The 144179-nt window shown below is 42.0% G+C and overlaps 3 protein-coding genes across 13 annotated transcripts in view; 2 read left to right on the top strand and 1 right to left on the bottom strand.

Moving 5' to 3' along the window:
- Nucleotides 1-30888: 30888 nt before the first annotated feature.
- LOC138854145 (glucose dehydrogenase [FAD, quinone]-like) lies at nucleotides 30889-108593 on the top strand. Its single transcript, XM_070095496.1, has 14 exons — nucleotides 30889-31009; nucleotides 36356-36539; nucleotides 37481-37683; nucleotides 45440-45629; nucleotides 57301-57435; nucleotides 60451-60572; nucleotides 66666-66722; nucleotides 78753-78866; nucleotides 80378-80534; nucleotides 84217-84374; nucleotides 86073-86250; nucleotides 91350-91423; nucleotides 101397-101548; nucleotides 106553-108593. The coding sequence occupies exons 2-14, from the start codon at nucleotides 36407-36409 to the stop codon at nucleotides 106692-106694; spliced, it is 1815 nt and encodes a 604-aa protein (XP_069951597.1). The 5' UTR covers nucleotides 30889-31009; nucleotides 36356-36406; the 3' UTR covers nucleotides 106695-108593.
- A 357-nt stretch (nucleotides 108594-108950) lies between these two features.
- Nucleotides 108951-138640, bottom strand: Pex6 (peroxin 6). Of its 6 annotated transcripts, XM_070095493.1 has the most exons (13): nucleotides 138514-138626; nucleotides 135909-137361; nucleotides 134207-134330; nucleotides 133526-133709; nucleotides 131754-131875; nucleotides 131005-131169; nucleotides 128042-128188; nucleotides 127389-127497; nucleotides 126703-126819; nucleotides 122574-122651; nucleotides 118017-118156; nucleotides 110304-110447; nucleotides 108951-109430 (listed from the first exon to the last, which is right to left on the bottom strand). In XM_070095493.1, the coding sequence occupies exons 2-12, from the start codon at nucleotides 137352-137354 to the stop codon at nucleotides 110311-110313; spliced, it is 2769 nt and encodes a 922-aa protein (XP_069951594.1). In that variant the 5' UTR covers nucleotides 137355-137361; nucleotides 138514-138626; the 3' UTR covers nucleotides 108951-109430; nucleotides 110304-110310. The 6 variants fall into 6 exon arrangements, with proteins under 6 accessions (XP_069951594.1, XP_053641893.1, XP_053641891.1 ...); XM_053785918.2 differs by having other exon boundaries at nucleotides 108951-110447; nucleotides 138518-138640; XM_053785916.2 differs by having other exon boundaries at nucleotides 108951-110447; nucleotides 138496-138626.
- A 5128-nt stretch (nucleotides 138641-143768) lies between these two features.
- Nucleotides 143769-144179, top strand: part of LOC128695380 (longitudinals lacking protein, isoforms H/M/V) — a 73256-nt gene continuing 72845 nt past the window's right edge. For all 6 annotated transcript variants that reach the window (XM_070095491.1, XM_053785926.2, XM_053785925.2 and 3 more), the window contains exon 1: nucleotides 143769-143908. The gene's annotated coding sequence lies outside the window, so the exon portion shown is untranslated. The remainder of the gene's footprint in view (nucleotides 143909-144179) is intronic.

Below are 144179 nucleotides of genomic sequence, written 5' to 3'. Positions count from 1 at the left end.
GAGGCTATCATGAGGTTACCATAAGGTTATCATGAGGTTATCATAAGGTTATCATGAGGTTATCATGAGGTTATGAGGTTACCATAAGGTTATGAGGTTATCATAAGGTTATCATGAGGTTATCATGAGGTTACCATAAGGTTATCATGAGGTTATAAGGTTATCATAAGGTTATCATGAGGTTATCATGAGGTTACCATAAGGTTATCATGAGGTTATCATAAGGTTATCATAAGGTTATCATGAGGTTACCATAAGGTTATCATGAGGTTATAAGGTTATCATAAGGTTATCATGAGGTTATCATAAGGTTATCATAAGGTTATCATGAGGTTACCATAAGGTTATCATGAGGTTATCATGAGGTTATCATAAGGTTATCATGAGGTTATCATGAGGTTATCATAAGGTTATCATGAGGTTATCATAAGGTTATCATGAGGTTATCATGAGGTTATCATGAGGTTACCATAAGGTTATCATGAGGTTATCATAAGGCTATCATGAGGTTACCATAAGGTTATCATGAGGTTATCATGAGGTTACCATAAGGTTATGAGGTTATAAGGTTATCATGAGGTTATCATGAGGTTACCATAAGGTTATGAGGTTATCATAAGGTTATCATGAGGTTATCATGAAGTTACCATAAGGTTATCATGAGGTTATAAGGTTATCATAAGGTTATGAGGTTATCATGAGGTTATAAGTTTATCATGAGGTTACCATAAGGTTATCATAAGGTTATCATGAGGTTATCATGAGGTTATCATAACGTTATCATGAGGTTATCATGAGGTTACCATAAGGTTATCATAAGGTTATGAGGTTATCATGAGGTTATCATAACGTTATCATGAGGTTACCATAAGGTTATCATAAGGTTATCATAAGGTTGTCATGAGGTTATCATGAGGTTACCATAAGGTTATCATGAGGTTATAAGGTTATCATAAGGTTATCATGAGGTTATCATGAGGTTATCATGAGGTTATCATAAGGTTATCATGAGGTTACCATAAGGTTATCATAAGGTTATCATGAGGTTATAAGGTTATCATGAGGTTATCATAAGGTTATGAGGTTATCATAAGGTTATCATGAGGTTATCATGAGGTTATCATAAGGTTATCATGAGGTTATAAGGTTATCATGAGGTTATCATAAGGTTATGAGGTTATCATAAGGTTATCATGAGGTTATCATGAGGTTATCATAAGGTTATCATGAGGTTATCATGAGGTTATCATAAGGTTATCATGAGGTTATCATAAGGTTATGAGGTTATCATAAGGTTATCATGAGGTTATCACTAAGCTGTCATAACGTTGTTACGAGGGTTGCCATCATGTCATATCATAAGGCTTATCTACAGTCAAGTTATGACCGGGTTGTCACTGGGTCTGTTCCGGAGTCGTCATAATAGTAGTTACTAGAGGTCGTAAGGTCGTTATCGGGGCTTTGTATGTGGTGGGTCGGTACTCGCCACAAGAGCTCTCCCGGTACTCGCCACAAGAGCTCTCCCAGTACTCGACACAAGAGCTCTCCCGGTACTCGACTCTCAATAGAGAAAATCACCGCTGTTTATTCTCACATTTACCTCAATAACATTATAATTGGAGAACATGTTAGCGGAATCTATCGCTCTGGACGATAGACGTAAGTCTATTCTCTCCTTCAGAGGCTGTAACAGGGATACCCCTTAAGGGAGGTTCCTTGATGCTGGTGAGGGGCTCTTGATCTAGGGAATTAAATGCTGAATAATCCCTGTGGGTTTAGCGCTCCCATGATAATAATATAACATGGATAGATAATCCTATATCATTCTGGAGGATAGACGGGTATACCAGGGATACATAACCCTAATAGTAAAATAGGCATTAATAGACGGGCATAAAAAAAGGCCAATGTCGTTGAATAATCGGCATCCAGAGCTATTTTTAGGAGGACATTAAATAAATCCTTCATGAACGGAGAGTAATGTATTTTTTTCCCGCCGGTGGTGTAAGGGCTGCCACCTCCATGACTCTCCCACCACAAGCGTCTTATGATTATGTCATGCTCTTTGTATTAACATTCTCAGGCAGTCGCTTGCTTCACCCTCATCCCCGTCAATATTGTGCTTGCCTGCCAACGCACCGCAACAGACGAAGAAATATGATAAAATCGACGTAAAATAGGTGGAAGAGGTTCACCCTTGCTGCCAGTGAGTTATTTGTCTTCTCGTTTGTGATTGGCGGAGGGAATTTCTCTAGTTACTCCCCGCCACGCCCCATAAACCAGTTATCCTTGGATTACATCACTCTCATTTCCTCTCCGTTGCTCCAAGTTACGTTTTAACTAATAATTCAACGTTTTACGTAAGTTTGGGTCAGTTATTTGGAAAATATATGTCGATCTTAGTGAGCGTATCTTGAAGTTAGCGCACACTTACCCCGCCCACCCTGTGACGTCACGAGGAAGGCGGAGCTACTATAAGGTGCTCGGCCAATCAGCGATGAGCAACGCACTTACAGGGTGACACAGAAGGATTTTGATGCGTGATTCCAGAACCTGGGAGAAGTTTAAGACTCAATGATGCTTATTATACATTTTTTATCAAGAATAATCATCTTTATTCATGGAAGACCCTTGACTTCATTAGATGTTGTTCATTCAGGCGTCCTCAGACAAAAATATATTTAATCTTCCATTATCCTTCCTTCATGAAAGCAGTCTTGTAGAGATGGAAAAATTTCTATCACATTGGAGTATAAGCAGGTAAGACGAGGCTATTAAGTCTTAACTACGCTTGTCTTCCTGACCATCATCTCATTAATATTTAATAATTCTTACTTAATTTAGACTGACCTAAGATAAGCTGGCCAGGATGACACTGTTATGTTACGTATAGATGTATATTACAAGTCAATTCCCCCAAAAAAACAAATCTATCAGTGAATAAGGGAAATTATCGAGAATATCTGGTGTCTAGGACTTGAGGTCCAGGTCACTTCTTAAGGAATAGAAAGTAAAGCTAACATATTACATTACGGGAACAGACTGCATTAATAGAGGCACAGGAAAATATGTCAGAAGGTGAGTTTTTACTGAATGTAAGAAGATACTGTCTGATATCTGGCCTCGTGAGACTAAAAGGAAGGACCATGAATCCCACCTGTGTGAAGAACTGTCAACACATCTTACAATGGAGTAAATAAATGAAAGTGTGTGTGTACTCACCTAATTGTGGTTGTGTGTGTGTGTGTGTGTGTGTGTGTGTGTGTACTCACCTAATTGTGGTTGTGTGTGTGTGTGTGTGTGTGTGTGTGTGTGTTATTAGGTATAAAGCTTTAAAAATATTGATTTTCTTGCTTCCTAATTTCTATATGTTTTCTTCCTTAACAAAGGTAAACTCAGTGTACAGTTGTACTGTTGTTGACTGTCAAAGGGAATTCCTTAGGTAGCACTGAAAATGGGTTGGGCAAATATTTTTGTTAATGGGTTGGGGTTTGAGAAGAACGTGCCTGGTATGGGCTAGTAGGCCTGCTGCAGTGTCCCTCCTTTCTTGTGTTCTTATTCTTTTCAAAGTTTTCGGAGAATGTTCATGTGAGTGTCCTAAGCAGTCTCCTAGCTTCCTCCACAGTGGCGGACCTACATTTTTGTGGCCCTGAAGCTTGAACAGTTATGGGGGTCCCTTAGCAACCCTTTCGCATACAATAGACCCAAAATTTTTAAGCAATGTGGACTAAAGTCGCTTTTGAGGCCTCTAAAGCTTAAGCTTCATTAGGGACCCCTGAAGCTTAAGCTTCATTAGGGACACCTAAAATTTAAGCTTCATTAGGAGCCCCTAAATCTTAACCTTCATTAGGGGCACCCTAAACCTTAACCTTCATTAGTTTCATAACAGATCCGCCCCTGATCCTCCATCTTGCACTCTGAAAATATTAAAAATCATAAACTGCTCGAAGGTCTTTCCTACGGTGGATATTGTCTGTAAATAATGTTATTTGACCGCATTTGGTTATGTGGTCCTGAATATGGTGGGCCTTAGTGGCCCAGCCATGGTAAACCATTCCTCACACGATTAATGATCGTTCAGTGTTTCCTGGATCCTGGTTCACGGAGACTCTGAGAGAAAATTGTATCTGAAGCAAGTATGTGTTTGTTTGCAGTTACTTACATGAACAAGTTGAACAAACTAGGTAAAAGAACACAATCCGTAACTCCTTAACTAAGTTCCTGGAGAGCGAAACGTTGCCATAGTAAAATGTTATATTAGTCTCACTTGTTTCCTTTTACTTTACATATAGTGGGTAATTCTACCAAGATTATTTACAAATATATTATGTAATAATTCACTTATCGTATCAAACTTCTCTCTCTCTCTCTCTCTCTCTCTCTCTCTCTCTCTCTCTCTCTCTCTCTCTCTCTCTCTCCCGAGTATTAATAAAAGACGTGTGTAAGTAGACTGTTATGAGCGTCATCCTTTGGATCGTTATTACTCATTTTTTTTTAATTATGCTTTGAATTTCATTTTTTTAATTTGTATTATTTCTTGTATCAACATTGCCCCTCTTCCCCCTTTCTTACCAACCTTCTCTTCTCCACACTGAGTCGCTTCCCTCCAATACGACCTCGTTTACCTAATTTATTCTTAATAACACTAAAACAAGTTTCGTCTCAGTTATTAGGTCCCTTAGTTCTAATATTTGTTTTAAGCTGCTCCACTGATTGTATATTTGCAAAAATCTTCACAAATATGTTTATTTCACTCATCTCTCTTTGTTTTAAGAAGTCATTGATTGTCGGTGTGGTCCTCTGTAAATAAATTCCTTCCTCGCATCTATCCACATTTACATAACGTCTAGCAGTTTTTATGAAGTTCATCCTGTCCTGGTTTGAAAGGTAATGTCTAATTTATATATCCTTATAGCCTTTTAAGTTATGTATATGCTAGCTCCCTGTACCAAGTCTTCTTTAGATACAATAGCAAGTACACAGGAGAGACAAACTTACCACAGAGTTTCGGTCCGACTCTAACCATTAACATGTGAAAGAATGAGACACTAATGCAACATATGGGAATCTCATTCCCAGTCTCATTCTTCAGCTTGTCGGTTTTCAAAACCATTTATCACATTAACAACTGATCAATTTTATTCTCCCATCTGCGGGTTATTTATGTTATTGTTCCGCTCACGGTATTGTGCCTTCTTATTCTCTAAGATTTTATCTGGGTAAATGTTAGTCTTAGCTGCACGTTAACTCTTTTATTTTATTAAACTCGCCTGTATCCGACTGTATGATCTTCAACACTAAATTCCACTACGTATTTTGTCATGGCATTTGCGTGTTGATCACCTTCGTTGAGATTTAATGTTGTGGACTTTATTTCCTCTTCCCCACAACCAAAAGCAATAACACGTTTTCCTCCATCAACAACCTTCTTCAGTGTGAATATTATATTGGTAAACAATACCGACAAGTTGATAAGACATAGGTGCAGTAGTTAGGTATCTTCCGAAACGTTTCGCCTACACCGTAGGCTTCTTCAGCCAAGTACAGAGGACAGAGCAGAAGCAGTAATAATAAAATAATATCTTTATCTCTACAAGTACATATACAAGGTATACAAACCATAGCTGACATCACTGACATACTACTATATACAAAGACCCTCGCTATGCTGAGCATTTCCCGCAAAATTTAGATCAGTTTTGTCCCAGGATGCGACCCACACCAATCGACTAACTCCTAGGTACTCATTTTACTGATGGGGAACATAGACAACCGGTGTATAGAAGCACTCCCAATATTTCTACCCTCGCTGGGAATCGAACCTAGACCCTCGCCGTGTAACACGAGAGCTGTAGCCACCAGACCACGGGGCGATGTAATCGGTACATCACCCCTGAAGACGTAGTTCTGAGGTGGTCAGTCCCTCAGCTGAAGGACTGAGAGCAATACATCCCCTGAGCATATATACACACTTAAAGATAAACATTTCTCAGTGTATATACTATGAGATACACATTCCTTGATGTATATACACACTGAGAGACACACCTCACTTGGTACATGATATACTGGTGTACGTTATGGCAAACTCTAACATTATACGCAATTATAATCTGGCTTAAAACTATTTTGTGAATATGTTAATAGTTTTTTTAAGTGGAGACACGTGTTTTTTTGGGCATTGATGTGTTGACTCACGAAATCGTAATGACACGATTGCAAACAAACCATACCCATCGTGTCATTACGATTTCGTGAGTCATGTTGACGGCAGTGAAGGGACTTGAGCTAGAGTTCGTCACGGCCACGCTAGCTGGAGATTCGTCTGTAAAAACTTGCATTTGTGGTCACAGAGGTGCCTGTGCTAACTTTCCTATGGTGTAGAAATATACCTAGTTGGATGAATCTTATTGTGGCTAGCTGGTCTAGTGGCTAACGCGACGGGCTGGAGTTTTGAGACTCTCTGACCGCGGGTTCAATCCCGGCCGGGGTATGGTTTCATTGATGTGTTGTTGGAGTGTGAGCGATGTCATGTTCATGAAGAGATTCAAAGAAACCAGTTAGCTCGACCTAAGTCCTGGAGGTGGGTAACACAGTGCTTGACATCCAGAGAAGCTGGGATATTGCAGTTCAGATGGTAATTTAAACTGTGATAGCCACATACTCCTGATAAGCCAGCCATTGCATGAGTGATGGTGAACGTGTTTCCTTTCTCGGGTCAACCTACCATGGTGGGGGTGGCCGACCTGGTAAAAAAAAAATAATATTTCATTTTAATTGCAAATAACGTTTTTCGGGAATAAAGTTCGGGTAAATAATTTGCTTATAAGCTCGATCGTTAGTGTGACTTTGTAAATGGTGCAAGTCGGACCGAAACGTCGTGGTAAGCTCCTCTCTTGTATGTGCGGGTTATTTGTGTATTGTTCCAGTCACGGTATTGTGTCTTTTTTTGGTATTTAACTCACACTAGTCTTTGTTTATCAGCTCGATCGCTAGACTGTATAGACTCGTTCTCTAGGTTTTGTTTATAAGCTCGATTGCTAGCCTGTATAGACTCGTTCTCTAGGTTTTGTTTATAAACTCAACATGACTCAAGAAATCGTAACGACACGATTGCAAACAAACCATACCCCCGGCCGGGATTGAACCCGCGGTCATAGAGTCTCAAAATGCGACGGGCTGGAGTTTTGAGACTCTATGACCGCGGGTTCAATCCTGGCCGGGGGTATGGTTTATAAACTCAATCGCTAGCCTGTATAGACTCGTTCTGTAGGTTATGTTTATACGCTCTGATCTAAATAACTGTGGCTCTATTAACCCCAACAACAACAACATCTAAATAACACTCTCCCCTTCCTCTGATCAAACCTAATTGCCTCACATTCCCTAGGCGCTGTATAACCCGTACGCGTTTAGCTCTTCCCCCATAATATAATACTGATAATCACCTGATGTCCTGTAATGTTCTAGACAGCGGGTATGAGGATGAGGTGTGGTTGGTTGCTTAATTGGACTGCAAACCTATCTACTACACGAGGGCCATTAATGCTGCAACCTGTTCACTAGTTAAGAATACTTTAATATTTATAACAGAGATTAAAGTAAACTCGGTGTGTATATATACAGAGATATAAACCTCTCGGTGTATATGCTGCAGTATTTACATAAAGTAGAAGCAGCGCCCCCTGGAAAATATGAACACCTGTATAAATACCAAGCGTAAGAAACAAACAGCACAGTAGAGGAGAAAGTGTATATTTTTTGTTGTATAAGACTGGTAGTTTAAGCTCACTCAGACTCAGATATAATTGGCAATTTCGCGTTTACCGGCTGGATTGTATCGTTACATAAGTTACCCTTTCAGAGGGAAGATTACGTTTATTGTTCGCATTCATGCCTTGACGGCTGTTATCTGCCTTCTCTTTTCAACGTGTCGTGATTACACTTAAATAATATATATATATATATATATATATATATATATATATATATATATATATATATATATATATATATATATATATATATAATATATGTTTCCTGACGTGGGTCTTAGTCATGTGATGGCCCACAGCTGGAGCTTTTGGTCATCTGACCGAGGCCTTCCGCTAGCTTACAGGCCCACCCCTTTAAACATTATGGTTATGATTGTATATATAATCCACACGGCTGTGTTTTGTATTGCTTCCAGTTTTTAGATATTTGAGGGTAACGCTCATATATATATAATAAATACTGTTCTTATAGTATACTTATAGAATACTTATATTATACTTTAATAATAATAATAATAATAATAATAATAATAATTATTATTATTATTATTTCTGTGAGGATAGAATGAGGCCCTGAATCTGCACTCTCTAGAAAGGCGAAGAATTAGGGGGGATGTGATTGAGGTGTATAAATGGAAAACGGGAATAAATAAAGGGGATGTAAATAGCGTGCTGAAATTATCTAGCCTAGACAGGACTCGCAGCAATGGTTTTAAATTGGGAAAATTCAGATTCAGGAAGGATATAGGAAAGTACTGGTTTGGTAATAGAGTTGTGGATGAGTGGAACAAACTCCCGAGTACCGTCATAGAAGCTAAAATGTTGTGTAGGTTTAAAAATAGGTTAGATAAATACATGAGTAGGTGTGGGTGGGTGTGAGTTGGACTTGACTAGCTTGTGCTCGTGGGTCTGATGCCGTGCTCCTCCCACCGGCTTAAGCCGGTGAGAGACTTGGACCTGCCTCGCATGGGCCAGTAGGCCTGCTGCAGTGTTCGTTCTTTCTTATGTTCTTATGTATACAGACCATACCTGACATCAGTTACATAGTACTATATAGAAAGTCCCTTGTTATGCAGAGCATTTCGGGCAAATTAGGTTAATTTTGTCCCCAGGATGCGACCCACACCAGTTGACTAACACCCAGGTATCTATTTTACTGCTAGGTGAACATGGACAGCAGGTGTCTTAAAGAAACACGTCGTAATGTTTGCATCCGTACCGGGGATTCGCTAGCAATAAGTAAGTTTATTCAGGTACAGGTACACACAAATACAATGACGTAAATTGGAAATAAGTCACTTTTGACTTATTTCCATTGGGGTCCTCGTTATACCTTATTATTTAAACCTTAAATGTTAAAACAGCTAAATAACTCAACTGTTTGAAAATCAGTTACAATAAATATATATATACTAGGAATAAGGTTAGTTAGTTTAATATGTATGGTATGCAAAGAGTACGTAACCTTTATTCGGCGCATGTACACACCCTCATTTATAGGTGGTGTCACATTTGTCCAATGTGGAAGTAGGTCGTGCCCAAGGGTTAGGCAAGTGAAGAATTCACTTGTAGATGAATCGTTCTCTGAACCATTCATCTACAATCCTGTCAGACACTGCAACTTCTTGGGATCTTAATACTTGGGAATTCTTCACTTGCCTAACCCTTGAACACGACCTACACCCTCATTTACAGGCTATCTCCCCCAACCAGCAAACCAGGTGACTGAGGGTTGACGATGGGGCCCCGTCGTTCAACCAGTACCCAGGTTCCAGCCAATGAGAAGATGGTTTTGGCAATCGCAGAGGTTATGTGGGTACCACTCTCCTGTCTGCCCTTGTCATTCCCATTCTAGAGCCTTGCTTACCGTGGAGTGCACTGATACCTATTGCTGTACATAGTGCATATAGTGTACATACTTCTGTTCTAAAGTGGTGAAGGATAATATAAGTCAAAAGTTTTTTGCTGTTTATTTTGCTCCCTTTACACCCAGGATAACAGGTCATTTGGACTCCTGGGTTGTAATAATGTTTATTACGCACCCCCTACCCATCCTGTGGGCGGTAGTCAAAAGATTACAGAGGTACATAATTGGTCCAGGGACTGGACTCCAAAGTTTTGATAGCTGAGCAAGTTACAAAGGTAATGAACTAGATCTGGTCACAATCGTGACCAAGTACAAAAGTAATGAGCTCCAGGAAGAGCTGGTCACACTCATGACTAATTACAAAGGTAATGAACTAGATCTGGTTACAATAATGAGAATTGACAAAGGTAATGAGCTCCAGATAGAGCTGGTTACAATCGTGACAAGTTTCAAAGGTAATGAATCGTGAACACATGATTACAATCATGAACAATTTTCAAAGTAATGATCAGTTAACATTGTAGGGAATTCATCCATTGCCAACAGACGTTGCTAGGTGCCAGTCCCTCCTCGGCAGGACAGCCATTGCAAACAGCAGCAAGTTGCCTCGGGATCTGTTGTTTGCAGGAGCACCATCGACCCTCCCCAAGTGGTCGAAGAGGCCAGCGACTCCGCTAGCAGCCCAAGGAATAAGGTAAAATAAATTATTAACATTAACACTAAATAGAGGATAGATCACAGTAATAGGTACTTGTATGTTAGCTATGCAAGAAATTACTTTCCTCCTTTTCTGTAACTACATTCATTAGGTGCCTTTTGGCTTTCTTCTTGAATTGGCTCACGTTATGACTCGTTTTGACATGTCCAGAGAGTCCGTTCCACTCCTTATTGCTGTATAATAAATGGTGTTTGAAGCCTGGCCACTAACTGTGGGTACTACAAAGTTGTGCTCTCCCCCTAGTAATATAATTGCTTTGGTTTCCAGCCTTGACAACTTGGCAGCAAGATATTCTGGACACTGTGAGCAGTTTTGTAATCATGACTTAGTTTCAGATGAATCCAGCTGACTAATTCATCCTGGCCTACATGTTTACTTGCATCCAGGTCCAGGATGAATCTCGCCATTTTGTTCTGCCTGATTTGTAATCGGTCTTTCAGTTTTTTTGTTAAGACAGAGTACCTTGAAGAGTAAGAGTAATCTATATGGTTTAGTAAAAGTAGCATAAGTATTGTGTAGACTGTGAGCGGCGGGCACTAACAGCTCGATCAACCAGGCCAGCAGCCAGGAGGCTTGGTATGGGACCGAATCGCGGGGGCGGTGACCCCCGGAAGCTTTAACTCCAGCTGAAATAGGTTGAGTTAGGTTAGGTTGTCCTCTATTCACATTTCTAATTAAAATTCGTTTTCTATCAAAAATAAACAAAGAAAACTTATTGATGACAAACTATGATAAACTTAATTCTTACTACAGAAGTTGTTATTGAGGTCTCGTACATTATTTGGAACTTTGACGTTGTTTTCTATATTATGAATTTTGTGGAATTTAATTTAGGATAACCGAATAAATTTGAAAATAAATCTTATACTAATTACTTACACTGTAATTAGCTCATTTAGTCATCAGAACATAAGAATGAAGTTGATAAATGTGACACTTGTCCAATATTTGGGTATCTTTATTCTGGTTACTTTTCGCCAGTTTCATCAGTCCAATACAGAGAAGAATGATGGAAGATGAGAAAGACTCTTCTCAAAGATTACTTACTCACCCAAAACCAAATAAATACTGAATAACTGAACATTATAAATTGTATATCTTAAATGTTTCTCACAATTATATCACATAAATGTTAAACCTAAAACCCAATCTAACTTTATTATTTTTTAAATACACTACCTAACAGAATCACTACCTAACTGAATGCAACCATATGACCTGTCTTTGTAATACTCACTTGTGCTTTATAGTTATCTGTTTACATTAATGTTTTATCACTGATTTCATCATTGCTTAGTAGCAGCGCTGTATAGTCCTTGTGGCTTAGCGCTTCTTTTTGATTATAATAATAATAATAATCATTGCTTAGTTAATCTTAAGTTAATTTTAAGCCAGCCCGTAATGCTATGCATAGTATAAGTGGCTTTGGCATACTGCTCTTATCTGTATTTTTTTTGTACCTCTGTATGTGTGCACAAATTGGAAATAAATAAATAAATAAATAAATAAATAAATAAATAAATTGGTTCGGGAAGAGTCAAAAGGTACCAAGTGAATGTAGCGACGGATAGGGAGGAGAGTGATTTCTTGTATAGCTAACATACATGTACCTATTAATGTGATCTGATCCTCTTTTTTAAGTCCAGCTGGTCATCTTTAGATGACCAGCTGGACTTACCAGCTTTCATTCAGAGAGTTTGCTAACGCGAGATATCAAGGACTCCAATGAAAATAAGTCACTTTATCTGACCTTTTCTGGGTCATCCTGGTGAGAAATTTACACGTGTTACTATGCATGATAATTTGCGAAACTGTATTTATATGTACCTGTTTCTAAATAAACTTACTTACGTACTATCGACAGAGTATACGAGTATGTTGTTATTGACTTATTTAAAGTCAATATTGAGAGGAGGAGGAGGAAGGGGTTAGGGTTACATAATTATGCATAATTAATATATATATATATATATATATATATATATATATATATATATATATATATATATATATATATATATATAGTGTCTTGTGATTTATCAGAGGAATTTATTTAATAGTTCGCTGCATATGAAGTTGCAATGAGATGTGAGTACACTGGAAGGTTAGTACCACATGGCATGGTCCTGGAACCCTCAATCTTCCTCACAGCAGTAATTACAGACTAGTGTCATCCATATACAATACACAAATAACCCGCACGTAGGGTAGAGAAAAGGTTACCACAACGTTTCGGTCCGACTTGGACCATTTACAAAGTCACACTAACACAAAAGAGTGAGGGAGCCAGTATACATAGGCGAGGGTGACGGAGACGGGACCCAGAGTGGACGAAAAAGTAGTAGTAATGGTAAGGTTGGTAGTGAAGTAGAAGTTGAAAGTAGAGAGAGTAGTTTAGTGGCCCAAGAGAAGAAGGGGAGTGAAGGGAGGTAATCTTACTGGTAGTATCAATAGTAGTAGAAAAACATGATGCTAAAACACATTGAATTACGCTCAGATCTCAACGAACAGCGGAAAAAAAAAAAAACATACTACGGGTGGGGATAGAATCCGCGATCAGAGAGTCTGGAGTTTTGAGACTCTCTGATCGCGGGTTCTATCCCCGCCCGTGGTATGGTTTGTTTGCAATCGTGTCACTACGATTTCGTAAGTCAACAGCGGAAACTATGATATTTATCGGTCACACATTCCAGCTGCTTTGATATGGGACCACTGAAGAACAGTGATCGAGCGGATGAGGCGGACTTGCGGCATGCAAGCAGCAATAGCATCATTGATTTGTGGTGTCAGTAAGCTAGTCTCGCCGCAGGGTGATCTGTGAAAATGAAAAAGCAACTTCGTGAACCTGACACAGGGTGTGTTGGGGATGGGAGTCGCCCTCCTGAGGGAGGTAGTTGCTCTCCTGAGGGAGGTAGTCACCCTCCTGAGGGAGGTAGTTGCTCTCCTGAGGGAGGTAGTTGCTCTCCTGAGGGAGGTAGTCACACTCCTGAGGGAGGCAGTCACCCTCCTGAGGGAGGTAGTCGCCCTCCTGAGGGAGGTAGTCGCCCTCCTGAGGGAGGTAGTCGCCCTCCTGAGGGAGGTAGTTGCTCTCCTGAGGGAGGTAGTCACACTCCTGAGGGAGGTAGTTGCTCTCCTGAGGGAGGTAGTCACACTCCTGAGGGAGACAGTCGCCCTCCTGAGGGAGGCAGTCACCCTCCTGAGGGAGGTAGTCGCCCTCCAGAGGGAGGTAGTCGCCCTCCTGAGGGAGGTAGTCACACTCCTGAGGGAGGTAGTCACACTCCTGAGGGAGGTAGTCACACTCCTGAGGGAGGTAGTCACACTCCTGAGGGAGGTAGCCACACTCCTGAGGGAGGTAGTCACACTCCTGAGGGAGGTAGCCACACTCCTGAGGGAGGTAGTCACATAAAGGATCACTTGGACAATGAAATATGGATCCCAGGTTACAACCTATACAGATGTGACAGAGTGAACAGGCAAAAGGGGGGGGTTGGCCTGTACATTGCAGAGTCACTTGTTTGCACAGAACTGCTTAATGCCTCAAATGACGTAGTGGAAGTTTTAGCAGTAAAGGTCGAGAACCAAAACCTAGTCATTGTGGTAGTCTACAAGCCTCCGGATGCAACATCCCAGCAATTCCAGGAACAGCTGTTAAAAATTGACCACTGTCTGGAAAATCTTCCAGCTCCTGCACCCAACATCTTGCTCCTGGGGGATTTCAACTTAAGGCACCTAAAATGGAGGAATATAGCAAATAATATTGTTGCAGTAATAACACCAGGAGGCAGCTCTGATGAAAACTCACACTCACACGAGCTTTTAAATCTCTGCACAAAATTCAATTTAAACCAGCAAATAATAGAGCCTACTAGACTGGAGAATACACTAGACCTCATATTCACTAACAATGATGATCTGATAAGAAATGTCACCATATCAAAAACAATATACTCAGATCACAACATAATTGAGGTTCAGACATGTATGCGAGGAGCCCCAGACCAACAAAATGAGACTAGTCACGAGGGAGCATTCACCAAATTCAACTTCAATAACAAAAACATAAAGTGGGACCAAGTAAACCAAGTCCTAACCGATATAAGCTGGGAAGATATACTAAGCAACACAGACCCAAACTTATGCCTAGAACAGATTAACTCGGTGGCACTCGATGTATGCACAAGGCTTATTCCTCTAAGAAAAAGGAGGAGTAGATGTAAAATAGAAAGAGACAGGCGCTCCCTTTACAGGCGACGGAAAAGAATAACAGAGCGGCTAAAAGAGGTCAATATATCTGAAATGCGCAGGGAGACACTGGTCAGAGAAATAGCAAGCATCGAACTTAAGCTAAAAGAATCCTTTAGGAGTCAGGAATCGCGGGAAGAACTAAAAGCTATAAATGAAATCGAAAGAAACCCAAAGTATTTCTTCTCCTATGCCAAATCAAAATCGAGAACAACGCACAGTATTGGGCCCCTACTTAAACAAGATGGGTCCTACACAGATGACAGCAAGGAAATGAGTGAGCTACTCAAGTCCCAATATGACTCAGTTTTTAGCAAGCCGCTAACCAGACTGAGAGTCGAAGATCAAAATGAATTTTTTATGAGAGAGCCACAAAATTTGATTAACACAAGCCTATCCGATGTTATCCTGACGCCAAATGACTTCGAACAGGCGATAAATGACATGCCCATGCACTCTGCCCCAGGGCCAGACTCATGGAACTCTGTGTTCATCAAGAACTGCAAGAAGCCCCTATCACGAGCCTTTTCCATCCTATGGAGAGGGAGCATGGACACGGGGGTCGTCCCTCAGTTACTAAAAACAACAGACATAGCCCCACTCCACAAAGGGGGCAGTAAAGCAACAGCAAAGAACTACAGACCAATAGCACTAACATCCCATATCATAAAAATCTTTGAAAGGGTCCTAAGAAGCAAGATCACCACCCATCTAGAAACCCATCAGTTACACAACCCAGGGCAACATGGGTTTAGAACAGGTCGCTCCTGTCTGTCTCAACTACTGGATCACTACGACAAGGTCCTAAATGCACTAGAAGACAAAAAGAATGCAGATGTAATATATACAGACTTTGCAAAAGCCTTCGACAAGTGTGACCATGGCGTAATAGCGCACAAAATGCGCGCTAAAGGAATAACAGGAAAAGTCGGTCGATGGATCTATAATTTCCTCACTAACAGAACACAGAGAGTAGTAGTCAACAGAGTAAAGTCCGAGGCAGCTACGGTGAAAAGCTCTGTTCCACAAGGCACAGTACTAGCTCCCATCTTGTTCCTCATCCTCATATCCGACATAGACAAGGATGTCAGCCACAGCACCGTGTCTTCCTTTGCAGATGACACCCGAATCTGCATGACAGTGTCTTCCATTGCCGACACTGCAAGGCTCCAGGCGGACATCAACCAAATCTTTGAGTGGGCTGCAGAAAACAATATGAAGTTCAACGATGAGAAATTTCAATTACTCAGATATGGTAAACATGAGGAAATTAAATCTTCATCAGAGTACAAAACAAATTCTGGCCACAAAATAGAGCGAAACACCAACGTCAAAGACCTGGGAGTGATTATGTCGGAGGATCTCACCTTCAAGGACCATAACATTGTATCAATCGCATCTGCTAGAAAAATGACAGGATGGATAATGAGAACCTTCAAAACGGGATGCCAAGCCCATGATGACACTCTTCAGGTCACTTGTTCTATCTAGGCTGGAATATTGCTGCACTCTAACAGCACCTTTCAAGGTAGGTGAAATTGCCGACCTAGAAAATGTACAGAGAACTTTCACGGCGCGCATAACGGAGATAAAACACCTCAATTACTGGGAGCGCTTGAGGTTTCTAAACCTGTATTCCCTGGAACGCAGGAGGGAGAGATACATGATTATATACACCTGGAAAATCCTAGAGGGACTAGTACCGAACTTGCACACGAAAATCACTCACTACGAAAGCAAAAGACTTGGCAGACGATGCACCATCCCCCCAATGAAAAGCAGGGGTGTCACTAGCACGTTAAGAGACCATACAATAAGTGTCAGGGGCCCGAGACTGTTCAACTGCCTCCCAGCACACATAAGGGGGATTACCAACAGACCCCTGGCAGTCTTCAAGCTGGCACTGGACAAGCACCTAAAGTCAATTCCTGATCAGCCGGGCTGTAGCTCGTACGTTGGTTTGCGTGCAGCCAGCAGCAACAGCCTGGTTGATCAGGCGCTGATCCACCAGGAGGCCTGGTCACAGACCGGGCCGCGGGGGCATTGACCCCCGAAACTCTCTCCAGGTAAACTCTTGAGGGAGGTAGTCACACTCCTGAGGGAGGTAGTCACCCTCCTGAGGGAGGTAGTCGCCCTCCTGAGGGAGGTAGTCGCCCTCCTGAGGGAGGTAGTCACACTCCTGAGGGAGGTAGTCACACTCCTGAGGGAGGTAGTCACACTCCTGAGGGAGGTAGTCACACTCCTGAGGGAGGTAGTCACACTCCTGAGGGAGGTAGCCACACTCCTGAGGGAGGTAGTCACACTCCTGAGGGAGGTAGCCACACTCCTGAGGGAGGTAGTCACACTCCTGAGGGAGGTAGTCACACTCCTGAGGGAGGTAGCCACACTCCTGAGGGAGGTAGTCACACTCTTGAGGGAGGTAGTCACACTCCTGAGGGAGGTAGTCACACTCCTGAGGGAGGTAGTCACACTCCTGAGGGAGGTAGTCACACTCCTGAGGGAGGTAGTCACACTCCTGAGGGAGGTAGTCACACTCCTGAGGGAGGTAGTCACACTCCTGAGGGAGGTAGTCACACTCCTGAGGGAGGCAGTCACACTCCTGAGGGAGGTAGCCACACTCCTGAGGGAGGTAGTCACACTCCTGAGGGAGGTAGTCACACTCCTGAGGGAGGTAGCCACACTCCTGAGGGAGGTAGTCACACTCCTGAGGGAGGTAGTCACACTCCTGAGGGAGGTAGTCACACTCCTGAGGGAGGTAGTCACACTCCTGAGGGAGGCAGTCACACTCCTGAGGGAGGTAATCACACTCCTGAGGGAGGTAGTCACACTCCTGAGGGAGGTAGTTACACTCCTGAGGGAGGTAGTCACACTCCTGAGGGAGGTAGTCACACTCCTGAGGGAGGCAGTCACACTCCTGAGGGAGGTAGCCACACTCCTGAGGGAGGTAGTCACACTCCTGAGGGAGGTAGTCACACTCCTGAGGGAGGTAGCCACACTCCTGAGGGAGGTAGTCACACTCCTGAGGGAGGTAGTCACACTCCTGAGGGAGGTAGTCACACTCCTGAGGGAGGTAGTCACACTCCTGAGGGAGGCAGTCACACTCCTGAGGGAGGTAATCACACTCCTGAGGGAGGTAGTCACACTCCTGAGGGAGGTAGTCACACTCCTGAGGGAGGTAGTCACACTCCTGAGGGAGGTAGTCACACTCCTGAGGGAGGTAGTCACACTCCTGAGGGAGGTAGTCACACTCCTGAGGGAGGTAGTCACACTCCTGAGGGAGGTAGTCACACTCCTGAGGGAGGTAGTCACACTCCTGAGGGAGGTAGTCACACTCCTGAGGGAGGTAGTCACACTCCTGAGGGAGGTAGTCACACTCCTGAGGGAGGCAGTCACACTCCTGAGGGAGGTAGCCACACTCCTGAGGGAGGTAGTCACACTCCTGAGGGAGGTAGTCACACTCCTGAGGGAGGTAATCACACTCCTGAGGGAGGTAATCACACTCCTGAGGGAGGTAGTCACACTCCTGAGGGAGGTAGTCACACTCCTGAGGGAGGTAGTCACACTCCTGAGGGAGGTAGCCACACTCCTGAGGGAGGTAGTCACACTCCTGAGGGAGGTAGCCACACTCCTGAGGGAGGTAGTCACACTCCTGAGGGAGGTAGTCACACTCCTGAGGGAGGTAGCCACACTCCTGAGGGAGGTAGTCACACTCCTGAGGGAGGTAGTCACACTCCTGAGGGAGGTAGTCACACTCCTGAGGGAGGTAGTCACACTCCTGAGGGAGGCAGTCACACTCCTGAGGGAGGTAATCACACTCCTGAGGGAGGTAGTCACACTCCTGAGGGAGGTAGTCACACTCCTGAGGGAGGTAGTCACACTCCTGAGGGAGGTAGTCACACTCCTGAGGGAGGTAGTCACACTCCTGAGGGAGGTAGCCACACTCCTGAGGGAGGTAGTCACACTCCTGAGGGAGGTAATCACACTCCTGAGGGAGGTAGTCACACTCCTGAGGGAGGTAGTCACACTCCTGAGGGAGGTAATCACACTCCTGAGGGAGGTAGTCACACTCCTGAGGGAGGTAGTCACACTCCTGAGGGAGGTAGTCACACTCCTGAGGGAGGTAGTCACACTCCTGAGGGAGGTAGTCACACTCCTGAGGGAGGTAGTCACACTCCTGAGGGAGGTAGTCACACTCGCTAGATGACCTCTACGAGTTTAGCACAACAATAAATGCTGCGTGAGGAAAATAGCTAATTTACGTATTAAACCACATAAAATAGAAGCGACCCAATAGCTTGAGCACAACCCCTGCAAACTCTGCTGGGTAAGATGGTCGACATACCGTACATTCTTCCTGCCTGGGCCAACTAGCTGGACCTCCGTGATTATATTACCTAACTTTCGACCACACCTGGGTACACCAACCCTCTTTTAATGCTCTTTCATCAGGCGATCCTTAGCGTTATGTTCCTCTCTGGTGTTTTGCGTCTTCAGTGCGAGGTTACGCATGGCAGGAAGTGAAGGTATGGAGCAGAGAGAAAATGCTCGGACAGCATCCTAGTGGGAGATCAGTGATGCTCAGAGCTCTCCCTCTTCTCTCTCAAGTTTAAGTAAGTTTATTTAGGTACAAATACAGTTACATAGATTATCATACTTATTTCCATTGGGGTGTAGTGCTGCTTATTTTAACGTGATGTGACAGTATTTACTATGAGTGTGTGTTCACTGCTTGTACTGTTTAATTTATTATTTTAATTGTGTTTATATATTTGTTAATACAGGTCACAATGTGCAGTCAATATTTTAACCTCTCTCTGCTGCCTGTCTCACCCCAGTGTGTATAGTGTTATCCATATGTCTTACCTATACTGTCTCTTCTTCACACACACACCGAAAGTGGACCTAGTAGCGACCAGCTACGAGGCGGGGCACGGAGCTATGAATCAACCCCTGCAACTACAGATAGGTGAGTAGATACACAGTGGTGTGTCTACTCACTTCTCACTTCTAAACTTACTTACTGGGTAAGTAAGTTTATTCAGATATACACAAATACAGTTACATAGATTATCATACATATCAGCATATGTGTAGAGAACCTGGGATAACCCAAAAAAGTCAAAGTGACTTATTTCCATTGGGGTTCTTTTAAGGACTGATGTTTCTTTACACACGCCAAGTGCATGATTTATTTAATGAAAATACAACACAGGAAAATGAGATTAACTTTAAAACCATATTGTATTTTTTGTGCAAGTCCAGTATTCTGCACAGAGTTTCTGGCATGAATAAAAAAACAAGTCGTGGGGTAGCAAAACAGCATCGATCACTAGTGATCATGACACAGATAGAGAACATGTTCGTCATGAGATAGTTTCACTCTGTGTAACGTGTCATCAAGCCAGTCAGTGCTCAGAGCTCTACAGCTGCTCTACAGCTGCTCTACAGCTGCTCTACAGCTGCTCTACTTCGGTGTCATTTTTCTCTTTCAAAATATTTATTTATTTATTTATTTGAACATGATACAGAGAAGTACAAAAGAATACAGTTAAATGCAACATGCCAAAGTCCCTTGTATGCAGAACATTATGGGCAGCTTAAAATTAACTTAAGATTAACTAAGCAATGATATATTCAGTGGTACAAAAATTATTGTAAAGCAGATAACAATTTAGTACAAATGAGTATTACAAAGACAGGTCATATGGTCATTACTGTGTTGCTGTGTAATCACTAGAATGTAGTATTATGTTAGGTAACGAAGTTAAATAGTAACAAAGTTTGATTGGGTCACAGGTTGACATTTATGAGATACAATACTGAGACATATATGAGATACAATTATTCAGTATTTATTTAGTTGTGGGTGAGTAAGTGATTTTTGAGAAGAGACTTGAATTTATAAACAGTGTTTCTTTTATATTCACAGGTAATGAATTCCAGATTTTAGGGCCTTTTATGTGCATTTTTTTGCATAGCGTGAGATGGACACGAGGAACATCAAAGAGTGATCTGTGCCTTGTGTTATGGTCATGTGTTCTGTTGAGGTTGGCAAGGAGATGTTTGAGGGGAGGGTTAATATCAGAGTTAAGTGTTCTATGTATGTAATAGGTGCAGTAATAAGTTGTTACAAAAAACGCGATTCTAAAAGCTTAGAGATCTCCAGTGAATACTAGAAAGGACTGCCCTTCTAGCATCCAGCCTGTTACTGGGTTTTCGTAACAATTAGTCAGTATCCTTGTCCAATTATCCATTATAAATCAGTATTATTCAATAGTGCTTTAGGATTACAACTGGTAGGCTACTAACTAGAGAAATTAAAATTTAATAAATTTATTAAGTCTATAAGTTGTCTAGAGGTATATTATCAAAGTAAATTAAATCATAGCAATCAAAATAAAATCAATCTCTCGAGTTCAATATTATTGTGCTGAAAGCACATATCACATTTATAATTCTTAAGTACCATCAGGTACATTAATATTTAATAAGATATTACAAATATGTACAAGTAAGTGTGTGTATGCGTGTAAGTGCTCTTAAGTAGTTAGCTATGTCTCAAGACTCGAATAAGACTTAAACAAGTGACTGACAAAGTCCTCAAATAAACTAACTTCTTGACCGACTGGCAACCCGAACAGTCTGCTTGAACAACAAAGAATGCTAAGCCCAATAACAATGCAATATCAAGCGACTGCGACACAGAATCAGGAACAAGGAGATAATATAACGACACTAAGTAGGGACCATCTGCAGATCCTCCACAAAAGTTACAAAACTCCCATAATACTGAATCTATGTTCAGCAGAGGAAAAACTGTGACTGTGACAATACACAGGAACCAGTACAAAATTAGGTCAGAAGCTATAGCTAAGGACCTGAGATGTTCAGAGTGTCTAAGCGACACACAACCTCAGTACAACGTCGAAAATCACTAAGTCTATACAATGTTCTGTGAACAAAGTTCTACAGAACTAACAAGAATAATGAGACAATCTGTCCAACCAGCAAGCGAGTCTACAGCAGACTGTCAGACAGACAATCTGTCCAACCAGCAAGCGAGTCTACAGCAGACTGTCAGACAGACAATCTGTCCAACCAGCAAGCGAGTCTACAGCAGACTGAAAACTTCACGAGAGGTGAGGACACCCCCCCTCGATCACGTGATAGCTACGTGGACAACTGCAGCTCAGAAGCCGGCAGTATAACGAGCGACAAGCGATAATTACAGTAGTTTGACAATCAAGACTGAGCACATATTATGTACATCCTAACAACATAAGCTAAATAACAATATAACAGTCAAATAATAATATAAAGTCATACATTTACGATTTAGCTATTATCGCAAATATAAGCAATATAAAATTAAATGAAAAGGTAATATACATTATATATACATAATAATCATTGTAACCCATTCAGGGGTTGCAACATAAGTATGGATGTTTTGTATGGTGAGTAGGTTTAGAGTTCTGAATATTGGTGGAGTGTGCTGTCTGTAGTGGGAAGTTGTTATCATTCTGACTGCAGCCTTTTGTTGGGTGATTAGTGGTCTGAGATGGTTAATTGTTGTTGAGCCCCATGCACAAATTCCATAGGTGAGATAGGGGTAAATAAGTGAGTGATATAGGGCCAGGAGGGCTGACTGTGGAACATAGTACCGTATCTTCGATAGTATGCCTACGGTCTTGGATTTTTTTTTGGAAATTTGTTGTATATGTGTTTGAAATTTGAGTCTATTATCAAGGTGGATTCCTAGGAATTTTCCCTCTGTGAGTTTTGTGATAGGTGATCCGTTTATCATTATGTTAAGAGACACATCTGCAGCTCTGTTACCAAACTGAATGAAGTAGATTTTGTCAATGTTTAGAGTAAGTTTGTTGGTCCTCATCCAGGTTGATATTTTCTGTAATTCGGTATTTACAGTATTGGCTAGCATGACTGGGCTCGGGTGAGAGTAGACGTATGTAGTGTCATCTGCAAATAGTGTGGGTTTGAGTAGTTGCGATGCATTTGGTAGGTCATTTATGTATATGAGAAAGAGAAGAGGGCCTAGGACACTTCCCTGTGGGACACCAACTGTAATTGGCTGTGCGGAAGAGTTTGCCCCATTTGTGTACACATATTGGCTTCTGTTGCTGAGGTATGACTTGAGGTAGTTGAGGGAGTGCCCTCTTATACCATAGTGTGACAATTTTACGTGGAGCAAGTCATGGTCAACTGTATCAAAAGCTTTACGTAAGTCAATGAAGATCCCCAGTGGGACTTCTTTTTTCTCTAATGCTGTATATATATGTTGTAACATGTGGATAATAGCATCATTAGTATTTTTATTAGGCCTGAACCCAAATTGACAGGGGTTGAGTATATTGTGCGAGATGAGGTAGGAATAGATACGCTTATGGATTAATTTTTCAAAAATTTTAGAGAGGGTGTAAGTTGGATATTGGCCTATAGTTATTCAAGTCTATTTGGTCTCCTCCTTTATGGATCGGGGTGACCCTTGCTATTTTGAGAACTGTAGGAAAGGTAGAGGATTCAATGGATTTGTTAAAGAGTGTTGCAGTGATTGGTGATAGCACCTGTGACACTTTTTTGTATATAATGGGTGGTAAGGTATTTAAATCTCCTGTCTTGTTTTTTAGTTTGTTGATAATAAGGGAGACTTCAGTTGGGTTAGTCGGAGCTAGGAACAGTGTGTTCGGGTAGTTGCCAGTGAGGTAATCATTGGGTGGGGTATCTGAGCTTGGCATTTTATTGGCAAGGTTTTTTCCTATAGTGGATTATTATTATTATTATAATCAAAAAGAAGCGCTAAGCCACAAGGACTATACAGCTCCTATAGTGGAGAAGAAATCATTGAGTCTGTTTGCTGTTTCAGTAGGAGGGAATTGGGGTTCATCTGGTTTTGTTAATTCAATTTCGCTATTGCGTGTTATCTTTTTTGTTCCTAGTATTTCTGATAGGGTTTTCCAGGTCTTTTTTATGTCACATCGTAAGTTGGATAATCTGTTCTCATAATACAATTTTTTAGCCCTTCTTATTAGGCTGGTTAGGATTGACGAGTAACGTTTCGTTTTGTCTCTGGTTATGTGACCCATTCTGGACTGTTTTTCGTATAGGTGTTTTGTATTTATGGATTTGAGGATACTGGGTGTTAGCCAGGGACTGTTCAGTCTCTTTGCAGTCATCTGTTTAGTTTTTGGGGGGCAGTGCTTGTTGTAGAGGTATTGGGTCTTTTTTAGAAAATTATTAATACATTCATCAATATCTGTATAGATTTCTAGCTCAGTGTGCCAGTCAATGTTTGTCACTGCTGCTGTGAAGTTATTAATGGCTGCCTCATTGTGAAGTCTGAAAGTGACTTTAGTAGTGTCTTGGGGTAATTTACCAAGATTTGTTATGAGGAAGGTAGGGTAGTGGTCTGTGGTATTATCTGTGATTATGCTTGATTTTAAAGGGGATATGGTGTTGGTCCAGATGTGGTCTAGTAGGGAAACACTATTCTCTGTAACTCTTGTAGGTTTTGTTACTGATGGTAACAACATGCAGTTACTCATAGTGTTTGTGAATTCAGTAACGTGTGGGTCCTGGTCTTGTAGGAGATTTATACTGAAGTCACATGAGAGTAGTAAGTGATCTTTGTTCATGCGTGCATCAGTTATCATACTTCCTAGGTTGTCACTAAAACGGCTAATGTTTGACTGTGGTACTCTGTAGATGTTTATCACTGTGAGAGGTTTTTGTAGGTATTTGGATTTGAATTTAGCTATTGTATATTCCCCATGTTCATCCCTTGTGCAAGTATTAGTGATACATTCTAGTTGGTCTGAGTAGTATATAGCTGTGCCACCCCCTTGTTGATCTGGCCTACAGTTGTGTATGGCTGTGTAACCAGGAATGGCATAGACATCTGTAGTATCAGGCTTTAGCCAGGTTTCGGTGAGAGTAATGATGGACATACTGGCATGCAGGGAATTTAGTAATGCTATTAGGTCATCGTAATGTTTACTTAAAGATCTGATATTGTAGTTAAAGACAGTTATGTTGTTGTTGGCTCTGAGAAGTGCCTTTGATTGTTCTGCTGTGTAGTAATTACAGTTACTGTTTGATTCATTTAAGTCATTAGATAAGAGGTTGGTATCAGGATCAATGCTTGTTATCATAAGATTTATAGTGAATCTATAGTTAGAATTAAGTATAAGACAAAGTAAATATTCTAAAGCTATAAAATAGCACCTGAATTATTTTAACAAATGTAAAAAATATGAGCATGAATATGAGATATGAAAGAAGATAGAGGAAGAGTGTAAGACGACCTTGACACAATATAGGCTTTTCCAGACAGGTTACGACTGCGGTTGTAAGGTTGACCATACAAGTTATGACAACGAGACCAGGTTACGACTGTACTCTCAATCTCAGCAAGCGAGAGGAGAACGTTGACAGGCAGTACAAAATGGGTAAGACCATACATTTTCCTGGTATACTCAGTAAACTAATTCCTCTATAATTTTTACAGTCTCTTTTGTCCCCCTTCCCTTTATATAAAGGGACTATACATGCTCTCCGCCAATCCCTAGGTACCTTCCCCTCATTCATACATTTATTAAACAAAAATACCAACCACTCCAACACTATATCTCCCCCTGTTTTTAATATTTCTGTCGTGATCCCGTCGGTTACAGCTGTTTTACCCCCTTTCATTCTACGTAATGCCTCAAGCACCTCCCCCACACTCACATCCTGCTCTTGTTCACTCCTAAAAGATGTTATACCTCCCTGGCCAGTGCATGAAATTACCGCCTCCCTTTCTTCATCGACATTTAAAAGTTCCTCAAAATATTCCTGCCATCTATCCAATGCTTCCAACTCCCCATTTACTAACTCCCCTACTCTGTTTTTAACTGACAAATCCATTTGTTCCCTAGGCTTTCTTACCTTGTTTATTTCACAGCAAAATTTTTTGACAGTGCCTCTCCCACTCTATCATCTGCTCTCCTTTTGCACTCTCTCACCACTATCTTCACCTTTCTTTTACTCTCCATATACTTTACTCTTCTTATAGCACTTCTGCTTTGTAAAAACCTCTCATAAGCTAACTTTTTCTCTTTTATCACACCCTTTACTTCATCATTCCATCAATCACTCCTCTTTCCTCCTGCACCCACCCTCCTATAACCACAAACTTCTGCCCCACATTCTGATACTACATTTTTAAAACTATTCCAACCCTCTTCACCCCCCCACTACTCATACTTGCACCTGCCCACCTTTCTGCCAATAGTCGCTTATATCTCGCCCGAACTTCCTCCTCCCTTAGTTTATACACTTTCACCTCTCTCTTACTTCTTGTTGCCATTTTCCTTTTTTCCCATCTACCTCTTACTCTAACTGTAGCTACAACTAAATAATGATCCGATATATCAGTTGCCCCTCTATAAACATGTACATCCTGGAGCCTACCCATCAACCTTTTATCCACCAATACATAATCTAACAAACTACTTTCATTACGTGCTACATCATACCTTATATATTTATTTATCATCTTTTTCATAAAATATGTATTATTTATTACCAAACATCTTTCTACACATAGCTCAATTAAAGGCTCCCCATTTTCATTTACCCCTGGCACCCCAAATTTACCTACTACTCCCTCCACAACATTTTTACCCACTTTAGCATTGAAATCCCCATCCACAAGTACTCTCTCGACTTTTACAACACGCATGGCTTACGGATTAAAGATTCTTTTTCCACTTCCCCATGGATATGAAAGGAAAAACAATAAGAACAAAAACAATTGAGATAAAATCAAGGAAAACTCACATGAGTGTGTATACATAAACTTGTACATGTATATGTAGTGTGACTTAAGTGTAAGTAGAAGTAGCAAGACGTAGCTGAAACCTTGCATGTTTATGAGACAGAAAATACACCAGCAAAACTACCACTCACTTGGCAGGACGGTAGTACCTCCCTGGGTGATTGCTGTCTACCAGCCTACTACCACAGGACAGTAGTACCTCTCTGAGTGGTTGTTGTCTACCAACCTACTACCACAGGACGGTAGTACCTCCCTGGGTGGTTGCTGTCTACCAACCTACTACCACAGGACGGTAGTACCTTCCTGGGTGGTTGCTGTCTACCAACCTACTACCACAGGACGGTAGTACCTCCCTGAGTGGTTGCTGTCTACCAACCTACTACCACAGGACGGTAGTACCTCCCTGAGTGGTTGTTGTCTACCAACCTACTACCACAGGACGGTAGTACCTTCCTGGGTGGTTGCTGTCTACCAACCTACTACCACAGGACGGTAGTACCTCCCTGGGTGGTTGCTGTCTACCAACCTACTACCACAGGACGGTAGTACCTTCCTGGGTGGTTGCTGTCTACCAACCTACTACCACAGGACGGTAGCACCTTCCTGGATGGTTGCTGTCTACCAACCTACTACCACAGGACGGTAGTACCTTCCTGGGTGGTTGTTGTCTACCAACCTACTACCACAGGACGGTAGTACCTTCCTGGGTGGTTGCTGTCTACCAACCTACTACCACAGGACGGTAGTACCTTCCTGGGTGGTTGCTGTCTACCAACCTACTACCACAGGACGGTAGTACCTTCCTGGGTGGTTGCTGTCTACCAACCTACTACCACAGGACGGTAGTACCTCCCTGGATGGTTGTTGTCTACCAACCTACTACCACAGGACGGTAGTACCTCCCTGGGTGGTTGCTGTCTACCAACCTACTACCACAGGACGGTAGTACCTTCCTGGGTGGTTGCTGTCTACCAACCTACTACCACAGGACGGTAGCACCTTCCTGGGTGGTTGCTGTCTACCAACCTACTACCACAGGACGGTAGTACCTCCCTGGGTGGTTGCTGTCTACCAACCTACTACCACAGGACGGTAGCACCTTCCTGGGTGGTTGCTGTCTACCAACCTACTACCACAGGACGGTAGTACCTCCCTGGGTGGTTGTTGTCTACCAACCTACTACCACAGGACGGTAGCACCTTCCTGGGTGGTTGCTGTCTACCAACCTACTACCACAGGACGGTAGTACCTCCCTGGGTGGTTGTTGTCTACCAACCTACTACCACAGGACGGTAGCACCTTCCTGGGTGGTTGCTGTCTACCAACCTACTACCACAGGACGGTAGTACCTCCCTGGGTGGTTGCTGTCTACCAACCTACTACCACAGGACGGTAGTACCTTCCTGGGTGGTTGCTGTCTACCAACCTACTACCACAGGACGGTAGTACCTTCCTGGGTGGTTGTTGTCTACCAACCTACTACCACATGACGGTAGTACCTCCCTGGGTGGTTGCTGTCTACCAACCAACTACCACATGACGGTAGTACCTCCCTGGATGGTTGCTGTCTACCAACCTACTACCACAGGACGGTAGCACCTTCCTGGGTGGTTGCTGTCTACCAACCTACTACCACAGGACGGTAGTACCTCCCTGGGTGGTTGCTGTCTACCAACCAACTACCACATGACGGTAGTACCTCCCTGGATGGTTGCTGTCTACCAACCTACTACCACAGGACGGTAGTACCTTCCTGGGTGGTTGCTGTCTACCAACCTACTACCACAGGACGGTAGTATCTCCCTGGGTGGTTGCTGTCTACCAACCTACTACCACAGGACGGTAGTATCTCCCTGGGTGGTTGTTGTCTACCAACCTACTACCACATGACGGTAGTACCTCCCTGGATGGTTGCTGTCTACCAACCTACTACCACAGGACGGTAGTACCTTCCTGGGTGGTTGCTGTCTACCAACCTACTACCACAGGACGGTAGCACCTTCCTGGGTGGTTGCTGTCTACCAACCTACTACCACAGGACGGTAGTACCTCCCTGGGTGGTTGTTGTCTACCAACCTACTACCACAGGACGGTAGCACCTTCCTGGGTGGTTGCTGTCTACCAACCTACTACCACAGGACGGTAGTACCTCCCTGGGTGGTTGTTGTCTACCAACCTACTACCACAGTACGGTAGTACCTTCCTGGGTGGTTGTTGTCTACCAACCTACTACCACAGGACGGTAGTACCTCCCTGGGTGGTTGTTGTCTACCAACCTACTACCACAGGACGGTAGTACCTCCCTGGGTGGTTGTTGTCTACCAACCTACTACCACAGGACGGTAGTACCTCCCTGGGTGGTTGCTGTCTACCAACCTACTACCACAGGACGGTAGTACCTCCCTGGGTGGTTGTTGTCTACCAACCTACTACCACAGGACGGTAGCACCTTCCTGGGTGGTTGCTGTCTACCAACCTACTACCACAGGACGGTAGTACCTTCCTGGGTGGTTGCTGTCTACCAACCTACTACCACAGGACGGTAGTACCTCCCTGGGTGGTTGTTGTCTACCAACCTACTACCACAGGACGGTAGTACCTTCCTGGGTGGTTGCTGTCTACCAACCTACTACCACAGGACGGTAGTACCTCCCTGGGTGGTTGTTGTCTACCAACCTACTACCACAGGACGGTAGTACCTCCCTGGGTGGTTGTTGTCTACCAACCTACTACCACAGGACGGTAGTACCTCCCTGGGTGGTTGCTGTCTACCAACCTACTACCACAGGACGGTAGTACCTTCCTGGGTGGTTGCTGTCTACCAACCTACTACCACAGGACGGTAGTACCTTCCTGGGTGGTTGCTGTCTACCAACCTACTACCACAGGACGGTAGTACCTTCCTGGGTGGTTGCTGTCTACCAACCTACTACCACAGGACGGTAGCACCTTCCTGGGTGGTTGTTGTCTACCAACCTACTACCACAGGACGGTAGTACCTCCCTGGGTGGTTGTTGTCTACCAACCTACTACCACAGGACGGTAGTACCTCCCTGGGTGGTTGCTGTCTACCAACCTACTACCACAGGACGGTAGTACCTCCCTGGGTGGTTGCTGTCTACCAACCTACTACCACAGGACGGTAGTACCTCCCTGGGTGGTTGTTGTCTACCAACCTACTACCACAGGACGGTAGTACCTCCCTGGGTGGTTGCTGTCTACCAACCTACTACCACAGGACGGTAGTACCTCCCTGGGTGGTTGTTGTCTACCAACCTACTACCACAGGACGGTAGCACCTTCCTGGGTGGTTGCTGTCTACCAACCTACTACCACAGGACGGTAGTACCTCCCTGGGTGGTTGTTGTCTACCAACCTACTACCACAGGACGGTAGTACCTTCCTGGGTGGTTGCTGTCTACCAACCTACTACCACAGGACGGTAGTACCTCCCTGGGTGGTTGTTGTCTACCAACCTACTACCACAGGACGGTAGTACCTCCCTGGGTGGTTGTTGTCTACCAACCTACTACCACAGGACGGTAGTACCTCCCTGGGTGGTTGCTGTCTACCAACCTACTACCACAGGACGGTAGTACCTTCCTGGGTGGTTGCTGTCTACCAACCTACTACCACAGGACGGTAGTACCTTCCTGGGTGGTTGCTGTCTACCAACCTACTACCACAGGACGGTAGTACCTTCCTGGGTGGTTGCTGTCTACCAACCTACTACCACAGGACGGTAGCACCTTCCTGGGTGGTTGTTGTCTACCAACCTACTACCACAGGACGGTAGTACCTCCCTGGGTGGTTGTTGTCTACCAACCTACTACCACAGGACGGTAGTACCTCCCTGGGTGGTTGCTGTCTACCAACCTACTACCACAGGACGGTAGTACCTCCCTGGGTGGTTGCTGTCTACCAACCTACTACCACAGGACGGTAGTACCTTCCTGGGTGGTTGCTGTCTACCAACCTACTACCACAGGACGGTAGTACCTTCCTGGGTGGTTGCTGTCTACCAACCTACTACCTAATATATATATATATATATATATATATATATATATATATATATATATATATATATATATATATATATATATATACATATTTCTGGGTTATTTCTGAGCATTCACAAGTGTTCATTTATTTATTCTAAATTTGACAGTATTATTAATAATAATAATAATAATAATAATAATAATAATGTGCTGGTTGTTTTTCCTGGTGTTTGATGGTTCGGTTTCTGTTGATACTGTTATTTTCTGTTGTATCCAGCCTGTGTATCAGTTCTGTTGTTGAGGGTGTTAGTGTGATGGTGCTGAGGTGTAGTGTTGGTGGGTGTGGTGTACGTGTGTGTACTCCCTTGATTGTGGTTGCAGGGGTCAAGCCATAGCTCCTGGTCCCAGGCCTACTATTACTCTCCCCTTCTTTCTTCCCCGTATCTTTCTCCCTCATTCCCCTCTCCCCCACCTCCTCTAAACTAGGTCAGGTACCGCATTTACTTAAGCCATCCAGCCTGGTCAAGAAGCCATTCCTGCCAGCCTAGTCCACTAGTGCAGTCACAGGTGAGTGGTCCGGTGTTGTCAGACACCACTGGTGTATCTGGGTTGTCAGACACCACTGGTGGTGTACCTGGGTTGTCAGACACCACTGGTGGTGTACCTGGGTTGTCAGACACCACTGGTGGTGTACCTGGGTTGTCAGACACCACTGGTGGTGTACCTGGGTTGTCAGGCACCACTGGTGGTGTACCTGGGTTGTCAGACACCACTGGTGGTGTACATGGGTTGTCAGACACCACTGGTGGTGTACCTGGGTTGTCAGACACCACTGGTGTACCTGGGTTGTCAGACACCACTGGTGGTGTACCTTGGTTGTCAGACACCACTGGTGGTGTACCTGGGTTGTCAGACACCACTGGTGGTGTACCTGGGTTGTCAGACACCACTGGTGGTGTACCTGGGTTGTCAGACACCACTGGTGGTGTACCTGGGTTGTCAGACACCACTGGTGGTGTACCTGGGTTGTCAGACACCACTGGTGGTGTACCTGGGTTGTCAGACACCACTGGTGGTGTACCTGGGTTGTCAGGCACCACTGGTGGTGTACCTGGGTTGTCAGACACCACTGGTGGTGTACCTGGGTTGTCAGGCACCACTGGTGGTGTACCTGGGTTGTCAGACACCACTGGTGGTGTACCTGGGTTGTCAGACACCACTGGTGGTGTACCTGGGTTGTCAGACACCACTGGTGTACCTGGGTTGTCAGACACCACTGGTGGTGTACCTGGGTTGTCAGACACCACTGGTAGTGTACCTGGGTTGTCAGGCACCACTGGTGGTGTACCTGGGTTGTCAGACACCACTGGTGGTGTACCTGGATTGTCAGACACCACTGGTGGTGTACCTGGGTTGTCAGGCACCACTGGTGGTGTACCTGGGTTGTCAGACACCACTGGTGGTGTACCTGGGTTGTCAGGCACCACTGGTGGTGTACCTGGGTTGTCAGACACCACTGCTGGTGTACCTGGGTTGTCAGGCACCACTGGTGGTGTACCTGGGTTGTCAGACACCACTGGTGGTGTACCTGGGAGTGCCTTGATGCCGGTGAAGGGTTCTTGATCCAGGGAATTGGAACTTTCCCTCTCTTCGAATCATACCTGATTACCTTAGATTCCAGGCTTTGTATAACTCTTACGAGTTTAGGTCTTCCCTGTGAATATTTTGACTGACACCTGTCAAGTGTTGCTTGCTACATATGTAGTGTTGTTACGCACCTGTCAAGTGTTGTTTGCCACCTATGTAGTGTTGCTACGCACCTGTCAGCCTGTCAAGTGTTGACACTTCTCCTGCTTGACGTCAAGGCGTCAGAAGTTGTTAATGATCAGCAAAGACATTATTAGTCTAATAATTTACTGTGAGAAATATGGAAGGTGAGCAAGTGTAGTGATTGTTGTTGGTCTTGCTGGCTAGTAGGTGAGGGATGGTGGTAGTTGTGGTGCAGGTTGAACAGGTAGTGGTGGTGGTGGTGCAGGTTGAATAGGTGGTGGTGCAGGCTGAACAGGTAGTGGTGGTGATGGTGCAGGTTGAACAGTTGGTGGTGACGGTGGTGCAGGTTGAACAGGTGGTGGTGGTGCAGGTTGAATAGGTGGTGGTGATGGTGCAGGTTGAACAGGTGGCGGTGGTGGTGCAGGTTGAACAGGTGGTGGTGATGGTGCAGGTTGAACATGAGGTGGTTGTGCAGGTTGAACAGGTGGTGGTGCAGGCTGAACAGGTAGTGGTAGTGCAGGTTGAACAGTTGGTGGTGGTGGTGCAGGTTGAACAGGTGGTGGTGGTGCAGGTTGAGCAGGAGGTGGTTGTGCAGGTTGAACAGGTGGTGGTGGTGCAGGCTGAACAGATGGTGGTGGTGGCGCAGATTGAATAGGTGGTGGTGGTGGCGCAGGTTGAACAAGTGGTGGTGGTGCAGGTTGAACAGATGATGGTGGTGGTGCAGGTTGAACAGGTGGTGGTGGTGAGGGTGGCACAGGTTGAACAGGTGATGGTGGTGGTGCAGGTTGAACAGGTGGTGGTGATGGTGCAGGTTGAACAGGTGGTGGTGATGGTGCAGGTTGAACAGGTGGCGGTGGAAGTTGAACAGGTGGTGGTGATGGTGCAGGTTGAACAGGTGGTGGTGATGGTGCAGGTTGAACAGGTGGTGGTGGGGCAGGTTGAACAGGTGGTGGTGGTGATGGTACAGGATGAACAGGTGGTGGTGGTGGTGATGGTGCAGGCTGAACAGGTGGTGGTGGTGGTGGTGCAGGTTGAACAGGTGGTGGTGATGGTGCAGGTTGAACAGGTGGTGGTGGTGCAGGTTGAACAGGTGGTGGTGCAGGTTGAACAGGTGGTGATGATGCAGGTTGAACAGGTGGTGATGGTGCAGGTTGAACAGGTGGTGATGGTGCAGGTTGAACAGGTGGTGGTGGTGGTGGTGCAGGTTGAATAGGTGGTGGTGATGGTGCAGGTTGAACAGGTGGTGGTGGTGGTGCAGGTTGAACAGGTGGTGGTGATGGTGCAGGTTGATTATGAGGTGGTTGTGCAGGTTGAACAGGTGGTGGTGCAGGCTGAACAGGTAGTGGTAGTGCAGGTTGAACAGTTGGTGGTGGTGGTGCAGGTTGAACAGGAGGTGGTTGTGCAGGTTGAACAGGTGGTGGTGGTGCAGGTTGAACAGGTGGTGGTGGTGGTGCAGGTTGAACAGGTGGCGGTGGTGGTGCAGGTTGAACAGGTGGTGGTGGTGGTGCAGGTTGAACAGGTGGCGGTGGTGGTGCAGGTTGAACAGGTGGTGGTGGTGGTGCAGGTTGAACAGGTGGTGGTGGTGGTGCAGGTTGAACAGGTGGCGGTGGTGGTGCAGGTTGAACAGGTGGCGGTGGTGGTGCAGGTTGAACAGGTGGCGGTGGTGGTGCAGGTTGAACAGGTGGCGGTGGTGGTGCAGGTTGAACAGGTGGCGGTGGTGGTGCAGGTTGAACAGGTGGTGGTGGTGGTGCAGGTTGAACAGGTGGTGGTGGTGGTGCAGGTTGAACAGGTGGCGGTGGTGGTGCAGGTTGAACAGGTGGCGGTGGTGGTGCAGGTTGACCAGGTGGCGGTGTTGGTGCAGGTTGAACAGGTGGCGGTGGTGGTGCAGGTTGAACAGGTGGCGGTGGTGGTGCAGGTTGAACAGGTGGCGGTGGTGGTGCAGGTTGAACAGGTGGTGGTGGTGGTGCAGGTTGAACAGGTGGCGGTGGTGGTGCAGGTTGAACAGGTGGTGGTGGTGGTGGTGCAGGTTGAACAGGTGGCGGTGGTGGTGCAGGTTGAACAGGTGGCGGTGGTGGTGCAGGTTGAACAGGTGGCGGTGGTGGTGCAGGTTGAACAGGTGGCGGTGGTGGTGCAGGTTGAACAGGTGGCGGTGGTGGTGCAGGTTGAACAGGTGGCGGTGGTGGTGCAGGTTGAACAGGTGGCGGTGGTGGTGCAGGTTGAACAGGTGGTGCAGGTTGAACAGGTGGTGGTGGTGGTGCAGGTTGAACAGGTGGCGGTGGTGGTGCAGGTTGAACAGGTGGTGCAGGTTGAACAGGTGGTGGTGGTGGTGCAGGTTGAACAGGTGGTGGTGGTGGTGCAGGTTGAACAGGTGGCGGTGGTGGTGCAGGTTGAACAGGTGGTGCAGGTTGAACAGGTGGTGGTGGTGGTGCAGGTTGAACAGGTGGTGGTGGTGGTGCAGGTTGAACAGGTGGCGGTGGTGGTGCAGGTTGAACAGGTGGTGGTGGTGGTGCAGGTTGAACAGGTGGTGGTGGTGGTGCAGGTTGAACAGGTGGTGGTGGTGGTGCAGGTTGAACAGGCGGTGATGTTGCAGAAACACTCACTATGAACGTGTTTGCTGGGACATCCTCCTCTCATCTGCAACATTGCAAGCTCCTGATGATGTGTTGATTGCGACACGATAGGCCTAGAGCTATCATTCAACTCCCCCCCCCCCGTGATTTTTTTGCATATACATATAAGAATAGGTGGTGATATTACATTGGTCAGGACAGAGTACAGAGACTTGTTGAGGTGTGTGTTAGTAGGGCTGGCAATGACTGCTTGAGGCCAAGACATCTAATATCAATAACTTTGTAATTGAGGCAACAGCCGCGGCGTAACTGGCACACCCAGTAATAACATCTGGCCCTGGCACTCCCCCCCCCCCAGGAAAGGTGCCTGCACCCCGGGGGCTAGCAACCATGCCATGTGGGAATATTACCCTCCTAGATTGAGTATCAGAGGATCGAACCTTCAGTAATCCTGGCTCAGACTGACCCCCTCACGACTTCATCTCTGCGTTTTAAATAATAGTAATACTATTACTATCAAATAATAATAATAATAATAATAATAATAATAATAACAATAAAGCTGACAAGGTAAGCAGACAGTCTGTTTTTTTTTGGGACTGATGACACATTTGGTAAGACTATTGTAAATACAGAGACTATGGAGGTCAGTGTCAGGTTTATTATGGTCAGCTGTCAGCGCTGTATAGCCCTTGTGGTTTAGCGCTTCTTTTTGATTATAATAATAATATGATCGGCTTCACATCTACCAAGTTTAAATTTTTGTAAGGTATCGAAAACTTTAAAAAACAAAAATAGATTGTCTCTAAAACTCTTGCTTAAATTATTTGCCGTCTGTTGTGTGTGTGATTTTTTTTTTTTTGCTCTGTTTCTGCTGTCTGTTGTGTTAGTTACCGTTTGTCAGAGGCACTTGCTGACAGACACCTGGCCTGTGTTTTGTGAGAAAATACTGTTACCGTTGTCTGTTATGTGATATATATATATATATATATATATATATATATATATATATATATATATATATATATATATATATATATATATATATATATATATTTATATATATATATATATATATTAGGTGGTAATTCATATTTTTGTAATGTATATGGTTGGTTTCTGGTTTCTAAATCTAAATCTAAACTCGTCGGGAATTTCACGCAATAAGCAGGTTATATGTCTGCTATGATCCAGCTCCTGGCCCACACACCCCAATGTATGCAAAAACAAGTACGGGGGAAGTTGAATGATAGCTCTAGGTCTTTCGTCTTGCAATCAACACATCAGAAAGGAGGAGGAGGTCCAAGCAAGCAGATACGATCACAGTGATGATGAATATCGTATTCATGATGAATATTGATGATCGATGAGGTCACTTTACCTGTGTACACCCCAGGACATTCACTGAAAAAAAAGTTGACTAACAACTAGGTACCTACATACTGCTAGGTGAACAGTTACAGCAGGTGTTAGCATTTCCCCCAGAAGACACTCAGTGTGTGAGGCGAGAACGTTGCCAACAACACCTGTATATACAACACCAACAGAAGGTGAACTGTGTTTTTCCTTGCAGAATCTTGAGCTGGTTGGATCATCATACGAGAGGTGTGTAGGGTGAGGCAGGATGCTCCGTCCCAACCTGGTCATCACTCAGTCCTTTGCGAGGCTGTTGGCAGTCTTCCTGCTAGGGGGGAACATCGACCAGGATAATTATGATGACTCTGCTCTCCTTCTGCCTCAGTACGACTTCATTGTTGGTCAGTATGCCAAAGCAACAACAATAATAATATACAGACCACAGCTGACATCAGTGACAAACTATATAGAAAGTCCCTTGTTATGCAGAGCTTTTCTGGCTGCTTAGGTTATTCTTGTCCCCAGGATGCGACCCACACCAGTCCACTAACACTCAGGTACCTACTTACTGCTAGGTGAAGAGGGGCAGCAGGTGTAAGGAAACACCCCCAATGTTTTCCATCCGTACCGGGGATCGAACCACGGACTTTAATGTTAGGTAAAACGACAGATGCAACTTTAAAATGTTACACAAGTTATATCTGTGTCCAGTTAGATAACATGTAAGAGTTGCCCCATCTTGACCCTCGCATTAAACTCTGAATATAATGTGACCTATTTCTCCAGTAGTTAGTTTAATATGTTTATTATGCACCCCATACCCATCCTGTGGGCGGTAGTCAAAAGATTACAGAGGTACATAATTGGTCCAGGGACTGGACTCCAAAGTTTTGATAGCTGAGCAAGTTACAGAGGTAATGAACTCACAAATTACAAAGGTAATGAACTCCAGGTAGGTCTGGTCACAATCATGACAAGTTACAAAGGTATTTACAGATTACAGAGGTACGTAATGGATCCAGGGACTGGGCCCCAAAGTTGTGATGGCTGAACTAGGTACAAGGTAATGAACTCACAAGTTACAAAGGTAATGAACTCACAAGTTACAAAGGTAATGAATACTGTAAGAATGGTTACTTACGTTTATACATGGCAACAATCATGAACAAATTATAGTGTAATGAGCAATGGGGGTTACATTTTGACCTCGTTCTTCAGTAAGGGGTTACATCTTGACCTCGTTCTTCAGTAGGGAGTTACATCTTGACCTCGTTCTTCAGTAAGGGGTTACATCTTGACCTCGTTCTTCAGTAGGGGGTTACAGCTTGACCTTGTTTTCCAGTGGGTTCAGGGTCAGCCGGGAGTACCGTGGCGGCGAGGCTGGCGGAGGTGAGTCACTGGCGGGTGCTAGTCTTGGAGTCAGGGGGGCCGCCGCCTCCTGAATCTCTGATCCCCGGGGTAAATGCCTTCCTCGAGCAGAGTGAGGCAGACTGGAACTACTTCACAGTGCCCCAGAAACACGGCCTATTCAACTACAACAACAATGTAAGTATTGGCTTGAAAATGTGTTAATATCTTAATCTTATTTTAATAACAACAAGTTGATGAGTCAGACACATGTGCAACACCTGACTGTCTTTGCTCTTCAACATGTGTCTTATTTATCAGTGTATTGTTCACGACGCTGATTTACCAGTGAATTACAATAAACATTCGTATTACAAACTGGAACTAACCTCTCACTCTTCTGTTTAGTACATTAAAAAAATGCATGTAAGCTCCTCCCTTTGATCTATCTGTATTTGTTATATAAACTGGAATATGGACTGCAAAAATGGTTTTCCATAACTTCCAGAATATATTTTCTTATCGCTGTTGGTAGTAATGTATAAAATCCATCTTAGTGGATGTTACAAAAAACGCGATTCTAAAAGCTTAGAGATCTCCAGTGAATACTAGTAAGGACTGCCCTTCTAGCATCCAGCCTGTTACTGGGTTTTCGTAACAAGTAGTCAGTATCCTTGTCCAATTATCCATTAAAATTCAGTATGGTTCAATAGTGCTTTAGGATTATAACTGGTAGGCTACTAACTAGAGAAATTAAAATTTAATAAATTTATTAAGTAGTAAGTTGTCTAGAGGTATATTATCAAATTAAATTAATTACAGCAATCAAAATAAAATCAATCTCTCGAGTTCAATATTATTGTGCTGAAAGCACATATCACATTTATAATTCTTAAGTACCGTCTGGTACATAAACATTTAATAAGATATTACAAATATGTACAAGTAAGTGTGTGTATGCGTGTAAGTGCTCTTAAGTAGTTAGCTGTGTCTCAAGACTCGAATAAGACTTAAACAAGTGACTGACAAAGTCCTCAAATAAACTAACTTCTTGACCGACTGGCAACCCGAACAGTCTGCTTGAACAACAAAGAATGCTAAGCCCAATAGCAATGCAATATCAAGCGACTGCGACACAGAATCAGGAACTGGGAAATATAACGACAGTAAGTAGGGACCATCAGCAGATCCTCCACAAAAGTTACAAAACTCCCATAATACTGAATCTACGTTCAGCATAGGAAAAACTGTGACTGTGACAATACACAGGAACCAGTACAAAATTAGGTCAGAAGCTATAGCTCGGGACCTGAGATGTTCAGAGTGTCCATGTGACACACAACCTCAGTACAACGTCGAAAATCACAAAGTCTATACAATGTTCTGTGAACAAAGTTCTACAGAACTAACAAGAATAATGAGACAGACAATCTGTCCAACCAGCAAGCGAGTCTCGAGCAGACTGACTACTTCACGAGAGGTGAGGACACCCCCCCCTCGATCACGTGATAGCTACGTGGGCAGCACAGCTCAGAAGCCGGCAGTATAACGAGCGACAAGCGATAATTACAGTAGTTTGACAATCAAGACTAACTGAGCACATATTATGTACATCCTAACAACATAAGCTAAATAACAATATAACAGTCAAATAATAATATAAAGTCATACATTTACGATTTAGCTATTATCGCAAATATAAGCAATATAAAATTAAATGAAAAGGTAATATACATTATATATACATAATAATCATTGTAACCCATTCAGGGGTTGCAACACCCCCCCCAACACGACAGAGGGTCGCACTAGGAGTTGTATTAATGTCTTTCACATTATTTCTGATTACTCATATCAATACAATTATCAATATAAATATTAATGAGTCTCTCTTGTGCCAAGCACCTCTACAATTTCACAGCGTCCGTCACTAGGATATGTCCCTAGTACTAGGGCAGTACACAGTATCGTATCTCTTCATACTCGTGGTTATGTACATCAGTGTAGAGACTGGATAGCGCTGACAAGGAGGGCACGTTGAGGCTCGATCATAGTAGAGGAGACTGCATTCCACTCTTAAGTAGTGGTTGTGGAATGCGAGGCAGTATGAACATCTGAGTATGAAACAGCTTAAGGTGTGTAGTGAGGGGGGGGGGTCTGCGACAGGACAGTGTTGCGTCACGCAGTACATCACCCGCACCACACTACTCACTCAACACTCAGCTTGTCTCCTCCTCACACAACATTACTGTGAATATATAAATATAATAATTAGACATGACATGAGTATATATAGTTAATATGGGCTGGAGGGATTAAGTTACTTTACTGTATTTGACATAGCAAGTAACAAAAGGTATTTGGGCATAAAATTACGTTAATTTAATGTAACTGATAATTATTAAGGACGAGACAGAGCGTCAGCAATTACATTACAATGACCACTTATGTGTTTTATACTAATAGAATAAGGTTGGATTCTGAGGGCCCACCTCATGATCCTAGCATTTTTACTTTTCATGGTATTAATATAAGTGAGTGGATTGTGGTCTGAAAAAACGTTAATTTTAAATGGGGAAGTGCCCAAATACACGTCAAAATGTTCCAAGGGCACCACAAGAGCTAGAGCCTCTTTCTCAATAGTGGCATAATTTTTCTGGTGTCATTTAAGCTTAGATGAATAGTAACATATAGGATGGAGAATGTCAGTGGATGTTGACTGTTGGAGCAGCACAGCGCCCACTGCATAACAACTCGCATCTATATGTAAAAAGATGGAAAGATTGAAATTAGGATTCAACACTGGAGCAGAGGAAAGCAGATGCTTCAACCTTTTGAACAAATCTGAACAATCACTAGTCCAGGTGAACTGAACTTTGCTACTAGAGCTCATAGTGAGAGGTGTAGGTGGAGGTGTGCGCGCTGGCTTGCCTGTCACTTGACACACGTGGCAACGTTGCACATGATCAGCTACTGTTTCCTTCATCTTTGGCCAAGTAAAATGTTTTGCCAGTTTACCGAGTGTCTTCTTGACACCCAAATGTCCTCCTATGGGACTATTGTGAGCAAAATCAATGGCTTGTTCACGAAATGTAACTGGTAACACTACGAGATGCTTGACTGTGGTGGAAACACTATCAGCTGACAACTTACATGTGTTTTTCTCCATCAGTACACCATTACTATAATAGTAACAATTATCGAGATCCTTTGCTTCACTCTCAGTAACTGCTATATCTCTCAGTCTTTCCAGTGACTGATCAACAAACTGATCCTTGATTAAATCATCATGAGTTAGAAATTTAACGTCAGTTGTGTCCTGACTAGGTTGATGACCGGGGGGAGTCAGTGTTAATGATCCTGGGCGCAGAGCGTCACTAAACAACATATTCAACCCCAAATCATTGTCATCAACTAACTCAACAGGAGACAAGGATGGTTGTTGTATCTTTGACATAGCTCTAGTAATTGCGCTGAGAGGAAATAAAATAGGTTTCTCTCTACAAGCTTCAATGGCATAATTATCGTCAGTGTTATTATCAATCACAAGTGGTTCTTTACATATACCAGCATGAAGGATATCGTTCCCTATCAACAAGTCCACTGACCTGATGGGAAATACACCACTGGATATACCCACTGAAATATAACCAGTATAATAGCTTGTTTCAATATAAACTTTGTGCAGAGGCACTTTTATAACAGCCCCTCCATAGGCTTCTAACAATACATCTATCTTACAATAGGTATCGTCAGTTATGGGCAGTACATCTTCTCTTAATAACGTGAGATAACTGCCAGTATCTCTGAAAGAAATTATTTCAGTTAGATGTGATTCGTCAAATCCTACTTTATCTCTCGAAAAGTAAGGACTCATCGCTGAACGAATCTTTTCGTCAGATACACTTTCTGACGCTAGTCATCTATCCTGAGTAACATTATCTAAAACAGTAGGATAAGAGGAATTGCTAGGATTTTGGTGCCTTTGTTGCTCGGAAGAGGATACGACTTGAGTGGGGGCGCCAGCCGCACGACTGCTTCTCGTATATCTTTCTAATTTATAGCAATACTCTCTAGCATGTCCTTTTCTGTTACAATAGGTACATTTAACTTTCTTCTTCTCGATACCAGATTTCTGTCTAGCCACAGAGACAGATTCAGGATTTTGAGTTTTCCTGGTAAAGGTACGAGAAGTTACAGTAGCAGGTACATCAGGCCGGCAATGAGCAGCTGATTTAGGTTGCCAACTTCTAGGACAATTTTTAGTTACCTTGTTTCTCTGTGTTTTAGTACGTACAAGTTTGTGAGAAATCTCATAATTGTCTGCTAATGCTGCAGTTTCCAGAATATCCGAGGTAGTATGATCGATCAGATATTCTTGTATGTCAGCGGACATACAGTTGTTAAACTCTTCATGTAGTAACAACTGAACTAGACTGTCGTAGTTGTTACACTTAGCAGCTCTAGACCATCTCTCAAATGCAACTTTTTTCTCACGAGCAAACTCTACACAAGTTTGATCTTGTCGTCGTTGTAACGTACGAAATGCTCTTTGATAACTTACAGGTAACAAGTTATACGTCTCTAGAATTGTTTGTTTGACAGCATCATAACTAATGTACTTGGCAAATGGCAAAGCTGCAGTACAAGTTTGAGCTCTTCCCGTCAAAGCAGTATGAAGCAATGTTGCCCTGGGCTTACGTGGCCAGTTCATAGCACATGCCTGGTTCTCAAACACATCAAAATATGTGTCTAAGTCACTTTCAAAAAACTTAGGAACCATAGATGCAGCTTTCTGCACATTAAATGTGTCCTGTGATATATCAGTCTGTTGTCTTCCCAGACGAACATTTTCTCTTTGGAAATCTTCTTCGTTCAATCTCCTCTGTGCCTCAATTTGTGCAGTCTGCAACATAATGAGGCGTTCCAACCTCTCAAACTGTTCCTGAGAGATAGGACCAGTGGGTAATGGAGGAGTAGGGAAATTAACATGGTCTGGACGGTCCTTAGGTCGGACACTTGGTCCAGCCGTCTCTAGAGAGTCTAGATCTGGTCTAGGATAAGTAGATACAGGTGTATCATACACTGTACTAGTATTAGGCTGTGTCATACTAACAGCTATACTCTGTACTATAGTGTCAGTGAAGGAAGGAGTGAGCGAGAACTGAACTACACTAGGCTCAGACACTAGGCTCACTTCTGCTCTAGTTGCTCTTTCTTCATCAAATAGAGTCATACTTCCTAATTGTGACACTAGGCTTTCTGAATCAGAATCAGAATCAGACATCTCTGTATGAGCAGGAAACAAAATATCTTTAATTAATGCTCTGACAGTTTCAGCTGTGTAATTCCTGTTATACGTCACACCGAGATATTTGGCTACTTGCCAACACGTCTGAAGTTTTAATGTACTTAACTCAGACAAAGTCAGAGTATCAATTAACTGTTTCACTTTGGCATACATCACATAAATAATTGTACTACGAGAGAGTGATTATGGGAAACTATAATCTTAATAGGAATTTTAGTGTTGGTTGTCTTAGAGCTAGAGCTCATAAACAGTATTTCCATCTCCTTGGATCAAGAGACTCAGTCATGTACATACATCCACCTGGTATGTTGTACAAGACTAAACTCAAAGTCTTCAGATTAGGAAAGTACTCAAAGTGTTTGATCATAGAAGTACTAGTATGTCAAACTGGACAATTTCTCCAACACCTTGGATCAAGAGCCTCCCGGACAGGCCCCCATTTGTTACAAAAAACGCGATTCTAAAAGCTTAGAGATCTCCAGTGAATACTAGTAAGGACTGCCCTTCTAGCATCCAGCCTGTTACTGGGTTTTCGTAACAAGTAGTCAGTATCCTTGTCCAATTATCCATTAAAATTCAGTATGGTTCAATAGTGCTTTAGGATTATAACTGGTAGGCTACTAACTAGAGAAATTAAAATTTAATAAATTTATTAAGTAGTAAGTTGTCTAGAGGTATATTATCAAATTAAATTAATTACAGCAATCAAAATAAAATCAATCTCTCGAGTTCAATATTATTGTGCTGAAAGCACATATCACATTTATAATTCTTAAGTACCGTCTGGTACATAAACATTTAATAAGATATTACAAATATGTACAAGTAAGTGTGTGTATGCGTGTAAGTGCTCTTAAGTAGTTAGCTGTGTCTCAAGACTCGAATAAGACTTAAACAAGTGACTGACAAAGTCCTCAAATAAACTAACTTCTTGACCGACTGGCAACCCGAACAGTCTGCTTGAACAACAAAGAATGCTAAGCCCAATAGCAATGCAATATCAAGCGACTGCGACACAGAATCAGGAACTGGGAAATAATATAACGACACTAAGTAGGGACCATCAGCAGATCCTCCACAAAAGTTACAAAACTCCCATAATACTGAATCTACGTTCAGCATAGGAAAAACTGTGACTGTGACAATACACAGGAACCAGTACAAAATTAGGTCAGAAGCTATAGCTCGGGACCTGAGATGTTCAGAGTGTCCATGTGACACACAACCTCAGTACAACGTCGAAAATCACAAAGTCTATACAATGTTCTGTGAACAAAGTTCTACAGAACTAACAAGAATAATGAGACAGACAATCTGTCCAACTAGCAAGCGAGTCTAGAGCAGACTGACTACTTCACGAGAGGTGAGGACACCCCCCCCCCTCGATCACGTGATAGCTACGTGGGCAGCACAGCTCAGAAGCCGGCAGTATAACGAGCGACAAGCGATAATTACAGTAGTTTGACAATCAAGACTAACTGAGCACATATGTACATCCTAACAACATAAGCTAAATAACAATATAACAGTCAAATAATAATATAAAGTCATACATTTACGATTTAGCTATTATCGCAAATATAAGCAATATAAAATTAAATGAAAAGGTAATATACATTATATATACATAATCATTGTAACCCATTCAGGGGTTGCAACAGTGGAGTGGACTGATAGATCGTGTCTGCCGCAGGGGCTCCCAACTTGCGGCCCGAGGGCCGCAGGTGGCCCTTCTAGGAAAAGAATGCGGCCCTCATATAAAATTATGAATTCACTTTTATGTAAGTTCCACACTGCAGTGTCAACAAAACCGTGCAGACCTCGTCACACATTTGACTATCATATGTGGCCCAACCTAGGAAGGTTGAGGGCCACTGTTCTACTTCATCAACAGTATGCCAGCTGCCGGGGCACCATTTGTACAAGACCTCCAGACCCGGGCAGGGACAGTTCCCGGGAACCTACTACTACTACTAGTATGCCATCATTAATATCAGGTGACACAACTCGTCTACGAGACTGTAAACTTTGTGTGCCTTCCTGACAGATCACGGAACAAGTGGGATTTGAACCCATGGCGGTTGAGTCCTGGAGCTCACAGTCCACTGCGTTAACCACTCAACCAACTGGTTCTAATAAGATTCATCCAACTGGATATATTTCTACACACCTGAGGGAGATGTATAAAAATATACCCAGTTGGGTGAATTTTGTTAGTCAACTGGTCGAGTGGTCAGCACACTGGCCTATTACGATTTCGTAATAACAGGCGCAAAACAGCGCCACTGAAAACGGAACTTTGCGCAACTATGTTACACGGAGTGTAGTCTTATCTTGTACAATGTTGCAATAAAGGATTTATTTGCCTTCTTCCACCATCTCTTGGCATATTGCCATCGTCGGCACCTAGTGCAGTGTTTCTCTTTATCTCATGTTATACCCAACGTTGTGAGGTTAGGGTAGGTAAGGTTCGTCAGAAAACAGGAAAGGTGTTTCCTGACGCGGGCCTTAATCAATATGGTGACCCACAGCTGGAGCTTTTGGTCATCTGACCGACCTTCCACTTGCTTACCCCCTCCACCCCTTTAAAAATTAAGGTTATAATTATAAGCACTAATGCAACTTATTAATGTTGTGATGCAGGCGTGTCCCTACCCCCTGGGTCATGTGGTGGGTGGGTCATCCAGCATCAACTGGATGATGTATGTGAGAGGCAACCGTCGTGACTACGACAACTGGCAGGCGCTTGGCAACCCTGGCTGGGACTACAACACTGTCCTACGCTACTTCAAGAAGGCAGAGAACTACAGAGGAACACGTAACAAGAACACAGGTAAGGAGGTAGAACACCACAGAGGAACACTTAACAGAACACAAGCAGGCAGTAGCCCACCCTCTCGTAGTCACCAAACTATATCATTATCGTTTTGTTTGTGTAGAAGCGCTAAAACCGAAAGGTAATTTAATCCACGGAGGAAGAGTAGATTTAGTGCCCTGAATTAAGAGCCCTTCACCTGAGGGCACCTCCGCTAAAGGCTGTAATAGTTGAGTATCTCACACACACACACACACACACACACACACACACACACACACACACACACACACACACACACACACACACACACACACACACACACACACACACACATCGATAGAACAGGCCTAGTGTCTAATCGACATGTGCCTAAGACAAAATGGTAAGTAAGTAACACACGTACGGCTTCCAGACACTATAATCACGGTGTTCCAAAATTATCGACCCAATTTCAACGATAGTTGAACTCAAATCGGGTCCATTTTTTGTTCGTAATTCGCCGGTACCGTCCCAGTTCGGGTCTTGTCCAGGCGGTGACCCGACCTTGGCTCCCTGTCTTGGGAGTGTCTTGAGACCTATGCTTCCCATGGGAGGAGGTACAAGTACCTCCTCATCTTCCGGGACCAACTGTCCCCAGGCCTTCCATTTTCTTACACCCTGCATATTAACATTCCTATCTTTACAAACAATTAAGATCTTTCTTTAGTTATGTAAGATTTTTCTGGTCTTTATTTTAAAACTCCTACACTGTTACTGAGTTAGTATTTATTTTCTCCCTTTACACATTTTTCTCAATGTGGTATTTATCATATCTGGCGACACTAAGTTCAATAATATTATTATATGTTGGTTTCCTTCCTTGTTTTCACGTCTGTCTTTAAATCTTGAAGTAAAATTCTTATTCTGCTTTACAGATGATTTTTTTTTTGGTCTCGTCCGATAAGTTATACATTGTTGCCTTTCCGATTACATTCATATATTGTTGTCTTCCCGATAACAGTCATATATTGTTGTCTTCCCGATAACAGTCATATATTGTTGTCTTCCCGATAACAGTCATATATTGTTGTCTTCCCGATAACAGTCATATATTGTTGTCTTCCCGATAACAGTCATATATTGTTGTCTTCCCGATAACAGTCATATATTGTTGTCTTCCCGATAACAGTCATATATTGTTGTCTTCCCGATAACAGTCATATATTGTTGTCTTCCCGATAACAGTCATATATTGGGAAAAACACAAATGCTGTGTAATGTGATTATTGATAACGTTTCGCTCACACAGTGGACTTTATCAAGTCACAAACAGATCTACCTGGAGTGTCAGGCTGGATTTGAGACGGACCTGTGAAGGACCGTCGATGTTGACCTGCATACGGCCGGCACTAACAGCCTGAATAATCAAGCTATGATCTCTGTACCAAGAAAGATGTTTTATTTTTCATAGTCACCCCAGGTCACGTACCGGCCGCGGGGGGGCGTTGACCCCCCAGACCGCCTCCTCCAGATATACCCCTCATCTCAATACCACTCTACCATCCCTCCCTCCCACCCCTAATATATATATATATATATATATATATATATATATATATATATATATATATATATATATATATATATATATATATATATATATATATATATATGTGTGTGTGTGTGTGTGTTAATAAGTCAAAATGACTTATTAACATTGGGATCCTTGTCGATAGACTTTAAACAATTAACCAATCTTGTCGACCCCTGTACCCATGCATCTCCCTGTACCCATGCATCTCCCTGTACCCATGCATCTCTCTGTACCCATGCATCTCCCTGTACCCATGCATCTCCCTGTACCCATGCATCTCCCTGTACCCATGCATCTCTCTGTACCCATGCATCTCCCTGTACCCATGCATCTCCCTGTACCCATGCATCTCCCTGTACCCATGCATCTCACTGTACCCATGCATCTCCCTGTACCCATGCATCTCTCTGTACCCATGCATCTCCCTGTACCCATGCATCTCCCTGTACCCATGCATCTCTCTGTACATTGGGATCCTTGTCGATAGACTTTAAACAATTAACCAATCTTATCGACCCCTGTACCCATGCATCTCCCTGTACCCATGCATCTCCCTGTACCCATGCATCTCCCTGTACCCATGCATCTCTCTGTACCCATGCATCTCCCTGTACCCATGCATCTCCCTGTACCCATGCATCTCCCTGTACCCATGCATCTCACTGTACCCATGCATCTCCCTGTACCCATGCATCTCTCTGTACCCATGCATCTCCCTGTACCCATGCATCTCCCTGTACCCATGCATCTCTCTGTACTCATGTATCTCCCTGTACCCATGCATCTCCCTGTACCCATGCATCTCCCTGTACCCATGCATCTCCCTGTACCCATGCATCTCCCCGTACCCATGCATCTCCCTGTACCCATGCATCTCCCTGTACCCATGCAACTCCCTGTACCCATGCATCTCCCTGTACTCATGTATCTCCCTGTACCCATGCATCTCCCTGTACCCATGCATCTCCCTGTACCCATGCATCTCCCTGTACCCATGCATCTCCCTGTACCCATGCATCTCCCTGTACCCATGCATCTCCCTGTACCCATGCATCTCCCTGTACCCATGCATCTCCCTGTACCCATGCATCTCCCTGTACCCATGCATCTCCCTGTACCCATGCATCTCCCTGTACCCATGCATCTCCCTGTACCCATGCATCTCCCTGTACCCATGCATCTCCCTGTACCCATGCATCTCCCTGTACCCATGCATCTCCCTGTACTCATGTATCTCCCTGTACCCATGCATCTCCCTGTACCCATGCATCTCCCTGTACCCATGCATCTCCCTGTACCCATGCATCTCCCTGTACCCATGCATCTCCCTGTACCCATGCATCTCCCTGTACCCATGCATCTCCCTGTACCCATGCATCTCCCTGTACCCATGCATCTCCCTGTACCCATGCATCTCCCTGTACCCATGCATCTCCCTGTACCCATGCATCTCCCTGTACCCATGCATCTCCCTGTACTCATGTATCTCCCTGGACCCATGCATCTCCCTGTACCCATGTATCTCCCTGTACCCATGCATCTCCCTGAACCCATGTATCTCCCTGTACCCATGGACCCATGCATCTCCCTGTACCCATGTATCTCCCTGTACCCATGCATCTCCCTGTACCCATGTATCTCCCTGTACCCATGCATCTCCCTGTACCCATGTATCTCCCTGTACCCATGCATCTCCCTGTACCCATGCATCTCCCTGTACCCATGTATCTCCCTGTACCCATGCATCTCCCTGTACCCATGTATCTCCCTGTACCCATGCATCTCCCTGTACCCATGCATCTCCCTGTACCCATGTATCTCCCTGTACCCATGCATCTCCCTGTACCCATGCATCTCCCTGTACCCATGCATCTCCCTGTACCCATGCATCTCCCTGTACCCATATATCTCCCTGTACCCATGCATCTCCCTGTACCCATGCATCTCCATGTACCCATGTATCTCCCTGTACCCATGCATCTCCCTGTACCCATGTATCTCCCTGTACCCATGCATCTCCCTGTACCCATGTATCTCCCTGTACCCATGCATCTCTCTGTACCCATGCATCTCCCTGTACCCATGCATCTCCCTGTACCCATGCATCTCCCTGTACCCATGTATCTACCTGTACCCATGCATCTCCCTGTACCCATGCATCTCCCTGTACCCATGTATCTCCCTGTACCCATGCATCTCCCTGTACCCATGCATCTCCCTGTACCCATGCATCTCCCTGTACCCATGTATCTCCCTGTACCCATGCATCTCCCTGTACCCATGCATCTCCCTGTACCCATGCATCTCCCTGTACCCATGCATCTCTCTGTACCCATGCATCTCCTTGTACCCATGCATCTCCCTGTACCCATGCATCTCCCTGTACCCATGCATCTCCCTGTACCCATGTATCTCCCTGTACCCATACATCTCCCTATACCCATGCATCTCCCTGTACTCATGTATCTCCCTGTACCCATGCATCTCCCTGTACCCATGTATCTCCCTGTACCCATGCATCTCCCTGTACCCATGCATCTCCCTGTACCCATGTATCTCCCTGTACCCATGCATCTCTCTGTACCCATGTATCTCCCTGTACCCATGCATCTCCCTGTACCCATGTATCTCCCTGTACCCATGCATCTCCCTGTACCCATGCATCTCCCTGTACCCATGCATCTCCCTGTACCCATGCATCTCCCTGTACCCATGCATCTCCCTGTACCCATGTATCTCCCTGTACCCATGCATCTCCCTGTACCCATGCATCTCCCTGTACCCTTGCATCTCCATGTACCCATGCATCTCCCTGTACCCATGCATCTCCCTGTACCCATGCATCTCCCTGTACCCATGCATCTCCCTGTACCCATGCATCTCCCTGTACCCATGTATCTCCCTGTACCCATGCATCTCCCTGTACCCATGCATCTCCCTGTACCCATGCATCTCCCTGTACCCATGCATCTCTCTGTACCCATGCATCTCCTTGTACCCATGCATCTCCCTGTACCCAGGCATCTCTCCCTGTACCCATGCATCTCCCTGTACCCATGCATCTCCCTGTACCTCTCTGTACCCATGCATCTCCCTGTACCCATGCATCTCTCTGTACCCATGCATCTCCCTGTACCCATGCATCTCCTGTACCCATGCATCTCCCTGTACCCATGCATCTCCCTGTACCCATGCATCTCCCTGTACCCATGTCTCCCTGTACCCATGCATCTCCCTGTACCTATGCATCTCTCTGTACCCATGCATCTCCCTGTACCCATGCATCTCCCTGTACCCATGCATCTCTCTGTACCCATGCATACCCATGCATCTCCCTGTACCCATGCATCTCCCTGTACCCATGCATCTCCCTGTACCCATGCATCTCCCTGTACCCATGCATCTCCCTGTACCCATGCATCTCCCTGTACCCATGCATCTCTCTGTACCCATGCATCTCCCTGTACCCATGCATCTCCCTGTACCCATGCATCTCTCTGTACCCATGCATCTCCCTGTACCCATGCATCTCCCTGTACCCATGCATCTCCCTGTACCCATGCATCTCCCTGTACCCATGTACCCATGCATCTCTGTACCCATGCATCTCCCTGTACCCATGCATCTCCCTGTACCCATGCATCTCCCTGTACCCATGCATCTCCCTGTACCCATGCATCTCCCTGTACCATGCATCTCCCTGTACCCATGCATCTCTCTGTACCCATGCATCTCCCTGTACCCATGCATCTCCCTGTACCCATGCATCTCCCTGTACCCATGCATCTCCCTGTACCCATGCATCTCCTGTACCCATGCATCTCCCTGTACCCATGCATCTCTCCCCATGCATCTCTCTGTACCCATGCATCTCTCTGTACCCATGCATCTCCCTGTACCCATGCATCTCCCTGTACCCATGCATCTCCCTGTACCCATGCATCTCTCTGTACCCATGCATCTCCCTGTACCCATGCATCTCTCTGTACCCATGCATCTCCCTGTACCCATGCATCTCTCTGTACCCATGCATCTCTCTGTACCCATGCATCTCCCTGTACCCATGCATCTCCCTGTACCCATGCATCTCCCTGTACCCATGCATCTCCCTGTACCCATGCATCTCTCTGTACCCATGCATCTCCCTGTACCCATGCATCTCCCGGTACCCATGCATCTCTCTGTACCCATGCATCTCTCTGTACCCATGCATCTCCCTGTACCCATGCATCTCTCTGTACCCATGCATCTCCATGTACCTATGCATCTCCCTGTACCCATGTATCTCCATGTACCCATGCATCTCCCTGTACCCATGCATCTCTCTGTACCCATGCATCTCTCTGTACCCATGCATCTCTCTGTACCCATGCATCTCCCTGTACCCATGCATCTCCCTGTACCCATGCATCTCTCTGTACCCATGCATCTCCCTGTACCCATGCATCTCCCTGTACCCATGCATCTCTCTGTACCCATGCATCTCCCTGTACCCATGCATCTCTCTGTACCCATGCATCTCTCTGTACCCATGCATCTCCCTGTACCCATGCATCTCCCTGTACCCATGCATCTCCCTGTACCCATGCATCTCTCTGTACCCATGCATCTCCCTGTACCCATGCATCTCCCTGTACCCATGCATCTCTCTGTACCCATGCATCTCCCTGTACCCATGCATCTCTCTGTACCCATGCATCTCCCTGTACCCATGCATCTCTCTGTACCCATGCATCTCTCTGTACCCATGCATCTCCCTGTACCCATGCATCTCTCTGTACCCATGCATCTCCCTGTACCCATGCATCTCCATGTACCTATGTATCTCCCTATACCCATGCATCTCCCTGTACCCATGCATCTCCCTGTACCCATGCATCTCTCTGTACCCATGCATCTCCCTGTACCCATGCATCTCTCTGTACCCATGCATCTCTCTGTACCCATGCATCTCTCTGTACCCATGCATCTCCCTGTACCCATGCATCTCCCTGTACCCATGCATCTCTCTGTAACCATGCATCTCCATGTACCCATGCATCTCTCTGTACCCATGCATCTCGCTGTACCCATGCATCTCCCTGTACCCATGCATCTCTCTGTACCCATGCATCTCCCTGTACCCATGCATCTCTCTGTACCCATGCATCTCCCTGTACCCATGCATCTCCATGTACCTATGTATCTCCCTATACCCATGCATCTCCCTGTACCCATGCATCTCCCTGTACCCATGCATCTCCCTGTACCCATGCATCTCCCTGTACCCATGCATCTCCCTGTACCCATGCATCTCACTGTACACATGTCTCTCTGTACTCATGCATCTCCCTGTACCCATGCATCTCCCTGTACCCATGCATCTCTCTGTACCATGCATCTCCCTGTACCCATGCATCTCCCTGTACCCATGCATCTCCCTGTACCCATGCATCTCCCTGTACCCATGCATCTCTCTGTACCCATGCATCTCCCTGTACCCATGCATCTCCCTGTACCCATGCATCTCGCTGTACCCATGCATCTCCCTGTACCCATGCATCTCCCTGTACCCATGCATCTCCCTGTACCCATGCATCTCTCTGTACCCATGCATCTCCCTGTACCCATGCATCTCTCTGTACCCATGCATCTCCCTGTACCCATGCATCTCCCTGTACCCATGCATCTCCCTGTACCCATGCATCTCCCTGTACCCATGCATCTCCCTGTACCCATGCATCTCCCTGTACCCATGCATCTCCCTGTACCCATGTATCTCTCTGTACCCATGCATCTCTCTGTACCCATGCATCTCCCTGTACCCATGCATCTCTCTGTACCCATGCATCTCCCTGTACCCATGCATCTCCCTGTACCCATGCATCTCCCTGTACCCATCCATCTCCCTGTACCCATGCATCTCCCTGTACCCATGCATCTCCCTGTACCCATGCATCTCCCTGTACCCATGTATCTCTCTGTTCCCATACATCTCTCTGTACCCATGCATCTCCCTGTACCCATGCATCTCTCTGTACCCATGCATCTCCCTGTACCCATGCATCTCCCTGTACCCATGCATCTCCCTGTACCCATGCATCTCCCTGTACCCATGCATCTCCCTGTACCCATGCATCTCTCTGTACCCATGCATCTCTCTGTACCCATGCATCTCCCTGTACCCATGCATCTCCATGTACCCATGCATCTCCATGTACCCATGCATCTCCATGTATCTATGCATCTCCCTGTACCCATGCATCTCCCTGTACCCATGCATCTCCCTGTACCCATGCATCTCTCTGTACCCATGCATCTCCCTGTACCCATGCATCTCCCTGTACCCATGCATCTCTCTGTACCCATGCATCTCCATGTACCCATGCATCTCTCTGTACCCATGCATGTCCATGTACCCATGCATCTCTCTGTACCCATGCATCTCCCTGTACCCATGCATCTCCCTGTACCCATGCATCTCCCTGTATCCATGCATCTCCCTGTACCCATGCATCTCCCTTTACCCATGCATCTCTCTGTACCCATGCATCTCCCTGTACCCATGTATCTCCCTGTACCCATGTATCTCTCTGTACCCATGCATCTCCATGTACCCATGCATCTCTCTGTACCCATGCATGTCCATGTACCCATGCATCTCTCTGTACCCATGCATCTCTTTGTACCCATGTATCTCCCTTTACCCATGCATCTCTCTGTACCCATGCATCTCTCTGTACCCATGCATCTCTCTGTACCCATGCATCTCCCTGTACCCATGCATCTCTCTGTACCCATGCATCTCTCTGTACGCATGTATCTCCCTGTACCCATGCATCTCCATGTACACATGCATCTCCCTGTACCCATGCATCTCTCTGTACCCATGCATCTCTCTGTACCCATGCATCTCCCTGTACCCATGCATCTCCCTGTACCCATGCATCTCTCTGTACCCATGCATCTCCCTGTACCCATGCATCTCCCTGTACCCATGCATCTCCCTGTACCCATGCATCTCTCTGTACCCATGCATCTCCCTGTACCCATGCATCTCTCTGTACCCATGCATCTCTCTGTACCCATGCATCTCGCTGTACCCATGCATCTCTCTGTACCCATGCATCTCTCTGTACCCATGCATCTCCCTGTACCCATGCATCTCCCTGTACCCATGCATCTCTCTGTACCCATGCATCTCCCTGTACCCATGCATCTCTCTGTACCCATGCATCTCCCTGTACCCATGCATCTCTCTGTACCCATGCATCTCCCTGTACCCATGCATCTCCTTGTACCCATGCATCTCCCTGTACCCATGCATCTCCCTGTACCCATGCATCTCTCTGTACCCACGCATCTCCCTGTACCCATGCATCTCTCTGTACCCATGCATATCCCTGTACCCATGCATCTCCATGTACCCATGCATCTCTCTGTACCCATGCATCTCTCTGTACCCATGCATCTCCCTGTACCCATGCATCTCTCTGTACCCATGCATCTCCCTGTACCCATGCATCTCCCTGTACCCATGCATCTCTCTGTACCCATGCATCTCCCTGTACCCATGCATCTCCCTGTACCCATGCATCTCCCTGTACCCATGCATCTCTCTGTACCCATGCATCTCCCTGTACCCATGCATCTCTCTGTACCCATGCATCTCCATGTACCCATGCATCTCCCTGTACCCATGCATCTCTCTGTACCCATGCATCTCCCTGTACCCATGCATCTCTCTGTACCCATGCATCTCCCTGTACCCATGCATCTCTCTGTACCCATGCATCTCTGTACCCATGCATGTCCATGTACCCATGCATCTCTCTGTACCCATGCATGTCCATGTACCCATGCATCTCTCTGTACCCATGCATCTCCCTGTACCCATGCATCTCTCTGTACCCATGCATCTCCCTGTACCCATGCATCTCTCTGTACCCATGCATCTCTCTGTACCCATGTCTCTCCATGTACCCATGCATCTCCCTGTACCCATGCATCTCTCTGTACCCATGCATCTCCCTGTACCCATGCATCTCTCTGTACCCATGCATCTCTCTGTACCCATGCATCTCCCTGTATCCATGCATCTCCCTGTACCCATGCATCTCTCTGTACCCATGCATCTCTCTGTACCCATGCATCTCTCTGTACCCATGCATCTCTCTGTACCCATGCATCTCCCTGTACCCATGCATCTCCCTGTACCCATGCATCTCCATGTACCCATGCATCTCCCTGTACCCATGCATCTCCCTGTACCCATGCATCTCCATGTACCCATGCATCTCCCTGTACCCATGCATCTCCATGTACCCATGCATCTCTCTGTACCCATGCATCTCTCTGTACCCATGCATCTCCCTGTACCCATGCATCTCCATGTACCCATGCATCTCTCTGTACCCATGCATCTCCCTGTACCCATGCATCTCTCTGTACCCATGCATCTCCCTGTACCCATGCATCTCCCTGTACCCATGCATCTCTCTGTACCCATGCATCTCCCTGTACCCATGCATCTCCCTGTACCCATGCATCTCTCTGTACAAATGCATCTCCCTGTACCCATGCATCTCTCTGTACCCATGCATCTCCATGTACCCATGCATCTCCCTGTACCCATGCATCTCTCTGTACCCATGCATCTCCCTGTACCCATGCATCTCTCTGTACCCATGCATCTCCCTGTACCCATGCATCTCTCTGTACCCATGCATCTCTGTACCCATGCATGTCCATGTACCCATGCATCTCTCTGTACCCATGCATGTCCATGTACCCATGCATCTCTCTGTACCCATGCATCTCCCTGTACCCATGCATCTCTCTGTACCCATGCATCTCCCTGTACCCATGCATCTCTCTGTACCCATGCATCTCTCTGTACCTATGACTCTCCATGTACCCATGCATCTCCCTGTACCCATGCATCTCTCTGTACCCATGCATCTCCCTGTACCCATGCATCTCTCTGTACCCATGCATCTCTCTGTACCCATGCATCTCCCTGTACCCATGCATCTCCCTGTACCCATGCATCTCTCTGTACCCATGCATCTCCCTGTACCCATGCATCTCTCTGTACCCATGCATCTCTCTGTACCCATGCATCTCCCTGTACCCATGCATCTCCCTGTACCCATGCATCTCCATGTACCCATGCATCTCCCTGTACCCATGCATCTCCCTGTACCCATGCATCTCCCTGTACCCATGCATCTCCCTGTACCCATGCATCTCCCTGTACCCATGTATCTCCCTGTACCCATGCATCTCTCTGTACCCATGCATCTCTCTGTACCCATGCATCTCCCTGTTCCCATGCATCTCCCTGTACCCATGCATCTCCCTGTAACCATGCATCTCTCTGTACCCATGTATCTCCCTGTACCCATGCATCTCCCTGTACCCATGCATCTCCCTGTACCCATGCATCTCCATGTACCCATGCATCTCCCTGTACCCATGCATCTCTCTGTACCCATGCATCTCCCTGTACCCATGCATCTCTCTGTACCCATGCATCTCTCTGTACCCATGCATCTCCCTGTATCCATGTATCTCCCTGGACCCATCCATATCCCTGTACCCATGCATCTCCCTGTACCCATGCATCTCTCTGTACTCATGCATCTCTCTGTACTCATGCATCTCCCTGTACCCATGCGTCTCCCTGTACCCATGCATCTCCCTGTACCCATGCATCTCTCTGTACCCATGCATCTCCCTGTACCCATGCATCTCCCTGTACCCATGTATCTCCCTGTACCCATGCATCTCCCTGTACCCATGCATCTCCCTGTACCCATGCATCTCTCTGTACCCATGCATCTCCCTGTACCCATGCATCTCCCTGTACCCATGTATCTCCCTGTACCCATGCATCTCCCTGTACCCATGCATCTCCCTGTACCCATGTATCTCCCTGTACCCATGCATCTCCCTGTACCCATGCATCTCCCTGTACCCATGCATCTCCCTGTACCCATGTATCTCCCTGTACCCATGCATCTCCCTGTACCCATGCATCTCCCTGTACCCATGTGTCTCCCTGTACCCATGCATCTCCCTGTACCCATGCATCTCCCTGTACCCATGCATCTCCTTGTACTCCTGCACTAGTTGAGTACCATGGTTTCGGGGGGCCGCTGTCAGTGGACGACAAGAGGTGGGGGGCGCCGCTCCTCGCTGGCTTCCTCAAGGCTGGACTGGAACTAGGCTATGACATCATCGACCCCAACGGACCACAACAGATAGGTAAGCAAAAACTAGAGTCGCAAAGTTTCCTTTAAGAATCATCTAAATTTATGATTCTCTGGTTTAATATATATTTTATACGCTAATAAGTCTAGTTTGTAGCAATGATTGTAATTTATAGTGTCATATATCCCCTGGACCTCAGGATTCATCTAGTGTCATATATCCCCTGGACCTCAGGATTCATCTAGTGTCATATATCTCCTGGACCTCAGGATTCATCTAGTGTCATATATCTCCTGGACCTCAGGATTCATCTAGTGTCATATATCTCCTGGACCTCAGGATTCATCTAGTGTCATATATCCCCTGAACCTCAGGATTCATCTAGTGTCATATATCTCCAGGACCTCAGGATTCATCTAGTGTCATATATCCCCTGAACCTCAGGATTCATCTAGTGTCATATATCTCCTGAACCTCAGGATTCATCTAGTGTCATATATCTCCTGGACCTCAGGATTCATCTAGTGTCATATATCTCCTGGACCTCAGGATTCATCTAGTGTCATATATCTCCTGGACCTCAGGATTCATCTAGTGTCATATATCCCCTGAACCTCAGGATTCATCTAGTGTCATATATCTCCTGGACCTCAGGATTCATCTAGTGTCATATATCTCCTGGACCTCAGGATTCATCTAGTGTCATATATCTCCTGGACCTCAGGATTCATCTAGTGTCATATATCTCCTGGACCTCAGGATTCATCTAGTGTCATATATCTCCTGGACCTCAGGATTCATCTAGTGTCATATATCTCCTGGACCTCAGGATTCATCTAGTGTCATATATCCCCTGAACCTCAGGATTCATCTAGTGTCATATATCTCCTGGACCTCAGGATTCATCTAGTGTCATATATCCCCTGAACCTCAGGATTCATCTAGTGTCATATATCCCCTGAACCTCAGGATTCATCTAGTGTCATGTATCCCCTGAACCTCAGGATTCATCTAGTGTCATATATCTCCTGGACCTCAGGATTCATCTAGTGTCATATATCTCCTGGACCTCAGGATTCATCTAGTGTCATATATCCCCTGAACCTCAGGATTCATCTAGTGTCATGTATCCCCTGAACCTCAGGATTCATCTAGTGTCATATATCTCCTGGACCTCAGGATTAATCTAGTGTCATATATCTCCTGGACCTCAGGATTCATCTAGTGTCATATATCTCCTGGACCTCAGGATTAATCTAGTGTCATATATCTCCTGGACCTCAGGATTAATCTAGTGTCATATATCCCCTGAACCTCAGGATTCATCTAGTGTCATATATCTCCTGGACCTCAGGATTAATCTAGTGTCATATATCTCCTGGACCTCAGGATTAATCTAGTGTCATATATCTCCTGGACCTCAGGATTAATCTAGTGTCATATATCCCCTGAACCTCAGGATTCATCTAGTGTCATATATCTCCTGGACCTCAGGATTAATCTAGTGTCATATATCTCCTGGACCTCAGGATTAATCTAGTGTCATATATCTCCTGGACCTCAGGATTAATCTAGTGTCATATATCTCCTGGACCTCAGGATTAATCTAGTGTCATATATCCCCTGAACCTCAGGATTCATCTAGTGTCATATATCTCCTGGACCTCAGGATTAATCTAGTGTCATATATCTCCTGGACCTCAGGATTAATCTAGTGTCATATATCTCCTGGACCTCAGGATTCATCTAGTGTCATATATCTCCTGAACCTCAGGATTCATCTAGTGTCATATATCCCCTGAACCTCAGGATTCATCTAGTGTCATATATCCCCTGAACCTCAGGATTCATCTAGTGTCATATATCCCCTGAACCTCTGGATTCATCTAGTGTCATATATCTCCTGGACCTCAGGATTAATCTAGTGTCATATATCTCCTGGACCTCAGGATTCATCTAGTGTCATATATCCCCTGAACCTCAGGATTCATCTAGTGTCATATATCCCCTGAACCTCTGGATTCATCTAGTGTCATATATCTCCTGGACCTCAGGATTCATCTAGTGTCATATATCCCCTGAACCTCTGGATTCATCTAGTGTCATATATCTCCTGGACCTCAGGATTAATCTAGTGTCATATATCTCCTGGACCTCAGGATTCATCTAGTGTCATGTATCCCCTGTATTTCAGGATTCATCTAGTGTCATATATCCCCTGGACCTCAGGATTCATCTAGTGTCATATATCCCCTGGACCTCAGGATTCATCTAGTGTCATGTATCCCCTGTATTTCAGGATTCATCTAGTGTCATATATCCCCTGGACCTCAGGATTCATCTAGTGTCATGTATCCCCTGGATCTCAGGATTCATATAGTGTCATGTATCCCCTGGACCTCAGGATTCATCTAGTGTCATATATCCCCTGGACCTCAGGATTCATATAGTGTCATATATCCCCTGGACCTCAGGATTCATCTAGTGTCATATATCCCCTGGACCTCAGGATTCATCTAGTGTCATATATCCCCTGGACCTCAGGATTCATATAGTGTCATGTATCCCCTGGACCTCAGGATTCATCTAGTGTCATGTATCCCCTGTATTTCAGGATTCATCTAGTGTCATATATCCCCTGGACCTCAGGATTCATCTAGTGTCGTATATCCCCTGGACCTCAGGATTCATATAGTGTCATGTATCCCCTGGACCTCAGGATTCATCTAGTGTCATGTATCCCCTGTATTTCAGGATTCATCTAGTGTCATATATCCCCTGGACCTCAGGATTCATCTAGTGTCGTATATCCCCTGGACCTCAGGATTCATATAGTGTCATGTATCCCCTGGACCTCAGGATTCATCTAGTGTCATGTATCCCCTGTATTTCAGGATTCATCTAGTGTCATATATCCCCTGGACCTCAGGATTCATCTAGTGTCATATATCCCCTGGACCTCAGGATTCATCTAGTGTCGTATATCCCCTGGACCTCAGGATTCATCTAGTGTCGTATATCCCCTGGACCTCAGGATTCATCTAGTGTCGTATATCCCCTGTATTTCAGGATTCTCTGCAGCTGACTTGACAGCAGGTGATGGACGCAGGTTTTCAGTAGTACCAGCTTACCTTCGTCCTGCACTCGCCCGAGGCAACTTACATATTGTGTCCAAGGCGCACGTCACACAGGTGGGTAGTTTATAGATCTATGTTAACGTTATATAGATAGTTTTTTTCTCCTACAGAGACGATCTGTATGTTTACCTTAACTTTCAATTACTCATGTCATTACACTCAAAACAATTCTTGAAAACCTCCAAAACAATATTTTTCTCGACACAAAGTTCCAGCAGATAAAACACAGCAATGACAGACTTTTTCTCTAAGGTTGATGGACTGATTACGTTATCTTCGGCACCACGTCATCTGTCTCTGTATTTGACTGAAGAAGTCTACCGTGTAGACGAAATGTTTCAGTCAACAATAAATACCCAAGTGTTGCATGTGTCTTACTCGTCAACGAGTCAGTATTATATAATCTTTGAAGAACTTGCTACCAAAGACTGGCGACGATAGTGTTATAGAAAGACTAATGTGTAAATTATGTTGGTAAGATAATAGATGCAGTTCAGAGGACAGATGAATGTTGCCGATATACATAATTTATTAATTTAGTCAGAATGAGGCAAGACAGGTAAATGAACAAGTGTATAAATCTAGGGGAGAGTGGGTAAGGAAGGTGTATAGGAGGTTATGGAGAAGCTTTTTTGAGACGTGAGGATTTGAGTATCCTTCATTAAGAGATAATATAAGATTTGGTTCGGATTTTTAACCTCGGGGGGTTAGCCACCCAGGATAACCCAAGAAAGCCAGTGCGTCATCGAGGATTGTCCGTCTTAACAAACCATACCACGGGCGGGGATAGAACCCGCGATCAGAGAGTTTCAAAACTCCAGACCGTCGCGTTAGCCACTGAGCCAGCTAGCCATAATAAGATCGCGGGTTCTATCCCCGTCCGTGGTATGGTTTGTTTGCAATCGTGTCATTACGATTTCGTTAGTCATTGTCCGTCTTATTTCCATTGGGGTCCTTAAATCTTGTCCCCCAGGATGCGATCCACACGAGTCGACTAACACCCAGGTACCTACTTGCTTGCTAGGTGAACGGGACAGCAGGTGTAAGGAAACACGCCCAGTGTTTCCACCCATGCCGGGGATCAAAACCACGGACACTCAGTGTGTGAGGCAAGTATGTTGCCGACCAGACCACGGGCCACATTCGTGTGAAATATCTGCCACCGGAGCGTAAACATGAGAAAATCTATGAATGGATTCAGCAGTTGGTTAGCGGAGCTTGCTTGCGCTCTGAAGGTGGTTATTATAATTATGCGGGAGCGCTAAACCCGTAGGGATTATACAGCGCCTGTGGGGGGATGGAAGGTATTCAGGCTCAATTCAGGGAATTGGAGCACAGATCCAGTTCCCTAGATCAAGAGCCCCTCACCAGCATCAAGGAACCTCCCTTGACGGGGTAGGTGGGAAGTACATTGTGGTGAGGTTGCTGTGGTGGTAAGGTTGCTGTGGTGGTAAGGTTGCTGTGGTGATAAGGTTGCTGTGGTGGTGAGGTTGCTGTGGTGATAAGGTTGCAGTGGTGGTGAGGTTGCTGTGGTGGTGAGGTTGCTGTGGTGATAAGGTTGCTGTGGTGGTAAGGGTGCTGTGGTGATAAGGTTGCTGTGGTGGTGAGGTTGCTGTGGTGATAAGGTTGCTGTGGTGGTGAGGTTGCTGTGGTGGTGAGGTTGCTGTGGTGGTGAGGTTGCTGTGGTGGTGAGGTTGCTGTGGTGGTGAGGTTGCTGTGGTGGTAAGGTTGCTGTGGTGGTAAGGTTACTGTGGTGGTAAGGTTGCTGTGGTGGTGAGGTTGCTGTGGTGGTAAGGTTGCTGTGGTGGTAAGGTTGCTGTGGTGGTGAGGTTGCTGTGGTGGTAAGGGTGCTGTGGTGGTAAGGTTGCTGTGATGGTGGGGTTGCTGTGGTGGTGAGGTTGCTGTGGTGGTAAGGTTGCTGTGGTGGTAAGGTTGCTGTGGTGGTGAGGTTGCTGTGGTGGTAAGGTGACTGTGGTGGTAAGGTTGCTGTGGTGGTAAGGTTGCTGTGGTGGTAAGGTTACTGTGGTGGTAAGGTTACTGTGGTGGTAAGGTTGCTGTGGTGGTAAGGTTGCTGTAGTGATAAGGTTGCTGTGGTGATGAGGTTGCTGTGGCGGTAAGGTTGCTTTGGTTGTGAGGTTGCTGTGGTGGTAAGGTTGCTGTGGTGGTAAGGTTGCTTTCGTTGTGAGGTTGCTGTGGTGGTAAGGTTGCTGTGGTGGTAAGGTTACTGTGGTGGTAAGGTTGCTGTGGTGGTAAGGTTACTGTGGTGGTAAGGTTGCTGTGGTGGTAAGGTTACTGTGGTGGTAAGGTTACTGTGGTGGTAAGGTTGCTGTGGTGGTGAGGTTGCTGTGGTGGTAAGGTTGCTGTGGTGGTAAGGTTGCTGTGGTGGTGAAGTTGCTGTGGTGGTAAGGTTACTGTGGTGGTAAGGTTGCTGTGGTGGTAAGGTTGCTGTGGTGGTAAGGTTACTGTGGTGGTAAGGTTACTGTGGTGGTAAGGTTGCTGTGGTGGTAAGGTTGCTGTAGTGATAAGGTTGCTGTGGTGGTGAGGTTGCTGTGGTGGTAAGGTTGCTTTGGTTGTGAGGTTGCTGTGGTGGTAAGGTTGCTTTGGTTGTGAGGTTGCTGTGGTGGTAAGGTTGCTGTGGTGGTAAGGTTACTGTGGTGGTAAGGTTGCTGTGGTGGTAAGGTTACTGTGGTGGTAAGGTTGCTGTGGTGGTGAGGTTGCTGTGGTGGTGAGGTTGCTGTGGTGGTAAGGTTGCTGTAGTGGTAAGGTTGCTGTGGTGGTAAGGTTGCTGTAGTGATAAGGTTGCTGTGGTGGTGAGGTTGCTGTGGTGGTAAGGTTGCTTTGGTTGTGAGGTTGCTGTGGTGGTAAGGTTACTGTGGAGGTAAGGTTGCTGTGGTGGTAAGGTTACTGTGGTGGTAAAGTTACTGTGGTGGTAAGGTTGCTGTGGTGGTGAGGTTGTTGTAGTGGTAAGGTTGCTGTGGTGGTGAGGTTGCTGTGGTGGTAAGGTTGCTGTGGTGGTAAGGTTTCTGTGGTGGTGAGGTTGCTGTGGTGGTGAGGTTGCTGTGGTGGTGAGGTTGCTGTGGTGGTGAGGTTGCTGTGGTGGTGAGGTTGCTGTGGTGGTGAGGTTGCTGTGGTGGTAAGGTTGCTGTGGTGGTGAGGTTGCTGTGGTGGTGAGGTTGCTGTGGTGGTGAGGTTGCTGTGGTGGTGAGGTTGTTGTGGTGGTGAGGTTGCTGTGGTGGTGAGGTTGCTGTGGTGGTGAGGTTGCTGTGGTGGTGAGGTTGCTGTGGTGGTGAGGTTGCTGTGGTATACTGGGTCACTTGCATTGTGCTGTCTATGTACTTCTGGAAGATCATCTGTTGACTGACTGCCGGAGAGTTTTGTTTCTCTGGGTCCGTCTACCTTGTTTTACCTGACCTTAAAATTGATGATAAATTAGACACATGTGCAACTCTTGGGTATCTTTATTGAGGAAACGTTTCGCCACACAGTGGCTTCATCAGTCCATACAAAGGAGAATCTTGAAGAATAGGAGGAGAATGAGGTAATCAGTCCCTCAACCTTGAGTCGATGTGGTCAGTCCATCAATCTAGGTATATTTCTACACCATAGGAAAGTTAGCACAGGCACCTCTGTGACCACAAATGCAAGTTTTTACAGACGAATCTCCAGTTGGATGAATCTTATTGTGGCTAGCTGGTCTAGTGGCTAGCGCGACGGGCTGGAGTTTTGAGACTCTATGACCGCGGGTTCAATCCCGGCCGGGGGTATGGTTTATTTGCAATCGTGTCATTACGATTTCTTGAGTCATGTTGACGGCAGTGAAGGGACTTGAGCTAGAGTTCGTCACGGCCACGCTAGCTGGAGATTCGTCTGTAAAAACTTGCATTTGTGGTCACAGAGGTGCCTGTGCTAACTTTCCTATGATGTAGAAATATACCTAGTTGGATGAATCTTATTGTGGCTAGCTGGTCTAGTGGCTAGCGCGACGGGCTGGAGTTTTGAGACTCTATGACCGCGGGTTCAATCCCGGCCGGGGGTATGGTTTATTTGCAATCGTGTCATTACGATTTCTTGAGTCATTGTTTACTACACACGGGGCAATGCCCGGGGGGGGGGGCGAGGGGCACTTCCCTCCACACTGATTATGAACTATTGCTCACACTGTACTGCCGAAAACAGTGTTATTTTGGACAAGTAGAAATGTCCTCCTCTATGTATTTCAGCCATGTTTGATCGGAAAGTAAAATCTATTAATAGTTTAGTCTCGAAATATTCCATAAAATAAATTAGGATTAGGTTAGTGAACTTCTTACTGTGAAAAGTGACTGGTCAAAACAGTTACAAACAGTTTAAATGACTTGTGTTTATACTGGCTGATCTAGATTCAAGTTAAGCAAGACTAGTTTGTGAAAGTTAGACTTTGACCTCACGTCTGGGAAATTATCATATGTCAAATTTTGCCCAATTACCAAGTTTAACCTTTAAGTGATGGTGTGGAAGCTAGCTTTCATCTTTCATCAGTATTTAACTTTGTTGGGTTATGCTAGGTTAAGTCTACATCATGTAATTTTACTGTACCTGTGGAAAATTAAATTTGCCTGGATGTATCTCATTAGATACATACCAGTAAATGGTAACAAAGATAATTATTCTTTATCAAGGTTACAGAGACAAGTAGGAATTTTAGGACACCTAGGTCGCAAAAAATGTCCTCCTTCGATACCTACGATAATCTATCTATCCACAAGTCACTCTGGACCTATATTAATTTCAAATGAAATATACATCAGGAATTCTGATAAAAACATTAATATAAATATGTGGACTGTACATTAAATTTAAAATGTGAATACATATACATTGAAGGAGAATTTATAATAATAAGACTCGCCAATTAGTCTGGAGATTACGATGTGTCATACTCAAAACCCCCCTGCCTAATTTATGAAGAAAATACTGGCCAGAATTTCAACATAAATAGACAACTTAGCTGGGGTTCCAAAGCTGTCCTGTCCATCTGCTTAATGCTCACGTTATGCAGGGCTGCAAATCCAACAATTTCGGCTCCTATTTGAGAGATTTTAAGCCCAATATAACCCCTAGAGCGACGAAAATTCTTCCAATTTTCACTAGCGTTTGTCTCGGTCAATTCAAAACAATGGCGACTCTTCCCCAGCGATGCTCACCCATCGCTGGTTCTTTATTTATTCACAAATTAATTTTTATTACCTACAATATATGCCATCAATTTACATACAAAATATATTGTATTTTTGGAAAATATACGGTATTTTCTACAGTACCCATGATATCTTTGTGCCCTTCAGTTCATTGTAACAAATTTGTATATTATGTCTCTAGACCTGAATATATGTCTCTAGACCTGAATGTATGTCTCTAGACCTGAATATATGTCTCTAGACCTGAATATATGTCTCTAGACCTGAATATATGTCTCTAGACCTGAATATATGTCTCTAGACCTGAATATAACTTATTAAACCTTAATCGCTGGTCAGTTTTACTTAGAGAAAAGTTTGGGTTGATTTTGACCTGTGTAGATTCCAGATTGACATTTTTATTGAGGAAATTTCCCACAGGATGGGTATGGGGGGCATAATAAGATATTAAACTAAAACTAATATGGAAAATTAAAGAACTAGATTTGATAAGATAATTTTTGAGTTGCTCATCCGATAAGTTTCAAACCTTCAATCCGATAACTTGACAATGAAGTTCTGCTTCGAACTTAGTGTATAATGGGATATTTATCTATGTGAGATAATTACAGACTACTTTTTCAGTTCGGCTTTAAACATTTTAAACTTGTGTTGCTGAGTGGAATGTTTCAATTTGTGTTGTGTTGTGTATGTCTTAATTTGTCCCTCTTTTATTAAAGAAACTGGAATATTAGCCTCCCTGTGATAACTTGTGGCTGCCTCTTTTGACACTAACTACATTACTAAATTATGCCGCACTCTGCACTATTCACTTCGCGATTATTGAGGTAAAGGGACCAGGGTTATACAACACAGAGATACATTTCTACGATAGTGCAGCGCGCAACACACACCTACAGTAGTCAGTATTCAAATTTCAGTACAGTATAGTAAGACCAAATTATTATTTCCATGATGTGTTTTCTTGCAGATTCTGTTTGATGATAAGAAGCGAGCAGTTGGAGTCACATATGAACACCTGGGCAAGGTCAGTCTTAGTGTATACATCTCGTTATTCATATTTTTAGCTGAATAATGTGGTTGATCAGACCATGATCTACTACGAAGCCTGGTCTCAGACAGAACCGTGGGGGCGTTGATCCCCCGAAACCATCTCCAGTCTACTCCAGTGGCCCGGTGGCTTAAGGCTAGAGTCCCTGAATTTTGGCCAACTCTTTTATTTTCAACCAATTTTTTTTATTTTTGGTGTACATTTAGAGGTTCATATGTAGAAGAATGTGACAAAGTTTCAGTATGATTAGCCAACAAACAACAGAGAAAACAAATATTTCAGTGACTTCATATATGGCAGCAAAGTATGACAAAATGGCACTTCGAGTGGCACTTCCGACAATCCCAACTGTTAGAATACATCTGACACTAATTTTGGATGCATATGTTTCATCTAATATATCTTATTATCATGGAAAAAAAATACATTTGATAGACTTTTTTGCATTCACCAAAATATCTGCCTTTTACCTCCCACAAAATCAAAAATATTTGATATATTCCAAAAAAAGAATCATCAGATTTTCAAACACACCTTGTTTTATATTGTCAGTGAAAATCATTTCAATACAATCATTAATAATGGTGTACTTTAGCGAAATATGTGAAAAAGTTACTTCCGAGATATAGGCCTAGAAAACGTCGGCAGGCCTACCGTCTCAAAAAATTTTTTTTTTGCGCGGAAATCGGGTTTTTTTTGGTGTATTTCTTAGTAAACTGATGTTCTAGTGCAGTTATCCTCTTCAAAACACCGTTTTCTATCACTCACATACCAAACAATAGAACAAGGAGACCAGGAGTAACACATTTATATCGAAATATTGCTGGTGGACTCTCGCTATATTATGGCCTATTTTATTCAGTCTAGAGTATATAACATGTTTGTTTGTTAATTATAGTGTTTATTATATCATATTAGATCAATTCTGATAGATAAATAAGCCGTATAGTTGATATATAAGCTGATATAAACGTAATAATGAAGTGATTTCACCTGGCACCATCTGGAGGGGGAGTACTGCCGAGTGTTCTCAGATGGCTCCCTATTGGCTGGCACTCTACTGATAAGCTCCACCTACTCTTATATGATGCCAAATAATCAATTATTATATTAGAAAGAATAATGCAAAGGAAAAGCAATAAAAAACAAGGAAAAAATTCCAAAAAATACTTGGGTTGAGAACAGACGCGCTACCTACATCGTCGTTACCATACCTGATATAAATGACTATAATTTCTTGTAGAAACGTCTTAGAACATTGATTCTTGTACCATTGTGTTACTAGGATCCCATGGTAGAAAAAGTGTTATGCTTAGATTCCACTCACATGACAGGAAAAGACTTAATTATTGCATCTATTAAAGTAAAGAAAGAGGTATACATAAACGAGTGTCTTACCAAAAAACGTCAGAACCTCCTGTATAGAGTCAGAAAACTTAAGCGGGAGAATAACGACACAATACACCAATGCTTCACACGGGATGGGAAAATTCTTGTTAGGAAAACAAATGTAGGTCAACTGTACACAATCACGAACGAGAATGATCTATCACGATTTCTCAGGGATACTAATCTTACAGAGAATAACTAAACAATGTCCAACTTAAAAGCCTACGTAGTGTAGTGTACGTTTTGCTCCATTATTGTTCAAATTTCATTGTACAATCTCTTAGTAATTAAATAATCAACTACCTCATTTTGTGATTTTACTAGTTAGCATAAGTCACCTTATGTGATTTTCTTACTTACTATTGTTCGCTTAAACATTAGCTGAATTGATACTTTCTCTGTCCATATTACTACCCCATATTTTTTAAATACTATCAATTGATATTACTTACTAAAATTAATAAATATCATTTTTACTAAAATTTCAATTTACTCTTAACATTTTTGACATTTAATAACCATTACTTGTCTAATTACCTTAACCTGTTTTAATACCACATTTACTATCCTAGATTACTCTTAATTACCTTGTACTGCCATATAACCTCAAGTATAACTACCAGTGCAATATTGAATGAAATAAACATTACTTTTTCACTTTTTTGTAATCATTATTACTTACTAAAATTTTATTAAACACCATATTTACTACCAGTCAATTTTACTTTTGTACATTAAACATTATTTTATACTTCTCATAACATTTTGTAGCCAAATTTTCAAGTTTTTATATTCAACTCCAACCTTTATATTATCCCTTGTACCTGTGTACCTGTCTACCCTCTTACTATCATATTATAATCAAGACATTACCATTGTTATTTTTTTACTATTATTCTTTTGGTACCTTAATTGTGAATTTTATTTTGTCAATTTAAATCTAGTTTTAATCTTGATCTTGTCAACAACCTATACCAGACTCTAGTGCAATTGCAAGTACCATTTCAAATTGTATTTTTATATTATAAGTTTATATTATAATTCCTACCATCTGTCCATTTAACTTTGCTTACCATTACTTAATTTTAGTCCCTTATATATTTTCTCCTTTATTTTAGCTTTATATAACTATCCTAGTTTATATATTCACAATTGTTAAAATAATCAATGTGCTATTCTTAGGTGCTAAAGTAGAATAAGTTCACAATTTTGCCATTATATTCCAGAGCTCATTTATTTGATTACCACTTTATTGTTCACCACAACCTATATTAGTCCCTTTTATATTATAATTTTATACTATAATTCTAACTTTAAAAAATTACCTTTATAGTACTACCTACTATCATATTCCCAAGCTCCACTATTTGATCATCACTTTATTTGTATTAGTCCCTTAGCTCAATATTTTACATTTGTTAAATAATCCAGGTGCTATTTTTTAGCTTAAGACTATTTACTTTGTTTTATACTTAATTCAAACTATAGATTCACTACAAATCTTATGATTACAAGCATTTATTTATTTATTTATTTATTTAAAAATTTGTGCACACATACAGAGGTACAAAAAATACAGAAAAGAGCAGTATGCCAAAGCCACTTATACTATGCATAGCATTACGGGCTGGCTTAAAATTAACTTAAGATGAACTAAGCAATGATGACATCGGTGATAAAACTTTAATGTAAACAGATTACTATAAAGCACAAGTGAGTATTACAAAGACAGGTCATATGGTTGTATGCATTGTTGTACATTCAGTAGAATGGAGTATTCTGTTAGGTAGTGTATTTAAAAAATAATAAAGTTAGATTGGGTTTTAGGTTTAACATTTATGTGATATAATTGTGAGAAACATTTAAGATATACAATTTATAAGGTTCAGTTATTCAGTATTTATTTGGTTTTGGGTGAGTAAGTGATCTTTGAGAAGAGACTTGAATTTATAAACAGGTAGTGTTTCTTTTATATTTACAGGTAATGAGTTCCAGATTTTAGGGCCTTTTATGTGCATTGAGTTTTTGCATAGTGTGAGATGGACACGAGGAACATCAAAGAGTGATCTGTGCCTTGTGTTATGGTCATGTGTTCTGTTGAGGTTGGCAAGGAGATGTTTGAGGGGAGGGTTAATATCAGAGTTAAGTGTTCTATGTATGTAATAGGTGCAGTAATAAGTATGAATGTTTTGTATGGTGAATAGGTTTAGTGTATTGAATATTGGTGGAGTGTGCTGCCTATAGTGAGAATTTGTTATCATTCTAACTGCAGCCTTTTGTTGGGTAATTAGTGGTCTGAGATGGTTACTTGTTGTTGAGCCCCATGCACAAATTCCATAGGTGAGATAGGGGTAAATAAGAGAGTGATATAGGGCCAGGAGGGCTGACTGTGGAGCATAGTACCGTATCTTCGATAGTATGCCTACAGTCTTGGAAATTTTCTTAGAAATTTGTTGTATATGTGTATGAAATTTGAGTCTATTATCAAGGTGGATTCCTAAGAATTTTCCCTCTGTTAGCTTTGTGATAGGTGATCCGTTTATCATTATGTTAAGAGGGACATCTGTAGCTCTGTTACCAAACTGAATGAAGTAGGTTTTGTCAATGTTTAGTGTAAGTTTGTTAGTCCTCATCCAGGTAGATATTTTCTGTAATTCTGTATTTACAGTATTGGCTAGCGTGACTGGGCTCGGGTGGGAGAAGACGTATGTAGTGTCATCTGCAAATAGTGTGGGTTTGAGTAATTGCGAAGCATTTGGTAGGTCATTTATGTATAGGAGAAAGAGAAGAGGGCCAAGGACACTTCCCTGTGGGACACCAACTGTAATTGGTTGTGCAGAAGAGTTTGCCCCATTTGCATACACATATTGGCTTCTGTTGCTGAGGTATGACTTGAGGTAGTTGAGGGAGTGCCCTCTTATACCATAGTGTGACAATTTTACGTGGAGCAAGTCATGGTTAACTGTATCAAAAGCTTTACGTAAGTCAATGAAGATCCCCAGTGGGACTTCTTTTTTCTCTATTGCAGTGTATATATGTTCTAGCATGTGTATAATAGCATCATTAGTATTTTTATTTGGCCTGAATCCAAATTGGCAGGGGTTGAGTATGTTTTGGGAGATAAGGTAGGAGTAGATTCGTTTATGAATTAATTTTTCGAAGATTTTTGAGAGAGGGTGTAAGTTGGATATTGGCCTATAGTTATTCAACTCTGTTTGGTCTCCTCCTTTGTGGATCGGGGTGACCCTTGCTATTTTGAGTACTGTGGGGAAGGTGGAGGATTCAATGGATTTGTTAAAGAGTGTTGCAATGATTGGTGATAGCACTTGTGACACTTTTTTGTATATAAAGGGTGGTAAGGTATTTAAATCTCCTGCCTTGTTTTTTAGCGTGTTGATAATAAGGGAGACTTCGTATGGGTTAGTCGGAGCTAGGAACAGTGTGTTCGGGTAGTTGCCAGTGAGGTAGTCATTTGGTGGGGTATCTGAGCTATTTAATGACTTAAATGAATCAAACAGTAACTGTAATTACTACACTGCAGAACAATCAAAGGCACTTCTCAGTGCCAACAACAACATAACTATATTTAACTACAATATCAGATCTTTAAGCAAGCATTACGATGACCTCATAGCATTACTAAATTCCTTACATGCCAATATGTCCATCATTACACTAACTGAAACCTGGCTAAAGCCTGATAGTACAGATGTCTATGCCATTCCTGGTTACACAGCCATACACAACTGTAGGCCAGACCAACAAGGGGGTGGCACAGCCATATACTACTCAGACCAACTAGAATGTATCACTAATACTTGCACAAGGGATGAACATGGGGAATATATAATAGCTAAATTCAAATCCAAGTACCTACAAAAACCTCTCACATTGATTAACATCTACAGAGTTCCACAGTCAAACATTAGCCAATTTAGTCAAAACCTAGGAAGTATGATAACTGATGCACGCATGAACAAAGATCACTTACTACTCTCAGGTGACTTCAATATAAATCTCCTGCAAGACCAGGACCCACACGTTACTGAATTCACAAACACAATGAGTAACTGTATGTTACTACCAACAGTAACAAAACCTACAAGAGTTACAGAGACTAGTGTTTCCCTACTTGACCACATCTGGACCAACACCATATCCCCTTTAAAATCAGGCATAATTACAGATAATACCACAGACCACTACCCTACTTTCCTCATAACAACTCTTGGTAAACTACCCCAAGACACTACTAAAGTCACCTTCAGACTTCACAATGAGGCAGCCATTAATAACTTCACAACAGCAATAGCAAACATTGATTGGCACACTGAGCTAGAAACCTATACGGATATTGACGAATGTATTAATAATTTTCTAAAAAAAAACCAATACCTCTATAACAAGCACTGCCCTAAAAAAACTAAACAGATGACAGCTAAGAGACTGAACAGTCCCTGGCTAACACCCAGCATTCTCAAATCCATAAATACAAAACACCAATATGAAAAACAGTACAGAATGGGTCACATAACCAGAGACCAAACAAAACGTTACTCGTCAATCCTAACCAGCCTGATAAGAAGGGCAAAAAAATTGTATTATGAGAACAGATTATCCAACTTACGAAGTGATATAAAAAAGACCTGGAAAACCCTATCAGAAATTCTGGGAACAAAAAAGATATCACGAAATAGCGAAATAAAATTAGCAAAATCAGATGAACCCCAACTCCCACCAACAGAAACTATAGGACAAAACCTTGCCAATAAAATGCCAAGCTCAGATACCCCACCAAATGACTACCTCACCGGCAACTACCCGAACACTCTGTTCCTAGCTCCGACTAACCCATACGAAGTCTCCCTTATTATCAACGCACTAAAAAACAAGGCAGGAGATTTAAATACCTTACCACCCTTTATATACAAAAAAGTGTCACAAGTGCTATCACCAATCATTGCAACACTCTTTAACAAATCCATTGAATCCTCCACCTTCCCTACAGTACTCAAAATAGCAAGGGTCACCCCGATCCACAAAGGAGGAGACCAAACAGAGTTGAATAACTATAGGCCAATATCCAACTTACACCCTCTCTCAAAAATCTTTGAAAAATTAATTCATAAACGAATCTTGAGGTTTCTAAACCTGTAATCCCTGGAACGCAGGAGGGAGAGATACATGATTATATACACCTGGAAAATCCTAGAGGGACTAGTACCGAACTTGCACACGAAAATCACTCACTACGAAAGCAAAAGACTTGGCAGACGATGCACCATCCCCCCAATGAAAAGCAGGGGTGTCACTAGCACGTTAAGAGACCATACAATAAGTGTCAGGGGCCCGAGACTGTTCAACTGCCTCCCAGCACACATAAGGGGGATTACCAACAGACCCCTGGCAGTCTTCAAGCTGGCACTGGACAAGCACCTAAAGTCAGTTCCTGATCAGCCGGGCTGTGGCTCGTACGTTGGTTTGCGTGCAGCCAGCAGCAACAGCCTGGTTGATCAGGCGCTGATCCACCAGGAGGCCTGGTCACAGACCGGGCCGCGGGGGCGTTGACCCCCGAAACTCTCTCCAGGTAAACTCCAGGTAAACTCCTACCTTATCTCCCAAAACATACTCAACCCCTGCCAATTTGGATTCAGGCCTAATAAAAATACTAATGATGCTATTATACACATGCTAGAACATATATACACTGCAATAGAGAAAAAAGAAGTCCCACTGGGGATCTTCATTGACTTACGTAAAGCTTTCGATACAGTTGACCATGACTTGCTCCACGTAAAATTGTCACACTATGGTATAAGAGGGCACTCCCTCAACTACCTCAAGTCATACCTCAGCAACAGAAGCCAATATGTGTACGCAAATGGGGCAAACTCTTCTGCGCAACCAATTACAGTTGGTGTCCCACAGGGAAGTGTCCTTGGCCCTCTTCTCTTTCTCCTATACATAAATGACCTTCCAAATGCTTCGCAATTACTCAAACCCACACTATTTGCAGATGACACTACATACGTCTTCTCTCACCCGAGCCCAGTCACGCTAGCCAATACTGTAAATACCGAATTACAGAAAATATCTACCTGGATGAGGACTAACAAACTTACACTAAACATTGACAAAACCTACTTCATTCAGTTTGGTAACAGAGCTACAGATGTCCCTCTTAACATAATGATAAACGGATCACCTATCACAAAACTAACAGAGGGAAAATTCTTAGGAATCCACCTTGATAATAGACTCAAATTTCATACACATATACAACAAATTTCTAAGAAAATTTCCAAGACTGTAGGCATACTATCGAAGATACGGTACTATGTTCCACAGTCAGCCCTCCTGGCCCTTTATCACTCTCTTATTTACCCCTATCTCACCTATGGAATTTGTGCATGGGGCTCAACAACAATTAACCATCTCAGACCACTAATTACTCAACAAAAGGCTGCAGTTAGAATGATAACAAATTCTCACTACAGGCAGCACACTCCACCAATATTCAATACACTAAACCTACTCACCATACAAAACATCCATACTTATTACTGCACCTATTACATACATAGAACACTTAACTCTGATATTAACCCTCCCCTCAAACATCTTACCAACCTCAACAGAACACATGACCATAACACAAGGCACAGATCACTCTTTGATGTTCCTCGTGTCCATCTCACGCTATGCAAAAACTCAATGCACATAAAAGGCCCTAAAATCTGGAATTCATTACCTGTAAATATAAAAGAAACACTACCTGTTTATAAATTCAAGTCTCTTCTCAAAGATCACTTACTCACCCAAAACCAAATAAATACTGAATAACTGAACCTTATAAGTTGTATATCTTAAATGTTTCTCACAATTATATCACATAAATGTTAAACCTAAAACAGAATCTAACTTTATTATTTTTTTTTAAATGCACTACCTAATAGAATCACTACCTAACTGAATGCAACCATATGACCTGTCTTTGTAATACTCACTTGTGCTTTATAGTAATCTGTTTACATTAATGTTTTATCACTGATTTCATCATTGCTTAGTTAATCTTAAGTTAATTTTAAGCCAGCCCGTAATGCTATGCATAGTATAAGTGGCTTTGGCATACTGCTCTTATCTGTATTTTTTTGTACCTCTGTATGTGTGCTCAAAGAGTTAAGCTATTTTTTGGTATATATAACTCAATTTCCATAATTTTTCGATTTTTGGTTGAGCGCGCGCGGAAAATAAGATAAGATAAGATTTCGTTCGGATTTTTAACCCCGGAGGGTTAGCCACCCAGGATAACCCAAGAAAGTCAGTGCGTCATCGAGGACTGTCTAACTTATTTCCATTGTGGTCCTTAATCTTGTCCCCCAGGATGCGACCCACACCAGTCGACTAACACCCAGGTACCTATTTGCTGCTAGGTTAACATGACAACAGGTGTAAGGAAACGTGTCAAATGTTTCCACCCGCCGGGAATCGAACCCGGGCCCTCCGTGTGTGAAGCGGGAGCTTTAGCCACCAGACCACCGGGCCACCCAGACCACCGGGCCGCCCACATGCTCCAGCTCCCGCTTCACACACGGAGGGCCCGGGTTCGATTCCCGGCGAGTGAGGACATTTCGACATGTTTGTCATGTTCACCTAGCAGCAAATAGGTACCTGGGTGTTAGTCGATTGGTGTGAGTCGCATCCTGGGGGACAAGATTGAGGACCCCAATGTCTGGAAAATCTTCCAGCTCCTGCACCCAACATCTTGCTCCTGGGGGATTTCAACTTAAGGCACCTAAAATGGAGGAATATAGCAAATAATATTGCTGCAGTAATAACACCAGGAGGCAGCTCTGATGAAAACTCACACTCACACGAGCTTTTAAATCTCTGCACAAAATTCAATTTAAACCAGCAAATAATAGAGCCTACTAGACTCGAGAATACACTAGACTTCATCTTCACTAACAATGATGATCTGATACGAAATGTCACCATATCAAAAACAATATACTCAGATCACAACATAATTGAGGTTCAGACATGTATGCGCGGAGCCCCAGTCCGACATAATGAGACTAGTCACAAGGGAGCATTCACCGAATTCAACTTCAATAACAAAAACATAAAGTGGGACCAAGTAAACCAAATCCTAACTGATATAAACTGGGAAGATATACTAAGCAACACAGACCCCAACTTATTCCTAGAACAGATTAACTCGGTGGCGCTCGATGTATGCACAAGGCTTATTCCTCTAAGAAAAAGGAGGAGTAGATGTAAAATAGAAAGGGACAGGCGCTCCCTTTACAGGCGACGGAAAAGAATATCAGAGCGGCTAAAAGAGGTCAATATACCTGAAATGCGTAGGGAGACACTGGTCAGAGAAATAGCAAGCATCGAACTTAAGCTAAAGGAATCTTATAGGAGTCAGGAATCGCGGGAAGAACTAAAAGCCATAAACGAAATCGAAAGAAACCCAAAGTATTTCTTCTCCTATGCCAAACCAAAGTCGAGAACAACGTCCAGTATTGGGCCCCTACTTAAACAAGATGGGTCCTACACAGATGACAGCAAGGAAATGAGTGAGCTACTCAAGTCCCAATATGACTCAGTTTTTAGCAAGCCGCTAACCAGACTGAGAGTCGAAGATCAAAATGAATTTTTTATGAGAGCCACAGAATTTGGTTAACACAAGCCCATCTGATGTTATCCTGACGCCAAATGACTTCGAACAGGCGATAAATGACATGCCCATGCACTCTGCCCCAGGGCCAGACTCATGGAACTCCGTGTTCATCAAGAACTGCAAGAAGCCCCTATCACGAGCTTTGACCATCCTATGGAGAGGGAGCATGGACACGGGGGTCGTCCCACAGTTACTAAAAACAACAGACATAGCCCCACTCCACAAAGGGGCCAGTAAAGCAACAGCAAAGAACTACAGACCGATAGCACTAACATCCCATATCATAAAAATCTTTGAAAGGGTCCTAAGAAGCAAGATCACCACCCATCTAGAAACCCATCAATTACACAACCCATGGCAACATGGGTTTAGAACGGGTCACTCCTGTCTGTCTCAACTATTGGATCACTACGACAAGGTCCTAGATGCACTAGAAGACAAAAAGAATGCAGATGTAATATATACAGACTTTGCAAAAGCCTTCGACAAGTGTGACCATGGCGTAATAGCGCACAAAATGCGTGCTAAAGGAATAACGGGAAAAGTCGGTCGATGGATCTATAATTTCCTCACTAACAGAACACAGAGAGTAGTAGTCAACAGAGTAAAGTCCGAGACAGCTACGGTGAAAAGCTCTGTTCCACAAGGCACAGTACTTGCTCCCATCTTGTTCCTTATCCTCATATCTGACATAGACAAGGATGTCAGCCACAGCACCGTCTCTTCCTTTGCAGATGACACCCGAATCTGCATGACAGTGTCTTCCATTGCAGACACTGCAAGGCTCCAGGCGGACATCAACCAAATCTTTCAGTGGGCTGCAGAAAACAATATGAAGTTTAACGATGAGAAATTTCAATTACTCAGATATGGCAAACACGAGGAAATTAAATCGTCATCAGAGTACAAAACAAATTCTGGCCACAAAATAGAGCGAAACACCAACGTCAAAGACCTGGGAGTGATCATGTCAGAGGATCTCACCTTCAAGGACCATAACATTATATCAATCGCATCTGCTAGAAAAATGACAGGATGGATAATGCGAACCTTCAAAACTAGGGATGCCAAGCCCATGATGACACTCTTCAGGTCACTTGTTCTATCTAGGTGAAATATTGCTGCACACTAACAGCACCTTTCAAGGCAGGTGAAATTGCTGACCTAGAAAATGTACAGAGAACCTTCACGGCGCGCATAACGGAGATAAAACACCTCAATTACTGGGAGCGCTTGAGGTTCCTAAACCTGTATTCCCTGGAACGCAGGCGGGAGAGATACATGATTATATACACCTGGAAAATCTTAGAGGGACTAGTACCGAACTTGCACACGAAAATCACTCACTACGAAAGCAAAAGACTTGGCAGACGATGCAACATCCCCCAATGAAAAGCAGGGGTGTCACTAGCACGTTAAGAGACCATACAATAAGTGTCAGGGGCCCGAGACTGTTCAACTGCCTCCCAGCATACATAAGGGGGATTACCAACAGACCCCTGGCAGTCTTCAAGCTGGCACTGGACAAGCACCTAAAGTCGGTTCCTGACCAGCCGGGCTGTGGCTCGTACGTTGGTTTGCGTGCAGCCAGCAGTACCAGCCTGGTTGATCAGGCTCTGATCCACCAGGAGGCCTGGTCACAGACCGGGCCGCGGGGGCGTTGACCTCCGGAACTCTCTCCAGGTAAACTAGCAACTTTATTTTGAATATTGTCTTTTAAACATATCCCTGAGGTATCCCGGTAATAACTGCCCAAGAACCGAGCAGCCAATTAATGGTAGGTAAGCAAGTTGCAAGTTTTTGTCCTGAGTACAGTCGTAATGAGTTGTGTGTCTGTAATCTCTGAACTACTGCCCCCCCCCCCGTGGGATAAGTATGGGGGTGAATAATAAAGTCGTTCAACAAAAATCACTGGTCTTTTGTTGCAGGTTCGCACTGTGTTGGCAAAGAAGGAAGTAGTGGTGTCAGCAGGAGCTATTGGTTCCCCTCAGTTGCTGATGGTGTCAGGTGTTGGCCCATCTCAGCACCTCACTCAGCATGGGGTAAGCTTATTCACGTATAGGTACACAAATACAGTTACATAAATGGTCATACGTAGCAGTACATATGTAGATTACCTAATATTAACGTACTTTCCAGCCAAAGATTATGATTTCGGCTTTTAGTCTTTGTAATACTCATTTGTGCTAAATTGTTATCTGTTTACAATAATGTTTTTACCACTGAATATATCATAAAAATAAAAATAAAATAAAATAGTGGTGACTTGTCTCAGACAAGCTGACTGCACTTAATTATTGCAAAAAAAAAAAATCGGCTTGAACATAGAGAATTGTTATATTTTATTGATGTTCAGTACCGTACTGTAATACTAATTTAGGCTGACCTGAAATGGGTTGGGTGAAATTAACTTAAAATGAGATTAATTTTACAAATGTTAAATTAAGATTCCTAGTTAATGTTGGTGGCGATAAAGGGCAGTAGACCCTGAAAGTGGCAGTGATGTACAAGGTATTTATCTTGCAATATGCTTTTATAGTTTATTATTCGCGATTCTGAGTGCAGTGTTCATGATTCTTAATATCTAGAATATAACTTCCGTCACAAGCAAGGGCGCCACGAGTACATTGAGAGACAACACAATAAGTGTCCGGGGCCCAAGACTGTTCAACTGCCTCCCAGCATATATAAGGGGAATTACCAATAGACCCCTGACTGTCTTCAAGAAGGTACTGGACAAGCACCTAAAGTCAGTACCTGACCAGCCGGGCTGTGGTTCGTACGTCAGCTTGCGTGCGACCAGCAGTAACAGCCTGGTTGATCAGACCCTGATCCACCATGAGGCCTGGTCTCAGATCGGGCCGCGGGGAGCGTTGACCCCCGAAACCCTCTCCAAGTAACTGACAAACTTGTGAATTGGCATTTAAAGATCTGGGTTCAGTATCAACACGAGGAGAAAGGTTGGATATGTTGCCCTTATTCCCTTAAGAGTAAATAAGTACTTGGCTGTTGACAGGTGCATCCTGGGGAAGGGGATCAATGAAAATAAGTCACAATGATTGGTTTTCTTGGGTTACTTGAGTTATTAACCCTCCGGGATAATTATGCAAAGAAAATATTCGAAGCTACCCCATTGTACCCCTCAAGGAAGGTTCCTTGATGTTGGTGAGGGGCTCTTGATTTAGGGAATTGGATCTGTGCTCCAGTTCCCCGAATTAAGCCTGAATGCCTTCCACATCCCCCCCCCCCAGGCGCTGTATAATCCTCCGGGTTTAGCGCTTCCCCCTTGATTATAATAATAATAATAATACCCCATTGTAATTAAACTAGTCCATAAATAAATTCCTCCATAGTTAATTACTTTTTATGCCATATAATTAATCTACTTCCCGAAATAATCTCAAATCTAGGGGACATTTGCAATCCTAGTTTCTAACACCATATTGACCTTTGAATTACAGTTTGCCATTTTCAGTTTGCAAATGGAATGAGTTTACATCATTCTGCGACCAATATATGTCACACAAATGCAATTGTTGTTTCTTCTTGATAGATACCAGTGGTGGTTGACCTGCCTGGGGTGGGCAGCAACTTGCACGACCATCCCTCAATCTTCGGTCTCACCTGGACAGTAAAACCAGGGTCTGGTATCACTCTCTTCAATCTCGTCAATCCTGTACACATCAAAAACTACATCAACAACAGACAAGGTTTATTATTATTCTTTATAGTTGTGTTTGTGAACTTGGCTCATGAAGTAACGATACACAACTAACCATACACAACTGTAGGCCAGATCAACAAGGGGGTGGCACAGCTATATACTACTCAGACCAACTAGAATGTATTACTAATACTTGCACAAGGGATGAACATGGGGAATATACAATAGCTAAATTCAAATCCAAATACCTACACAAACCTTTCACAGTGATAAACATCTACAGAGTACCACAGTCAAACATTAGCCGTTTTAGTGACAACCTAGGAAGTATGATAACTGATGCATGCATGAACAAAGATCACTTACTACTCTCAGGTGACTTCAATATAAATCTCCTGCAAGACCAGGACCCACACGTTACTGAATTCACAAACACTATGAGTAACTGCATGTTGCTACCATCAGTAACAAAACCTACGAGAGTTACAGAGAATAGTGTTTCCCTACTAGACCACATCTGGACCAACACCATATCCCCTCTAAGATCAGGCATAATCACAGATAATACCACAGATCACTACCCTACCTTCCTCATCACAAATCTTGGTAAATTACCCCAAGACACTAAAGTCACTTTCAGACTTCACAATGAGGCAGCCAATAATAACTTCACAGCAGCAGTGACAAACATTGACTGGCACACTGAGCTAGAAATCTGTACAGATATTGATGAATGTATTAATAATTTTCTAAAAAAGACCCAATACCTCTACAACAAGCACTGCCCCAAAAAAACTAAACAGATGACAGCTAAGAGACTGAACAGTCCCTGGCTAACACCCAGTATCCTCAAATCCATAAATACAAAGCACCTATACGAAAAACAGTACAGAATGGGTCACATAACCAGAGACCAAACAAAACGTTACTCGTCAATCCTAACCAGCCTGATAAGAAGGGCTAAAAAAGTGTATTATGAGAACAGATTATCCAACTTACGAGGTGATATAAAAAAGACCTGGAAAGCCCTATCAGAAATTCTAGGAACAAAAAAGATGTCACAAAATAGCGAAATTGAATTAACAAAACCAGATGAATCCAAACTCCCACCAACTGAAACAGCAAACAGACTCAATGATTTCTTCTCCACTATAGGAAAAAAAACCTTGCCAATAAAACCCCAAGCTCAGATACCCCACCCAATGGCTACCTCACTGGCAACTACCCGAACACTGTTCCTAGCTCCGACTAACCCTACTGAAGTCTCCCTTATTATCAATACACTAAAAAGCAAGGCAGGAGATTTAAATACCTTACCACCCTTTATATACAAAAAAGCGTCACAAGTACTATCACCAATCATTGCAACACTCTTTAACAAATCCATAGAATCCTCTACCTTTCCTACAGTTCTCAAAATAGCAAGGGTCATCCCGATCCATAAGGGAGGAGACCAAACAGACTTGAATAACTATAGGCCAATATCCAACTTACACCCTCTCTCTAAAATCTTCGAAAAATTAATTCATAAGCGAATCTATTCCTACCTCATCTCGCACAACGTACTCAACCCCTGCCAATTTGGGTTCAGGCCTAATAAAAATACTAATGATGCTATTATACACATGCTAGAACACATATACACTGCAATAGAGAAAAAAGAAGTCCCACTGGGGATCTTCATTGACTTACGTAAAGCTTTTGATACAGTTGACCATGACTTGCTCCATATAAAATTGTTGCACTATGGTATAAGAGGGCACTCCCTCAACTACCTAAAGTCTTACCTCAGCAACAGAAGCCAATATGTGTACACAAACGGGGCAAATTCTTCCGCACAGCCAATTACAGTTGGTGTCCCACACGGAAGTGTCCTAGGCCCTCTACTCTTTCTCATATACATAAATGACCTACCAAATGCATCTCAACTACTCAAACCCACACTATTTGCAGATGACACTACATACGTCTACTCTCACTTGAGCTCAGTCATGCTAGCCAATATGTACTGTAAATACTGAATTACAGAAAATATCTACTTGGATGAGTACTAACAAACTTACTCTAAACATTGACAAAACCTACTTCATGTTAAGACGTCCCTCTTAACATAATGATAAACGGATCACCTATCACAAAATTCACAGAGGGAAAATTTTTAGGAATCCACCTTGATAATAGACTCAAATTTCAAACACATAAACAACAAATTTCCAAAAAAATTTCCAAGACCGTAGGCATACTATCGAAGATACAGTACTATGTTCCACAGTCAGCCCTCCTGGCCCTATATCACTCATTTATTTACCCCTATCTCACCTATGAAATTTGTGCATGGGGCTCAACAACAATAAACCATCTCAGACAATTAATTACCCAACAAAAGGCTGCAGTCAGAATGATAACAAATTCTCACTACAGGCAGCACACTCCACCAATATTCAAAACTCTAAACCTACTCACCATACAAAACATCCATACTTATTACTGCACCTACTACATTCATAGAACACTTAACTCTGATATAAACCCTCCCCTCAAACGTCTCCTTACCAACCTCGACCGAACACATGACCATAACACAAGGCACAGATCACTCTTTGATGCTCCTCGTGTCCATCTCACGCTATGCAAAAACTTAATGCACATAAAAGGCCCTAAAATCTGGAATTCGTTACCAATGAATATAAAAGAAACATTATCTGTTTATAAATTCAAGTCTCTTCTCAAAAATCACTTACTCACCCACAACCAAATAAATACTGAATAATTGTATCTTATAAATTGTATATCTTAAATGTTTCTCATAATTGTATCACAGAAATATTTAACCTGAGACCCAATCAAACTTTGTTATTTTTTAATTACATTACCTAACAGAATACTCCATTCTACTGAATGTACAGCAATGCATGCAACCATATGCCCTGTCTTTGTAATACTCACTAGAGCTTAATTGTTATCTGTTTACAATAATGTTTAGGAATGCTTAGTTAATCTTTAGTTAATTTTAAGCCTGGCCGTAATGCTCTGCATACAACGGGCTTTGGCATGCTGCACTTAATTGTATTCTTTTGTACTTTTCTGTATCATGTTCAAATAAATAAATAAATAACTATTTTGGCCAGTGTAAATTATTTTTTGGAATAAAGCAATGAAAATTAAACATCACGAAATTAATGTATTTCATTAATGTTAAGTAATTCTAAGTAAATTTAAGCTGACCTAAGATAGGTTGAGTAGGGTAAGTTCCCTCAAGAAAACCTATTATCTTGTGTATTAAGAATTATTATTATTATTATGGGGAAACGCTGAACCCGTAGGATTATACAGCGCCTGTGGGGGGGGGGATATGGAGGGTATTCAGGCTTAATTCGTGGAACTGGAGCACAGATCCAATTCCCTAAATCAAGAGCCCCTCACCAGCATCAAGGAGCCTCACTTGAAGGGGCCCAATCTCTTGAGAGTACGTATGACCATACCAGCAAACAACTGAGCCTTTAGTCATGTAAGGTGAAAGTAAGTTTATTCAGGTGTACACAAATAGTTACATAGATTATCATACATAGCAGCGTATGTGTAGAGAACCTAGGATAACCTGGTGTAATTGATGGTGGTGTAGTAGATGGTGTGATGGTGCCAAGGCATGACAGTGGCTCTTTGCACTGCAACTCATTAATGTAATTACATAATCTCAATGTACTCTTATATTGTATTTTGCTCACCAGGTCCTTTCACAAGTCCATTGGGTGTGGAGGGTAATGCCTGGAGTCTGGCTGACGTGGGTGACCCATACTGGCCTAACCTTCAGTACCTCTTCTTCTCCAGCACTCCAGCTCTTGATGCTGGACTCTATTTCACTGACATCATTGGCTTCAGGAGAGATGTAAGTTTGTCACTGATGTCATCAACTTCAGGAGAGATATTTTGCCCCTTGGGACCCTGTTTATCTGTTTTGTCCACTGGAAGCATTGTCACTATTTGTGAGCTTTATCAATTGACTGGATTGACAAAGCTTACAGTGAGGGAAAACATTTCTTTATTAAAAATAGCTTAGTACTGCATGTCTTAATAACATACAACCAGTAACAGTAAATGCTCACTTTTAGTAAGTTTATTTAGGTACAGGTGCACATAAACACAGTTACACAAATTATCATACATAGTAACATATGTGTAAACTACAAAGGATAACCCAGAAAAGTCAGACAAAGTGACTTATTTCCATTAGGGTCCTTGTAATATCTTAAAATTTAAACCTTGAAAGTTAAAACCTTGACTAAAGCCTTACCTTATAAGTTGTTTGTTCCCCCTCTGTGTAATAATGATGATACTAAACCCATAGGGGCCATAAAGTACCTGAGGAATGAAAGGTAACCAGGTCTGTCCAGGGAAAGAAAGGTACCTCATGTTCTTTGAGCTAAGAGTCCCTCAGCTTCAAGTCACCCTTTCCCTTCTTGAAGTGCTCTTTGTATTTCAATTTCTCCTCTCACAGTACAAAACCTTGCCATCCCCTCAAGGAAAGCTGTTTGAGGCCAGTGAAGGGTTCTTGATCCAAACAAAGGGCCTTTCCTTTCCTTGGATTGAATCTGCAGTGCTTGGTATTAAAATATGCAGAGTGGAAGGCACCCAATATACTTTGTCCAAAATAGTACCCCACCCTAGTAGGTATCTTGGAAACACAAAAATTAATGCTGACCTAGTAACTTGTTGCAGGATTTCTCAGGTTCCAGTAAGCTGCTAGTTGCATCTTAGGTATCTTCTAGGTTTGTGTGGTGGATAGATTTATGTCCATGGTTCCCTGCACTCTTTGGTCTTGAGTGCTAAGGTTGTCTGATATATTTGGCTACTGACAAATTAATATGGGAAGTCACTAACTTGAGAGACAATTGCATAGATCATTGGATTACATAAGGTAGGCCTTTTAATGGAGCAAATAATAGAAGCCTTGGATGTGTGCAAGCAGTCAGTAAGGGTCTGGTTGCATCAATCCTCTGAAGACAGTGTTGGTGATGTGTTCACACCAAAAGCACATCCAAGGGGAAACCAACAAAAAAGTCAACACTAACGTTAACTGTAATAATGTACTGGACCTATAATTGCTCTGTGATCATTTGCCAGAATCCTTCACACAGTGGTGCAAAGATTTTTTGAAAGACTGTGCTCCTTGCCACACTGCAAAATCTGTTGTTGAGTGGCTTTGTGACTGTGAGGTACCCTTCTTTGATAACTGGCCAGGAAATTTTGCATACTCGAACCCACTGAGAACCTCAGGGTTGTGATAGATCTACTAAGGAAAGGATATCAGCCCACTCCACAGTTGGAGAACACCATCTGCAAGTAAGGGAGAATTTACCCTACGAAACCCTGAAGAATGCGTGTTAATCACTTCCTAGACAGTTGAAGGATGTCCTAATCTTCTAGGGACAACCTGTTTTGTGGTCGTAGTTTAAGAGGGGGCCGACACATTTTAATGATGAACACCGTAATTGCCAGCTGTTCTCCCAGGCGCTGTATGACCCTAGTAATTTAGTACATCCCTTTCCCTAAATAATAACTATGCCATCCTCTCAGTCCTCCACAGTTCTTCCTTAGGTATTTTGGCCCAATTAAAGGTCAGCAGGGGTTCAACATTGGGCCCATGTTGACTCGTCCAAAGAGCCGGGGAACTGTACGGTTGAAGTCAAGAAACCCTTATGACCCTCCACTTATTGACCCTAACTTCCTGAGCCATCCTGATGATGTCACCACTTTCATAAAGGGTAAGTCGCTGACATTTGTTTATCATAACTGATAATTCTGTTCTAAATTATGATTTTTAGTTTAATCAGAGGAAAAATGCTAAATCCATATGGGTTATACTGTACCTTTAAATAATAATAATATAATCATAACTGAGTGCTAAACCCATACAGGTCATGCAGCACTACACTGTATCTTTGGAAGTCCTCACACATTGGAATTATGCAGTGTGGTTAAATTTATCATGATTCATTTGTGTTTTTATGAATTACCAATCCTACAGGCATCTAAAGCTAAGGTGAATAATAACAATTATTATTATTATTACAATCAGAACTAAGCGCCAAACCCACAAGGGTCATACAACACTGCAGGGCTGGATATGCTAAAGATGAAATGTTGTGAAGATCAGAGATCAGTGAGGGTTCAGAGTATACAAGAGGCAGTCAGTAAGGGTAGTGGGTAGTGCTAAAGGGAAAATGTAATAAAAGTTGGCATAATAAAGGAGTTGCTGACAGAAAGTCAGAGAGGGAGTCTGCATCAAAGGTGGGGCTGTTGGCAAGGTCAGATAAAACAAGTGCAGTAATAATAAATAATAGTAATAATAATAGGTAGTAGGTTGGTAGACAGCAACCACCCAGGGAGGTACTACCGTCCTGCCAGGTGAGTGTAAAACGAAAGCCTGTAATTGTTTTACATGATGGTAGGATTGCTGGTGTCTTTTGTCTGTCTCATAAATATGCAAGATTACAGGCATGTCTTGCTACTTCTACTTACACTTAGGTCACACTACACATACATGTACAAGCATATATATACACACCCCTTTGGGTTTTCTTCTATTTTCTTTCTAGTTCTTGTTCATTTCCTCTTACCTCCATGGGGAAGTGGAACAGAATTCTTCCTCTGTAAGCCATGCGTGTTGTAAGAGGCGACTAAAATGCCAGGAGCAAGGGGCTAGTAACTCCTTCTCCTGTATATATTACTAAATGTAAAAGGAGAAACTTTCGTTTTTCCTTTTGGGCCACCCTGCCTTGGTGGGATACAGCTAGTGTGTTGAAAGAAAGAAAGATCTAGGTTTTTCTCCTTTTTCTAAATAGCTCTTGTTCTTCTTTATTTCTTCTACTGTCCATGGGGAAGTGGAAAAGAGTCTTTCCTCCATAAGCCATGCGTGTCGTATGAGGTGACTAAAATGCCGGGAGCAATGGGCTAGTAACCCCTTCTCCTGTAGACATTTACTAAAAAAGAGAAGAAGAAAAACTTTATAAAACTGGGATGCTTGAATGTGCGTGGATGTAGTGCGGATGACAAGAAACAGATGATTGCTGATGTTATGAATGAAAAGAAGTTGGATGTCCTGGCCCTAAGCGAAACAAAGCTGAAGGGGGTAGGGGAGTTTCGGTGGGGGGAAATAAATGGGATTAAATCTGGAGTATCTGAGAGAGTTAGAGCAAAGGAAGGGGTAGCAGTAATGTTGAAGGATCAGTTATGGAAGGAGAAAAGAGAATATGAATGTGTAAATTCAAGAATTATGTGGATTAAAGTAAAGGTTGGATGCAAAAAGTGGGTCATAATAAGCGTATATGCACCTGGAGAAGAGAGGAATGTAGAGGAGAGAGAGAGATTTTGGGAGATGTTAAGTGAATGTATAGGAGCCTTTGAGCCAAGTGAGAGAGTAATTGTGGTAGGGGATCTGAATGCTAAAGTAGGAGAAACTTTTAGAGAGGGTGTGGTAGGTAAGTTTGGGGTGCCAGGTGTAAATGATAATGGGAGCCCTTTGATTGAACTTTGTATAGAAAGGGGTTTATTTATAGGTAATACATATTTTAAGAAAAAGAGGATAAATAAGTATACAAGATATGATGTAGGGCAAAATGACAGTAGTTTGTTGGATTATGTATTGGTAGATAAAAGACTGTTGAGTAGACTTCAGGATGTACATGTTTATAGAGGGGCCACAGATATATCAGATCACTTTCTAGTTGTAGCTACACTGAGAGTAAAAGGTAGATGGGATACAAGGAGAATGGAAGCATCAGGGAAGAGAGAGGTGAAGGTTTATAAACTAAAAGAGGAGGCAGTTAGGGTAAGATATAAACAGCTATTGGAGAATAGATGGGCTAATGAGAGCATAGGAAATGGGGTCGAAGAGGTATGGGGTAGGTTTAAAAATGTGGTGTTAGAGTGTTTAGCAGAAGTTTGTGGTTACAGGAAAGTGGGTGCGGGAGGGAAGAGGAGCGATTGGTGGAATGATGATGTAAAGAGAGTAGTAAGGGAGAAAAAGTTACCATATGAGAAGTTTTTACAAAGTAGAAGTGATACAAGGAGGGAAGAGTATATGGAGAAAAAGAGAGAGGTTAAGAGAGTGGTGAAGCAATGTAAAAAGAGAGTAAATGAGAGAGTGGGTGAGATGTTATCAACAAATTTTGTTGAAAATAAGAAAAAGTTTTGGAGTGAGATTAACAAGTTAATGAAGCCTAGAGAACAAATGGATTTGTCAGTTAAAAATAGGAGAGGAAAGTTATTAAATGGAGAGTTAGAGGTATTGGGAAGATGGAGGGAATATTTTGAGGAATTGTTAAATGTTGATGAAGATAGGGAAGCTGTGATTTCGTGTATAGGGCAAGGAAGAATAACATCTTGTAGGAGTGAGGAAGAGCCAGTTGTGAGTGTGGGGGAAGTTCGTGAGGCAGTAGGTAAAATGAAAGGGGGTAAGGCAGCTGGGATTGATGGGATAAAGATAGAAATGTTAAAAGCAGGTGGGGATATAGTTTTGGAGTGGTTGGTGCAATTTTTTAATAAATGTATGGAAGAGGGTAAGGTACCTAGGGATTGGCAGAGAACATGCATAGTTCCTTTGTATAAAGGCAAAGGGGATAAAAGAGAGTGCAAAAATTATAGGGGGATAAGTCTGTTGAGTATACCTGGTAAAGTGCACGGTAGAGTTGTTATTGAAAGAATTAAGAGTAAGACGGAGAATAGGATAGCAGATGAATAAGGAGGCTTTAGGAAAGGTAGGGGGTGTGTGGACCAGGTGTTTACAGTGAAACATACAAGTGAACAGTATTTAGATAAGGCTAAAGAGGTCTTTGTGGCATTTATGGATTTGGAAAAGGCGTATGACAGGGTGGATAGGGGGGCAATGTGGCAGATGTTGCAGGTGTATGGTGTAGGAGGTAGGTTACTGAAAGCAGTGAAGAGTTTTTATGAGGATAGTGAGGCTCAAGTTAGAGTATGTAGGAAAGAGGGAAATTATTTCCCAGTAAAAGTAGGCCTTAGACAAGGATGTGTGATGTCACCGTGGTTGTTTAATATATTTATAGATGGGGTTGTAAGAGAAGTAAATGCGAGGGTCTTGGCAAGAGGTGTGGAGTTAAAAGATAAAGAATCACACATAAAGTGGGAGTTGTCACAGTTGCTCTTTGCTGATGACACTGTGCTCTTGGGAGATTCTGAAGAGAAGTTGCAGAGATTGGTGGATGAATTTGGTAGGGTGTGCAAAAGAAGAAAATTAAAAGTGAATACAGGAAAGAGTAAGGTTATGAGGATAACAAAAAGATTAGGTGATGAAAGATTGGATATCAGATTGGAGGGAGAGAGTATGGAGGAGGTGAATGTATTCAGATATTTGGGAGTGGACGTGTCAGCGGATGGGTCTATGAAAGATGAGGTGAATAGGGTGAGTGGTGCACTTAGGAGTCTGTGGAGACAAAGAACTTTGTCCTTGGAGGCAAAGAGGGGAATGTATGAGAGTATAGTTTTACCAATGCTCTTATATGGGTGTGAAGCATGGGTGATGAATGTTGCAGCGAGGAGAAGGCTGGAGGCAGTGGAGATGTCATGTCTGAGGGCAATGTGTGGTGTGAATATAATGCAGAGAATTCGTAGTTTGGAAGTTTGGAGGAGGTGCGGGATTACCAAAACTGTTGTCCAGAGGGCTGAGGAAGGGTTGTTGAGGTGGTTCGGACATGTAGAGAGAATGGAGCGAAACAGAGTGACTTCAAGAGTGTATCAGTCTGTAGTGGAAGGAAGGCGGGGTAGGGGTTGGCCTAGGAAGGTTGGAGGGAGGGGGTAAAGGAGATTTTGTGCGCGAGGGGCTTGGACTTCCAGCAGGCATGCGTGAGCGTGTTTGATAGGAGTGAATGGAGACAAATGGTTTTTAATACTTGACGTGCTGTTGGATTGTGAGCAAAGTAACATTTATGAAGGGGTTCAGGGAAACCGGCAGGCTGGACTTGAGTCCTGGAGATGGGAAGTACAGTGCCTGCACTCTGAAGGAGGGGTGTTAATGTTGCAGTTTAAAAACTGTAGTGTCAAGCACCCTTCTGGCAAGACAGTGATGGAGTGAATGATGGTGAAAGTTTTTCTTTTTTCGGGCCACCCTGCCTTGGTGGGAATCGGCCAGTGTGATAATAATAAAAAAAATAATAATATCAATTTAAGCATTAAATTTGTAAGGGCCAAACAGCACTGAAGGTAAATTATGGATTTTTATTGGTCACAAAAAAAGCTAAACCTGTAAGAGTTATAGAGCACGACCCAACTGCATTAGTAAAAAGCACAGTGGTATAAATGTGTTGGCACACATAGTGTCAGTAAGCTATGGAGGGCCAGGCTAGGTACCAGTACTCTTAGAGAAGCTTGGCCACATGTTTCCTTCTTATATCCATTTTTAGTGTTGACAAAAGTATGCCGATTGTTATGTTCATGGGAAGCACTGAAACGTAAGAGTTGCACAGTGGCTGGAGAATAAGAGGTTTCATCCAGTGAAGGGAAGGAGTAGGGGGAGGCAAGTTCAACTTCAATGGACCTAGACAATACTGAGAAAGTAGCTAACCAAAGACATTTATGTATTGCAACTTGTGTAATTTTTTCCATTTGTGTGTTATTTTTGAACATGTTATTTATATGTATTGCTTGTAAAATATTTATTTGTCCAATCTGAATTTCTATTACAATTATTATTCCTTCTGTTTCCTTCATTTTAATGCACTGAGTACGATACACATTTCATACACCTTTATAGTCATCAAAATACTGTACAAACAAATAATTTATGAAAATACATTCCAAAATCAATAACACTTACAATACTGTAATTGGTCATGATTATTTGCAGGTATAAAATTTTCTCTGGCAATTGGCAACACCTCAGCTTTGAAGATTGATCACGAAGCCAAGTTCTATGATAAGGTATTTGCATTTTTGAAACTACTAATAGGTAGTGTTACTGTTAACATATGCATGCTAATTTAAGTTGGTACTCAGTCTTGTGTTACATGTAACAGTTTACTATATTATGAATCTGTGTACAGCCTCTCCTCACGTAACGATGGAGTTCCGTTCCTAAGACCACATCGATAAACGAATTCGTCGCTAAGTGAGGAGCATACGATAATGGTAGTGGGTATGTGTCATCCATCTTTGATATTATTTTAATGTCATCTTTGCACCATTTATAACATTTCTGGTATATTTTTAAATGTTTATACAGTACATACGTAGTGTACTGTATATTGTAATAAACAGAATAGAAGAAATCAGCTCTTATATACATTATTTAGGTATGCATACTGGTCAAAGAGTCCATCGTAAGTCCGAGTCGTCGGTAAACGAGTACATCAGTAAGTGAGGAGAGGCTGTACGTATTATGAATCATTAACATCCTTCATCAGGAAGTCTGGAAGATGAACCATCATCACAGATTCTTTTTGATATAACCAGTTTAAATGATTTTGTATTGATGGTTATTTTAAATTTGTGAAATAGCACTAAACCCATAAGGATCACACAATACTTTAGGAATAGACATTAATCAGATTTTAAGAGTATTTTTCTTACATGCTTTTTTATAATGACAGGATTTTATTTTTGGAGGGATATATTTAGCTTGAGGGAGCAAGGGACTAATAACCCCTTCTCCTGCATAAATTACTAAATATAAAAAGATAAACTTTATACTTTTCTTCTTTTTTGAGTCACCCTGCCTTGGTGGGAGATAGCCAATATGTTAAAAAAAAATTAGCTTGATTGTTAATGTGTAAAGAAAACTTTTTTGCAGACAAGAGAGCTGAATGACTTCATTTGTTAAAATCTCTGTAAATTCAGAAGCTTCTACCAATCATTAGGAGTGACTGATTACTGTTACAGTGGACCCTCGGGTAACGATTTTAATTCGTTCCAGAGAGCTTGTCCTTAACCAATTTTATCGTTACCCGAATTAATTTTCCCCATAAGAAATGATGGAAATCCAATTTATCCGTCCCAGACACCCAAAGATATTAAAAAAAAAAAATTCACATGAAATATACAATTTCCTACACAGAAAACAATGATACATGAAGAATAAATACTACATGAAGAATAAATGACACTTAACCTTTATTGAAGATTTTTTGAAGAGTAATGAGATGGGAGGAGGGGAGATGATGGAGCTGTATTCTTGTTTGGAAGGGGAATCCCCTTCCATAAGGACTTTAGGTAGCAAATCCTTTTCTGCAGTTACTTCCCTTCTTTTTTTAATGCCACTGGGAACAACTTGACAGTCACTGGACCTCTGTCACACCAAAAATCTGTCCATGGAGCTCTGTATCTGGCATTCCTTTAAGATTTTCCTAAAATGGGGCACAACATTGCCATTGTAAAAGTCACCAGCACAGCTTGCAATAGCTGTGTCAGGGTGATGTTCTTCCATAAAGGCTTGCACCTTTGTCTACATTGTACAAATGTCCTTAATCATTGAAGAAGGCAACTTCCTCCATCTCTCTCCTCTCCTCTGAAGCACTATCCTCAGTTGTGGTCTCTTGCTGTTGCAGATGCTCTTGCAACTCATCGGTGGTTAGTTCTTCATTGTCGTCCTCCACTAACTCTTCCACATCCTCCCCACTAACCTCCAACCCCGTGACACAGTAGATTCCACAGCTGGTATAGGGTCCTCGAGGTTAGCCCCAAACCTTTCAAAATCCCTCTCCTGTACACATTCTGGCCACAATATCCTCCAAGCAGAGTTCAAAGTCCTGCAAATCACTCCCTCCCAAGCCTTACCTATCAGGTTTATGCAACTGAGGATACTAAAGTGATCTTTCCAAAACTCTCTTAGGGTAAATTCAGTGTCTGAGGTCACTTCAAAGCACTTTTGAAACACTGCTTTGGTATACAGTTTTTTGAAATTTGAAATGACCTGCTGGTCAATGGGCTGGAGAAGAGGGGTGGTATTAGGAGGCAAAAACTTCACTTTGATGAAGTTCAACTCCTCTGCAATTCGCTTTGGCAAGTCTGGAGGATGAGCAGGAGCATTGTCTAATACCAGGAGGCACTTGAAGTCCAATTTATTTTCCAGGAGGTATTTTTTCAGAGTTGGGCCAAACACATGATAGAACCAATCATGGAAAATGTCCCTAGTGACCCATGCCTTACTGTTTGCCTTCCACATCACACACAAATTAGCCTTGACGACACTGTTTTTCTTGAACACTCTGGGAGTTTCAAAGTGATACACAAGTAGAGGCTTCACTTTGCAATCCCCACTAGCATTTCTACAAAACAGAGTTAGCCTGTCTTTCATAGGCTTGTGTCCTGGCAGTGCTTTTTCCTCCTGTGTAATGTAGGTCCTGTTTGGCATTTTCTTCCAAAACAGGCCTGTTTCGTCACAATTAAACACTAGTTGGGGTTTTAATTTTTCAGTGTCTATGTACTCCTTGAATTCCTGCACATATTTTTCAGCTGCTTTTTGGTCACAACTGTCAACCTCACCATGCCTTATCACACTGTGTATGCCACTACGATTCTTAAATCTCTCAAACCAGCCTTTGCTGGCCTTAAAATCACTAATATCAGCACTAGTTCCAGGCATTTTCTTAATGAGATCCGCATGCAACTGCCTTGCCTTTTCACATATGATTGACTGTGAAACACCATCTCCTGATAATTGTTTGTCGTTGATCCACACCAATAACAGTCTCTCCACATCAAGTATTTGCAATCTCTGTTTTGTAAGCATACTTTATTATTGTTATAATCAAAAAGAAGCGCTAAGCCACAAGGGCTATACAGCGCTGCAGGGCAGGAAGGAAGCGAGGGCATCAGGTGGCAAAAGGGAGATGGATGAGTAATAGGTTACGGATAACAGCGGGGCAGTGGATGGTGAAAGGGTAAAGGGCAGCAAGAGACTGAATTAGAAAGGGCTGAGGGGAGTGCGACAGGTATCATCATCAGAGTTTGTGGAGTAAATCAGTCATTGTCAAGAAGTCAATGAGAGAGTCAGGATTAAAGGAGGGTCCATCAGCAAGAAGGGAAGGTAAAGAGAGAGTAGTAGAACGAAGACGACGTTGGAGGTAAATTCTGTGTGCTCGTTGATAGAGAGGGCAGTCTAACAGAATGTGGCTAATCGATACTGGAACTTGACACTGCTCACAGAGAGGAACAGGGTGCCTCTCCATGATATACCCATGAGTAAGACGAGTGTGGCCAATGCGAAGGCGGGAGAGAGTGGTCTCCCAACCTCGGCACTGATGACAAGAAGACGGCCAGTAACCTATGCTCGGTTTAATAGAATGAAGTTTGTTACCGAGCAGAATTGACCAACATTGTTGCCAACGGGTGTGAAGGTGGGTAGCTATTGCAGCAAAATAGTCCAGAAATGGAACACCTCTATAGGAAATTGGTAGGTCATGTACTGCTGACCGTGCAGCAGTGTCTGCCTGTTCATTGCCTTGTTCGTCGACATGACCAGGGACCCAACAAAAAACAATATCTTTATGCTTGGTAGAGATACGGCGTAGCCAAAGTTGGATACGGAGAACTAGGGGGTGAGATGTATCAAATTTTCGTACAGCCTGGAGAGCAATAAGGGAGTCTGAGACTACCACAAATGATGACACAGGCATAGATGTGATACGAATAAGTGCTGCAAGAATGGCATACAATTCAGCAGTAAAAATGCTAGCCGAAGATAGTAAATGCCCTCGCACGACGCTGTCCGGAAACACTGCTGCGAATCCGACACCGTCTGAAGACTTAGAGCCATCTGTGTACACAGCAATGGCATGAGAATGAGAGTGGAAGTGATCAAGAAAAAGAGAGCGGGAAGCCACCATAGGTAGTTGGGCTTTCGAGCAAGGGAGTGAGAAAGAACAGACCCGAACAGCTGGAACTTCCCAGGGGGGTAGAGAAAAGTGAGATGCTACATGAACATATAAAGGTGGTAACTGAAGGGAAGACAACAGCGAATGTAGGTGAAGAGAAAAGGGACGGAGCAAACAGGGGCGGCGAACAAATAAAGAATGTCTACTAATATCGGTGACCATTCTATAAATGGAAGGATTGTGGAGATCTTGAGAGTGTACATAGTAGCGAAGGCAATGGGCATCACGGCGATCAAACAAGGATGGAACATTCGCTTCTGCATAGAGGCTCTCAACAGGGGAAGAGCGAAAAGCACCAAGGCATAAACGTAATCCTTTGTGATGGATGGCGTTAAGGCTAGAGAGAGTAGCAGGAGAGGCCGCTGAATAAATCTGGTCACTATAATCGAGTTTCGATAAAACGAGGGTTGAATGTAGGCGAAGCAGAGTTCGACGATCAGCACCCCAGGAAAGATGAGCAAGGGTTTTAAGAAGGTTTAGCTGGCTGTGACAAGTTGCCTTCAGAGAGGTAATGTGAGGTTTCCACGATAACCTACGGTCAAAGAGAAGGCCTAGAAACCTGACTATCACGTTCGGGGATACGAGAGCCATAGAGTTACAAAGGATGATCGGAGATGACAGAGCGTCTAGTGAAAGTAATTTGGTGAGTTTTGGTACTGGAAAATTTAAATCCATGCGTGGTGGCCCAAGTGGAAACACGGTCGACCGCATGCTGGAGAGAAACTGCAATGAGATGACAGTCAGCACCTGCACAAGCAATAGCAAAGTCATCAACTTAGAGTGATGACCAAATATTGGGTGGAAGAACAGAGGCCAAATCATTTATAGCAAGAAGAAAAAGTGTTGTGCTCAGAACACATCCCTGAGGGACACCTTCAGCTTGGACAAAGTCCGGGGAAAGCACATTATTGACTCGAACACGGAATTGTCTGTCAGTTAAAAAGTTCTTAAGGAAGGATGGTAGATTGCCTCGGAGGCCTAAGGAGTGCACTTGGGCCAAGATATTATACCTCCAAGTTGTGTCATATGCCTTCTCAAGGTCAAAAAATATGGCAATAACTGAGTGATTATTTGCAAAGGCATTACGAACATACGTATCCAAGCGTAGTAAGGGGTCTATGGTAGAACAGCCCTTACGAAAGCCATATTGTCTCTAAATACCACATTAAATGGTGATTTACCAGACATTCCATCACTTTGCAAACTGCACTAGTAAGAGTGATGGGACGATAGTGGGAGGCATCATGTCCTGTAGTACCCGGCTTGTGGAAAGGGAGAACAATGGCAGATTTCCACAGCTGGGGAAGAACGCCTTGTGCCCAAATAAGATTGAAGAGGTGTAAGAGGACTACAAGGGCTGACTGATGTAAATGTTGTAACATACTAAAATGAATGTCGTCAGGTCCAGCTGCCGATGATCGGCAAGCTGAGAGTGTTGCCTCCAGTTCCTGAAGTGTAAAAGGCACATTATACTGTTCTTCTCTGAGAGAAGAAAAGTCCAAGGGTACTAACTCTCTGGCAGACTTTGAGGAAAGAAACGAGGGGCATAGATGGAGCCCCCGGGAAATACGAACCAGATGAGTGCCAATTTCAATGGCAACGTCAAGAGGGTTTGCTACATCAATACCGGCGACCCGTAGAACAGGAGCCAGGTCAGGAGAGTATTTACCACTCAATTTCCTCACTTTTTTCCAGACTGCACTCATAGAGGAAGCAGAGGTGATGGTGGAAACAGTCTCGCCAGCAAGTGCATTTAGCATCACGGATGACACGGCGAGCGATTGCACGCTTCTGCTTAAAATCAAGAAGTCTCTCATTGGTTCTATTGTATCGGTACCTGCCCCATGCAGCGCGTTTCAAACGTACTGCACGAGCACAAACAGGAGACCACCAAGGCACGCACTTCTGAGAATGCTTGCCTGAGGTTTGGGGTATAGAATGAGAAGCTGCGGTATAAACTGACGTCGAGAAGAGGTGTAGGAGCTCATCAATGGAGGATGAAGAAGGAACCTCACTAAAAGCAGTGAGCTGCGAGTGAAGGTCCCAATTTGCCCGATCAAATTGCCAGCGAGGGCTACGGAAAGGTGGTGAATATGAAGGAGAAGTAAAAATGATTGGAAAATGATCGCTGTCATGTAAGTCCGGTAGAACAGACCAGGTGAAGTCTAGTGCAGTGGAGGAAGACCAGACTGATAGATCGATGCAAGAGAGAGTATGAGTACGAGGATCAAAATGGGCGGGAGTACCCGTATTTAAAACATGGAGGGGGTGAGAGGTGAGAAAAGCCTCCAACTGGATGCCATGTGAGTCACAATGAGACCCCCCCCCCAGAGGAAATGGTGGGCGTTAAAATCACCAAGTAACAGAAGTGGTGGTGGTAAGGATGAAACAAGAAAGGCAAAGTCTGGGATAGAAAATGCTCGAGAAGTAGAGAGATATAAAGAACATATTGTAAACCACTTATTCAAGTGGATACGGGCTGCAGTGTAATGCAGCGAGGTATGGACAAATAGTTGACAGTACGGAATATCACTGCGTAGAAGAAGGGCACTTTCATTAAAGGTCCCATCTGAGAAAGGATCCGAAGAATACAATAAATTATAGCCTGAGATAGGTTGGAAAACAGCTGAGTGTAATTTTGGTTCTTGTAAGCAAGCACCAACAGGGGAAAACCTGGAAAGCAACACCTGAAGCTCACCCTGGTTACCCCTGAGGCCGCAGATATTCCACTGTAAATAGGCCATGATTGGCGATGAAGAAAATACCAGGAATCCGTAGGGAAAGGCACCTACGGACTAGAGGGGTTAGAAAAGTCAACGTGTGGTGGCATTGGAAGATGTTCAAGCAGCGAAGGAATGGAGCGTTGCGAAGAATGGGGTTGTGAAGGAGGAGGAGAGGGAAGAGAAGGAACAGGAAGTGAATCAGTGTCCATTGAAGGTTTAGTCTCTGCAATATATTCTGAAATGGCTTCAAGTGTTTCTGAATTCAAAGATGTATGGGAGACCATATTGGAGATAGAAGGGAGAGGGTGAGTAAAGATTGGGACAGTAATGGACTGTACCAAAGTAGAGGGGGACGAAAGAGTGTAAGGGACTGGAGATGAAGTGTGGGGGGGGGAAAGAAGAGGCAGAAACCTGGGAGGTGGCAGAAGAGGGAGAAACTTGGGAGGGGACGGGGGTGGAAGGCATAGTATGAGGAGGAGGGTGAATCTCCACACTTGTAATAGAGCCAGAGAGAGGGGAAGAACTAGGCACAGAGACTGGAAAGGTAAAGTGTGGAGGTGGAAGAAGGGAAGGAAGGGGCAAAGAAGATTTGAGCAATGTGGATTTTTTGAACTTCTGAGAAGTAGAGGGGCGATTGGTATTAGGTGTTGTACGAGGTCTTGTCGATACTGGGGCTTGTGAGGAAGGACACGAAGATGTGAGAACAGACTGAGTTGTAGTCGGGACGTCAGAGCCAAGGACAGCAAAAGGATTAGATGCCAGAATGGCCATGGGAGGGGTAACAACAGAGGAGGCTTCAGAAGATGGGACCCCAGAAGTGGGGGGATGTTTTGAAACACGAGAATAAGAAACACAGGGTAGTCTCCCTTGGAGGCGGAGATGAGTAACTGCCATAGCATAAGGGAGACCTTCTGCCTCTTTGAGGCAACGGATTTCACGTTCATTTAAGTAGACTTGGCAACGGCGGGAGTACGAAGGGTGAGCTTCATTACAATAAAGGCAAGATGGAGGTTGACTGCAAGATGTATTAGAATGGTCGTCGGCACCACAGACTGGGCATTCGGCTATAGATCTGCAATATTTCGCTGGGTGACCAAAACGCCAGCAATTTCTACACTGTTGCGGTGTAGGTATCACCTTTCAAACTTGTAACTGATGTCCCGCGACATATACAGAGGACGGGAGTTCTCGGCTGTCAAAAGTTAAACGAGCCACATTGCAAGGGTAACATCTCCGCCCACGGGCAGGAAGGACGTAAGTGTCTACTTTGAGGATTGGGAGATCCTGGAGTTCCAGCTGTTCAAAAATGTCATTGCCACATGACTGGAAATTCTGTTGGACTATGGTATGGGGCAGAATGACAGTACCACTACAAGAATTGAGAGAAAGATGTTTTTCAATAGTGATAGGAGTAGTATCGATATTCGAAAGGAGAGAAAGATCATGAGCTTGGGTAGCATTCTGGACAGTGACGATGCGCATACCGCTCTTGAGAGCATGAAATGAAATATCTCTACCAACTTGACGCAGGAGCGCTTTGCCAATACTATGGTCAGAAAGATAGGCAGAAGAAGAAGTCGGTCTTAAAGTAAAGAATTTAGTCCATTGTGTAGTCCGAAACTGAGCGTGGAGAGGGAGTGCATGACCTGTCGGTCTTTTCCAAGTAGAATGGGAAGGTAACGAAGGAGCATCATCAGGAGATTGACGTTGGCGTTTAGGAGTAGGACCGGAGTTGGTCCGGCGTGAAATGGGCTGGCGATTCGAAAATTGCCGTACCGTAGAGGGAGAGGCCGGAAGCATAGTCAAAGGAGAGCAGAGGTTAGACAAATCGAAGGAGTCAGTCGAGGCCCTGGTACCCGAAGCGGGTGAGGAAACAGCACCAGCAAGAGGTACAAGGGCATCAGGAGTGTCCAATGAGTGGTCCAAAAACAAGGCAGGGTCAGATTGGGGTACGGTATTAAGAAGGGGCCCGGGGGTAGTGGGTTCATGGATTGGGTTCTCCATGGTTAGGTTACTCCTTTGCTTTTTGTTTTTAAGAAAAAAAAGAAAGAAGAAAAGATAATAAAAATAAAAAAAAGAATAAGAAAAGGGGGGAGCGGGGAGGAATAGTTCCCAGGAGGAATGAAGGGACCGGAAATCTCCCTCCGCGCCCAAGAGGACCTCAGCACCGCTAGTAGCGCAGATGCAGCATGGAACCCGTGCCATACCCTACCCTTCATGCCAGTAAACCAGCAATCCGGGATAGCAACCTCACATCTGCCGAGCTACCTCGGTGGACAAAAGAGAGGGCGGCCGGATATCCGCCACAAAGCATACCTCCTTTGGCCACCACCCCTGGAATCCGAAAGGTGGCTTCCAGAGATACACCCGTCGCCTGAAAGACACCCAAAGCTACTCCGGGGTACCAGAGAGGGATCGGGACATCCCCAGGTGATCCAGATTCCACGGCAAACTACGCCACCGCCAAGAACCTCAACGGAATGGGATGGACCCCGGTATCCTTTCCCCTACCTAGGAACTAGCGTGCCTGTGGGAGAAATCCCAAAGGCCAAAAAGAGGAAGGGCAAAAGGGAGGGGTGGGGAGGGAGGAGGAGGAAAGGAAAAAGGGGAGGATAGGGAGGATGGGATAGGGAGGGGGGGAGGGGGGGTAATTAGGTTCGGTCTGAGGAAGGAGACCGACAGGTCTGATTCCTCAGACCAAGAGCCTCTTCACCACAGCAAGGAGCCCCCCTTGAAGAGGTGTAAGCATACTTGCACCTTTTGCAACAACAGCTTCCTTGATTGCCTTTCTGTTGGCCAAGATAGTAGCGATGGTTGATTGGGGTTTGTTGTACATCCGGGCCAGCTCAGAGGCACGCACTCCACTTTCATACTTTGCAATTATCTCTTTCTTCAGTTTGATTGTACACCTCACCCTTTTTACCACAGGGTTGGCACTAGAAGCTTTCTTGGGGCCCATGGTGGCTTATTTAGCAGTTACAAGCACTAAAAACAATGGAATAATACAAAATGTATCGAATGTATGTGTGGAACCAACCGCACTGGCTTGTAAACAATGGCACACTAGCTGAAGGCAGGGCAGCTGAGGTGCGCTCAGGCCGGACAGACAGGCGGACGCATTTGAGATGATTGTCCTTAACCGGGTTTTTCATCATTGGCCAAGCCAATATTTTTACCCTAAAACGCATCGTTATCCGATTTTATCGCTAGTCGATGTCATCGTTACCCGAGGGTCCACTGTACTATTATTAACAATTACGTGCACACTTGTTATGTCTTGTTATATACTTGATTATGCAGATTTTGCCTGGCTGTGAGAAACAAGTATATGGATCTGATAGTTACTGGGCTTGCTTCACTCGACACATGGCCCAGACAACATTCCACCCAGTTGGTACTTGTAAGATGGCCCCACCTTCTGACCTTTATGGTGTTGTCGATCATACACTCAAGTAGGTGCACTTTTTTAACTAGTATTGTCTTGAGTACCTGAGTATAAGGCACAGTCAAAAAGTTCTAAGCCAACTAAATAATCTTAGAGCTGTTGTAGTTTAATTTAGATTATCTGAATAACCTGCCACTAACTAAACACTTAGTGTCACTCCTACAATGTTTTGATATTCTCCAGGTAGTTGTTTGGAAAAATAAAAGTATTTTCATGTATTTGAGCTCATGAGCATTGAATTAGCTCCCATACAGATGGTCTTTCAGTTTTGTGAAGGCTGGAACCTAGAGAGGACCACAGATTCAATTTGTAAACAAGTGGAGTGATCACTGTTGCCAAAGCAAATACTTTTGGTTTTAAAAATAGGTTAGACAAATAGCCAATAAGACAGTTCTCATTATTATTATAATCATGGGGGAACACTAAACCCATAGGATTATACAGTGCATGTGGGGGAGGGAATGGATTTTTTTTTTTTTTTAACAAGTCAGCTGTCTCCCACCGAGGCAGGGTGACCCAAAAAGAAAGAAAATCCCCAAAAGAAAATACTTTCATCATCATTCAACACTTTCACCTCATACATAATCACTGTTTTTGCAGAGGTGCCCAGAATACAACAGTTTAGAAGCATATACAGTATGTATAAAGATATATAACACACCCCTCCAAACTGCCAATATCCCAAACCCCTTCTTTAAAGTGCAAGCATTGTACTTCCCATTTCCAGTACTCAAGTCTGGCTATATAAAAACAACTGGTTTCCCTGAATCCCTTCACTAAATATTATCCTTCTCACACTCCAACAGATCGTTAGGTCCCAAATACTATTCATCTCTATTCACTCCTAACACGCTCACGCACTCTTGCTGGAAGTCCAAGCCCCTCGCCCACAAAACCTCTTTTACCCCCTCCCTCCAACTTTTTCAAGGACGACCCCTACCCCGCCTTCCTTCCCACAAATCCAGTTCCATAGATCATGAGCCCCTTACCAGCCTCAAGGAACTTCCCTTGAGGGGTAGACAGTTCTCAAACATTCATTACAGCTGAAAATAAGTCCCTAAATATTTCAGTATGTCTTGCAACTCAGACCAGTCTCTTGCAAAACCACTCTTATGCCTATACTCTTTTTTTTTCTCAACAAGTCAGCCGTCTCCCACCGAGGCAGGGTGACCCAAAAAGAAAGAAAATCCCCAAAAAGACAATATTTTCATCATCATTAACACTTTCACCTCACTCACACCTAATCACTGTTTTTGCAGAGGTGTTCAGAATACAACAGTTTAGAAGCATATAGTATAAAGATACACAACATATCCCTCCAAACTGCTAATATCCCGAAACCCCTCCTTTAGAGTGCAGACATTGTACTTCCCATTTCAAGGACTCAAGTCCGGCTATATAAAAATAACCGGTTTCCCTGAATCCCTCCACTAAATATTACCCTGCTCACACTCCAACAGATCGTCAGGTCCCAAATACCATTCGTCTCCATTCACTCCTATCGAACACGCTCATGCACGCCTGCTGGAATTCCAAGCCCCTCGCCCACAAAACCTCCCTTACCCCTTCCTTCCAACCTTTTCGAGGACGACCCCTACCCCGCCTTCCTTCTCCTACAGATTTCAATGCTCTCCATGTCATTCTACTTTGATCCATTCTCTCTAAATGACCAAACCACCTCAACAACCCCTCTTCAGCCCTCTGACTAATACTTTTATTAACTCCACACCTTCTCCAAATTTTCTGCATAATATTTACACCACACATTGCCCTTAGACAGGACATCTCCACTGCCTCCAACCACCTCCTCGCTGCTGCATTCACAAACCAAGCTTCACACCCGTATAAGAGTGTTGGTACTACTATACTTTCATACATTCCCTTCTTTGCCTCCATATATAATGTTTTTTGACTCCACATATACCTGAACGCACCACTTGCCTTTTTTTCCCTCGTCAATTCTGTGATTAACCTCATCCTTCATAAATCCATCGGCCAACATGTCAACTCCCAAGTATCTGAAAACATTCACTTCTTCCATACTCCTCCTCTCCAATTTGATATCCAATTTTTCTTTATCTAAATCATTTGATACCCTCATCACCTTACTCTTTTCTATGTTCACTTTCAACTTTCTACCTTTACACACATTCCCAAACTCATCCATTAACCTTTGCAATTTTTCTTTAGAATCTCCCATAAGCACAGTATCATCAGCAAAAAGTAACTGTGTCAATTCCCATTTTGTATTTGATTCCCCATAATTTAATCCCACCCCTCTCCTGAACACCCTAGCATTTCCTTCTTTTACAACCCCATCTATAAATATATTAAACAACCATGGTGAAATTACACATCCCTGTCTAAGACCTACTTTTACCAGGAAGTAGTCTCCCTCTCTTCTACACACCCTAACCTGAGCCTCACCATCCTCATAAAAACTCTTTACAGCATTTAGTAACTTACTACCTATTCCATATACATGTAACATCTGCCACATTGCTCCCCTATCCACTCTATCATATGCCTTTTCTAAATCCATAAATGCAATAAAAACTTCCCTACCTTTATCTAAATAATGTTCACATATATGCTTCAATGTAAACCACTTGATCTACACATCCCCTACCCACTCTGAAGCCTCCCTGCTCATCTGCAATCCTACATTCTGTCTTACCTCTTAATTCTTTCAATTATAACCCTACCTTATACTTTTCCTGGTATACTCAGTGAACTTATTCCTCTATAATTTTTACAATCTCTTTTGTCCCCCTTTCCTTTATATAAAGGGACTATACATGCTATCCGCCAATCCCTAGGTGCCTTCCCCGCTTTCATATATTTATTAAACAAAAATACCAACCACACCAACACTATATCCCCCTCTGCTTTTAACATTTCTGTCATGATCCCATCAGTTTTAGCTGCTTTACCCCCTTTCATTCTACCTAATGCCTCACGTACCTCCCCCACACTTACATTCTGCTCTTCTTCACTTCTAAGAGATGGTATACCTCTCTGGCCAGTGCATGAAATTACCGCCTCCCTTTTTTCCCTCAAAATTTAAAAGTTCCTCAAAATATTCTCGCCATCTACCTAATACCTCCCTGTCCCCATCTACTAACTCCCCTACTCTGTTTTTAACTGGCAAATCCATACGTTCCCTAGGCTTTCTTAACTTGTTTAACTCGCTCCAAAATTTTTTTCTTATTTTCATTAAAATTTCTTGACAGTGCCTCTCCCACTCTATCATCTGCTCTCCTTTTGCACTCTCTCACCACCTTTCTTTTACTCTCCATATACTCTGCTCTTCTTATAACACTTCTGCTTTGTAAAAACCTCTCATAAGCTAACTTTTTCTCTTTTATCACACCCTTTACTTCATCATTCCACCAATCCTCTTTTCTTCTGCCCCCACCCTCCTATAAACACAAACTTCTGCCCCACATCCTAATACTGCATTTTTAAAACTCATCCAACCCTCTTCAACCCCCCCCCCCCCACTACTCATCTTTGCACTAGCCCACCTTTCTGCCAATAGTCGCTTATATCTCGCCCGAACTTCCTCCTCCCTTAGTTTATACACTTTCACTTCCCTCGTACTTGTTGTTGCCACCTTCCTCTTGTCCCATCTACCTCTTACTCTAACTGTAGCTACAACTAAATAATGATCCAATATATCAGTTGCCCCTCTATAAACATGTACATCCTGGAGCCTACCCATCAACCTTTTATCCACCAATACATAATCTTACAAACTACTTTCATTACGTGCTACATTATACCTTGTATATTTATTTATCCTTTTTTTTTTCATAAAATATGTATTACTTATTACCAAATCTCTACACATAGCTCAATTAAAGGCTCCCCATTTACATTTACCCCTGGCACCCCAAATTTACCTACTACTCCCTCTACAACATTTTTACCCACTTTAGCATTGAAATCCCCAACCACAAGTACTCTCACACTTGGTTCAAAACTCCCCACACATTCACTCCACATTTCCCAAAATCTCTCTCTCTCTCCTCTACACTTCTCTCTTCTCCAGGTGCATATACGCTTACTATAACCCACTTTTCACATCCAACCTTTATTTTACTCCGTATAATCCTTGAATTAATACATTTATTGTCCCCCTTTTCCTGCCATATTTTATCCTTCAACATTATTGCTACACCTTCTTTAGCTCTAACTCTATTTGAAACCCCTGACCTAATCCCATTTATTCCTCTCCACTGAAACTCTCCCACCCCCTTCAGCTTTGTTTCACTTAAAGCCAGGACATCCAGCTTCTTCTCATTCATAACATCCACAATCATCTCTTTCTTATTTGCACATCATCCATGCACATTCAGACTTCCCACTTTGACAATTTTCTTCTTATTCTTTTTAGTAATCTTTACAGGAAAAGGGGTTACTAGCCCATTGTTCCCGGCATTTTAGTTGACTTTTACAAGACACATGGCTTACAGAAGAAAGATTCTTATTCCATTTCCCCATGGATATAAAAGGAAAAGTAATAAGACCAAGAACTATTAAGATAAAATCAAAGAAAAGTCAGAGTGTGTATAAATAAACGTGTACATGTATGTGTAGTGTGACCTAAGCGTGAGTAGAAGTAGCAAGACGTATATATACCTGTCATCTTGCATATTTATGAGACAGACAAAAGACACCAGCAATCCTACCATCATGTAAAACAATTACAGGCTTTCGTTTTACACTCACTTGGCAGGACGGTAGTACCTCCCTGGGTGGTTGCTGTCTACCAGCCTACTACCTACATATTTGAAAAAGCCCACCTATGGGCAAACCTTTATGCCAGTTGCCTCCACTGTAATTGTTTTTCTTTTTACCATATCAGTCTAAGTTCCAGTAGTTGCCTTCTTTCAAGTGTGTCTTGCATCCATTTTGTACAGTCTTCTAAAACTATCATATATTACTATGCTAAATTATTTTACTACAATAGCTCTAAGATAAGATACAAGTTAATTTTTACACACAGATTACGAGGAGTGGCAGGAGTACGCGTAGTGGATGCTTCCATCATGCCGCAGATAGTGTCTGGCAACCTCAATGCACCAGTCATTATGATTGGTGAGAGAGCTGCTGATCTCATTAAGCAAGATTGGGGCATCTCCATTTAATTCTTGTAAAAAAGAGTATAATCCTCAGAATATACCTGGAGGGTGTTCCGGGGGTCAATGCCCCCAAGGCCCAGTCCATGACCAGCATAATTGACATATGTTATTGCTTATAAAATGATGCTGGCCATGGTTGGCTATGTGAAGTGTATACCACAATCTAAAAAATATGGAATAAATACTCGGTATGTGTGAGAATAAATAACGGTATCAATGTGTACACGCATGGATAAACACTCAGTATGAGTCGAATCAACAGTATCATTTGTCACCTCAGAAGAGGTGCCTTGATGCTGGTTATGGGTTCTTGATCTAGGGAAATGAATTTATCCTTAATTGCATTTAACATGATTGCCTCCCTAACCATAGGGTGTCACCAAGGAATTTGTGAGGGAGTAGCAGAAGCACTGTACAAACCACTAACTATGTTCTACAAGTCAATGAACACAGGACAATTTAAAACAGTGAATTCAGTACCTATATTTAAGATAGGAGATAGGCAGGAGGAATTCAATTACAGGCCAGTTTCATTGACATATTTACCATGCAAGATAATGGAAAAGGTAGTTGGAAGGAGAGTGGTAGAGCACTTGGAGAGAAGTAATTTCATAAGCAACAACTAGCATGTGTTAAGAGATGGCAAGCCTTGTCTTACCACCCTTAAGGAATTTTGACAAAGTAATGGAACCAAGATAAGGCATTTGATACTGTACTCCACATGAGACTCTGTATAGTCCTTGTGGCTTAGCGCTTCTTTTTTTGATTATAATAATCCACATGAGACTGGAAAAAACTTGAAGCATGCAGAAATAACTGGGAATATACTTCTGTGAATCAAGGAGTACCATGGAGAAGGAAACAGAATAATTTTCCGGGAAGGTATGTCAGAATGGGGAAGAGTAACAAGTAATATACCACAAGAATCGGTATTAGAAATAGTCTGTTTCTGGTTTAAGTCCTTGTGGCTTAGCGCTTCTTTTTGATTATAATAATAATAATGGTTTAAGTAAACGACATAACCAATGAAATTGAGTCAGATATATCCGTTCACTGTTAACATAAAATTAATGAAATATAAACGGATGAGGATAGGGAAAGGCTGCAAATGGATCTAGACAACCTGCAGGGTTGTTCAGATAAGTGGTTCCTTGAATTCAACCCCTGCAAATGCAAGGTTATGAAGACTGGTAAAGGGGCCAGAAGACCAGACACAGTTATAGATGGAGGATAGAGGCTGCAAACTTCATTCAAAGAAAAGGATCTGGGAGTAAGCATACTGCCTACCAAATCACTTCTGCATCCAATGCTTGCCTGGCAAATCTGAGGCTGGCCTCCAAGAATCTTAACAGTCATTCTGGGTGTTTTATACAACATGTCATCTTGGAGTATGCAGCACCAGTATACAACCTATACCTTACAAAGTAGAATTACCTTAATGAGGAAGTGGTGGAGGCAAATTTCATATTTAGTTTTATGAATAATGATAGGGCCCATGAGGCTAGGAGAGAGAGACTGGCAAGTCGAGAGGCAAGGCCAGGAGCTGAGACTTAACCCCTGCAATCATGCACATAGTACGAGAGAAGAATCAACAGTAACATTGTACACATGCACAAGGAAATTCTCACTAAGTACCAAAGTAAAGAATCAACAGTATCAATGGTGTATGCTGTATAGTCCTTGTGGCTTAGCGCTTCTTTTTGATTATAATAATAATCAATGGTGTACATACATGGATACATACATGTGATTGCCACAGGGGCATTGACCCTCAAAACCTCCCCAGGTATGCTCTGGGTAACACTGTATACCCACCAGAATAAACTCATACCCAGTATTAGAATGTGAAGAATCAACAGTATTAATAGCCTGAAAGACAAATGAAAATACAGAATAAGGAATATATTTAAACAGCTATATTATGTTGTAAATAATATACACCAATAGTTATATTACATGCAAATTTGTCACAAAATCATGCAGACAGCTTTGCCAACCAAAACCACAAAACTGGAGTTACAAAGATGGACATTACAATAGTATTAAATTCACAGTACTTCTATTGCTTTTGTGTAAATATTAGAGAGCATGATATAAAGAAATATAGAACATTTATCTCAGGTTAAGTGACAAAAGGCCACCTCAGTGTCAAAATACAAACCACATGTGAGGATTTCTACTGACATCTTTAGCACTTAGTTCTGATTGTACTAATAATAATATTCACATATTTCTGAGGTGCATCTTCATAGTTTGCTTCCATTTTCTATCCCCAAACATTGTGATTGTTTAATCAATAACTTATTTATAAAACAATCTGTCAAATGTAATTGTTTTCTTTAATACAGTACTTAATAAAAAACAATCATAAGTATCAGTAAATATGTTACATTTTTGTTTGATTACACAGACTTGCAGGCCTCCATATTAAATTTTTATCTTAGTGGCTTTGTGGACCTGTTACAATGTGAGGGGGTTGCAACCACCCCTTCTAAACTCCTCAGGTTTAACTACAGTATATAGCACAGAGCCTTTTACATTCACTGTTACTGTATGTCTAAGGTTATTATGTGTATGAGGTCCTGCATAATAACAAGTGGATAACTTACCTCCTGGGAACATATGCAACATAACTGTTAGTCTGTGGTATGAAGCATCACTCAGAAGGACACCACCACCTATAAAGGTATTATGCCAAACCACAGCAACTCCATAGTAATAAAGGTGTCAGGAAAACAGCTACTGTATAAAATAAAATATATATATATTTTAATATTAACAGTACGTATTTACAAGGCAGAAACAGATTAAATTGGTGAACTATGTTACTTCTGGCATAAATTGTATTCCTTTTTTTTTAACAAGTCAGCCGTCTCCCACCGAGGCAGGGTGACCCAAAAAGAAAATACTTTCATCATTCAACACTTTCATCTCACTCACACACAGTCACTGTTTTTCCAGAGGTGCTCAGAACACAACAGTTTAGAAGCATATACGTATAAAGATACACAAAATATCCCTCCAAACTGCTAATATCCCGAACCCCTCCTTTAGAGTGCAAGCATTGTACTTCCCATTTGCAGGACTCAAGCCCGGCTATATAAAATTGTATTCACAAATAATTATTCCCAAACACATACTGCTGCCTTACCAGTGTCTTGACACACTAGCCTTGAGTAAGCTTCTCCAGGTATTTCAAATGTTTAACACACTGGTAAATGACTAATGTAATTCTTCACTGCTTTAAGCCTCCTCCTTGCTGCAACCTTCACAAACCATGTATAAAACTATACTCGGGTACATTCCCTTTCTTTGGCTGCCACAGATAAATTTCTTTTCCACAGATGCCTCAACACACCACCTACTTGATTTTTTTATAAACCTATCTGCTGACATGTCCACTCCTAAACATCTAAATAAGCCCACTTTTGCCATACTCCTTACCCCTAATCTGATACCCACTCTATCATTACCCTCATCGGTCTACTCTTTTCTATGTTCATTTTTAATTTCCTACTTGTATAAAATATTCTTGCAACCAAAAAATTAAACAAAAGAATCCAAACTATTCAAAATGTACATGTGATATGTCTACAACCTGGAAGTGGCATTTACTTTTTCCTTATCGTGAAGCAGTGGTGGCCAGGGCATGGTACCGAGTCAAGTCTTCTGGAGCAACTGAAGGCACCAACTTTGCTGCAGCAACATAGAAGTCATTTTCCTCAACCTCAACAGTGGCATTCTCTTCCTGCACTAAACCTGAAATTATTTATTTTAATATTACAATCACTCTTTATTCGACACTAATTCATTGAAATAATGTAGATAAAATAACAGACAATATGTTAGGTAAAAGGACACAAGTGCAACTAATGTGACATTTTATTGTGAAAACATTTTGCTCTCCAGGAGCTTTGTAATGGCTTGACAAAGCTCCTGGAGAGCAAAACGTTGTCACAATAAAATGTCACATTAGTTGCACTTGTGTCCTTTTACCTGACACTAATTCAGTAATTATCAAATGCAAGCTATAAAACATGGTGGAGGTGGTTCAGCAAGATAGATTAAAGATACAATATATGCTCTCTTAACTGTTCACTGATTAACCAAAAGTCATAATTGAACTGCCTAATGGACAGAAGAGGCCAGAAATATGAGAGGGGGGATTGGATTTTTATTTTACTATTTCATCACATGTCACTGTGAATATTTCCCTCCCATACATAGGCATGTGTGAGTGTCAGACAGGAATGAATGGAGACGAATGGTGTTTGGGACCTGACGAGCTGTTGGAGTGTGAGCAGGGTAATATTTTGTGAAGGGATTCAGGGAAACCAGTTAGCTGGACTTGAATCTTGAAAGTGGGAAGTACAATGCCTGCACTGTAAAGGAGGGGTTTGGAATATTGGCTGTTTGGAGTGACATCTAAACCATAGTATCTAAGCATCTCTGCAAAGACAGTGATTATGCTTAAATGATGGAGAAAGTGTTTCTTTCTTTTTTGGGTCACTCTGCCTTGGTGGGAGACTACTGATGTGTTAAAAAAAAACATTGGCACATTTTATAAAAAAAGCAAGGAAAAAACTCAAACAGCTTTGAAAAATAAAACATAAAAATCCACATTTTTTGACTTCCATACTTTCCTACATATAAGGCACATGAGCATTACAAGTACTCCAACTTTATTACTGTAATGAACTACATCTTCTTTTATGAAACACCTCTTGCCAATAACCCAAAAACCTACCCTTGACCCCTTACCTTAAGCATATGAGGTGTGGGGTGATTCTCCAAGATTTTTCTTGGGTGTTGGGGGGGGGGGCAGAAAATATGCCTTATATGCCAGACAATATGGCATACTGTGAAAAAAAAAAAAAACTTACCATACCTGCACTAACAACCATATACATGTATCGAAGATAAATATATTTGATAAAGTAAGCACCAAGTAAAAAATATCAAAAATGTTAAGAGGAAGAGGTTGGTATACCTGAAGTATACCTGGTGAGGGTTTCAGGGGTTAATGCCCCCACCCCCGGTGGTGAGGAATGCAACTTAGAGCTCTATGCGAAGGAACATTACAACCAACTTTCCTGTCTCACAATCATCACACACCACACATACCATTTATCCTATTTTCAATGTGAAAGTCTATAACAATTCTGTCTTAAGGAGGGCATCCAAAAAATGCAATAACAAAACAAATTTAACTTGATATGAGAAATAATTTTTAAAGCAATAAATCATAAAAACTCATTTAGGTACTGCAGCAATTAACCAACCATAAACCATGGTAAAAATGGGTGAGTTTATGATACATCTGAGTACACATTAAAACACTGCACAACAAATCCACATTTCTAAACAAGGAGAATTTCTGAAACTTAGTAACAAAGTTCCTAGGTAGTAGGCTGGTATACAGAAGCTGCCCAGGGAGGTACTACCGTCCTGCCAAGTGAGTGTAAAACGGAAACCTGTAATTGTTTTACATGATGCTAGGATTGCTGGTATCTTTTTTCTGTCTCATAAACATGCAAGATTTCAGGTATGTCTTCCTGCTGCTTCTTACACTTAGGTCACACTACACATACATGTACAAGCATATATATACACACACCCCTCTGGGTTTTCTTCTATTTTCTTACTAGTTCTTGTTCTTGTTTATTTCCTGTTATCTCCATGGGGAAGTGGAACAGAATTCTTCCTCCGTAGCCATGCGTGTTGTAAGAGGCGACTAAAATGCCGAGAGCAAGGGGCTAGTAACCCCTTCTCCTGTATAAATTACTAAATTTAAAAAGAGAAACTTTCGTTTTTCTTTTTGGTCCACCCCGCCTCGGTGGGATACGGCCAGTTTGTTGAAAAAAAAAAAAAAGTGTCCATACTTTTTTTTGGGGGGGTATATTCATGTGATACAAATATAGCAGATTCATATTCTAGGGTATGGAAAGCTATCAAAAAAATAACTTTTTTTTTTAACAAGTCGGCTGTCTCCCACCGAGGCAGGGTGACCCAAAAAGAAAGAAAATCCCCAAAAAGAAAATACTTTCATCATTCAACACTTTCACCTCACTCACACATAATCACTGTTTTTGCAGAAGTGCCCAGAATACAACAGTTTAGAAGTATATACATATAAAAATACACAATATATCACTCCAAACTGCCAATATCTCAAACCCCTCCTTTAGAGTGCATTTCCAGGACTCAAGTCTGGTTATACAAAATAACCGGTTTCCCTGAATCCCTTCACTAAATATTATCCTGCTCACACTCCAGCAGCTCGTCAGGTCCCAAATACCATTTGTCTCCATTCACTCCTATCTAACACGCTCACGGACGCTTGCTGGAAGTCCAAACCCCTCTCCCTCAACACCTCCTTTACCCCCTCCCTCCAACCTTTTCAAGGACAACCCCTACCCCACCTTCCTTCCCCTACAGATTTATACGCTCTCCATATCATTCTACTTTGATCCATTCTCTCTAAATGACCAAACCACCTCAACAAACCCTCTTCAGCCCTCTGACTAATACTTTTATTAACTCCACACCTCCTAATTTCCACACTCCGAATTTTCTGCATAATGTTTACACCACACATTGCCCTTAGACAGGACGTATCCACTGCCTCCAACCGCCTCCTCGCTGCAGCATTTACAACCCAAGCTTCACACCCATATAAAAGTGTTGGTACTACTATACTTTCATACATTCCCTTCTTTACCTCCATAGATGACATTTTTTGCCTCCACATATACCTCAATGCACCACTCACCTTTTTTCCTTCATCAATTCTATGATTAAGCTCATCCTTCATAAATCCATCCGCTGACACGTCAACTCCCAAATCTCTGAAAACATTCACTTCTTCCATACTCCTCCTCCCCAATTTGATATCCAATTTTTCTTTATCTAAATCATTTGGTTGGTAGACAGCAACCACCCAGGGAAGTACTACCATCCTGCCAGATGACTGTGAAACAGAAACCTGTAACTGTTTTGCATGATGGTAGGATTACTGGTTTCTTTTTCTGTCTCATAAACACGCTAGATAACAGGGATATCTTGCTACTCCTACTTACACTTTGGTCACACTTCACAGACACGCACATGCATATATATATATACGTACAGTGGACCCCCGAATAACGATCTTTTTTCATTCCAGAAGTATGTTCAGGTACCAGTACTGACCGAATTTGTTCCCATAAGGAATATTGTGAAGTAGATTAGTCCATTTCAGACCCCCAAACATACACGTACAAACGCACTTACATAAATACACTTACATAATTGGTCGCATTGGGAGGTGGTCGTTAAGCGGGGGTCCACTGTATACATACATCTAGGTTTTTCTCCTTTTTCTAAATAGCTCTTGTTCTTCTTTATTTCTTCTACTGTCCATGGGGAAGTGGAAAAGAATCTTTCCTCCGTAAGCCATGCGTGTCGTATGAGGCGACTAAAATGCCGGGAGCAATGGGCTAGTAACCCCTTCTCCTGTAGACATTTACTAAAAAAGAGAAGAAGAAAAACTTTATAAAACTGGGATGCTTGAATGTGCGTGGATGTAGTGCGGATGACAAGAAACAGATGATTGCTGATGTTATGAATGAAAAGAAGTTGGAAGTCCTGGCCCTAAGCGAAACAAAGCTGAAGGGGGTAGGGGAGTTTCGGTGGGGGGAAATAAATGGGATTAAATCTGGAGTATCTGAGAGAGTTAGAGCAAAGGAAGGGGTAGCAGTAATGTTGAAGGATCAGTTATGGAAGGAGAAAAGAGAATATGAATGTGTAAATTCAAGAATTATGTGGATTAAAGTAAAGGTTGGATGCGAAAAGTGGGTCATAATAAGCGTGTATGCACCTGGAGAAGAGAGGAATGTAGAGGAGAGAGATTTTGGGAGATGTTAAGTGAATGTATAGGAGCCTTTGAACCAAGTGAGAGAGTAATTGTGGTAGGGGACCTAAATGCTGAAGTAGGAGAAACTTTTAGAGAGGGTGTGGTAGGTAAGTTTGGGGTGCCAGGTGTAAATGATAATAGGAGCCCTTTGATTGAACTTTGTATAGAAAGGGGTTTAGTTATAGGTAATACATATTTTAAGAAAAAGAGGATAAATAAGTATACAAGATATGATGTAGGGCAAAATGACAGTAGTTTGTTGGATTATGTATTGGTAGATAAAAGACTGTTGAGTAGACTTCAGGATGTACATGTTTATAGAGGGGCCACAGATATATCAGATCACTTTTTAGTTGTAGCTACACTGAGAGTAAAAGGTAGATGGGATACAAGGAGAATAGAAGCATCAGGGAAGAGAGAGGTGAAGGTTTATAAACTAAAAGAGGAGGCAGTTAGGGTAAGATATAAACAGCTATTGGAGGATAGATGGGCTAATGAGAGCATAGGCAATGGGGTCGAAGAGGTATGGGGTAGGTTTAAAAATGTAGTGTTGGAGTGTTCAGCAGAAGTTTGTGGTTACAGGAAGGTGGGTGCGGGAGGGAAGAGGAGCGACTGGTGGAATGATGATGTAAAGAGAGTAGTAAGGGAGAAAAAGTTAGCATATGAGAAGTTTTTACAAAGTAGAAGTGATGCAAGGAGAAAAAGAGAGAGGTTAAGAGAGTGGTGAAGCAATGTAAAAAGAGAGCAAATGAGAGTGTGGGTGAGATGTTATCAACAAATTTTGTTGAAAATAAGAAAAAGTTTTGGAGTGAGATTAACAAGTTAAGGAAGCCTAGAGAACAAATGGATTTGTCAGTTAAAAATAGGAGAGGAGAGTTATTAAATGGAGAGTTAGAGGTATTGGGAAGATGGAGGGAATATTTTGAGGAATTGTTAAATGTTGATGAAGATAGGGAAGCTGTGATTTCATGTATAGGGCAAGGAGGAATAACATCTTGTAGGAGTGAGGAAGAGCCAGTTGTGAGTGTGGGGAAAGTTCGTGAGGCAGTAGGTAAAATGAAAGGGGGTAAGGCAGCCGGGATTGATGGGATAAAGATAGAAATGTTAAAAGCAGGTGGGGACATAGTTTTGGAGTGGTTGGTGCAATTATTTAATAAATGTATGGAAGAGGGTAAGGTACCTAGGGATTGGCAGAGAGCATGCATAGTTCCTTTGTATAAAGGCAAAGGGGACAAAAGAGAGTGCAAAAATTATAGGGGGATAAGTTTGTTGAGTGTACCTGGTAAAGTGTATGGTAGAGTTATTATTGAAAGAATTAAGAGTAAGACGGAGAATAGGATAGCAGATGAACAAGGAGGCTTTAGGAAGGGTAGGGGGTGTGTGGACCAGGTGTTTACAGTGAAACACATAAGTGAACAGTATTTAGAAAAGGCTGAAGAGGTCTTTGTGGCATTTATGGATTTGGAAAAGGCGTATGACAGGGTGGATAGGGGGGCAATGTGGCAGATGTTGCAGGTGTATGGTGTAGGAGGTAGGTTACTGAAAGCAGTGAAGAGTTTTTACGAGGATAGTGAGGCTCAAGTTAGAGTATGTAGGAAAGAGGGAAATTATTTCCCAGTAAAAGTAGGCCTTAGACAAGGATGTGTGATGTCACTGTGGTTGTTTAATATATTTATAGATGGGGTTGTAAGAGAAGTAAATGCGAGGGTCTTGGCAAGAGGCGTGGAGTTAAAAGATAAAGAATCACACAAAGTGGGAGTTGTCACAGTTGCTCTTTGCTGATGACACTGTGCTCTTTGGAGATTCTGAAGAGAAGTTGCAGAGATTGGTGGATGAATTTGGTAGGGTATGCAAAAGAAGAAAATTAAAAGTGAATACAGGAAAGAGTAAGGTTATGAGGATAACAAAAAGATTAGGTGATGAAAGATTGGATATCAGATTAGAGGGAGAGAGTATGGAGGAGGTGAATGTATTCAGATATTTGGGAGTGGACGTGTCAGCGGATGGGTCTATGAAAGATGAGGTGAATCATAGAATTGATGAGGGGTAAAGGGTGAGTGGTGTACTTAGGAGTCTGTGGAGACAAAGAACTTTGTCCTTGGAGGCAAAGAGGGGAATGTATGAGAGTATAGTTTTACCAACGCTCTTATATGGGTGTGAAGCATGGGTGATGAATGTTGCAGCGAGGAGAAGGCTGGAGGCAGTGGAGATGTCATGTCTGAGGGCAATGTGTGGTGTGAATATAATGTAGAGAATTCGTAGTTTGGAAGTTAGGAGGTGCAGGATTACCAAAACTGTTGTCCAGAGGGCTGAGGAAGGGTTGTTGAGGTGGTTCGGACATGTAGAGAGAATGGAGCGAAACAGAATGACTTCAAGAGTGTATCAGTCTGTAGTGGAAGGAAGGCGGGGTAGGGGTTGGCCTAGGAAAGGTTGGAGGGAGGGGGTAAAGGAGGTTTTGTGTGCGAGGGGCTTGGACTTCCAGCAGGCATGCGTGAGCGTGTTTGATAGGAGTGAATGGAGACAAATGGTTTTTAATACTTGACGTGCTGTTGGAGTGTGAGCTAAGTAACATTTATGAAGGGGTTCAGGGAAACCAGCAGGCCGGACTTGAGTCCTGGAGATGGGAAGTACAGTGCCTGCACTCTGAAGGAGGGGTGTTAATGTTGCAGTTTAAAAACTGTAGTGTAAAGCACCCTTCTGGCAAGACAGTGATGGAGTGAATGATGGTGAAAGTTTTTCTTTTTCGGGCCACCCTGCCTTGGTGGGAATCGGCCAGTGTGATAATAAAAAATAAATAATAATCACCTTACTCTTTTCTATGGTCACTTTCAACTTTCTACCTTTACACACACTCCCAAATTCGTCCACTAACCTTTGCAATTTTTCTTTAGAATCTCCCATAAGCACAGTATCAGCAAAAAGTAACTGTGTCACTTCCCATTTTGCATTTAATTCCCCATAATTTTCTCAGTTTTTTAAGACATTGGCTGAAAAAGAAACACTTTTTACCATCATTCACATTATCACTGTCTTCCCACAGGTGTGCACATACAACAGTTTAGGTGCCTCTCCAAACAATAAATATTTCTAATCTCACTGTACTTCCCATGTCAGTTATTTTTATCAAATGCACTAATCATTTGCATTTGAAAGTTTGATGCATGTGTGGTGTGCTCATAATGTTTTGGTAAAAGTCAGACAAAAAATGTTGATTTTATAAGCACAACAGTTTCATAAGAGCTTCAGAAATTCAGTAGTTCAGAAAGACCTCAGCCCAACTCTATGCCATATATGTAGTGCCCCACTATATGTAAAAGTGAACATAAATGTAGATAAATATAAAAAGAAAATGTAAATACAGGTAAACTTGAGAGGGGAATTTGAAAGGAGATATACGGTAGTGTACATTCAAACATTCATCAGCCAAATCTCACCTGATAATATGTTAGCAATGGTACGATGAAGCGCAGCATAAAGAGCATCAGTGCACAAAGCATAAATATCAGCACCAGTGAGCGTTAAGGGCAACATCTCTGCGATGTTTGTCAGTGACACACTTGACTCCATTGGTATCCTGAAACGTAAAGGTCTGGACTAGTGAGGGTTAACAGCAACACCTCTGTAATGTTCACCAGCAACACACTCAATTCCAGATGTAACCTCAGTTTTTGCATAAGGAAGCAGGATCATCTACTTCCACCATGGTTCAATTTTGTCAGCAACACCTGATGTAGTATACTGCAGCAGCCACTGCACATCTGTTTGCCCTGGGAACACCCTAAACTGGGAAGAGTCACTATTGTCTTTGCATAACAGTCAGGTGTTTTGAAAGTGTAACTTCACCTGCTTCCTTTTGGATCAAAGTGAAAAAATACCCTAAACTTTCTGCAACTGCTCTAAGAACCCTTCTTCCCTTTCCTTCAACATACCTCTGTTAGACTGTGAATGGATATTCAATCCCCACTGCACATGTCACTGTCCTCAATCAAGCTATGACTTGATAAGCTGGTAAATTAAAAGTTGGCTCAACTTCAGCATCAATCAAGTTAGATGTTTTAACATGCCTACTGAATAAATATTAGTAACTTTTTATTATTTTTCTTAACTGAATGTCATATACTGTTTTAACATTGTCAATAAAATATATAATTTTCCCCAAGTTAGCAACACTACATTGGTTCATGGCAAATGGGAAAACAAACTGTCAGTCTGCCACATCAGACAGTTTGAGAAGTGCTGATAAAGAGAGTAGAAAATGAAGGAGCAAACCACAAAGATGGTTTACTATGTAATATAAACAGCTGATATTATGCTTTCTCCATGGAAAAGTGGAGAAGAATCCTTCCACATATGGACCAATATACTAGCCCCCCCTTAAATCAGGGATAATCACAGATAGCACTACAGACCACTACCCTACCTTCCTCCTGACAAACATTAGTAAACCACCACTTGAATTCAACAAAGTCTCATTTAGACTCCATGACGAGGCCTCAATAAGGAAGTTCACAGCTGACCTAGAGATTGTTGACTGGCCTACAGAATTCTCCAAGGCCAATGGTATTGATGACTGGACAGACATTTTTCTTAACAAATTACTTAGACTATACAACAAACATTGTCCTATAAAAACGAAACAGATCACAAACAAACGGCTTGGTTGCCCATGGCTAACTAGTACCATTCTGAAATCCATTGACAAGAAACACCAATATGAAAAGCAATATAGACAGAGCTTAATACACAAAGATATTCTTAAACACTATTCATCAGTTCTCGCCAAAGTAATAAAGAAAGCCAAACAACTATACTACTCCAGTAGATTCACAGACACTAGAGGAGATATAAAAAAGACCTGGAAAACACTCTCTCAGATTCTAGGGACCCACAAACTGAAAAAAAACAAGAATATTGTCCTAACTAAACCTAATGAAACACCACTACATCCCACTGACACAGCTAACAAGATAAACGACTTCTTCTCAACCATAGGATTTAATCTCGCCAATAAAATCCCACATACCAATGCCCATGCCGGGGACTACCTAGATGGGAATTTCCCAAATTCCTTCTATCTTGCACCAACTGAGCCCTCGGAAGTCACCGAGATTATAAAGTCACTTAAAAACAACTCAGGGAATCTCTCTAATGTCCCACCATTACTGTACAAGCGAGCGGCCCATATCCTTTCGCATGCTATTTCATTACTTATTAACAAGTCACTAGAAACTAGCACCTTCCCGAAACTACTCAAGATGGCAAGGGTTACACCAATACATAAAGGTGGTGACCCTACAGACTTAAACAACTATAGGCCAATATCAAACTTACCATTGCTATCCAAAATCTTTGAGAAACTCGTGCACAGGAGACTATATTCATTTATAACAACACAAAACATACTCAACCCCTGCCAATTTGGATTCAGGAAAAATAAAAGCACTAATGATGCAATCATAAAAATGCTAGATCTGCTTTACACAGCATTGGAAAATAAGGAATATCCACTAGGAATTTTTATTGACCTAAGAAAAGCTTTTGACACAGTAGACCACGACATCCTACTCCACAAACTTGACCATTACGGTATAAGAGGCCATGCGCTTGCTTATTTCAAATCTTACATTACTAATAGGTATCAGTATGTCACCATTAAAGACACAGCATCAACAACATGGCCACTTGATACTGGAGTTCCGCAGGGAAGTGTCCTTGGTCCCCTGCTCTTCCTCATATACATCAATGATCTTCCAAACGTATCCCAACACCTGAAACCCTTTCTCTTTGCTGACGACACGACTTATGTCATCTCTCACCTTAATCTTGCCACCCTCAACACCATTGTTAATGAGGAGCTGATCAAAATATCGACTTGGATGACAGCCAATAAACTTACGCTTAACACTGACAAAACCTACTATATTATGTTTGGTAGCAGAGCAGGAGATGCATAAATTAACATTAAGATCGACAACACCCTAATTACCAGACATAATGAGGGCAAATTCCTAGGCCTATACCTTGACAACAACCTGAATTTCAGCACCCATATCCAACACATAACCAAAAAAGTATCCAAAACGGTTGGGATCCTCTCCAAGATACGATACTACGTGCCGCAAACTGCCCTTATCACACTATACCATTCACTTATATATCCATACCTCACCTATGCTATTTGTGCTTGGGGATCAACTGCAGCAACACACCTAAAGCCAATAATAACCCAACAAAAAGCTGCAGTAAGAATAATCACTAACTCCCATCCCTGGCAACACACCCCCCCCACTCTTCATAGATCTAAACTTACTCCCTGTTCAGTACATCCACACTTACTACTGTGCAATCTACATCTACAGGACCTTAAACTCCAATATCAACTTTGACCTAAAACGCTTTCTTGATAGTTGTGACAGAACCCACAGGCATAACACCAGACACAAACATCTCTACGACATTCCCCGTGTCCGACTAAACCTTTACAAAAATTCAATGTATGTCAAAGGCCCTAAAATCTGGAACACCCTACCTGAGAACTCTAGAACTGCAGACACATTCATCACTTTCAAAACTACCATTAGAAAACATCTTATCTCCCTGATAAACCCCATCAACTAACTGCACGAATACCACCTGGTGGTTCACACTTACACTCACTCACCCATTTGACCATAAACAGAAATATTAATCTCAATCTTAAAATAATGAATCCTATGATACTCCAATACTGAAACTATGTACTGTGCCAAAACAAAAGCATTCACATTGCTAAACTCACAAACTAGTATTTAGTCACTTAGCCATGATACCAACTTACCTCATAATTTGTAATATTTTAAAATAAAAAATTAAACTAAGTCTGCCCGAAATGCCTAGCCATGCTAGGCGTTCTAGTGGTACACTCTGTAATCATTATTTAATTACATGTAAACCACACAACAACCAAATTCTGTAAATTCAACATTGTAATCTTTATAGAGAATAAGCTTTGAATTGAATTGAATTGAATTGAATTCCTCCATAAGCCATGTGTGTGTGTCATAAGATGAAAATAAATGGTATAAAATACCGACAATATGGAAACATTGTTTGTGACTTGAAAAAGCCCACTGTGTGGGTGAAACGTTGTCAATAAAGGATCACATTAAACTGCATATGTGTTTGTATGTCATAAGAGTCGATTAAAATGCTAGGAGCAAGGGACTAATATCCCCTTCTCCTGTATACATTACAAAATGTAAAGATAAGGAAAAGCTTTCATTACTTCTTTTTCAGGTCACCCTGCCTCAGTGGGAGATGGCCAGTGTGTTTTTTCTTTACACTTTATGTGAAGCACAAAACTCATTAGGGCTAGTCAGCACAGGGACTGGTAAATCTCAATCCACCACCAGTTAATTACATTACAGAAATTATATTTAACTGTACTTTTAAAACTCTCCATAACCTACGAAAAGAAGGAAGTTACTTAAGATAATGTGAAGTGAAAGCAAACAGTTGTAATCTTTAACCCATAAACGGTCCAAGCAGATCTATGTTCACATATGTAATGCTCCAAAAGTAGATCTACTTTTTTTTTTTACATATTTTCAAATATAACAAAAAAAAAGCAAATCAAAGTTTTTTACACATTTTCAAATGTAAAAAACAAAAAGAAGATCTACTTTTTTTACATACTTTCAAATGTTGAAAAAACGTATATACAGTGGACCCCCGCATAACGATCACCTCTGAATGCGACCAATTATGTAAGTGTATTTATGTAAGTGCATTTGTACGTGTATGTTTGGGGGTCTGAAATAGACTAATCTACTTCACAATATTCCTTATGGGAACAAATTCGGTCAGTACTGGCACCTGAACATACTTCTGGAGAGAAAAAATATCGTTAACCGGGGGTCCACTGTATACGTTTGGACCGTTTACAGGTTAATATCATACACAAACACCAGTTAACAAAGATACAACAGAAGCAAACTGTATCATCTACTCACTTGCATGTAACAGCTTTCAAAATTTTGATCTGACTGTCACGGTCTTTGCAAACACCCAGGAACACAAGTTTCTCAAATCTGCAACAATACCACAAAAGGTAAACACCACATAGATATTTTTTTTTTTTCAACAAGTCGACCGTCTCCCACCAAGGCAGGGCGACCCAAAAAAGAAAGAAAATCCCCAAAAAGAAAATACTTTCATCATCATTCAACACTTTCACCACACTCACACATTATCACTGTTTTTGCAGAGGTGCTCAGAATACAACAGTTTAGAAGCATATACGTATAAAGATACACAACACATCCCTCCAAACTGCCAATATCCCAAACCCCTCCTTTAAAGTGCAGGCATTGTACTTCCCATTTCCAGGACTCAAGTCCGACTATATGAAAATAACCGGTTTCCCTGAATCCCTTCACTAAATATTACCCTGCTCACACTCCAACAGATCGTCAGGTCCCAAGTATCATTCATCTCCATTCACTCCTATCTAACACGCTCACGCAAGCTTGCTGGAAGTCCAAGCCCCTTGCCCACAAAACCTCCTTTACCCCCTCTCTCCAACCCTTTCGAGGATGACCCCTACCCCTCCTTCCTTCCCCTATAGATTTATATGCTTTCCATGTCATTCTACTTTGATCCATTCTCTCTAAATGACCAAACCACCTCAACAAACCCTCTTCTGCCCTCTGACTAATGCTTTTATTAACTCCACACCTTCTCCTAATTTCCACACTCCGAATTTTCTGCATAATATTTACACCACACATTGCCCTTAGACAGGACATCTCCACTGCCTCCAACCGTCTCCTCGCTGCTGCATTTACCACCCAAGCTTCACATCCACATAAGAGTGTTGGTACTACTATACTTTCATACATTCCCTTCTTTGCCTCCATAGATAACGTTTTTTGACTCCACATACACCTCAACGCACCACTCACCTTTTTTCCCTCATCAATTCTATGATTAACCTCATCCTTCATAAATCCATCCGCCGACACGTCAACTCCCAAGTACATATCTGAAAACATTCACTTCTTCCATACTCCTCCTCCCCAATTTGATATCCAATTTTTCTTTATCTAAATCATTTGATACCCTCATCACCTTACTCTTTTCTATGTTCACTTTCAACTTTCTACCTTTACACACATTCCCAAACTCATCCACTAACCTTTGCAATTTTTCTTTAGAATCTCCCATAAGCACAGTATCATCAGCAAAAAGTAACTGTGTCAATTCCAATTTTGAATTTGATTCCCCATAATTTAATCCCACCCCTCTCCCGAACACCCTAGCATTTACTTCTTTTACAACCCCATCTATAAATATATTAAATAACCATGGTGACATTACACATCCCTGTCTAAGACCTACTTTTACCGGGAAGTATTCTCCCTCTCTTCTACACACCCTAACTTGAGCCTCACTATCCTCATAAAAACTCTTAACAGCATTTAGTAACTTACCACCTATTCCATATACTTGCAACATCTGCCACATTGCTCCTCTATCCGCTCTATCATATGCCTTTTCTAAATCCATAAATGCAATAAAAACTTCCCTACCTTTATCTAAATACTGTTCACATATATGCTTCAATGTAAACACTTGATCTACACATCCCCTACCCACTCTGAAGCCTCCCTGCTCATCCACAATCCTACATTCTGTCTTACCTCTAATTCTTTCAATTATAACCCTACCGTATACTTTTCCTGGTATACTCAGTAAACTTATTCCTCTATAATTTTTACAATCTCTTTTGTCCCCTTTCCCTTTATATAAAGGGACTATACATGCTCTCCGCCAATCCCTAGGTACCTTCCCCTCTTTCATACATTTATTAAACAAAAATACCAACCACTCCAACACTATATCCCCCCCTGCTTTTTACATTTCTATCATGATCCCATCAGTTCCAGCTGCTTTACCCCCTTTCATTCTACGTAATGCCTCACGTACCTCCACCACACTTACATTCTGCTCTTCTTCACTCCTAAAAGATGGTATACCTCCCTGGCCAGTGCATGAAATTACCACCTCTCTTTCTTCCTCAACATTTAAAAGTTCCTCAAAATATTCTCGCCATCTACCTAATACCTCCCTCTCCCCATCTACTAACTCCCCTACTCTGTTTTTAACTGACAAATCCATACTTTCCCTAGGCTTTCTTAACTTGTTTAACTCACTCCAAAAATTTTTCTTATTTTCATTAAAATTTCTTGACAGTGCCTCTCCCACTCTATCATCTGCTCTCCTTTTGCACTCTCTCACCACTCTCTTCACCTTTCTTTTACTCTCCATATACTCTGCTCTTCTTATAACACTTCTGCTTTGTAAAAACCTCTCATAAGCTACTTTTTTCTCTTTTATCACACCCTTTACTTCATCATTCCACCAATCACTCCTCTTTCCTCCTGCCCCCACCCTCCTATAACCACAAACTTCTGCCCCACATTCTAATACTGTTCTAAAACTATTCCAACCCTCTTCAACCCCCCCACTACTCATCTTTGCACTAGCCCACCTTTCTGCCAATAGTCGCTTATATCTCACCCGAACTTCCTCCTCCCTTAGTTTATACACTTTCACCTCCCTCTTACTTGTTGTTGCCACCTTCCTCCTTTCCCATCTACCTCTTACTCTAACTGTAGCTACAACTAAATAATGATCTGATATATCAGTTGCCCCTCTATAAACATGTACATCCTGGAGCCTACCCATCAACCTTTTATCCACCAATACATAATCTAACAAACTACTTTCATTACGTGCTACATCAAACCTTGTATATTTATTTATCCTCTTTTTCATAAAATATGTATTACTTATTACCAAATTTCTTTCTACACATAGCTCAATTAAAGGCTCCCCATTTACATTTACCCCTGGCACCCCAAATTTACCTACTACTCCCTCCATAACATTTTTACCCACTTTACCCACTTTAGCATTGAAATCCCCAACCACCATTACTCTCACACTTGATTCAAAACTCCCCACGCATTCACTCAACATTTCCCAAAATCTCTCTCCTCTACACTTCTCTCTTCTCCAGGTGCATACACGTTTACTATAACCCACTTTTCACATAGATATAGTTTAAGAAAATTACAATATAAAAAAACTAGCAAATATGAACAGAAAGCTAAAAAGCTATACTATATGCGATACAATGAGCAGAAAATCTTAGACTGTTGATGACAGCAGGTAATCTAACAAAGGGTCATCAGTGAACCAGTGTTACAAGTGTGTTACGAATGATGTGTGTTAGTAATGTATATATGTATATGCTAATGTTTCCGGAGGCCATGGCCCTAATGGTCCAGTCTCGGATCAGGCTTTATAAATTGGAAAAATATTGCAGGAATAAGAACTCTTAATAAACACATACACAAAAAAATATAAATAGTTGCATACTGAATGCAAGTATAAGTCTATAAGAGTTATCTGTTATCTTACATGTTCATGAGGCAAACAAGAAAGGATGAGCAGTCCTATCAAGAGTGCAAAATATTTAAAAGAAAGACGTCAAACTTAGGACAGGAGGTTACTACTGTACCTCCTTGGGTGCTTATTGTTTACCAATCAACTTCCTATGCTGTGTGTTGGGAATGTTGTAGTCATTGTGAATAAACTGGTATTAAAAAAGAAAACTATGAATAGACACCCTTAAGTTTATTATACTTTACACTTGTAACCTTGATGAAAACTTCCTTTAATGAAATTTAAATAAAGTAATGTGAATGCAAGGGTAAAACTATTGCACAGTAATACAATCAGTACCACTGTTACACATTCTTACCAGAGAAATATTGTACGTACAGTAATACCTTTATGTGATGTAAGTTGAACCCTTAAACTGTCCAAACAGATTTACGTTCACATGCGTAGTGCTCCAAAAGTAGATCTACGGTTTTTTTACATATTTTCAAATATGACAAAAAAAAAAAAGTAGATCAAAGTTTTTTACATGTTTTCAAATGTAAAAAAAAAAAAAAATCTACGTTTTTTTACATGCTTTCAAATGTTGAAAAAATGTAGATCTACGTTTGGGCAGTTTAAGGGTTAAGCATACGGTTCAAGGACAACTTAAACCCTTTACTGCCGGCTCACCTCCCAGGACGAAGGAGTGCAGGATCAATGAGATCTGGTCGATTTGTAGCAGCCAAAACAAACACATCAGCTGCACTTGCTACACCATCTAATTCTGCCAACAAAGCTGACACAATCCTGTCATGAAAATATTACAATTATAAATTTTTTATTCAAAATTTTAGGATACCACTAAGTATTTTACAAACATACCCTGTTAAATATAGGGACTGCATTCATGGGAAAGTATATGATGCAACTAACAATGCACACTGTGCATTATAATAGCAACATTCATCAAATGGGAGTGGTCTTGTTGGTGGATGGGTATATGAAAGATGAGATGAACCACAGAAATGATGAGGGGGGGGATAAAAAAAAAAAAAAAGGTGGGTGGTGCATTAAAGAATCTGTGGAGACTATTCATGAAGGCAAAAAGGGAAATTTGTCAGTAACTATTACCAAGGTTTATATCAAAAAGGGGAATGTACCAGAATACAGTGGTATCAACACTGTCATATGAGTGCAAAGCACACATTTTAAAAGTTGCAGCAAGGAGTAGGAAGAGGATAACATGAGGGTGAAGAATTAAGTATTGATGACCTGACTGAGATTACTACAGTTGCTGATGAGCCTGTAACTTATCTATCACATACAGTGAGGAATGCCTATAGCTGGATGGTAGTTCCAAAAACACAACAAGTTACCTGTCCATAACTCCACCAGAGTCACCAGATTGTCCACGATTGGGGGCCAATGAATCCAACTCATCAAAGAATATTACACAGGGAGCAGCAGCCCGAGCTCGAGCAAACACTGCAGGTGAAGAAATCATAATACCAGTACTATAATTATGAACAATTTTCATAATGCAGTGCTAATTTTCTTAGAGCTAATTACAAAAAATATAGATAATATTGCTAATAATATTTGCTAAGAGTAAAAGAATGCCAAAAGTGTAGGATATGCCAACCAGATAAACTCTAAAATGAAATTCTAGAGAAAACACAAAAGCTAAATGGGTATATCTGAGGCTGGATATGGATCATATAATACAAGCAAAAAAAGTAATAAAAATGACTTAAGAGTGGTGGTATGTGTGGAATGGTGGTAACTGGTGGGAAAGGAGCTGTGAAAAATGTTGATTATACTATAATACAAAAATCCTAATTAAATTTAATAATTTTTTTAAACACACCAGCCGTCTCCTACCGAGGCAAGGTGACCTGAAAAATGTGAGGTCTAAATATGGAAAAGCCCATATGGTCAACTGAAAAGAATTATTCCCTGTAAGCCTATTGACATCTTGCATAATCTAAAATAAATTATGCACAAGGATAAAAGAGTTATCATGACTGACCTTGGCGCACATTCTCCTCACTCTGCCCAACATACATATTAAGCAGTTCAGGGCCTTTCACTGACATGAAATTCAGACCACATTCTGTAGCCACTGCTTTAGCCAAGAGAGTTTTCCCAGTCCCAGGTGGGCCATACAACAGCACTCCTGTAAGAATTATAGTGTACTCTATTATTCTCTAAGAATTAGTATACTGCAATACTAGATACAGATTAAAGAAAGGAGATAGAAAAATAGCCATACAGTAAAATAAAGAGAAACAGTATTTTTGTAATTCACCCACATCAACTGTAATTATTGTTTCAATAATTACTGAACAATATCTAACAAGAAAATAAGAGCACCCCAATTTTTTTTTTTTTAACAAGTCAGCCGTCTCCCACCGATGAATTTTATTAACCCTTAAATGGTCCAAACGTATATATACGTTTTTTCAACACCTGAAAGTATGTAAAAAATGTAGATCTTTTTTTTGTTTTACATTTGAAAACATGTAAAAAACTTTTATCAATATTTTTTTTTGTTATATTTGAAAATATGTAAAAAAAAGTAGACCTACTTTTGTAGCACTACAAATCTGAATGTCGATCTCTTTGGACCGTTTAATAAGGGTTAAAATAACAAAAAAAAAATCCATAATCACCAATAAATGAATATTTATAAGCTTGATACGTCTTTCTAAACGAGTCCCATAAATTCCAGCAAAACCCATTGTTGCAGAGCTGTACACTCAGACTTGCTTGGCATTGTGTTACACAAGCACATGCAGCATAAGCCTTGGACACTCATGGGACAGGACTGTCTAGTCACCCCACCATCCCCTATAATCATTTAATTTACAGTTTTCCATCCATTTCTACCAAACAATGAAGAATTACACATATGTGCAGCACCTGGCAATGTTTATTTTGAAGAAATTTCACCAACCAGTAACTTTATCAATTTAGTAGAAAGCTTATTAATTGGCAACTGCTGAAGATGAGGTAATCAGTCCCTTTGCCAACTAATAAGTTCTGTATTGAAAAAATCTTCAAACTAAAGAAACCCAAGTATGGTACACTGTCTAATTCATCAACATGTTGGTAGTGTATACCATTAATGTTATGATCTATCAAATAGATATCAACCCACTACACATGCAAAATATTATGCAAAAGTAGTAATGCACTGGGTAAGAGGAAAAATCATTTCTGGAAACTATCTTAAAAAGCTGCATTAATTACTGTCACAATTTTTGACCAATATCTAGCAAGTAAAATATTAGCTTGCAATACTATTTCACCTTTAGTCACCATTTCAACATTATGTATTCTAATATTCCTTAGGGCTGAGTTGCCTTTTTCTTTTCTGGCAGGCAGCCTAGTTTGGTCATACTTTCTTTAAAGTATTGCTCAGTTTGAACAATACCAATTATGAATTTCCTCACGTCTCTATAGTGATTTTTTTTTTAACATATCGGCCATCTGCCACCGAGGCAGGATATATAGTGAGGGTATCCTGGGGGTCAACGCCCCTGCGGCCCAGTCCATGACCAGGCCTCATGCGGTCTAAAAAGAAAACCAAAAGTTTTTTGTTTTACATTTAGTAATTCATTCAGGAGAAGGAGTTACTAGCCCTTTGCTCCTGGCATTTTAGTCATCTCTTATGACACGCATAGCTTACAAAGGAAGGATTCTTTTCCACTTCCCCATGGAGTGAATTTTTTTTATTCACAAATAGTACTGGGAATGAATAATTAATGTGTTACAACCACTGGGGACTAAATATTTCATGACAACCCAAATAAACACTGAAGACAAGACACCAATGCACACTGTTAATCAGCTGCAACTCATCAAGAGATGAAGGGAAATGGAACAGGTAACAAATATGTAGATGATTTTACAACACCTATTTTCTGAGAAGACAGTTGTGAACTGTCATCTCACGTTCTCTTCTTGATACTACTAAGAAATCTTTTTGAGCTATCGGACATTTTTTTATAAGCCTATAGGGCAGACGTGGCCTACCTATGGCTCGCATGTTACAAGCAACTTTCTCAGCATATTCAATGCTGAGACTATTTTAGCTCATTCTATGCAACTCAACAGCCACATATGACTATTTCAGTCTATTAAATATGGTTCACAAGCCACAAGTGACTATTTTAGCTCATTCAGTATGGCTCACCAGCAACAAGTGATAATTTCACCTCATTCAATGCAGCTCACCAGCCACAAAAGACTATTTTAGCTCATTCATTGCAGTTCTTGACATAAATAAAATCTTAGGATTTTTCATTAAAAACTAGCTAAAAAATTTAGAGACTTTTTGGATATTATTGAATTTTTTCACTGTACATTTGCTAAATCACATTGTCTCTTGTTCATCTTGGTTTTTAGTTTTAATATATTTAACCCTTAAACGATCCAAACAGATCGATGTTCAAATTCGTAGTGCTACAAAAGTAGATCTACTTTTTTTACATATTTTCAAATATAACAAAAAAAAAAATGTAGATAAAAGTTTTTTTACACGTTTTCAAATGTAAAACAAAAAAGAAGATCTACATTTTATTACATACTTTCAGATGTTGAAAAAACGTATATATACGTTTGAACCATTTAAGGGCTAAAAGAAACAATGAGCCCTAGTTATATATATGTAGGCCCTATATAAAAAGTTATCCATATCTTGCAGCTTTCCACTATTTGATAAATGTTGTGTGTGGCTCTTAGTTCATGAAGGTTTGGCCATCTTTTACAGAGTACAGGTATGTGGTTACTGTCCTCTTTTCTCCTCCCCTTAACCAATGAGGGGATTCTCAGTGTTTTGTTTGACCAGTGAGGTATTTTATCTATATATTTTTTATCTATAAACTTTGTCAGCCAAAGCAGCACTGTACATATCTCATAATCAACTTGAAAGAATCTTTCATTTTATTACACCTTGTAGCATAATTACTTCAGTTTGTCCTAACTTGCCTGAGCGACGAAGTCTGCTGGACACGAGGGAGGGATAACGAAGAGGCAACTGAATAGTGTTGATGATTTGCCGCTTAGCATCTTCTAAGCCTCCAACTTCTTTCCACTGCACTTCTGGAATGCGTGGTGCTCCCAAAGCTTCACTACGAACTGATTGTAACTCATCTATAAATACAACAAAAAAGGTGTGAAAATACTAGCTTTTTTTTGGTCTTCCCACATGCCACATATATTCTTATCAAACAAAAAAAGTTCTGTTAATTATTTATCTATAAATGGTAAAAAGAAACCACATGATTCAGCACTTTAGCAGTGTTTCAACCTTACCATGCAAGGTTGAAACATAGTACAGTGGACCCCCGCATAACGATCACCTCCCAATGCGACCAATTATGTAAGTGTATTTATGTAAGTGCGTTTGTACATGTATGATTGGGGGTCTGAAATGGACTAATCTATTTCACAATATTCCTTATGGGAACAAATTCAGTCAGTACTGGCACCTGAACATACTTCTGGAATGAAAAAATATCGTTAACTGGGGGTCCACTGTACATGTATATATTATTTATTTTAATTTCTGATTTGTATCTATGCAAGTTTGTGCCACTGACCAATGTTTATCATACATCTGTGTTTCTGTCAACTTGATTCAACTTTCAACTGAAATGAGATAGAACAAGGACACCAATCCCCACTATGACATCCAATGCAAAGAATGTGATTGCATAAACTTGTAAATAACATACCTAGAGCTTTAAGCAGATCAGTGTACAGTAATGGCACATCTTTTCTACTGTCAGCATCAATACTGTTATAAAAATCTTCCAACTGGTCATCCTCCTTTGATGTTACACGCTGTAGATAGTGTCTGCAAGAGAAGTGATTTTTGGGACATGACATACCAGAATATGAGAAAGGTACTGTGAAGGTATATGGGAAGACTGGTCAACCAGACTTCAGTTTTACAGGTGGGAAATATAATGTCTGCACAGTGAAGGATGGGTGGGGCTGTTGCAATTTGAAGGGCAATGTGTGGTGTAAATATTATGCAGAAAATTCGGAGTGTGGAAATTAGGAGAAGGTGTGGAGTTAATAAAAGTATTAGTCAGAGGGCAGAAGAGGGGTTGTTGAGGTGGTTTGGTCATTTAGAGAGAATGGATCACAGTAGAATGACATGGAAAGCATATAAATCTATAGGGGAAGGAAGGCGGGGTAGGGGTCGTCCTCGAAAGGGTTGGAGAGAGGGGGTAAAGGAGGTTTTGTGGGTAAGGGGCTTGGACTTCCAGCAAGCGTGCGTGAGCGTGTTAGATAGGAGTGAATGGAGACGAATGGTACTTGGGACCTGACGATCTGTTGGAGTGTGAGCAGGGTAATATTTAGTGAAGGGATTCAGGGAAACCGGTTATTTTCATATAGTCGGACTTGAGCCCTGGAAATGGGAAGTACAATGCCTGCACTTTAAAGGAGGGGTTTGGGATATTGGCAGTTTGGAGGGATATGTTGTGTATCTTTATATGTTTATGCTTCTAGACTGTTGTATTCTGAGCACCTCTGCAAAAACAGTGATAATGTGCGAGTGTGGTGAAAGTGTTGAATGATGATGAAAGTATTTTCTTTTTGGGGATTTTCTTTCTTTTTTGGGTCACCCTGCCTCGGTGGGAGACGGCCGACTTGTTGAAAAAAAAAAAAAAAAAAAAAAAAAATTTGAATTATGATGTCTGAGCACTTCTGGCAGGCCAACTACTGAATGAACGATGGTGAATTTGTTGCCTTCCTTGGGTCACCCTGACTTAGTACAAAGCAGCTGATGTGGCTATGACATAAGGAAAAAGACAGAAATCCTGCCAGAGTCCAGAATGTTTTACACTTAAATGAGAGGTCAATTGTACCTCCCCGGATAGTTGCTGTTTATCAATCTATCAATTTCTTTCAATGCAGGACACTAAATTATTGATAAACCAACAGGTGCACAATTTAATATTGGGTGAGCCAAACATACGGTATGTGCAGGTCTCCTGACACCTGCTGCCCGTTCATCTAATATAGTGGTAAATACATAAAAAAGATTGGTAAACTGTTTTGGGTTGCATCCTGGGAACTGGTTCAATGCATGGCTTGGGGAACCTTCATAAGCAATGAGCTTATTGTTCCCTACACTGGAATACTATTCTTCAACTGTTAGGAGTCATTTATCAGATTCTACTGTATTTGAGAAGATGCCAAGTAATCATCCTGATAATATTATGTCAGAAACTACCATAAGTGGCCTTACTACTTATGTTGACAATATATAACACTAGTGCATAAAGATGTAGGCCATTTTGAAAATACTACTTTAAAGTATCAAAGCACAATACATCTTATAATTTTTTTTTCAACCCAGGCCACTGGGCCAGCTGGCCAATGCCATGGTTTGTCTACAACTGTGTTATTTCGATTTTGTGAGTCATAACCCTTCACATCCTATGCCCTTCCTTTACTCCTTGTAAAGATAGTTTAGTTATTAATTCAAACCAACCTGTGAGCTGCATTAATAAGTGCCTGAAAATCACCGAGGACATAACCAGCAGTGCGTTGAGCCACAGTCTGTGTCTGTACTGCAGGAAGCCACTTAGAGAGTAGCCAGTCCAGCATAATGGTTCTTTCCCTTAGACTTGGTACTTCTATACTCTCCTGGTAACTAAACACACTCCACAGATCATCTGTAATAATACATCCTTCCATAGTGTCTTGAAGTACACAGTTTGTGACAACAAACACTCATCATTACTGTTGACCTGCATTTCAGATCACAGAATATTAGGTGCAAAATTGAATGGATCCAGATTCAATTCCTGCGCAAAGTCAGATGGATAGGCAAATTTCCTCACGCCTCCTGAGTGTTAGTTAATTACTGAGTCTCATCTTGAGGAAAAAGCAAATAATAATAATGAATATGGTCATCTTGAGCACTACTCTGTTTGTGTAACTAACCAATAATAATCACATCCTCAGTCAAATCATCATGCTCAAATATAAAATGGTCCTTACATAGTCTTGATTATGAAAATCGTATTCTTACTGTTTTTTGCACTAAGCAAATTATATTATAGAAAATCAGTGGAACTGTGTTTTACCAAAGCTCAGTTAAGGTTATGACACAGAGAGTTGACTGGCAATTCCTCTAAGCAATAACCTCATACTAAATTTTGCTGTTTACCTGAGAGTGAGGTGCGATCTGGAGCTGTGGCTACCAGGAACACGTGCGAGTTCCTTTGGGACAATTTGGCAACCTCCTCCCTGAGTGCAGATACAACACGAGCATCCTCACCACCATCACGGTCCTGAAAATTCACATACTGTGCTACTTTGAGTTTTTCACTGTGGGCTTGCTAAAGAAAATATATTTTGAAGTTTAAAGAAGCATTAGATTAATGCTGAACTCTCAGGTTGTATAATCTTTAGTAGTGACACTGCATTAAAGATATTTAACAAGGCTAAGGAAATAAACAAGAATATTTTTCGTTTTCACTGTGTGTAACTTATCTGGCAAGACAATAATGGAGTGAATGATGGTAAAGATATTTCTTTTTCGGGCCACCCTACCTTGGTGGGAAACAGCCGATGTGATAATAATAATAAAAAAAACTTATTTGCTTTCTCACCTCATCAAAACTGAGGTTCAACTGCAAATTACTATAAAAATGAAATGCAATGTAAAAAGCAACATCAGAAATGCACTTGCTAAAAACATACTTTATCCATTTACAAGCAACATTGTCAATATATCCGTGAAAAAGCCACACACGATCACAGATAGAATGACTGACCACTATCCTACCATTCTATAAACGACCATCACCAAATTACCAGTAAAAAAAAAAAATACCACATTCTACTGAACAATGAGGCTTCAACAATTACTTCAGTAACATAAAAAGATGATGTAAGTCGAGTATGTACTCCTCCAAAAAACACTTAAGATAAATTATTGCCTACTAGCATTTTCATGATTCCGAAGGGTCCTCTCTTAATTTAGAGACTTAAATGACTGAATTAATTAGATACACCAAAGGCTTAAGTGGAATATTAAATGATTTCTGACAACTGAGCAAGACATTCACAAATAAGTTGTGACAAAGATGTTCTTGCTCATCAAACACTCACTGGCTCAATTATTAATGTATGGTTCATACATTAGTTTGTATGCAGCCTGCTGTAACAGCCTGGTTGATCAGGCCCTGATCCATCACGAGGCCTGATCATGGACCAGGCCATGGGGATGCTGACCCCTGGAACACCCTCCAGGTATACTCCAGGTATGGTAGTTTTGAACCCAAATGACAGAAAAAATTGACAAGTTCTGACACTGAGAAGAAACCAGTTGATGAAAGCACAGATGTAATAATGGAATAGTTTATAATCATTTTGCTAAAATGACACCATCTATGTCTGTGATGTGGACAATGCTTACCATAATGAAGCCTAATCATATGAAGAAACTCACATTACTATAATGGATGCTGAAGAATAGCAGTTGGAATATCTGGCTAGCAACGTGCAAGGTGATGAACCTAATATCTGTATGCCTGTGGCTGTGAAACCTAAATTTACTCGTTTCCCTGCACTTCAACTCCAGATAATGATTTGGATATTCTATATCATGTATACATAAGGATATATTGTAAGAAAAAATCTACAATACCTCTATACAATCTACAATTCCTGTATACAGGTAATGTTGACTTTGTGAATCTATAGCACTGGAAAATTTTAAGCAATGGATTATTATTTTATTATATTTGCCAGAAAGCACTAAATTTTAATAGGCTATAATGTACTTTAAGTTCTGGAAAGCTTCAAATCTCTCTTCTCAATTATGTAAAAAAGTCATTTTTAATACAGTTCTAAACTTTACAAACCTTTGTAAAACAGTGCACACTGAGAAGGGCAAGAACACAGGGACCTTGTGTGGAGGCTCGGAGAAATGTCTGTCGTAATTTTGCCTCTGTTCCACCACTAGTATCCCCTTTTAGGTGCCATGAATTAATCCAGAGTACTCCTAGTCCAAGAGCTGATGCTGCAAGCTTGATAATTTGTTCAATGCCACTACCTGGTTGCCCCATCAGCAGCAGAGTAATACCACCTATATTACCTTGTTCTCCTTCAGAAACAAATGCCTCAATGTAGTGTTCATCTTTCCCGTGATGTGGATCAGTCCTGGAACGTAGGATATCACTGGATTCCTTTGTATGTACAAGGTTATTCTTTCCAAAACCTTTCCAATGTGTGGCAATACTTTTACTGCATATATCGCCATCTAAAGACTGTGGCACTTGTTCTCTCTCTTGCATTTCCATATGAAGAACTTCCTTAACTTTAACAAAGGTATCATTTAAAACTGGAGGAATATCCACATTACCCTTATCATCAAATTTTTCTGCAAGTATTGGATGATAACATTGGACAGTGCCAGCAAGATAAAGGCTCGTGATGCCCATAGTTACAAGACTACTCTGCTTAGTGTCAATGTCAGGTTTTGTTTTAGCACCAGAGATTTTGATAACAATATATTTTGGAGGAATTACTGAATTAATCACAGTAAATTCATAGCCAAGATGACTAGGAACAGGAATAATTAAAATATCACCCACTGTAATTAATTTGGGGACTCTAAAATAATCTTTTAGTAGTAATTCCAACTGACTTCCGCATTTATATTTTGAAGATTCCACAACTTGAACGTAGACTTCCACTGCAGTATCTGGAGTGTGCTGGGTAAATTTTTTATTTATGTTAAGAATACTCTCAGCACCATGAGCATCTTTCCACAGTGTGAAAATTCTTTTGACAGCATCTGACAAAACTGCTACACCACCAGTACTGTCAAATTCTATGACAACATTTTTATTATCAATGCCTTGCTGCAAATTGTGATAGAGTACAGGAGACACCAGACACTGATTTTCTGCCACATCTGGACACACTCCAATCATGATCCACCTCCTCCTAACAATTTTCACATTATCATTAGATGCACCATTTCTGGGCGGGTTTTCAAGGCAGCACAAGACATTCTGCCACTGGCCACACCTCAGCCCAAGGCAAAGAGCAATTTTTTTATTGACAAGAACAACAGCATTGATATCAGGTTCACAACTTATAACTTTCAAAGATCTACAGTACAGAGTTTTCAATGATACTCTTAGTACTTTCAGTCTGTGCCTAGATTGGGTATAATTTGTCTGCTTGGCAGCAAATTCTAGTGGGTTGACTATATGTGGCCTGGTAACCTTGATCAAAGAGCAGACATAAAGCAACATTTGCATGTAACTCAAAGTTCTCAAAACTGTCGATTCCTCTGCCATTTTATACCTGAAACAAAAAAATACTTGAATCTATAATGTGTCATTGATGCCTAAAACACACAAAAAAAAGTATCTGATATGTGTAGAAAACTAAGAGTGATCATATGACTAAGATCTGCATCAAGAACCGCTTCTCCTGTTTCCTTAGAAATCTAATCTTACTTAACCTAACCTGCCTCTGCTTCAGACTCACGAGACTGACCACCTACTATTATTATTATCATAACTAAGCACTAAACCCACAAGGGTTATACAGCACTTGACAACCCACTAAGGGTGATGAATTGATCACATCACAACTACACATCTCCAGTGCTCTATTTGCCCATTTTCAACTAAAGAACCCCATTAAGCAGGTATCGTTTACCATTATTAATTATTATAATTATGGGGAGTGCTAAACCCATAGGATTACCATTATTAAGACAAGCCACAATGATTTTATTGGGTTATCATACACTGGAGTTTACCTGGAGAGAGTTCCGGGGGTCAACGCCCCCGCGGCCCGGTCTGTGACCAGGCCTCCTGGTGGATCAGAGCCTGATCAACCAGGCTGTTACTGCTGGCTACACTAAATCAACATAATGTATTATTCATGTCTATAATGCCTGTACCCTTAAGATTATTGTAAAAATATTGTATGTTATGTATGATAACTGACAAGGCTATATAAAGTTAAGTAACCTTGTTTGACTTGGTTGGGATATCTACAAGTTTATTTATGTACATTTACACACACAAAAAAATACCTAAGTTTTGGGTAATTACAGTTATATTAGTAACGAGTAAATCACCTATAAACCCAAAAAAAGTCAGACTTATTTACCATCAATTATTCCTATAAAAATTATGTGCTTATTGAAACAACTGAGAACTTAAAACAGTATCTGTAAAATTACATGGTGAACCGAGTTCTTCAATAACGTGCCTAACAAGCGGCTTTCTATATTATATGTCACTGATGTCAGCTAGGCCTGTGTAACTTATATATGTACTTGTAGAAATAAAGATTATTATTATTATTAACCTAAACTGTCTAGTTACTAATAAGTCACTCTGTCTGACTTTTTTGGGTTATCCTAGGTTCTCTACACATATGCTGCTATGTATGATAATTCTATGTAACTGTATTTGTGTATACCTGAATAAACTTACTTACTTACTAGCTAAGACTCAGAGGTCTTCTTTTTGTTGGGTTTGTAAGGGTCACTGACAGCTCGTGGAGTGTCGAGCCTTAATTCTCAATGTACAGAGACTAGATAATGTCCAAAGCTGGTTAGTTTTAGTTTAGTTTAACCCGTAAACGGTCCAAACGTATATATACGTTTTTTCAACATTTTGAAAGTATGTAAAAAAAGTAATCTTCTTTTTGTTTTTTACATTTGAAAATGTGTAAAAAAAACTTTGATCTACTTTTTTTTATTACATTTGAAAATATGTAAAAAAAAACGTAATCTACTTTTGTAGCACTACACGTGAACGTAGATCTGCTTGGACCGTTTACGGGTTAATATGTTTATTATGCACCACATACCCATCCTGTGGGTGGTAGTTAAAAGATTACAGAGGTACATAATGGGTCCAGGGACTGGGCCCCAAAGTTTTGATAGCTGAGCAAGTTACAAAGGTAATGAACTTATAAGTTACAAAGGTAATGAATCATGTAAGTAAATTTACTTATGTTTGTACATGGCTACAATCATACTTTGTAAGTTCTCTGAAACTGAACCAACTGTTCTTGTTGGGGTCCCCCAGTGTAGTGTTCTTGGACCACTACTCATTTACATCAATTTACATCAGTAATAATAATAATAATAATATCTTTATTTACTACAAGTACATGGTATACAGACCATAGCTGACATCAATGACATACTACTATATATAAAGTCCTTTGTTATGCTGAGCATTTCGGGCAAATTAGGTCATTGTCCCAGGATGCGACCCACACCAGTCGACTAACACCCAGGTACCCATTTACTGATGAATGAACATAGAAAACAGGTGTTAAGAAACACGCTCAATGTTTCTACCCTGGCTGGGAATCGAACCCAGACCCTAGCCGTTTGAAGAGAGAGCTTTAGGTGGCCCGGTGGCCTGGTGGCTAAAGCTCCCGCTTCACACACGGAGGGCCCAGGTTCGATTCCCGGCGGGTGGAAACATTTCGACACGTTTCCTTACACCTGTTGTCCTGTTCACCTAGCAGCAAATAGGTACCTGGGTGTTAGTCGACTGGTGTGGGTCGCATCCTGGGGGACAAGATTAAGGACCCCAATGGAAATAAGTTAGACAGTCCTCGATGACGCACTGACTTTCTTGGGTTATCCTGGGTGGCTAACCCTCCGGGGTTAAAAATCCGAACGAAATCTTATCTTATCTTATCTTAGCCACCAGAGCCCTTCTAAACCACTTAAACTTGTTCTTTTTGCAGATGACACTACTTATGTCTTCTCTCACCCAAACCAAACCATACTTAGAAACACTGTAAAGTGTTAATGATGAGCTACTAAAAATATCCACTTGGATGACGACCAACAAACTTGCTCTGGAAATATTCAGCTAAACATATCGATATATGGTTCTCCCATTTCAAGACACACTGACGGCAAATGTCTAAGGCTCCACATTGATTACTGTCTTAAATTTCAGACCCACATACAGCATATATATTTCCAAAAAAAAAAAATGTCCAAAACAGTAGGCATTCTTTTTAATATACGATAATATTTACCCCAAACGGCACTTCTCGTTCTTTACCACTCTCTCATCTACCCTTACCTCACCTATGGTGTTTGTGCATGGGGTTTAACCACAGCAAATCTCCTTAAACCTTTAATATTCCACCAAAAAGCTACTGTGAGAATGATTACAAACTCCTGCGCCAGGCAACACACCCCATCACTATTTAAGAGCTTGAACCTGGAGAGACCTGGAACATACAAAATATTCACTCATATCATTGTGCTTACTACATACACAGAACATTATTCACCAATATTAACCCTCCTCTCAAACTCCTTCTTGAGAACTACAACAGAACACCTAACACAAGACACAAAATATTCTTTGATATCTCTCGTGTCCATCTGTCCCTATGCAAAACTGCTATACATATAAAGGACCCTAAGATCTGGAATTTATTACCTGAACATATAAAAGGACCCCTGCTGCCTGCACACCAATTCAAGTCTCTGCTTAGAATTCATCTGATCTCCCAAAATTAACCGTACAAACACTATGTATTATCGCCACCAATAACTCAAAAATTCCTAAATATTTTAAGATTATTTCAATATTAAAATGGTTCCAATCTCATTATGTAAAATGTGCCAAAATATAACACTGTAACCTGTCAATCAATTCATCTCAATTATAAATTCAATTACTACTAAACCACTAACTACCTCCTCTGTTGAAATATAAAAAACGATGTTCAGTTCGAACTATGTTATATATGCCTAGTATTAATAAATCTGTTAAGCATTAGGTTTAGTCTGCCCGACATGCCCTGGCATGATAGTGGCTTCCTTTGTACTTAGCAAATCAATATTGTAAGTACACATTGTAAACTATGCAAAGAAATAAAATCCTTAATCCTTAACGATGTCCTCTATAGAGCAACTTAACCATCAGGTTAAGGAGGCCAGGGTAGTGATACGGCGATTGACTGAAGAAAGCAAAGAGGATAAGTTCAGAGTTTCTTCGGATTTTTAACCCCGTAGGGTAAGCCACCCAGAATAACCTAAGAAAGTCAGTGCGTCATCGAGGACTGTCTTATTTCCATTGGGGTTCTCAATCTTGTCCCCCAGGATGCTACCCACACCAGTCGACTAACACCCAGGTACCTATTTGCTGCTAGATGAACATGATGACAGGTGTAAGGAAACACGTCGAAATGTTTCCACCCCGCCAGGAATCGAACCCGGGCCCTCCGTGTGTCTAGCCACCAGGTCACCGGGGCACCCACTCGTAGTAATGCTCTCGTTGTGAATCTTCACGTCAACAAACCCTTCAAGGGAGGTTTCTCGATGTTGGTGAGGGGCTCTTGATCTAGGGAATTGGATCTGTGCTCCAGTTCCCTGAATTGAGCCTGAATACCTTCCATCACCTCCCCCCCCCACATGCGCTGTACAATGTCTATGTAATTAGCACTCCCCATGAATATAATAATGGTCAGGTTAACAAAGAAAGCTGGACAGTGACTGGGCAGAATAGGAACGAAGCTGTAGATCAAAAGGAAGGTGGAAATGAAGATGCAGGAGACTGCTGTGGAAACTTTCAGTTCGTTCTTTGTGCTGCCTAACAAATGTGAGTCGACTATGATGAGGGACACAACAAACTATGCTAAGGAAAGTAGGAACATTGTACGTGTTGGGGACAGTCATATTAGGTTCATTGATAAGAGATGGATAGGGCTTATTGGATGAAGGATAAGAGAAGACAGAGGGTTTGCTTTCCTGGGGCTGGGATGGAGGATATTGTTAACTATCTTGACCAAATTATGAATGGTAACAGGATCAACATCATTATCTGCCTCAGTGCTGAAAGCAAATTAGTGAGGATATGGTTAGCAGCTGTTAGAAAATTCTGGAGGGATTAATACCAAACTTGCACACGAAAATCACCCCCTACGAAAGCAAAAAACTCGGCAGGAGATACAACATTCTCTCAGTGAGAAGCCGGGGTGTCACAAGTGCACTAGGAGGCAACACAATAAGTGTCAGGGGTCCGAGACTGTTCAACTGCCTCCCAGCATACATAAGGGAGGATTACCAATAGACCCCTGGCTGTCTTCAAGAAGGCACTGTACAAGCACCTAAAATCAGTACCTGATCAGCCAGGTTGTCGTTTGTACGTCGGTTTACATGCTACCAGCAGTAACAGCCTGGTTGATCATACCCTGATCCACCATGAGGCCTGGTCTCAGACCAGGCCGCGGGAGCGTTGATCCCCGATACCCGCTGTGGAAAATTACATTTATCTGAATGTATCATTACTTACATAACAATAAATGAACATAGATAATTATTATTTATCAGTTAGACAAGTAGGAATTTGGGACACCTAGGTCGCAAAAAATGTCCCCCTTCGATACCTACCACTGTCATATCCACAAGTTGCTCTGGACCTATTAATTAAACGAAATATACATACACCAGGAATGCTGGTAAATATATAAATTTGTGGACTGTATATTAAAAATAATAAATGATTATAGATACACATATACATAACAGAAGGAGAATATCTTAAAAATCACTCACCAATATAACTGTGAATCAAGTTGTATCATACTCAGAAAACCTCACTGTCCATACATGAAAATAACAACTGGCCAGAGTTATAACATAACAGACTTATCTGAGGTTCCTGGAGCTATCTTGTCCAGTCGCCTGATATCTCAAGTTATGCAGGAATGCACATCCAACAATTTTGCCTCCTATTTGAGAGGTGTCAACCCAATTTTAACCTCTAAAGCACGAAAAATTCTTCCCATTATTCACAACATCTGTTATTCAATTCAAACAAAATGGCGACTGTCCTCTTTTTAAAAATACACTTTTATTAAATACAATATAGGGCATCTATTTACCTATAAATTACTGCATTTCTGGAAAATATATACATTATTTTCCACACCCTCTCCAGGTAAACCAATAGACATAATAAGGAAGAAGTAATGACAGCCTATAATAAGTGGCATTTTGCCTGGAAGTGGTGTTGGAAATAAATGGTTGTCCAGAGCAATTGATGTTAATTATTGGCTGTATATACTGTACATTATGAGTATATTACAGTACCAGTGGCTTCTGCTTCACACACGGAGGGCCCGGGTTCGATTCCCGGCGGTTGGAAACATTTCGACACGTTTCCTTACATCTATTGTCATGTTCACCTAGCAGCAAATAGGTACCTGGGTGTTAGTCGACTGGTGTGGGTTGCATCCTGGGGGACAAGATTTAAGGACCCCAATGGAAATAAGTTAGACAGTCTTAGATGACGTACTGACTTTCTTGGGTTATCCTGGGTGGCTAACCCTCCGGGGTTAAAAATCCGAACGAAAAAATCTTATCTAACTGGGGTCACTTTTATTCTTGAATTTGATAAAAAAAGTAATTGGTGGCAAATATAAGTATTAGAGTATAGTATATTTACGTTGATTATATTTTTGTTAATTATTGCTAATATAAATAATTAATGAAGTTACTAATCAAAATAAGATTCATATTTTAAATGCTAACTGTAAGTTGTGGTAAATATAAATATTTATGTTTAAACATTGATTATTATTTAAAATGTTATCAAATTAAATGATTTAAATTAATTCGCCGTTTCATTTATAAATGCCTTTGCAGTTTGATAGAGGACAGTGTGATATATGGTCATAAATATTGGTGTTAGAGAGAGGCTCCCTTCACACTGGGCTTGTTTACACGTAGTTCAGGCGGACACAAGTGCCTACAATTTTTTTTTTAATTATTTTTCGAAGCAGACATCACTGAGATAACATAGCAAGGACGACAGGACACTACAACTCGTGCAGTTATTGGGAGGTAAAGGAACTAATAAGTAAGCAGTATGTTTCCTGGAGAATAAGTAGACACATTCTAGGAGTGACTATCCCACTGCATATTAGGCAGAAAATAGTGAAAGTATTAACCCAGTTTTTAGAAAAAACAAGCAAAAAACTGGGCAGTATGTAAACACGATAACTGTAAGTGTATCCAAGATCTAGGCAGAGTAAGAGAAACACACATGAACTTATCTTAATTTTCACAAGGACCCCAGTGGAAATAAGTCACTTAGTCTGACTTATTTTTGGGT

Source organism: Cherax quadricarinatus, chromosome 50 (assembly GCF_038502225.1).
Source record: "Cherax quadricarinatus isolate ZL_2023a chromosome 50, ASM3850222v1, whole genome shotgun sequence".
Taxonomy (NCBI): Eukaryota; Metazoa; Arthropoda; class Malacostraca; order Decapoda; family Parastacidae; genus Cherax; species Cherax quadricarinatus.
Note: the sequence above shows the minus strand (reverse complement) of the source record. Positions and strands in the feature narration are given on the sequence as shown.

Bases quoted from the DNA above. Each gene is read 5' to 3' on its own strand.
- LOC138854145 (XM_070095496.1), top strand. From the start codon at position 36,407: ATGCTCCGTCCCAACCTGGTCATCACTCAGTCCTTTGCGAGGCTGTTG. The intron at 78,867-80,377 runs GTAAGCTTATTC...TCTTCTTGATAG, and splicing joins AGCACCTCACTCAGCATGGG to ATACCAGTGGTGGTTGACCT. The intron at 84,375-86,072 runs GTAAGTTTGTCA...AGTCCTCCACAG, and splicing joins TCATTGGCTTCAGGAGAGAT to TTCTTCCTTAGGTATTTTGG.
- Pex6 (XM_053785918.2), bottom strand. From the start codon at position 137,354: ATGGCAGAGGAATCGACAGTTTTGAGAACTTTGAGTTACATGCAAATG. The intron at 131,170-131,753 runs GTATGTTATTTA...TTGTATTTATAG, and splicing joins TGATCTGCTTAAAGCTCTAG to ATGAGTTACAATCAGTTCGT. The intron at 126,820-127,388 runs GTAACTTGTTGT...TTTTCATGACAG, and splicing joins TCTGGTGGAGTTATGGACAG to GATTGTGTCAGCTTTGTTGG.